At 36.7% G+C, this 144,179-nt stretch overlaps 5 protein-coding genes, 1 long non-coding RNA gene and 1 pseudogene across 11 annotated transcripts; 2 read left to right on the top strand and 5 right to left on the bottom strand.

The window, feature by feature from the left end:
• Nucleotides 1–33,117: 33,117 nt before the first annotated feature.
• On the bottom strand, nucleotides 33,118–34,577 carry LOC114824807 (uncharacterized). Its single transcript, XM_029102080.2, has one exon. The coding sequence runs from the start codon at nucleotides 34,394–34,396 to the stop codon at nucleotides 33,212–33,214; it is 1,185 nt and encodes a 394-aa protein (XP_028957913.1). The 5' UTR covers nucleotides 34,397–34,577; the 3' UTR covers nucleotides 33,118–33,211.
• A 22,959-nt stretch (nucleotides 34,578–57,536) lies between these two features.
• Nucleotides 57,537–58,443, bottom strand: LOC139196408 (uncharacterized). The gene is made up of 3 exons (XR_011581298.1): nucleotides 58,161–58,443; nucleotides 57,861–57,872; nucleotides 57,537–57,772 (listed from the first exon to the last, which is right to left on the bottom strand). It is a non-coding gene; the product is annotated as an uncharacterized lncRNA (long non-coding RNA).
• Nucleotides 58,444–58,896: 453 nt separating this feature from the next.
• LOC114824806 (zinc finger protein ZOP1) lies at nucleotides 58,897–64,469 on the bottom strand. 2 transcript variants are annotated; one of them, XR_003773168.2, is made up of 7 exons: nucleotides 64,250–64,458; nucleotides 63,706–63,906; nucleotides 63,187–63,277; nucleotides 61,762–61,857; nucleotides 61,255–61,661; nucleotides 59,338–59,444; nucleotides 59,169–59,261 (listed from the first exon to the last, which is right to left on the bottom strand). XR_003773168.2 is itself a non-coding variant. In XM_029102079.2 (6 exons), the coding sequence occupies exons 1-5, from the start codon at nucleotides 64,256–64,258 to the stop codon at nucleotides 61,300–61,302; spliced, it is 759 nt and encodes a 252-aa protein (XP_028957912.1). In that variant the 5' UTR covers nucleotides 64,259–64,469; the 3' UTR covers nucleotides 58,897–59,444; nucleotides 61,255–61,299. The 2 variants fall into 2 exon arrangements, 1 of the variants encoding a protein (XP_028957912.1); XM_029102079.2 differs by having other exon boundaries at nucleotides 58,897–59,444; nucleotides 64,250–64,469.
• A 1,287-nt stretch (nucleotides 64,470–65,756) lies between these two features.
• On the top strand, nucleotides 65,757–79,954 carry LOC114825074 (uncharacterized; annotated as a pseudogene).
• Nucleotides 79,955–96,948: 16,994 nt separating this feature from the next.
• Nucleotides 96,949–97,534, bottom strand: LOC139196087 (uncharacterized). Its single transcript, XM_070821749.1, has 2 exons — nucleotides 97,184–97,534; nucleotides 96,949–96,972 (listed from the first exon to the last, which is right to left on the bottom strand). Exons 1-2 carry the CDS (start codon nucleotides 97,532–97,534, stop codon nucleotides 96,949–96,951), a joined length of 375 nt encoding a protein of 124 aa, XP_070677850.1.
• A 14,725-nt stretch (nucleotides 97,535–112,259) lies between these two features.
• On the top strand, nucleotides 112,260–118,200 carry LOC139196407 (uncharacterized). Of its 3 annotated transcripts, none has more exons than XM_070822303.1 (4): nucleotides 112,260–112,424; nucleotides 112,566–112,674; nucleotides 113,831–113,979; nucleotides 117,883–118,200. In XM_070822303.1, exons 2-4 carry the CDS (start codon nucleotides 112,569–112,571, stop codon nucleotides 117,958–117,960), a joined length of 333 nt encoding a protein of 110 aa, XP_070678404.1. In that variant the 5' UTR covers nucleotides 112,260–112,424; nucleotides 112,566–112,568; the 3' UTR covers nucleotides 117,961–118,200. The 3 variants fall into 3 exon arrangements, with proteins under 3 accessions (XP_070678404.1, XP_070678405.1, XP_070678406.1); XM_070822304.1 differs by having other exon boundaries at nucleotides 112,295–112,417; XM_070822305.1 differs by having other exon boundaries at nucleotides 112,304–112,424; nucleotides 112,569–112,674.
• Nucleotides 118,201–120,526: 2,326 nt separating this feature from the next.
• Nucleotides 120,527–128,368, bottom strand: LOC114824804 (CDPK-related protein kinase). Of its 3 annotated transcripts, none has more exons than XM_070822301.1 (12): nucleotides 127,428–128,324; nucleotides 127,084–127,198; nucleotides 125,010–125,140; nucleotides 124,742–124,783; nucleotides 124,550–124,658; nucleotides 123,387–123,465; nucleotides 123,005–123,301; nucleotides 122,809–122,921; nucleotides 122,243–122,350; nucleotides 122,087–122,149; nucleotides 121,827–121,994; nucleotides 120,527–121,067 (listed from the first exon to the last, which is right to left on the bottom strand). In XM_070822301.1, the coding sequence occupies exons 3-12, from the start codon at nucleotides 125,138–125,140 to the stop codon at nucleotides 120,930–120,932; spliced, it is 1,248 nt and encodes a 415-aa protein (XP_070678402.1). In that variant the 5' UTR covers nucleotides 127,084–127,198; nucleotides 127,428–128,324; the 3' UTR covers nucleotides 120,527–120,929. The 3 variants fall into 3 exon arrangements, with proteins under 3 accessions (XP_070678402.1, XP_070678403.1, XP_070678401.1); XM_070822302.1 differs by having other exon boundaries at nucleotides 127,084–127,144; nucleotides 127,428–128,298; XM_070822300.1 differs by lacking the exon at nucleotides 127,084–127,198 and having other exon boundaries at nucleotides 127,428–128,368.
• Nucleotides 128,369–144,179: the final 15,811 nt, after the last annotated feature.

Genomic DNA, 144,179 nt, shown 5'->3' with positions numbered 1-144,179 from the left:
AAAGGAAAGATTTCTATCCTCACTAGTCTCATTTTAGTAAAAGGAGTAAGGAACACTACCGCGATAACCAAGGGTATCGCCATGATAATCCCTGACCCCAGGCAGTTAACATAGTGGGTCAAGCATGCATCAGGACAACCCCTACCCCGAGGTATGAGGCATACACACCTTTGAACGCCATGACGTTCAAAGGTAAATGTGATACATTACAAGCCCACAAAGAACACGGGCACGTTTTTCTGCTACCATGAGCATAACGGCCATGACGGCGAGAAGTGTATCACCCTTTGTGATCCTATTGAAGCTTTGGCACGTGGAGGAAAAATTGATCAATTCCTCCTTCACCCTCCAAAGAGTAACCGTAACCAAGTCAGGTAAATGTGATATATTCCATAAGTGGTGGCACACCCATATATCTAAATCTTCCAATAGGGCCATGAAAAATACTGAACAAGCTTTAAGGTCTGACCACCAAGTGTTTCACGTGGAAGACATCAGGGGAGGTAAGTATTAAAAGCCTAACTGGGATCCAATATGTTTCTACCCTGAGGAAAAAGGAGGTATCATCTACCCTCACAACGACCTACTGATCGTGGAAGCTCACATAGCCAACTTTGAAGTACAACGAATCCTGGTAGATACGGGGGCTTCAGTCAATATCATGTTTGCTGAAGCTTTCAGGGCACTTAATGTAGCTGAACACTTGCTTGATCGCTCGATTTCCCCTTTGATAAGCTTCTTCGGTGATATCGTGTAACCTTTGGGAAGCATACACTTACCTTTCACCATTGGTACAGGCACTAACTTCCTGGTGGTTGATTGCCCAATGACATACAATATCATCTTTGGACGTATAGACATCAATGATCTCAAGGCCATAATATGCACACATATGTTGTTGATGAAATTTCCAACCCCTTATGGAAATGGTTACATCAGAGGAGATCAACTTAGTGCACGATCATGTTCCAACACTTCGATCAAGCAACAACACCTGCCTGTGTCCAAGGAAACCCTTTCTATACATGACCAAGTCATAAAGACCAGCCCAGACTAAGCCAACTTGGATCTTCACAGTAGCAATAGTCAACCCGACGATCCTCGAGATGACTCTTTCACCCAGCAAGCACAACCCGCTGAAGAGTTTGAGAATGTCTCTATCTCAAAAGATTATCCGAATCGCATGGTGAAGATTGGCACCACCTTGTCACCACCCAATCGGTTGGCATTGATCTCTTTTTGCAAGAGAACACTGAGGTCTTCGCCTGATCATACGAGGACATGCCTGACATCTCTCCCGATATCATATGTCATCGCTTAAGTATTGACCCCAAGACCAATCTAGTGAGATAAAAGCGAAGATCTTATGACGTTGAACGGTACGAAGCAATGAAGGCAGAAGTTGAAAAACTCAAAGGCATAGGCTTCGTCAGTGAAGTCAATTATCTAACATAGGTAGCAAATGTTGTCCTTGTTAAGAAGAATCCAACCAAGGAAAGTCTCATGCTCCAAAAGGTCTTGTGGAGAATGTGTGTCGATAACATCGACCTAAACAAATGATGCCCGAAGGATAGCTTTCATTTTCCTCTTATAGACAAACTTATAGACTCTACGGCAGGGTGTGAACTCTTGAGCTTCATGGATGCTTACTCAGGATACAACCAAATCCTTATGAACCCTCTGGACCAATAACACACAGCCTTCATGACTGACAGGGGACTATATTGCTATAAAGTCATGCCTTTCGGCCTAAAGAATGCAGGAGCGACTTATCAGACACTGGTCAATTCAATGTTCGTCGAACAAATTGAGAAGAGCATGAAAGTTTACGTTGATGATATGCTAGTCAAGAGCAAACATGCTGACCAATACATCACCAACCTATCTGAAACTTTCACCATTCTGAAGAGGTATCGAATGAGGTTGAACCCCAACAAATGTGCCTTCGATGTAGGCTCTGGCAAATTCTTAGGCTTTATGATAAGCCAACAAAGCATTGAGGCTAATCTCGAGAAGATCAAAGCAATCCTCGACATGAAGGAACCGGTAGCTTCAAAAGACATCCAGAGCCTTACTGGCAAGGTAGCAGCCTTAACTAGGTTCATCTCTAAGGCCACAGACAAATGTGCCCATTTCTTCAAAGCACTTAAGGGAAGTAAGAAGTACATTACATGGACTGATGAATGTGCTGAGGCATTCAAGAACCTTAAAGACTATATGAGTAAAGCCCCTATACTCTCCAAACCTGAGGTTGGTGACACTCTTATTATCTATCTGTCGGTATCGACTTCAGCAGCAGTTCCGTTCTCATTCAAAATGATGGTAATGTCGAACGGCCTGTATACTACGCTAGCAAGGCCTTACAAGATACGGAGACACTATACTCTAACATTGAGAAATTGGCTCTAGCATTGGTCATGTCTGCTCGAAAACTTCGCCCTTACTTCCAAGCATACTCCATCATCGTGCTTACCAACCATCTTCTTCAACAGATACTCCAAAGTCCTGACACTTCTGAGTGAATGGTCAAATGGGCGATAGCATTGGGTGAGTTTGACATCTCATACCAACCAAAGCCAGCTGAAAAGGGCCAAGCAGTGGCAGACTTCATCGTCGACTTCACATATCCTGTTGACATTGTTTCTACGCCTAAAGAAGTGGTTTCATTACCCTCAGAAGCTTAGAAAATAGAACCAACAGCCCTAGCATGGAGTCTAGATGTTGATGGCTCGTCCAACCAACAGTGTTGTAAAGTAGGATTAGTCCTTACGACCCTGACAAAGTGGCGATAGAGTATGCTCTTCGTTTCAAATTCAAGGCGTCGAATAATGAGGCCGAATATGAAGCCCTCTTAGCAGGCTTACGTTTGGCCAAACACTTTGGGGTTAAACAAATTGATATCTTCAATGACTCCCAATTGGTGGTTAACCAGGTCACCAACAACTTTGACGCTAAGGATAGCTCCATGGCAGCATATCTGGCACAAACACAATTGTTGCTCCAGCACTTCCACTACTAGATCACCCAAATTCCTCGAGTGGTAAACAGTCATGTAGATGTTTTGGCTCACCTCACCTTTGCAGTGGAAGACACGATTGGGAGAAAAATTCAGGTCGAATTGTTCGCAGCACCAAACACTATGGTTGCGGAAGTGTGCAACTTACAACAGGGGGATAGTTGGATTACCCCGATTTATAGATTCCTTGCTCATGGCACCCTTCCAAATGACAAAGTCCTAGCTAAGCAGATTCTATACAAGGCTACCCGTTACTTGATCATTAATGACCAACTCTACAAGCGGGGTTTTAACCTACGATACCTAAGATGCCTTATGCCCGCAGAGTCGGAAACTGTCATTCGGGAAATATATGAAGGAGTCTGCGGAGATCATGCTGGATCTCGATCCCTAGCACCAAGGCTTTTCACCAAGGATATTACTGGCTAACACTTCACCAAGATGCCATTAGAATATCCCGCTCATGTGATAAGTGTCAACGCTACGCAACTATTCCTCACTCCCCTCCCAAGCCACTCACTCCTATGATTAGCCCTTGGCCCTTCGCCCAATGGGGACTTGATTTGATTGGCCCAATGCCTGCAGGGAAGGTTAAGGTTTGCTATGCAATCGTTGCAGTTGACTACTTCACAAAGTTGGCCGAAATAGAACCCTTGGCAACCATTACTGAGGCAAAAATAGAAGACTTCGTATGGAAGAACATCCTTTGCAGATTCGGCATTCCCAATGCGATAGTCACTGACAATAGGCGACATTTCGACAACAATAAATTCAGGATGTTCTGCTCTAAGTTCAACATCAACTTATGTTTTACCTCCCCAGCTCATCCCCAGTCAAATGGACAAGTTGAAGCCATCAACAAAATAATCAAGCGAACTTTGAAAAACAGCTTAGACAAGGCTAAAGGTTGTTGGCCAGAATTTGTACCCCAAGTTCTTTAGTCATACCGCACATCATATCGGACATCAACAGGAGAAACCCCATTCTTACTTACCTTTGGTACAGAGGCAGTTGCCCCAGTTGAGCTTGAGCAAGCAACATTCCAAGTTCAGAACTACGTGCAAACCAAAAATGACAAACAACTTACCCTCAACTTAGATCTAATCGGGGAACACAGAAACCAGGCTCACTAGAGGAATGTTGCCTACAAGCAGCGTATCTCCAACTACTATGACTCAAGGGTCAAACATCGTTCTTTCAAAGTGAGGGACTGGGTATTGAAGAAAAGATTACTCTGTGACAGTCCCGAGTGAAGGAACACATAGTCTAAATTGGGATGGACCGTTTGAAGTTGTTGGCATCAATCACCCTGGCTCCTACAAGCTTAGAAGCTCCGATGGCAAGACCCTTGGCCATCCATAGAACGCTGATCACTTGAAGTACTATTACAAGTAAACTCACATTGTACAAGTGTTAAGCTTCAGCCGTTCGGCATCCTATGTAACGAAGACTATTTGGCATGAATTCAATAAAAAGGTGATTTAGACAACACAATCCTAATCCTCTTACATTCTTAGCAATGAAACACTCGGGTTCAAAGTTTCAACATGAATGCTTCCAACATGAAACAAAGTCTAAGTATATGTCAACAAGACCATACAAATAAACGAACAACTTCACAGTATATTCGTTCAATTATACATTCCAACACATTCATACATAAGCCAACTGTGCTTTGAAAAGGTTCAACATATTTTGTGTCATTCAACACTTGCTACAATGTGCCTAGACACTTTGCCCTTATTCTCACCAACCAGGTGATGAAATGTGAATAATGAACTCATCTTCATGCCACCAACCAGGTAATAAAATGTACAACCTGTACTCTCCTTCATGCCACCAACTAGGTGATGAAATGTACAACCCGTACTCTAATATCATTTGGCAACTTGCCACTCATGCCACCAACCAGGTGAAGAAGGAAATCATCTTCATGCCACCAACCAGGTGATGAAATGTACAACTCGTACTCTCCTTCATGCCACAGACCAGGTGATGAAATGTACAACCAGTACTCTAATATAATTTGGCAACTTGCTACTCATGCCACCAACCAGGTGAAGAAGGAACTCATCTTCATACCACCAACCAGGTGACCCGTACTCTTCTTCATGCCACCAACCAGGTGATGAAATGTACAACCCGTACTCTAATATCATTTGGGAACTTGCCATTCATGCCACTAACCTGGTGAACAAGGAACTCATCTTCGTGCCACTAACCAGTTGATGAAATATGATGAAAGGTGATAAAGGAACTCACTTTCGTACCACCAGCCAAGTGATGAATGCAACTTACCATTCATTCCACCTACCAGAAGACGAGTGGTACAACTTGTACATATGAACTCTTAGCATTCACAAATAATCAAAAACCCTCAAGCTTAACAACTCAACTAGAGGAGCACTTATGCCTAACAAGAGTTATAGTCACCAACAAAGTCTTATTGCAAGCCAACAACAACTTCAGTGCATGACATACGAAGATCAAGCTATTTAGCCCTCTTGCATCTGCTTCAGACATTTCCCCTCATAGAAAGCTTCACACACTCTTGATCAAGACAATGTGAAGAAAAACCAATTTATGGTGCCAACAAGAGCTTCAAGAGCTTCATCAAAGGAGTTCAACCACAATTCTCAAAAGCTTCACACACTCTTGATCAAGATAGTGGGAAGCAAAACCAATTTATGTTGCCAACAAGAGCTTCATTAATGGAGGGCAACCACAATTCTCAAAAGCTTCACACACTCTTGATCAAGACAGTGTGAAGCAAAATCAATTCATGGTGCCAACAAGAGCTTCATCAATGGAGGGCAACCACAATTCTCAAAAGCTTCACACACTCTTGATCAAGACAGTGTGAAGCAAAACCAATTCATGGTGCCAACAAGAGCTTCATCAATGGAGTTTAACCACAAGCTTCACACACTCTTGATCAAGACAGTGTGAAGCAAAACCAATTTATGGTGCCAACAAGAGCTTCATCAATAGAGGGCAACCACAATTCTTAAAAGCTTCACACACTCTTGATCAAGACAGTGTGAAGCAAAACCAATTTATGGTGCCAACAAGAGCTTCATCAAATGAGTTCAACCACAATCCTCAACAGTGTGGAAGCAAAATTTGTATATGTTGTCTCTCTCACATTTTCAAATTTCTAGTTTCACAAAAAAAAAAAAAAAAAAAGGAAATTGGGAAATTCAACAAATTTCTAGTTTTCCAAAAAAAAAAAGGGAAATTCAACAAAGCTTCATCAATGGAGGACAACTACAAATTCTCAAAAGCTTTACACTGTCTTGATCAAGATAGTGTGAAGCAAAATCAATTCATGGTACCCAACAAAGCTTCACCTACAAAGCTTCAACTCAGAAGCTTCACCTACAAAAGCTTCAACACCAAATCTTCACCTACAAAGCTTTAACACAAAAGTTTCACCCACAATAGCTTCACCCATAAAAGCTTCACCAACAAAAGTTTCACCCACAAAAGCTTCACCCACAAAAACTTCACCCACAATAGCTTCACCCATAAAAGCTTCACCCACAAAAGCTTCAACCACAAAAACTTCACCCACCACAAAAGCTTCACCCACAAAAGCTTCACTTACAAAAGCTTCACCCAGAAAAGCTTCACCCACCACAAAAGCTTCACCCACAAAAGCTTCACCAACAAATGCTTCACCCACCACAAAAGCTTCACACTATCTTGATCAAGATAGTGTGAAGCAAAATCAATTCATGGTACCCAACAAAGCTTCAACCTTAAAGCTTCACCTACAATGCTTCAACACCAAAGCTTCACCTACAAAGCTTAAATATATATATATATATATATATATATATATATATATATATATATATTCAAAAATTCGAAAATTTGAAAAAAAAAAATTCGAGAAAAAAAATCGAAAAAAAAAAGTGTCTAGGCCTCCTCTTCTTTAGGCCTAACAACTTTCATAACAAATATATATGAAGGAGGAGTTTTGGGCTACCACTTAGAAAGGAAAATGGTGAAGTTTTGTTATTTTGGAAACTTGGCTACTAGCAAGATACCTCATTCGCCAACTCCCTCGACCAGAGACTTGGGGGACTCCTACCATATGCTATTGTACCTTAATACTCGAAAGTCTCACGACCACTCAATGACTTGGATTTTTTCAAGTCTCCAACCGAGAAGTTTTCCTTACTCGGGAAATTAAGGGAGCACTACCTCAACCTACATGTTTCACTCACAAAGCTTCAACAAAAGGAAAAATTCAAAGAACTTAGTAAAGAAGGCCTTGGTGTATTTAACACAATACGTTGAAATGAAACAAAGCTTGTTTATTAATATCTCCGATAAGTTACAAATATATACATATACATGAATCAAAATAAACAAACAAAAGGGAGCCTTCACAAAGGTTGCTCAGGAGAAGTCTCAGCAGTCGGCAGAGCCCCAGAAAGAGGAGGCACCAGAGGGTGATTATTTGGAGCCTCAGTACTAGGCAGAACCCCAGAAGAATAAGGCATCGAAGATTAATCATTTGGAGATTCATTACCCAGTACAGCCCTAGAAGACGAAGGCAATAAATGCATTTGGAACAAACCCACAAACCTCTGATGATCAAGTAAAATCTAACCATCAGATTCCTGCAGTTAGTCGAGCTTCCACTTCATGTTTGTAGCATAGTCATGTGCGAGCCTGTGCAACTGTTTATTCTCATGCTTGAGCCCTCTGATCTCCTGTTTGAAACTTATCACTTCAGCCGCCAATGATTCAACTTGGCGGGTTCGAGCAAATAGGCGTTGGGCCATATTAGACACAGAACCTGCACACTGAACACTAAGGACTAGAGAATCCTTAATAGCCAACTCATCAAACCGTTTTAGAAAGTAGTCTGTTATCTTTGGGAGTAAGAAGGTTCTTGGCCACCACCGCAATGGTCATATCATTCTTCATTACAGAGTCCCCAACGGTAAGAGGACCAGTAGGGGATAAGAAGGATGGGCGCCATATGTTGTCTAGAGAAGGCATGGCTGCCTCTTTACCAAAGTTCAACTCAAAACGACGGTCGGATGGGCCAGACATTCTCAGAAATGATGAAGGAGAAATGAGGTGTAATAAATCTCTAAAGTAAGGGGAAAATTCCTGCAAGCAATGACTCTCTAAATGTACTTCTTGCACACAATTGGTGCCCTTATTAAAGAAAGGGCAACATGACCGTTGGTTCAAAAATCGAAGAGGCACCACTCTCCGGATTCCGAAGAGGCACCACTTTCCACACGCAACATCAGCTCCTCGGGTACCACAGTTAACTTTGCCAAAGATCTCTAACAAAGTTTTGACACATAAATTTTGAAGGTCCAGCTACCCTACTATTACCCACAAGGGTAAAGGAATAGCACCACTGCTTGATAACTATAAAGTCCCAATGTGAGTCAACCTCCGTACTCCGTGGCAAGGCAGACTGGCAAAAATGCCCAACCTTTACTCATATTCGAGAAAACACTCCCAACAAGATTGCTTGCTCAAAAATTAAAAAGCCACCGCTCTCCGAATTTCAAGAGCCAGACTCCCAACAAGATTACGTGCTCAAAAATCGAAGAGTCACCGCCCTCCGAATCTTAAGAGCCAGACTCTCAACAGGATTACTTTCTCAAAAATCAAAGAGACACTGCTCTCCGAATCTCAAGAGTCAAACTCCCAACATGATTGCTTTCTCAAAAATCGAAGAGGCACTGTTCTTTGAATCTCGAGAGCCAGATCCCCGATAAGATTGCTTGTTCGAAAACCGAAGAGGCATTGTTCTCCAAACTTCGAGAGCTAGATTTCCTTGGATAAAGCTTGTCTGCAATCTTCACATGCAACATCAGCTTTCTAGATACCACAGACCATTTTTTCAAAGTGCTCTGACAAAGTTAAAACACGTGAAGCTTGCAGCTCCCACTACATTGCTATGACCAAGAAGGGTAAAAGAATAACACTACTACTTGTTGTTAGAGAAACTCCTATATATGTCGACCTCCATCCTCCACAGCCAGGCAGACCTGCAAATAAAAAAAATGCTCAACTTTTCTTCACATCCAAGAAGGCACTCTCAACAGAGTCTCTCGAAATACTCAGTTTCTTTTCCCCCCAATAATACCTCTGCAAACAAGCCACACTAGAGCAAGAGTATCTCATATCATCAGGGTTAAAAGTAAGAGTATCCCATATCATGCTTTTTCCCTGTCTTTTCCTTTGGCCTTATCCTTTGGTTTTTTCCAAGAACTGACTGCCTGGAACCCCTTACTTGATTACTTACCTGGCATTGCTCTCGAGTACTCATCTTCAACATCTTATGCTTCCAGAAAAGATACCACATCTGCCTAAGGAACAGATAGGGCAAGTAAGAATGATACAAGGAACCATATGGAGACAAGCGTAACAGAACATATGCCGATACATCCACTACTTTGTCAACAACAAAAGTATCCCATATCATCAGGGTCGAACGTACTCTAGATTTGATGGACTTGTTTTGACCTTCAAATTCTTGAGTCGGCCATATACTCTGGAGGAAACCAGAAAACCCTCCAGCCCAGTTCAAAATAAGCATGTAGAAAGTTACTTTTTCAAAAGCAAAAGTATTTCATATTATCTCTTCTCCATTTGCTTCTCCTTATCCTTGTTGCCGTTTACGACACAAGGAGAATGAGAACAATCAACCGGAAGCTGAAGTTGAACCTCCAATCCAGGTTGCTTGCTTGGAAGTCTGACTGCTTACCTTGTTTGTTACCTTCTTCGGTAAATCTCCTAGCTCGGTGACTTGGGGAACTCCTACTATAGGGTTTGTATCGCACGTGACCAAGCCTGAAACTACAATTAAGCTTCAAGTGAAATTGATACATTACCTTGTGCATCTTCATCGGTTAAAGATACCACCCCTGGATGAAGGAAAAGTACTTCCAGAAAAGATGCCACATCTACATATGAGACAGATAAGGCAAGTGAAAATGATACCACACTTCAGTACTTAGAAGTTTCGTGATTACTCAATGGCTTGGATCTTGCAAGTCCCCAACCGAGGAGCTTCCTTCACTCGGGAACTTAGGGGAGCACTGTTTGTACCATACTTGACCAACCCTGAAACTACTAAGCACCGGTCAACATTATACCGCCAAGGACCCATAAGAGTCTCCCTCCAACCAGGAGGCCAATCACAATGCGACACATGTCAACATCAGAGGCCAATCATAACGCGACATGTGTCGACATCAGAGGTCAATCATAGTATGACACGTGTCAATGTCAGAATGAAACTAGAAACTCTCTTCTATAAATAGAGATCATTCTCTCACAATATTTCCTAATATCATTTGTACTAAATTATTCACTAGTACTCACTAAAGGAGAGCTTAAACCTATGTACTTGTGTAAACCCTTCACAATTAATGAGAACTCCTCTACTCCGTGGACGTAGCCAATCTGGGTGAACCACGTACATCTTGTGTTTGCTTCCCTGTCTCTATCCATTTGCATACTTATCCACACTAGTGACCGGAGCAATCTAGCGAAGGTCACAAACTTAACACTTTCTGTTGTACCAAAGTCCTCACTGATTTTGTGCATCAACAGATTTCATACAATCTCCTTGAAGAAGACATTGTAAAAATTCAAGATTTAAAAATGATGAAGCTAAAAAAAGAAGGATTTAGTTTGGTGTATGAATCAGGATGGATGTAGGGTTTATATGGACAAAAAAAAAAAGATGAGGTTCTAGATAATGCCACGTGACACTACGTGATTGGTTCAAAATCTGATCGAAATCTTGGCTAAATTATTATAAACAAATAGTGACACGTGGCGCGTCGGGATTGATTGAAATTCTTATCGGAAATCTATCCACAAAATAGTACGTTCGGATAATGACACGTGGCGTTACAACATTGGTTGAAAATCTGATCGAAATCTTGGCTAAATTATTGTAAACAGATAGTGACACATAGCGCGTTAGGATTGGTTGAAAATCTTATCGGACATCTATCCACAAAATAGTATTTTTGGATAGTGACAAGATTGGTTAAGAATCCTATCCGAAATTAAAACTATTTTTTTTATTATTTTATAAAATGGTGAAAGGTATAGAAGAGCGAAGCAGGAGGCGAAGAAAGCTTTGAGAGAAGTTAAGCTAGCGGCTTATGACGATATGTAAAAGGGACTAGATACCAAAGAAGGAGAGTTGGATATCTATAAACTAGCTAGAGCAAGGGAAAAGAAGACAAGGGACCTAAACCAAGTGAGGTGCATCAAGGATGAGGATGGAAAGGTTCTTGCTACAGAGAACACGGTCAAAGACAGATGGAGAGGATATTTTCATAATCTTTTCAATGAAGGACATGAAATGAGTACTTCTTTGGGGGAGTTGAGTAAATCAGAAAAATGTAGGGGGAGTTGAGTAAATCAGAAAAATGTAGAAACTACTCCATTTACCGCCGAATCAAGAAGGAAAAAGTGGTTGTTACTTTCAAGTGTGGAAAGTCTTGGGAGAGACGGGTATAGCATGGCTCACTGACCTTTTCAATAGGATTTTGAAAAATGAAGAAGATGCCAAATAAGTGGTAAAAGATGTTGGAAATGTGCCCTAAAGCCAATCATGTGATGATACTTTACGGACATTTCACATGTTAAACTAATCTAGTTTTACATATAAAGGGCATAAATTATTGTTTGAGCCGTCTCATATAAATGTTATATGCTTAAACGATAAAGTCCAAGGAATATGTGATTGGGAGAATGTAATCTAATGAAGTTAGATTCATGAGACCATTCTTTCGTAGACACATCCTAAATGTTCCTGATCATAGGATTGCCAATTGGACGTTGACAGTCCGTTAAGATCAGTACGTACTATGTCTTCTCTCAGGGAGAGTGATTAGTCTCGAGTCATTGGTGTGTGTGACATCAAGACAAGTACGTAGGTGCTCAATAGAGAATGAGTTCACTGAACGTGATCAACGAAGAGTTCTTATATTCCATGTCACATGAGAACTCATGGTTGGGATAATGCAAAGTAGTCCTTTGACCTGAGGCATCACAGTTGTCTTGTGGTTAAGTCCTTGATCTTTGATTATGTCAAAGTCACCCCCTCGGGGTGTCCACGGCATCGTTGGGGTTAAGCCACTTAGCTATGGAGACAAGTGAATGCGCAACAAGGGATCTCTAACCTTCAAACAGTTGAGGGAGAATACTCTATGATATGATTTGAAATCTCTGGCCAGAGTATGAATGAGATTAGGGAATGCGTTCCAAATCACATTCAAGGAAATCATATAAGCACACGAATCACATTGGATAGTAGACATGAATAAATAAACTATCATACCAAACAATGTGGACAAGAGTATTAGATTAGAGAAGGACCGTATTGCATTTGTAATCCCAAACTGAATAGGTTCTCTATCCTCTTCTGATTAGCTTGGGTAACCATGATATGCTGCTAGGTGTCACTCATGGTTTGTGGAAGCCCTAAACGTGTGTAATCACTAAAGGGAGAATTGAAAATAGTTTCAATTCACAATCGATGTAAAATGGTTTTAATCGCCCACTACCTCGCTAAAAGGAACCTAATGGATCGCACACCATAAAAGGTGGAGATTGAAGATTAAACAGAAATGAGTAAGAATGATTAAATGGTTTAATCATTTATTTATGGCAAGGATTAATTAATATGTTAATTAATCAAACGAATAAGTTCGTTAAAGACTTCGGGATAGTTTTGGACCTTAAGGCCCAATGGGCTTCGAACGTCAAGCCCATTAACTTAAGTTGTATGACAATTTAATGAATGAAGATTCATTAAAGCCCAAAAGCCCAAAATCCCCTAAATGGCAAGCCATAGTGTGATGAATTAGGGTTTTGGTTATTTAGGTCACTTAAAGAAGTGACTATATAAATGACTTTATAACAAAATATTCATTAAGTGATTAAGGGTTTATTTTGGGGGAAAATTGGTGAGAATTGTCTCTCCATTTTCTCTCTAAAAAGGCCAACACCTTGGAGGGTACATCTAGCAATCCTACTACTCCAAGTTCACTCATTTCTTCTACAATCTAACCTTGGTGAAGAGACTTAGAGGTTCTCAATTTTGGGAACTTGGAGAACCTATTCTTCCATCCAAATCCATGGATCTAAGAAGCAAGGAATGAAGGCCCTATCTCTTTGGGTGATTAGCCTTTGCTTATGCAAAGAGGAATCTACAAAGGTATTAATTTCAACTCACTTTGTTTTGAGTTGATTATTGGTTCACCAATCTACTAGGCTTTGAATTTCATGGTAATGTTTTGTTTTTGAGTGCATACAAGCATGATTCCGCCTTTAATTGTTAATTGCATGCTATATGATGTTGCTCAAATGAACATGTTTTTCAAAATAAATCCTTCAAGTGGTATCAGAGCCTAGGTCTAGTAGTTGGTGAATCCTTTTGGGTTTTGTAGTTCATAAGTTTATGATTTAAAAGTTGTAATTGTTACAAGCTTTATTCTTGCTTCTTTGAATGAAAATTTTGTTTGAAAATTTGCCATCTCAAATGTTGTAGATGTAGTTCATATGAGGATGAATATTGGAGCTAAAATTTGGTGCCATGATTTTGGGGATTTTCGGCCAAATCCAAAGGGTGATTTTTTGGGTTCATGTTTGTCTTGTTAAAAATGTTTTAAGGTGACTTTTGGAACCCCTAAGTACCCTAGGATGTTAACACCATTTTGAATGGTGAAAATTTGAGTTTTATGGCTTGAAAACATTCATGGAGCTCTTATGGGTTTTCATGGATGTTCTTCAATGTTCTTGATGTTCTTGCCAAGAACAAAAAGGTTTTGTGTTTTGATTCAAAGTTTTGAATATTTCATAAAGTTTATGTTATATGTTTTTCAAATGATTTATCATGTATTTAAAGTGTTAAATATTTGTATAAATGATGATGGAAACATCAATCATCAAAACATATATTATTTTTATGAAAGTATTTAAAGTGTTAAATATTTGTATAAATGATGAAAGAAATATCAATCATCAAAACATATATTATTTTTATGAAAGGTGAAAGCACTACTTGATTGTTTTTGACAAAACTAATAAATCAAAACACCCACCACTCCTTTTTATCCCTAAAAACCGGCCACCCTAATAAAATAGGGTATTTTTGGGGCTTTTATGCAATTACATAAAGTTTTGATACTTTTGTGTATTTGTACTTTGACCCGAAAGTTTACGTTTTGACGTTAAGGCCTAAAAACGCTAAAGGACAAATTGTTTTGCTCCTTTAATGAAGTTTTGAATTTATTTAAATTTTGGGTTCTAGTTGTATTTACATGAAGTAGTGACTTTTGTGTTTTTACAAAGTGACCCCAAAAGTTTATGTTTTCGCAATATGGCCCAAAAAGTTGTGGTTATTGCATGATGGCCCAAATAGGATGAGAACAAAATTGTTTTGTCTCTTTAAATGAGAATTGGATTTTCATTTTGTTTAGCTCCACTTAAATCAATTTTATGGATACAAAAACCAAATGAAAATTTTGCATTCAATTAATTAGTTAAAGCGTTAATTAATTAAAGGATGATTATGAACCTAAGCCTAATATAATTGAGCTATGTGAAAGGCGTTTCAAATTTGTTTGAACCATGGGAATGTGTAGATTAGATTTTGGTTGTAATTTGATTTGATCAAATGTTGTAAAAGGGCATAAGTCCTTCTTTACTTTAAGGTAATTTGTTTTATGCAAATGTTGTAATGAGCATAAGCTCATCCTTTACTTTGAAGTATTTCTTTCTTGCTTTATATGATATGCATGAAAATGAAGTAATTGGGTCCAACGCCCCTAAGACAACACGCCTTAATGTGATTAAACGCGTAACTAAAATCAATCTCCATCCCTAGACCGAGATTCAACACAAGGCTCGTGTTGAATCTAAACAAAGGTTCATAGTCATCCTAAGGCCCTAAGGCAACTATATAGTCCATCAAATGAATGCAAACCTTATGTTAGTAGTAACATATACTCTTGCTTTAAAAACCGTTTTAAAAGCATAGTGGGAGTATTATGTACAACTAAAACAATCATATGGACCAATAGTTGTAATAGGACCAAAATAGTTTTAATAGAGATTAAAATGTATGTTTATATGTGATGAGACCTAAAACCCTCAACCAAACCATTATTAAGTTGATAAGCGTGAGAGTGCTTAGAACACTCTTTCGTGGCCTTCCACTGTGGTGGGCTTCAATCGTTTGTGACTCGTACAATGTATTCGTCCAGTTCTGGGGTTGCAAAGTATGTGCTTACATTCAGGAGAAGCCTATAAACATATGATGAAGTGAAAGGTAGGCAACGAGTGTGGCCAATATGGAGTTCTTCTGAGGCCATTCTTGAACCCCTACTTGAACTAGCATGGTGGGAATGACTTAACTAAGTGCAATGGTGCCAATATGGAGTTCTTCTGAGGCATCATTCTCTAGAGGCCAAACAAGATGGGTACTTGCATTAGTTGCAAATGAGTAAGCGTACTCTCTCATTATTATTGTTGCTAGCCAATATGGAGTTCTTCTGAGGTGGGCTTGGTAATAGTGAGTCTCCCATAACCTACTAAGAGTTTCATCCAAAACTCTCGAATTCCAATGAGGGATATGGAATTTGCCAAAAATAGTGGGTGGTGCTATTTTGATTTAAAGACCCGAATCAAATGGCTTAAAATCAATCAATTTATATTCGTTATGTATTTGATTACCAATATATTTGCAAACGCTATCCAACACTTGACAAATAAAAGCCGAACGTTTAGTTTACGGACTTGGTACTACAAAACCATAGATTGTCTTTAATGGCTTGTAAATGTACCTAAGTAGTCTCATCCTCACAATCTTCCTATTGATAATGTATCATTAGAAGAATATGTTAGAAAAGGTCTATCATAGAGAGGACAACACTTTTAATGTCATAATTCTTCAATTACAAATTGTTGTATGAAGAAATAAGAGTTGCTTTGAACAACCCTTAGTCAATACAAACACTTAGTGCTTATTTCTTTGTTAATTGAACAAAGAACTTGAGAAGTAAGCACAAGGGCATGGACACTTTATGTGCCATGATTCTTCACTTACAATTTGTTGTGTGAAGAAATAAGAGTTGCCTTGTACAACTCTTTAAAGTTTGTAATTATGTTTAGAACATAATGGTTGGTTGACAAAAATAGTCCATTAACATGGACTTATGATGATTTTGAATCATTGAATGTTGAAGTGATAAACCACTTAACGAGACGGAAACTAGGCAAGGACTTCACCTTTGTTTCCCTATCCTAATCGTTCACTAAGTTTATTGTAAACTATGTAGTGAACAATAAACCACATGCTCTCCAAAATTGTTTGATGTGTATAACACAATTGAAAAAAGGTTTCAAGAGAGATAGTGGGAGTTTAGGGACCATGACTAATGTAGTCAAAGGTGAAAGTCAAATAAAGAAGATAAATAACTCCAAGGGAACAAACTTTCTTTATGAAAGGATGGACATTGGAAGGGGTATTTGCAAGAAATGTCTTGCAAGTGTCAAGGACACACCTTTCGAAGGTGTTGTAAAATGTTCTTGAAAAGTTCAAAACAGTTGGTTCTTCTACTTGAATGTATGATTCCGTATTAGTAACTATGTTTTACAAATCGTTGTAAAAGTGTGACTAATAAGAAGTAGAAGATATATGAGAGAAGAAAAGGTGCTTCACATACGAAACGTGAATCAAATGTAGATCTCTGTGAAAACAGATAGTACTTACTTCCTCATATAAACTACCAAAGAAATTGGATTATAGTAATCTAATTGATTGTCTCTATAGTAGAGATGATATGGTAGTGTTAACTGTTTAGAATATAATGATGCTTAAAACCCAAAAGGTTGCAAGGTAGTGACTAATCCCAACTAAATTGTGATACCTCTAAAACATAAGTTACGAGTTGGTGAAACAAGGATGTTTTGGATCGTTAGATCCGGATCCAATACCTTCTTGTTAAAATTGTATAGAGGCGAAATGTTCGAATCTTTATTCTTTTGGAAAGAAGAAAGAATCACAAAGTTGTTGAGGTTAATTCACTTAGATGTTAGTGGCACTTGTCCACAACATAATACTACTCATGTTATATGACATTCACCGAAGATCACTCTCGGTTGGACTATAGTTTATTTTGAATAAACACAAGTCCGAATACTTTGCAAAAGGTTTCAAAGAATTCAAGAAATGTAAATAGATGAGTAAGATATCTAAAGTATTTACCTCCTTAGATTTGATCCAAGGAAAGGTAACACTTTACATGAGTTTCCTTGAAAGATATCAAGGAAAATAGCATCATAAGATAATGTATTTCTCCATTAGGAGAAGAACGAACTCAAATAAGATTTAGTTCGTTAGATGTTATCTATTACCCATATATAGGATATATACTTCTAAAACAATATGATTGTCAATTAGAAGATCTTCCAAAATTTTCATAACTCCATAAGATGTAGTTGGAAAAGAAAGACAAATCTTAAGCATGTTAAAGATTTGGGGTTGTGTGCTAACTAGCAATATTTGTTTGATAACAATCTTGTAGGATATCCTTAAAATAACTTTTGGATATCGCTTCTATAAACCAACTAACAAAGGTTGTTTTGTTAGGTAGTTCATTGTAATCCTACAATGTGATTTGCCTAAGATGCAAATGAACGAGAGATAGAACTCAAAGAATGGGTTCTTTGAGAGACAAGAAAGTAATCAACAAATATAACAACCTAGTTCCTATACCACAAGCTCCAAGGTAGTCGATAAGAATGAAAATCCTTATGACTACATTGAGTGCATATACGATATATACTCAAGAAAATGGTAAAGTCCCATTTGACTCGAAATAATGAAACCTTCAAGCTAATTGGTAGCTTAAGGTGACTACAATCAAAGAGAATGGTTGACTTTGAAGAAACCATCTTTGAGATAGTCTTGGTTTCAATTAATTCGAAGATTGCTAGCTACAACTAAATGGTGATTCAATGTTTTGACATAATATGGGTTTCCGAAACCATTATTAAGATAGTCTTGATAATATATGTCTAAAACTATAAATCACAAGACATGTAAGTTGTAGAGATCCATCCATCATGGATCTTAGCAAGTTAGTGGGAGCTATTTGCATTTTATGAGAAAAGGATCAAATCGTTTGATTTCTCATAAAGATGTAAATGAATCTTTTGTTTACTAGTTTTACAAAAGATTAGTGGGAGTTAATCATGTTCCTAAAATTTAAGTATATATATGATATATTAATTTTGGAAATGAAAAGAAAGCTTCTTCGTTAAAGTTATGACTTTAAGCATTCTATAAACGATAGAATGTATATGGGAGATATAGTCTATATACATGGGATGGAAATCTATAATGATATATTTCATGATATAATTGGATTATATCAATCCCTAATAATAGACAATGGATGCTAGGAAGTTTCTCATATGATGATAAACTTCAATAAGAAGGACGATTCTAGTGAGACTAGCAAGTTGCCCTTCTCAAAGGGAACGTACCCTTTGACTCCCAAAGAAATAATGCGTAAATTGAATCCTTTATGCATACGCAGAAAGGTGATTTATGTATTTCATATTGTATGAAAAACATTGATATGAGTTGTACCTAGAACGGTACAAGATGATATCAGTGCAAGTCCAGGATCAGAACCATGGCAACTGTCAAGTGAGTCCTTAAGTATTTGAGAAATACTAAAGGATAAATTCCTCAAAGATCGAGGAAGAATCAAAGTGACGTAATGGAAGCGTAAATGTATTAGATTATGAATCTAATCCATCATTGGATGTTTCTTCATTATGAATGAAGAGATAAACAGATATCTCTTTATTATGACTAAAGAGATATTTGGATGGAAACATTAAAGTATGACTTTAGTGTGTTCCATTATGAATGCAAGATATATTGCCATATAGAAGTTTACAACAATGTTGTTTGGATGGGAAAGTTCATTTATGAACTCTCTATTCGGTTCCAACCAGAAAGTGTATGACACTAATGGGGCGATAGCTCAAGCCTGGGAATCAAGGTCTCATCAAGATCCGAACTCAAATGAGAGACTGAACCACATGATTGAGAATCATGTATAATGGTGACGTCGTTATTCTCAAGGTTGCTTCTATGGATAACACATATAGATGTCCACCGTCTAGGCCTACTATTCAGCTATTTATGAAATGACTACAGAAGAGGTATCATCAAGATGACCAAGCTGATTGGCTCTAGTGCAAGTGGGAGATTGTTGGAAATGTGCCCTAAAGCCAATCATGTGATGATACTTTACGGACATTTCACATGTTAAACTAATCTAGTTTTACATATAAAGGGCATAAATTATTGTTTGAGCCGTCTCATATAAATGTTATATGCTTAAACGATAAAGTCCAAGGAATATGTGATTGGGAGAATGTAATCTAATGAAGTTAGATTCATGAGACCATTCTTTCGTAGACACATCCTAAATGTTCCTGATCATAGGATTGCCAATTGGACGTTGACAGTCCGTTAAGATCAGTACGTACTATGTCTTCTCTCAGGGAGAGTGATTAGTCTCGAGTCATTGGTGTGTGTGACATCAAGACAAGTACGTAGGTGCTCAATAGAGAATGAGTTCACTGAACGTGATCAACGAAGAGTTCTTATATTCCATGTCACATGAGAACTCATGGTTGGGATAATGCAAAGTAGTCCTTTGACCTGAGGCATCACAGTTGTCTTGTGGTTAAGTCCTTGATCTTTGATTATGTCAAAGTCACCCCCTCGGGGTGTCCACGGCATCGTTGGGGTTAAGCCACTTAGCTATGGAGACAAGTGAATGCGCAACAAGGGATCTCTAACCTTCAAACAGTTGAGGGAGAATACTCTATGATATGATTTGAAATCTCTGGCCAGAGTATGAATGAGATTAGGGAATGCGTTCCAAATCACATTCAAGGAAATCATATAAGCACACGAATCACATTGGATAGTAGACATGAATAAATAAACTATCATACCAAACAATGTGGACAAGAGTATTAGATTAGAGAAGGACCGTATTGCATTTGTAATCCCAAACTGAATAGGTTCTCTATCCTCTTCTGATTAGCTTGGGTAACCATGATATGCTGCTAGGTGTCACTCATGGTTTGTGGAAGCCCTAAACGTGTGTAATCACTAAAGGGAGAATTGAAAATAGTTTTAATTCACAATCGATGTAAAATGGTTTTAATCGCCCACTACCTCGCTAAAAGGAACCTAATGGATCGCACACCATAAAAGGTGGAGATTGAAGATTAAACGGAAATGAGTAAGAATGATTAAATGGTTTAATCATTTATTTATGGCAAGGATTAATTAATATGTTAATTAATCAAACGAATAAGTTCGTTAAAGACTTCGGGATAGTTTTGGACCTTAAGGCCCAATGGGCTTCGAACGTCAAGCCCATTAACTTAAGTTGTATGACAATTTAATGAATGAAGATTCATTAAAGCCCAAAAGCCCAAAATCCCCTAAATGGCAAGCCATAGTGTGATGAATTAGGGTTTTGGTTATTTAGGTCACTTAAAGAAGTGACTATATAAATGACTTTATAACAAAATATTCATTAAGTGATTAAGGGTTTATTTTGGGGGAAAATTGGTGAGAATTGTCTCTCCATTTTCTCTCTAAAAAGGCCAACACCTTGGAGGGTACATCTAGCAATCCTACTACTCCAAGGTCACTCATTTCTTCTACAATCTAACCTTGGTGAAGAGACTTAGAGGTTCTCAATTTTGGGAACTTGGAGAACCTATTCTTCCATCCAAATCCATGGATCTAAGAAGCAAGGAATGAAGGCCCTATCTCTTTGGGTGATTAGCCTTTGCTTATGCAAAGAGGAATCTACAAAGGTATTAATTTCAACTCACTTTGTTTTGAGTTGATTATTGGTTCACCAATCTACTAGGCTTTGAATTTCATGGTAATGTTTTGTTTTTGAGTGCATACAAGCATGATTCCGCCTTTAATTGTTAATTGCATGCTATATGATGTTGCTCAAATGAACATGTTTTTCAAAATAAATCCTTCAAAAGAGCACTTTGGTGCCTATCTACAAGAATAAGGGCGACGTACAAAATTGCATGAACTATAGGGGTATTAAGCTAATGAGTCATACAATGAAGCTCTGGGAGATAGTCATTGAGCATAGATTGAGGCAAGAGACATGGGTTTCCGACAACCAATTCGGGTTCATGCCAGGACGCTCAACCATGGAGGCAATCTATCTCTTACGAAGATTGATGGAAAGATATAGAGATGGGAAAAATGATTTATACATGGTCTTTATAGATTTGGAAAAAGCGTATGATAGGGTCCCAAAAGACATTCTTTGGAGGATTTTAGAGAAGAAATGAGTACGAGTAGCATATATCCAAGCTATAAAGGATATGTATGATGGAGCAAAGACTGCCGTAAGAACTCATGAATGACAAACCGAAAGCTTCCCCATAACTGTAGGGTTACATCAAGGCTCATCCTTAAGTCCTTACCTTTTTGCATTGGTAATGGATAAGTTAACAGGACATATTCAAGATGATATTCCTTTGTGTATGCTTTTCGCAGATGATATAATGTTGATAGATGAAACTTAGGAAGGGGTAAATGTGAAGCTTAACCTTTGGAGAGAAGTGTTGGAATCTAAAGGTATTTGCATAAGCCGATCAAAGATAGAATATATGGAGTGCAAGTTCAGTGCTATTGGAAGCCAAAATGAGTTAGGGGTGATGATCGGAGATCAGGAAGTACCAAAGAATGACCGTTTTCACTACCTAGGATCTATGTTGCAAAAGAACGGAGAATTAGATGAAGACCTTAACCATAGAATATAAGCTGGATGGATGAAGTGGAAGAGTGCATCCGGCGTGTTGTGTGACCGTCGTATACCACTGAAGCTCAAGGAAAATTTTTATAAGACGACAATAAGGTCGGCGATGCTGTATGACACATAATGTTGGGCAGTGAAGCATCAACACGTACATAAAATGGGTGTAGCGGAGATGAGGAGGCTTCGTTGGATGTGTAGGCACACGAGAAAGGATAAGATTAGGAATGAGGATATCCGAGGTAAAGTAGGAGTAGCCGAAATTGAAGGAAAGATGAAAGAAAATCGGTTATGGTGGTTTGGACATGTGCAAAGAAGGCCTACTGACTCTCCGGTTAGAAGATGCGACTACGGGACAGAGGTTCAGGGTCGAAGGGGTAGAGGAAGACCTAGGAAAGCTTTGGAAGAGACTCTAAGAAAAGACTTATAGTACTTGGATCTAACAGAGGACATGACACAGAACCAAGCGCAATGACTTTCTAGGATTCATATAGCCGACCCCACTTAGTGGGAAAAGGCTTTGTTGTTGTTGTATAAAAAAATTAATAATATTTTAAATGAGCTGGGTACCAGCGTATTTTGTAGAAGTGAAAATCGTTTATACCAGCGCATTTTTTAAAGGTGGAGATGCATTTGGCCAATTACTGTTCATTGTGTCTATTACTATTCACTGAATGGATTAAATGAGTTAAGTGCTGGTGCATTTTTTTAGGGGTGGATTTGCTCTAATCACATAATACACAGGGGGCAGTGAAGCTGATGGGTTACCAATGGTTTTTTGAAAGATTTTAAGAAGTCAAATTGTTTCGGTTGAGCCAAAATTTCTGACATCTCAGACTGAAGACCAAATCGAATCATTTCGGTTTGGTTGGTTATTGATTTTATCAAATTTGAAAAAAAATAGTTTAATGCAATTTGATTCATAAATTTCTGTCAAAAATGCCAACCGTAGTTAGCATTAATAGGGGAAACAGGGTCCACTGACGACTCAATACGAGGGACACTTTCTCACCTTTGGGTTTTATGCATTTTTTTTGTTAAAGTAGTCAGAAAGCCTCGTTTAGCTAGGTTTTTGGCGATGCACAATTCAAACTAAAATCATATGGCTGTGCATTATTTAGTTGAGATATTATACCTAGTGATACCTCATATCTAGGTAAGTGCTTCTCTTTGGCAGTAACACTTTTATCCCTTTTCTTATATACAAAACTTCAAATTTAATGGGTTGCAAAAGCGGTGTGATATCCGCACACCCTTTTTTACATCTCACATATCCCTCTAATTTTCGGCTGGCGTATAGAATGAATTGAAGAAGATTAACGAACAAAAATTAACAAAAGTTGTGTGAGAAGTAAAATGAGATGTATGGATAACATATCCCGTTGCAAAATCGTTCATAAAGAGTTCTCTGCACCCATTAATTATCCTCCCTTCCCGCCGCCACCAACCACCGCCGGCCCTCACTATCACCTCTTCCCCATTCCGACCTACGACCCCTAATCTCGTAAACCTCTACCGGCACCGTTAACCCGCCAAACCCTCCATACTAGAATCTGAAACCCACCGAACCCTGACCCACCCGCACCCAACTCTTTCGTGATTTGAATTTTTTGTTCACAGCAGCCACCCCAACCCTGACGACATTGATCCTGTCATCACAAAATCGTTGATTTAGCTCTTGGATGTCAAGCTAATGTTCCTTAGTACGAATCTGTCGTTGAATTCAATCTCGCAGTAGTTCCCGAAGCAATGACATCTGATTTTAAGTGGGTTTGGTGGTGTGAAAGATCTAGAAGGAAGAGAGGGATGATCGTTGGTACTGTGGTGGTGGTCGGTGTTGAGAGAGAGTGGGCGGGACAGTTGGGCAAGGCTTTTCACGTTTCCGTTTTTGTTTTTCATTTATTATTTTTTTTTTTTGTCAAAATAGATTTTGTTAAATTACCGACCGACAGGGTTTGGATTCATACCTTCATGCAAGGGTTTTATACATTTTCACCATTGTGGTAAAGAATCACTTGCAAATTTGTTTTCATTTATTATTTTAAGCGTTGTGTTACTAGTAGACAAGCTTCAAATGTACATCAAAGCCACAAAAAGACGGAAATTGATCTTCTTTGGATTCTTTTTATCAAATCCACTCAATCATCAAATTTGAACTTTTGAAATTTGATCTAATGGCTAAAGTTATTATACATTTTGAAATGATCTCCTGTTTATAGTTATTAAATCAAATTTTAAATATTTGAATTGATTGATTGAGTAAATTTGATGAAAGAGAGACCACATGCCATTTGAGTGCAAAAGAATTGAAGTCGTACAGAGAACACTTCCAGTCAACAAGTCAATCTATAAAGCAATCTCATAATTCCAAAGTGTGGACCTATCTCAAATACCACGAATTTTCCACTTGCCCCTCCCTCAAGTATTACAATTGTTTGGCCAGAGAAGAAGGGAAAAAAAAAAACCTCCATTGCACGTCTGGTGTTTAGAAGTTGATTGAATTATTTAATTACTATAAAATTTAAGGCACGTAGAAAGAAATGAACATTACCAATTTTTAGAATAGTAAATTATCGTGGCAAAACCACAAGCTAGTCTCATTTTTAAAGAAGAAAACAAAAAAAAATGAATTTTTATTTTGGAGGGTCTAGAAGCCCAGTAACGAAGAACAAGTGAGTTCAGTGTCGTTTTCCTCACAGCTGCTATCTCAATTAAAAAAGGGAACTTTAACGAAAAGCACCCGGTACTGTTCACTTTAACGAAAAACCATATTTTTACACTAAAAAGTCAATCCTGGTACTATTCACTTTACCCTTTATTTTGTCCTTATCATTAAAACTCAAAGTTTTCAAGCCCTTTTCATTAGTTTTCCTATTAAAAAAAGGTTTCTGATTAATTTCCTCTGCAATTTAGAGCAAACATGAAGCATTCACGTACCAATGGAAAGCTAGTTTTATTAAAATTTCTACATGGTTTCAGTCTTTTATGGATGATCATATGTCCGGAATCTGCAGCACTTCCCAGCCCTACTCTGCTTAGAAATGAATCTGATCGTTTAGTTTGCTCGACTTCAATAAGAGAATAACTGGAGATCCTCTCAATATCATGAGCTCATGCAATCATTCCATTGGTTTCTGCAGTTGGGTACCGGTTTTGTGCCACGGTTCCAACAAAAGAGTCATGATTCTGAACCTGAAAACTAAAAATTTGGTAGGCTCCATTCCACCTTCCATTGAAAATCTTACTTATCTTATTGGACTCAACTTGAAAAACAACAGATTTTACGGTGAAATTCCCCAAGAAATGGGTTGTCTACGAAGCCTGCAACATCTCAACCTGTCTTACAATTCTTTCGCCAGGAAAGTTCCAACTGATATAAGCCACTATACATCACTAAAATTCCTCGATCTTGTTTCAAATAAAATTATAGGATCGATTCCAAACCAACTCTGTTCATTGTTGAGTATAATTAATCTATGGCTTAATGATAGCCATCTTAGCGGAATCATCCCAGGTTGGATAGGAAACTTTTCCTCTTTGAATAGTCTTTATCTTGGCATCAACAACTTGCAAGGAAGCTACCCAATGAGCTCAGGCATTTAACAAGATTGGAGGAATTCGCATCTGAGGCGAACAATCTATCTGGTTTGGTCCCTTTCTTCCATAAAAGTTTAGCTGTGACTCAAAACCAGTTAAACGGTGAGCTACCGCTAAACCTCGGCAAGATTCTTCCTAATCTCGCAGTATTTCACTATGCTGCGAACAATTTCACAGGAAATATTCCTGTCTCTTTGTCAAATGCTTCTAGTCTTCAGTTGTTTGACCTTGGTACAAATTGTCTTACTGGGACACTCCCTAATCTTGGAAGCTTACAAAGCTTAGTTTGGCTAAACTTTGAAGGCAATAGTCTTGGAAGTGAAAAGAAATGCGACCTGAATTCTCTTCTTTGCGAATTGTACTAGTCTGGAGTTCTTAGGTTTTCGCGATAATCGTTTTGGAGGAGGAATTCCAAGATATGTAGTCCTTTTCAACCCCAATAAAAACATTTTAGTTTGGGGGATAACTTGATAGATGGCAGCCTCCCTCACGGAATTGGAAAAAACCTTGTAAGCTTGACCATTCTTGGATTGGAAGGAAATTATCGAGGTGGTAGTATCCATAGTGATATTGGGAAGCTTCAGAAGTCGAAAGTATTGTATTGGGTGGCAACAAGTTTTCTCGGCCGATCCCATCCTCCCTTGGTAACATGACGTCATTGTTAAATCTCTGCATGGAGAATAACAGGTTTGAAGGAACTATACCTCCAAGTCTTGGAAACTGCCAATCAAAGTGGATGATTTCGCAACAATCTAATTGGCACCATACCTAAAGAGCTTATTGGGTTTTCATCCCTTTCAATTTCGTTAGACACGTATGACAATAATTTGTATGGTCCACTACTATTCAAATTTGATTTCCCTAGCATTGTCATAATCCAAAATAATAAATTATGGACTCTCATAGGTAGATAGCGTTTTATTGCAATGCGAAAAGTAATTATGTATGTACCTTAGTGCGACTTCGATCTCCACTTATTCTTCTCTTTCTTAACAATTAACTATTTAACTCACTAATGTTATAATTTTATTTTAAAAAAAATATAGTGAAGGATGGCCTGAGCAGGGGCACATAGGGGCAAGGGGGGTCCGCTGACCCTCCGAACGCCGATGAATCTCTATGGATGACTTGGGTGCTGCCCCTTTGAAGGTTGGAGTTGCCCTTCATATATGCCCTCCAACTGCTTGATAAAATGCGTTAGAGAGGTGCTGCCCCTTTATAGTCTAGTCCTAATATTATATAGGGAGATTATATTCACACACCACAAATTACTTCTCTCACATCTTTTTAATTTTTTAATATTTTTTACACACCACTAACACTTTATAGAAAAATATTAAAAAATTAAAAAGGTGTAAGGGAAGTAATTTAGGGTGTGTGAATATAATATCCCTATTATTTACCTCTGACTTGTTTGTTGGTTGTGATTCCAATTGTAGGAAGAAAAAAAAGAACCAAGTAAAAGACTATCAAAAAATGCAAAGTAAATGAAAAGGTAATCTCAAATAATGATTGGACAAACATATTAATGGGATGCAATGATATCAATCAATTTGTTAGTGTGTTCAAGATAAGTGTGTTCCTTTATTAAGCATTCATATGAGAATAGGCTTGAAACATGTTAGTTACCCACACAAATGAGACATTAACAGGTGTGCAATCTGTCTTTGCAAATGACTTCAGGCTTATCAAAACTCGATCAAATGACGATATGCATGTTATTTTTGTTAAAAAAATTTGCGCGCTGCACGTGTCATTCTTAATTACTCCCTAATAATATTTCTTAGATCCGCCATTGCCTGAGTAAACCGGAAGATTGCGAACAGCAAGCCAATTTTTCTAATTGATCTAAGGTCGGTTGAATGTATAAATTGAACCTAAACTTAATTAAGATCCAGAAAGAAAAATAGTGGGATTTTAAAGGTGCCCTTGTGGAAGGATCTTGTGGAGTTGCATCACTAATCACTTGCATCGCATCACGGTCTGTCATCTCCTAATTATGTCGGAGGCTCTCTTAAATATACGTTGGGAGCTTATATATTTTGAGCTCAAGATTTCTTTTTGATACTACATTTTATTTACTCAAAGGGTTATGGGATGTGAACTCAAAATCTTTAATAAAGTTAAAAATAAGTGTCGTTAAAGTAACTAATAATCCGTATTTGATACGATGTTAAATTTTGTTAATTTCATAGTACTCTCAAACTTTTAAAATATAGGATATGAGTTTAGCTAGTAAAATTACAACCTTCTAAGGCAAAATTAAATTAAAATTTATTTTTGATGAAATACAATATTGATATTCAAGCATGTTACATTTTTCTCATTGCTTTGAAACTTGGAGTACAGTTGTGCAATATATTGACACCGAATTACTTTTGTTGCATTGCTTAGGCAAAAGCACATGCATGACCTATGGGAACCCTACCACATCATTGCAGGTTGTGTAGGGATTACCATTTTTTTTAAGGAAAACTAATGAAAAGGGCTTGAAAACTTTGAGTTTTAATGATAAGGACAAAATAAAGAGTAAAGTGAATAGTACCAGGATTGACTTTTTAGTGTAAAAATGTGGTTTTTCGTTAAAGTGAACAGTACCGGGTGCTTTTCGTTAAAGTTCCCTTTTTTTTAATAAAAAAACGATATGATCTATATTAAAGGGACAAGGATTGTCTGCCCTACACTTCCGGTGCCCAACACTTCCGATGCCCTTCTCGTGCCCTCCTGTTTTGTGTGGTCACGGTTAAGCCACGTCAACATTTTATATTGTTTTTTTATAGATATAATAAAACAAAAATAAATAGTAATATAAAATATTGTCGTGGTTTAACCGTGACCACACAAACAAGAGGGCACAGGGAGGGCACCGGAAGTGGAGGGCAGACAATCCTTGTCCATATTAAGGGGGTGAGAAGTGGGTTAAATCTCACAATGGGCTACCAATAATGTGGTTTCGAACCCCGTCGGTGGTTAATCTAACATTTAACTTACTAACGCTATCGTTTCACTAAAAAATAATGTGGTTCAAATTTATCTTTGACGAGAATTGAATCTAAGACATCTTAATTAAAAGTAAAGAGAAATGTCATTAGACCATAATAATAATTGACATATAACTAAGGAACTAGCATATAACTAAGGAATCCGTCAAATTTATAATAGGAGATTCTATTTAATTTCCTAAACTATTTTTAGAAGTATAGCAATTTATAGGTGTATTTAAAATATAGTCACATACTGTTTTATTTTAGTCAAATTATAATATGTGCACGTCAAAATTTCTCAAAATTTCTAAACTATTAAATATTGTTCGTCATAGTTTTTGTACACCTTGATGAATAGGGTAAGTACGGTGATGTTAGAATATGCATGTTTCTGTTTTTTTCTCTTTTCTTTTTGGATAGAGGGAAATTATGCTGCTGCGTACATTGTGTAATTTAAAACGGCATTAAAAATGTGAGAAAGAAGGTGGTGTTGACGACATCTTTCATTTTCTTTTTCTTTACTTTAATTCAAAGAAGACAATGTTATTCAATAACGCTAGAGGTGCTCTTTTCTATATCTTAAATCGAACACCTCAAAGTTGTCACTATTTTTTTTTCTAGGTATAAGAATGTCATTCCAACAGCTTCTTAACATAAATTTTCTAAGAAAAATTAGGATATATTTTTTATGAATTAATCAATGCAATCGACATAATTAAGGTAATAGAGGATAAATATTCTAAATTCAAATCTTTGGCATAGGAAAACAACACTACATTAAAAAGAAATCTGATATAAAGTTGAATATGGTATTGATTGGGCCTAAAATTTTAGATTTGGGCTGAATCTATTATTATATATAAAGAAAATGGAAAATGTGAATAGTGATTTGGTGTCACTGTGCCCCAACAAAAATATTTGAACAAAAATGCCTTCAAAACAAAAAACTTCCAAGGTATTCCAAAATAATATATCAAATAAGGTATGGCCATTTTTGTCATTTTAATTGTATTTCTTTAATAATTTACTTTTTGGTGTTTTTTTTTAATTAGTACCTCACAATAAGCTAGCAATAATGTTATTCAATTTCTTTATTTTTAAACACATTCAAAACATCTTAAGAGTCGTGTAATGCCGGTTATAAAAAAAGGTTTTTCGCACGCGGATAACAATGTGATTAAATAAGTTATCAAATGATTGTTTTTTTTTTTAACAAACGATATTATCTACATTAAGGGAGGGGATGTGCTTAGCCTCATAATGGGCTATCAATAATTTGATTCAATCAGTTATTTATTAAATATCATTTTCTCTATTTTTAAACACATTTAAAACATCTTAAGAGGCGTGTAATGTTTGTTATAAAAAAGGTCTTTCGCACACGGATAATAATATGATTAAATTAATTGTCAAAATATTTTTTTTTTAAATAAACGATATTATCTACACTAAAGGGGAGGGGTGGGCTTAGCCTCACAATAGGCTAGCAGTAATATGATTCAATCAATTGTTTATTAAATAATATTTTCTCTATTCTTAATGTAAATTCTATAGATACCGATTTTATTATTTGAATTCAGTTGCTTTAATTGGTTTATGAAAGATTTCTTCTAGCATGATCTAAAATTATTCATTTACTTCAAATATTTGACTTCTTTTTGTCAATTTATGCATATAAATACATTTAAAATATATAAGTTGCAAGTAGCACGCTGTGATTCAAAAAATGAAGGCTAGTATAAATTAAACGAGAAAAAAGTAGCAAAGTTTCGGCACAAGGATGAAGTCCTCTGCCCAGTTGAAATGCTGTGCTAGAGGCTTGACCGAGTCCTAAGAGAATTGGGACTATCCGTGGGTCAAAAGGAAATAATGGTTCGACCGAGTCTTAAATGGAGTGGGACTATTTGATATACTTTGTCTTCTTCATTTAGATACATTATTTAGGTATATTAATTTAATATAATACATTTTGGTACATACATTTTGGTATTAGAATTTCGGTACTAATATTTAGGTATATTAGTTCAATATATAATATATTTCGGTACTAACATTTAGATACATTATTTGAGTCTTTCAAGTATGAAGAATGTTAAATAAAATTAATAAATTTTAAAAACTTTTTCTGGTCAAAAAATAAATTAAAATGTGTATATTAATAAATTCAAATATTTAATGGAAGACATTGTGTCACATCCCATACTCGATTCCGTCATAGCATGATATTGTCCCCTCTGGGCTTATCATTCTCTCACAGATTTATTCAGCCATCCTAGGATTGCTTTTGCCCGAACTCACTTAACTTCGGAGTTCTCTAGTGAGTTCCCATAAACAAAACCGTAAGGGCGTGGCCGGGGCCCAAAGCAGATAATATCGTGCTACGGCGGAGCCAGTCTAGGATATGACACATTGGATAAAATATTAATTAATTAATTTGAATTAAAGACACATCAAGGGATTATAATCAATATGTAATCTAACACCAAGTTTTTGTAATTTCAATCCTTAAATTTATCACACAATGTGATCAGGTTCAAAGTCCTAGTTTATGTGAGCCTCGGTTGTAATAAAGTTTTGGTCGAAAAAAGATTGACCAAGATAATTCCCAGTATTGTCAGATCATACCGAGGAATTGCAGTTTTATTTTATACCACTCGGGAAACTTGAACATCAAGTACCTCGTCGCTATAAATATATGAGGGTTTGCAACGCAGAAGAGATCTTCAACTCAAAAACACATCAACGCTCTACGCGAAATCCTTCACAATTCTTTGTGAAAAAATATTAACTGTTTTACTAACAGTCAGCTAGTGTTTGAATTTTCTTTGATACGGTTGAAGTCTAAACTTCACTCTATATCAGAAAAACTCTTCAAATTTGACAGATTTCGTCGATATTTCCGACTTATCAGTTAAATATCATAAAAACACCTACATTTCATTTAAACTAGTGTTTGATATTCCCAAAAGTTTCATTTTAAATTTCTACGTTTTATAGAAAATTTTCATCATTTCCATCGAAGGAAATCAATATCGATATATACATATATATATATATATATATATATATATATTGATATACTGATATTTTAAACACTCAGTCAACACAAATATTGTTGGTTAAACAGATTTAGGTTGACAGCCGGCGCAAATTCAGTTTGATTAAATAGGTTTGGGTTAGCAACCAGCGAAGGTGTTAATCTGGTTAGACAGCACCGGAGTTGTAAAATCAATTTGGCTCAAGTGTGTTGACAGTTTGGTTAAACAACCAGTTTCTTAACCTTTGCTTGTTATTTATCTCAAGTCTCTGCCAGTTAGGAGTCTTTGATTCCATTGTCGAAGGAAGTCACGTAATTAGTTTTCTCGGCAAAGTGAAGTGTTCTATGGATGATAAGATATTCCCAAATTCCATTCAGAGTTCGGCATTTAGATGGCCGAACCACTTTTACCATAACTACACTCATCTCTTTTGAGTAACTTTGCCCCATACCTATTCAATGGACCTATATTTTCACCAATATAGTTGAGTCTGCCGAACCTGGTGTATAGGATTTAGAACTTCACAGTGATCTGCATAGCATTGTTGACATGTTTTAGAACCCATGCCGAGAAAGTTTTTTCCTTGGCTGAGGTTGCATGATTCAAAAGTCAGAAGAACATTCCATCACATCACCACTAAGAGGTATTCACTTGGCCGAGCTCGGTATCGAATTGGCATGCCCGCATCAATATTCAAGGAATAGAAGAATGTAATTAACTCTTTGTACTCGACCTCCACACCACGTAAGCTGTGTAGCTTTTTGAGGTCAACAAGTATGTAATGCTCAAATTTTATTTTGATAATTGTTCCCATCCAAATGCAAAACATTTCTTGTAAGACTTTGAACCCTGATAAAAAAAATAAAAAAAAATCATGAAATCTCTTCTTTGCCTATGAGGTCTGCAATGATTGGATGAAATAGGTAATACCCATTGTAAACAAGGATTGAAAAAAAATATGATACCAGGTATAGGTAATACACATCGTAAACAAGGATTGAAATAGTTTGTTTGATTCGAAAACTAAACTGACAAAACTAACAAGATTTTGAAGAACTAAATTTAACCATCCTGCAAATATGAACAGTAATATAGGGTTTTATTTTGCTTACCTAACGAAGATTTAAGAGACTAATAAGTAATAGCTTGATTCGTTGTAGAGGGCATTAGAATTCCGTATCAATCCAAGGCATGGAGTTGCATACCTCATCGGCAAAGAGGAAGATGGAGGCTACGAATTAATGGAGTTCACACTTATAGGGTTTCTTCCCTTTAAATTTTATATTTATAAATTTCCTTATAGATTTTATGTTTTTTCAGTTTTATTTATTGTTAATATTTGTTAAAATCCACATAAGCATCTATGTCATTTAATGAATAAATAAAGATCATTGGATGTCATATAATATATATATATATATATATATATATATATATATATGCATGTTTCATACAATTGGATCTTGGTTTTTTTTATTGTTCGATTATAGTGTTGTCTATGTGACTAGAACGGAATACAATTTTTTTTTTAACAGAGACAACACCATAATCGAAAAATCAAAAAACCCAAGATCAAGTTGATCAAACCTTATGGGTAAAATTCAAACATCTATATTTCACAACGATGAAATTATAAAAAACAAAATGTATCTACGACCACAGATTGAATTATTATCTGCATCCTCCACCACGTGTCAAAGACACGAATGCTCCTCTGGAAACCTCGTGCAACCCAGTGTTGAATCCCAAGCAACCCAAGAGCCCATGCTTGTAAGGTAAGAAGGTCTTCCTCCTCATCTCCTCCGTAACCGCCCGGTTCGCCGTATAATGCAACTCGTGCGGCGAAACCGGTCCTTTCCTCCTCGAGCTCACCGACCCCACGCTGTCGGTGGACCGGAAACTCGAGTTCTTCACGTCCTGCGCTAAACTACTACTCTTCATCTTGGGCGACAACATGGCATAGTTCCTCGAATGGTCTTTGCCCGTTGTGGCTCGGCCTTCTGATGCACTCCGAAACAACAATAAATCTTTCAATTTCCATTTTCTGTTCCCTTTCGATGAGAACGAGATCGCTGATAAAAATGAAGCGTATGCTGAAGTAGAGGCCTTATTAGAGTTGATTGTTGTTGAAGAAATTGCGTTGTCTTCTTGGGTGTCGAACATGATGTCTGACACCCTCAAGGGAGACAAAGATCTACTTCCCCTATTACGAATGGAAGCAGATCTTTCCCTCCCGCGTCTTTCCTCTTGATTTTCGTGTTCATCCTTTCGCGTCTCATCCATCGCGACCGTGAAAGGATCATCAGTATGATGTTCCTTTTTGTGATGCCGCGGGGATAGAACTTCTTTGACTAGTTTCCTTCCTTGGGAAAGTCTTGACGCTCTTGGCGACGGTGACCTCTGTGAAGAACTAGAGGGACCTTGATCACGTACTCCTCCATTGCTCCCAACTTGTAAGCGAGGCGGCAGCTTTAGAGGCCTGATCTTGCCGCCATCGAAGAGCTCGTCCGCCGGCAAAGAAGTCTTTTCCAATTGACCACTAAAGTCGAACTCAAAATCCACCTCATGATGATGCTTCTGATCATTACTAAAGCTACCTCTTGATTTCGGAATTCCGGGTTTTTCTTCCCACTCAAAAGGGACTGTGGATGCTGAAAGTATAGGGTTAGTGTCCATGGAGAGGTCATTGAAGTGGCTGTAGAAGGCCGAGGCTCGGGTGGGACTGGTGGGTGCGCTAAAGTAGTAGTTGCCGAATCGGGTGGGGCTAGAAGGAGCAGTCATGTAAGGGGAGGAGCAAGCGCTGCTGTCGAAGTTGAAGTCCACCGGAGGAACTGGAAGAGCCACGTGCATCTCCATGGCTGGAGTTTAATTAACTTGAGCTTGTTTTGTACAAGGTTGGAGAATAGTCCGAGAGGAATGGATATATAAGAGTTTAGAGGTAGAAAGAGCAAAGAGGGAGAGAGGAAGGAGAGGGGAAGGAGAGGATAGTGGGGGAAGATTGACTAAATGACTACAGTTTTGATCAGTCTCTATAGACACGATTGGTCATAGACGCCAACCTCAATATAAATATACTTCCCCACCTGCGTCATTTATTATTCTAATTTTCTTTGGTCCATCTCCTGCGTGGGGTTGGTTTTCCTTTGGTTTCTCTTACCACTCACTTAGTAGCATGTTTTTTTTTTTTTTTTTTTTTTTTTTTTTTTTTTTTTTTGGGTTGATTTAACTAATTTTTTGGGTTGATTTAACCAACTTTAGTTTTCTAAATTTTAAGATATTTCACCTCACATTGATGACAGATTAATTTCTTTCCTCATGCAATTCCGACACCACACGAGGCAGTAACGTACTGTTGGCCTCCCGAGTCAAACAGTAAACTCAAGCAGAGTCAACGACCTTACAAAATGTATCCATAGGAATTCAAACTCTTGAGAGTTACAAACTTTTGCTTGTGTTAAGTTGAAACTTTTTATAATATCCGTACATATAAAAAAAAATACAAAATAAAGTCGTCGAGATCTACTACAGCAGGCTGCTAGGTATCTACTGCGTGGAGCAGCTGGGAGCTCGAAAAATTGATACATCCCACGACTACTCGGTTGCCACACCTTCAGCAGCCGCAACACTCTCAGTAGCATCATCATCCAACGCTTCACCCCTGATGCTCCAGCTTGGGCACCAACTTCTTCGACTACTTCACCAATGGAAGCCTCAAAAGTAAAGGCATGCAAGTATTTCGGAGAAATAGAGAAGTTCTCAAAGTCTCGAGCTTGACTATAAACAAGCGAAGCCTTGAGCCCAGCCTTCCTACCCTTCGGCTGCTTATTATCCTTAAGCAGACCAACACAGACGCACTGCAACTCATCCACTTCCTTCTTCAGATTTTCGTTGATCTTCAGTGCACCTTGGAGTTCCAACACTTAGGGTTTAAGCCTATCGAAAACCTTCTTGAAATGGATCACTTAATTATAAGCAGCCATTCCACATAATATCTTGCAATTATTCACCCAATCACATCATATATGGCCAACCACTACTCTCCAAATAGGGCCGGCCATTCCCCTAGAAATAGCCATATTATTCCACTAAAAAGGTAAGCCATTTGCTACCCACAAACTCCTAAACACATTATTTTCAGAATTCTAACTTTAGCATTGGAGATTCTTCGGCCAAAGCCTCCCCTCCCCAATTCATAGTGGGCACGTGAGGTTTTTGGCCTTAATCTTAGGTGTTATTATTTTGCAGGTGCATTTTCATCAAATGAGAAAACGGCGGAAATTTGCATCCACAATGTCCTTAAGACATGATTGCCCGTCACCAATGCTTCAAGGTTTGCATTGACAAATATCTCCAAAGATACAACAATCTTTCACTTCACGGAAGTAGCACTCCAATTCAAATAATACAATGAATCAAATAGATTTAAACTCTCAAAAAACACTTTAATTCCTAAATATGAGACACCCTTATCTAACTATTGTGCTAATATTCCACTGTCTAAATTAATCTATTATTCATGCAGGAGAGTTTCTCTGTTTTTAGAGTTTAAGGCACCAAACAGAAAGGTCGTGACTATAAAACTAAGTCGAAGTGTTACCAGTTCCAAAGCGGGTCCAGGTTTTGTGATAAAAAATGAGGATGGGATCTGCCGAGGTGCTAGAAAGATTGTATAGTTAACTCAAACCCAATGAACTTACTTAAAAATACCCCCACACTCTACCCTCTTCACATAACACCATATTCTCTTCTATTCTAAAATAAAGAACTCCTTTGTGTGTTTACAAACTCGTCTTCCTATTCAACACAAAAACAATTTTTTTGTATCAAACTCGTCATTTATAAGTAGTTGCTTCCAACTGAATCGCCTAAAGTTTCAACAAATATATGATGAAACTTTTAAGTTTTCGGCATGAATTTATTGAATTGGTGTTTCTGCATATTTATACTGAAATTGTTCCAAAAAAATCAATAGCTACCGATCGGAATTGTGCATGTTTATATTCTATATATCAACTGTGGCCACATGTAGAAGTTGTGCATACTTTTAGTGGGCTCCAACCTAGGAGTACGCAGTGGTGAAGCCAGGAACTATTGGGGGGAAGGGCATAATTTGAAAGGGCAAAAATTGTTGCCGGCAAGGTTTCGTGTCATGAAAACATCCCATAATATGCTCATTCACTGCATACGAAACGGTATTAGCAAGGGTAAAAAGTTGTAGGAAAAGGTATTAAGCCATTTCAAGGGAAAAAGTTCATCGTTGGTCGTTGCAAATTCTTTTCGAAATACTTTTTTTTTACTAGTCATCCAAAAAACACATTTTCAACGCCAATCACCCTTTGGTTTCGGTTAAATCCTCGTCAAAATAGAATTTTAAAAAGGTTTAATAATCCTAAATTAAAGAGAGTTTTTTGTCAATCAGGTGTAAATATAGTTTACAAGGATAACCGTGGCTTGCCACCAGTTGTCCCCTTTTTTAAAAAAGAAAAATGCTCACAATATCATTAATGTAACAAATTATTGTACAATTAGGCTAAAGATAAATTAATACACTTATAATATATCTTACGATGCATATGAGAAATTTAAAACTTCATGGAACATTTTAAAAATTATTCCAAATGTGAAGAGTGTAAATTGTAGTTGACCTATTTTTTTAATATAAACTCCAAATACATACATTCTTCATTTTATTACTCATTTGAAAATGATCAAAATGAACACTACCAATTACCTAATATTTACATATAAGTAAGAGACTGAATTATGTGCTAAATATTCATCTAAATTAGGTGACTGCAGACTAAAATTTATATTCATATATACAAAATTAAATACATTGCCAGTATATAATTTGAAGAGTGAGAACTAGAGGGTATATTTGTGAATTGTGAGTTTTTGGGGACATACTTTGCTACTCTCCTAAAAGGGATGGGGTATGACTGTGAAGAGGAAATGGAGGACCAGTGGTCCCCACTACAATCATTTATTTTTGGGAACTTTAATGAAAAGCTCCTGGTACTGTTCACTTTTACACTAAAAAGTTAAACTTAGTACTATTCACTTTACCCTTTATTTTGTCCTTATTGTTAAAACTCAAATGTTTTCAAGCCCTTTTCATTAGTTTTCCTTTTATTTTTTTAACTCAACAAATCAAAATGACGTCGTTCCGTCTAGGAATTTTTCAAAAAAAAAAAAAAACCCCCTTCGCAACTATTGCACACGACAGCAAAGAAACCAAAGCAGTAGCTAAGACTCCATCACTTTTGACGGGACCAGAGCAGTAGCTAAAAACCCAGAGAAGCAGCCGGGATTCCATCACTTCTAGTGAGGGGAGGGGAGGGGCGGCTACCCCTACTTGCGCCTCTATAGCTTCGCCCTTAGGAGTACGTAACAAATAAAACTGTTGTTGCACAAAATGAGCAAGACTTTGGAATAACGTAAATTGTCAAGTTTATGACCTTCGCCCGGTTGCACCTATCACTTAGTCAGGATAATATGTAAAGAAACAATAGCAATAGCTAGGACTCTATCACTTCCGACGGGACCAGAGCAGCAGCAAAAAAATCAAAGAAGCAGCTAGGATTCCATCACTTCAGGTGAGGGGAGGCGAGGGGTGGCTACCCTTCCTTGCACCTTTCTAGCTTCGCCCTTAGGAGTACATAACAAATAAAACTGTTGTTGCACAAAATCAGCGAGACTTTAGAACAACGTAAAGTGTCAAGTTTGTGACCTTCGCCCGATTGCTCCGGTCACCTAATCAGGATAATATGTAAAGAGATAGAGACAGGGAGGCAAACCCAAGATCTACCTGGTTCACCCTAAGTTTGGCTACGTGCACGAAGTAGAGGAGTTCTCATTAATAGTGAAGGGTTTACATAAATACATAAGTTTAAGCATAATCACCATTAGTGGGTTCTAATGACTAGTTTAAGTACAAAAATGACATTCCCCCTTAATTCTAAGAGAATGATCTTCTTTCATAGTTTAGGAGAGTCCGACTTTCGTCCACCGTTGATGTGGGACTCTAAGAGCTTTATTCTGACGTTGACACGTGTTGTATTGTGATTGACCTCCTGGGTGAAGGGAAACTCTTGTGCTTCGGCAAGGTGCCTCAACATGAACCTTCAGTGGGTCCCTGAAGGTATGAAGTTCACCGGTACTTGATAGTTTTGGGATTGGTCAAGTATGGTACAAACAGTGCTCCCCTAAGTTTCCGAATGAGGAAAGCTTCTCGGTTGGGGACCTGAAAAATCCAAGTCACTAAGTAATCACGAAACTTCTGAGTACTGAAGTGTAGTAGTATATAGTGGGAGTCCCCCAAGTTTCCAAGCAAAGAGGATAGTCGAAGGAGGTGGCTTGATATTCTTGAGTCATTGAAGAAAAAGACTTCAAAAATTCTCTCCTACTTTTTTTTTTCTTTTGGATGTAGCCCAAGTATATATATTTTTTCTTAAGCCCAATTCCTTCTTTCTTTTTGGTGAGAAAAGAAAATGTGGCTGAAGCTTTTTCCTTTGGGCACATAGCTTGAGTGCTTGAAGCTTTGTAGGTGAAGCGTTTTGGTTGAAGCTTTTTGGTTGAGGCTTTTTGTAGGTGAAGCTTTTTTGAATCACATAAATAAATTTTGCTTCCACACTCTTGAGCAAGAGTGTGGAAGGATTTTTTTTTTAAATGTTTTTTGAAGGAAAAAGGAAAAAAGGAAAATTTTTATTTGAATTTGAATTTTTTTTTTTTTGGTAGTTTGGCAAAGTGTGAAGCTTCCTCCTTTCATGGTGTGGGAAGCTCTACCCTTCAAAATATGGGAAGCTCAACTCTTGAAAGTGTGGGAAGCTCAACCCTTCAAAGTGTGGGAAACTTCATCCCTTCAAAGTGTGGCAAGCTTCCTTCCCTCAAAGTATGAGAAGCTCCCTCCCTTCAAGGGTGTGGGGAGCTTCTTTCCCTCAAAGTGTGGGAAACTCCCTCTCTTCAAGGGTGTGGGAAGCTCTACCCTTCAAAGTGTAGGAAACATTTTATAGGGCTCCATAAATTGCTTTTGCTTCCACGCTCTTGAGTAAGAGTGTGGAAGGAATCTACATGTTGTAGTTATCTCATATGTGTTGAAGCTTTGTTGGCCTTCTCCACATGTCATAATTAATAATTAATTAATTACTTAATTAATAATTTACAATTAAGTAAATAATTAATAATTATCGAAATAATTATTAATTAATTAATTTTGGATTTATTTTGGCATATTTTTTGTTTTTTGTTTTTTTTAACTAGTAAAAAAGGTGGAAGAGACAACATAAATAGATTTTACTTCCACACTCTTGAAAGTTTGGAGGAACCGTATAAATAGATTTTGCTTCCACACTCTTGAGCAAGAGTGTGGAAGGCAATCTACATGTTGTAGTTGAAAGTTCGGAGGAACCATATAAATAGATTTTGCTTCCACACTCTTGAGTAAGGTGTGGAAAGCAATCTACATGTTATAGTTGTTGGAGGTTTGTTGAACCATACAATACAATTTTGCTTCCACACTCTTGGGCAAGAGTGTGGAAGGCTTTGTTAAGTTTGTATATGCCTTTTCCGAGTATTTTCGACTGCTTATGAATGCTAAGAATCCACAAGTGTAGGTTGTACTTTTCTTCCCTAGTTGGTGAAAAGAAGATAAGTTCTTTCATCACCCGGTTGGTGAGAAGAGTAGTGAGTTGCCAAGGCAAAAATGTTTATTAAAGTACTAGTTGTATCTTCCACCACCTGGTTGGTGATACGAAGGTGAGTTCCTTCATCACCTAGTTGGTAAGAAGAGTGACAAGTTGTTGAATCTTAACATTGTTTATTAGAGTAATGGTTATGCTCTTCATCACTTGGTTGGTGATACGAATGTGAGTTCCTTCATAACCTGGTTGATAAGAAAAGTGGTAAGTTGCCGAAACTCAAAATTGTTTATTAGAGTATTGGTTGTGCTCTTCATCACTTGGTTGGTGATACAAAGATGAGTGTCGTCATTACCTGGTTGGTGGAAAGAACGATGAGTTGCCAAGGCACATTGTAACGCGTGCCGAAAGAAAAATAAAAGGTATGTTGACACCCTTTCGTAGCTCAGTTGGCTTATCTATGAATGTTTTGAAGGGTATGAAGTTTATGTTGATTGACATGAGTGATGTTCATGACATGCATGTTGTTTATGAATGTTTTGCTATGCATGAAGGAATCCATTGTTTAGACATGTGAACCGTGTTGGTTATACCACTTAATTTCACTTACTTGGTGTTGAAGTACATATGCTGAAGCTCTAAGTTGGAGTGTAGAGGTAGGTCAGAGTTGGACCAAGTGTGTTAGGAATGCAAAAGACTTAGACGAAGTTGTCTGAATTGCCTCTTCATTAAATATTTGTCAAATGACTTGTGTTACAAAGGATGCCAAACGGTTGAAGGTCGAAACATTTGTAATGCGTATGCCTTTCTATGATAGCTTTTTCTTCAGTACCTAGTCCTTTACTTTGAAAAAAGCAATGCTTAACCCCATGGTCATAATAGTTGAAGGTATGTTTAACCTGATTATCTTGATACGAACCTTTATTCCTCTTGTTGTAATAAGCTTGCTGAGAGTAAAAATTCTTCCTCTTGCCAAAAGGCGAATAAGCTTGGCCATCTGGAAGGTTGCTAAATGAGGCAGGAGGGGATACAATGAGTGTCTGGAAGGCCAAAACCTTTTCACTTGGTAGAAATTGACATTCACTCCCCACTTTTTGATAAGGGTTTACCATATAAGGATTCCCTTGGTATGTCCTTGCTGTTGGAAATATGCCCTGAAAGTCAATCTTTGGAAGAAATCTTTCAGGACAAATGAATCGATGTATGGATGATTCTTATACATCAAATGGCAAAGATACTAATTAGGACTATCTCAATAAACGATATATGTCCTGAATAGTGAATCCATGGACAATGGATCGATTGAAGAAGTAATCTAATGATGTTAGACTACAGAGACCTTCTTCACATAACCATTATGTCCAAAAGGTTCCTGGTCATTGGATTGTCGGAGGGATACTGACAATGCTTAGACCAGTACATGCTGTGTCCGCTTCAATTGGAAGGATGGAAAGTCTCAACCCATTCGTGTTGTGACACTAAGACAAGTATGTAGGTGCTCATTAAGGGAATGAGTTCACTGAATACAATCGAATCAGAGTACTTGCATGAAGGTCTACTCACATGTCAAGCAAGTAACTCAAATGGTTGGAATAATGTAAGTAATCCTTTGACCTGAGGCATCGTCGTTGTCTTGTGGTTAAGTACTTAATCTTTGATTATGTCAAAGTCACTCTATCAGAATGTCAACGGCATAGTTGGGGTTAAGCCACTTAGTCATGAAGGCAAGTGTATGCGCAACAAGGAATCTCTAATCCTCGATAAGAGAGGAAGAATACTCTAAGATATGATTCGGGAATCTTCGGCCGAAGTATCGAGCGTAATAAAGGAAAGCGTTCCTATACGACTCAATTGGATCATATAAGAAGGAATAATCACATTAGGGGTTTGACATGATATATCCATACCCTAATGATGTGATTGAGAGTATTGTATTAGAGAAGGATTGAATTACATTGTAATTCCAACTGACTAGGTTCTCCGAATAAACTTCTACATTAGCTTGGGTAGCTATGACATATGGTTAGATGTCACTCATAGCTTGTGAGTTCTTCTAGATGATTAAATGTAGTCGTCAAAGAAGAAAGGTGAATTAAAATGAAGTTTTAATTCACTAAGTGATTGAATTAAATATGAGCAATTGGATTGATGCCAATCACCTCACTGCCTTGCTAATTAGAACCTAAAAGGTTGTTCACTAATACACTATTGTAGTGAGTAACTAATGGATGATGGAAACAATTAATTGGATTAATTATGTGTTGTGATTAATTTAGAAAAGTCTAAAGAAATCATAAAAGCGATAAAGATCGTTTTGGGCTTAAAGAAACGTTCGGGTTTAATTAGGCCCATTGGGCCTAAACCCATTAGGCTTTTATTCAAGCATTGGATGACTTGAAATAATAAAAGCCCAAAGCCCAAAAACAACAAAAAGGGGCCGGCCACTTTAGGTGAGGAAATGTGAGATATTTAGTCAAGTTGTTGACTAGGTTTCTTTTGTCTATATAAAGAACTTTATAGAGATAAAGTTCATTAGGGTTTTTGTGAGTTTTGAACAACAAAAGAGGCAAAAGAAAATAGCTCTCTTGAACCACAAAGGCCGGCCACCATAAGGGGGTTTTTACTAACATCTCTTACACCTCTTTGGTTATTCCTTCATCCTTCTCACTACACTAGTGGGTGAGGATCTTTAGAGGTTTCCTACTTTGGGAACTTGAAGAGAACCTAGGAGCACTCATTGTAACAAAGTGGAGGAGGCAAGGAGGGAAGCTAGGCTCAAGGATTTCAAGGAGCAAAGGGCTTGGAGGTGGTCCATCCTTGGTCTCAAGTCTAGATCAAGAGGTATAAGACTAGCCTTCACTTTGTTCTTGAAGGGGATTTGCATTATATATAAACCTATGAACCTTGAAGGGGATTTGCATGACTATAGCTTTGATAATATGTTATAAATGCTTCCGCTGCTTTCGTATATTAAATTTGATTTGTATATGCATGATAGTCATTATGAAATCCCATTCTAGAATCTCATAATTTTCCCTTCACTTGCCTTGGCAAAGGCATGATTGTAAGCTTGCGTCATCACCTCATAGTAAGTCTTCCAAGTGTTAGCATTGATCATGTACTTGAAGAAGCATTCACACATGCTTACTGTTAAGGCCCTGAGTGCTATTTTGTCATCTTTCTCAGCGCAACGAGAGTATTCATGGTTGAATCGACCGGCATATTCACGTAATGACTCGTCTGATTTCTGAAAAATGGTGTATAACTCATCACCAGAGTTTAAGTGATCAGCTTGGAAGATGTGTTGAGCCATAAAGAGTTCCCTTAGCTTGGCGAAGGAATCTACCGTATTAAGTTAAAGACGACAATACCAATTAAGAGCTCTACCAGAGAGAATGGAGGGAAAATGACACATCATTCCTCATCACTGTGTCTTCGGTATGCCATGGTTGATTTAAAGAGGTGGATATGTTCAATTGGATATTCCCTCCTAGTATACGATTGTAAGCCAAGCTTCTGTTTTGTTTCTTTTTTTAAATGGGTGCAGAGGGTCCTTCTTGTCAAATGACCTAGCCTTGGCTGATTCCAGTCTGGTATCCTAGCCTGACACTCGGCCTTCAGCTTGTTCACTTCCTCAAAAAGCTGGAGGATAAGGGGATCCTAAGTGGAGTCAGGCACCATTGAAGCTTTTTTTTTTTTTAAGTTTCCATAATTTCTTGAAAGTAGGGAAGATCGGTCAAGGACATGTGGCATTTCCTTGGACTCAACATACTAGCTATCAGAAAGTGCTTATGGAAAGTCCCCTGAGTCTCATATGCTTTTTTGTTGCCCTAAGGCTTGTTGTTCATTTCCTGGATTAGAGGCAGGCCTGGGCCGCAGTAAATGACCAAGTCCTATGTGGATATATTTTTCTCGACACTGCCTCAAGAAGTCTTAACAGTCACCGTAAATAGCTCTTGATCCTTCCACTCATTCTACAAGGAGGTGTATCCCTTCACTTCTCCTGCTTCAGGTCGAAATAATTAGGTTAAAAGAAGTCGCGTGTTGATCGATACATTGATGGGGAGGTCGGTTTTCAATTAGGAGCATCCATGTTGAAAATAGGTGACCCTTCATGTTGGGGGCCACCCATGCAATGGTTAACATCCATAAAGACGATAGGCTCATGAGATTGAGTCTGCTTAGCCTCGTGAAGCATCTCGAAGAGTTTCTCATACTGTTCTTGGAGGATTTCATTCCTCATTACTATCTTGTTACTCTAAGCCTTCAGCTCTTTGACCTTAGCTTGAAAAGTAAACTTCTTTCTTTCCTTCATTCGCTGCCTCATGCTAGGCACGAGAGGAATGTTGAAGAAGGATGCCTAATCAATAAAGAGTGTACAAACAATGGAAACTAGCTTAACGAAGGTGGCGATAAGAGGAATAAGTGTCGTTCCCACAGACGGCGTCAAATTTTGTTGCACAAAATCAGCAAGATTTTGGAACAACGTAAAGTGTCAAGTTTGTGACCTTCACCCAGTTGCTCCAGTTACCTAGTCAATATGATATGTAAAGAGATAGAGATAGGGAGGCAAACACATGATGTATGTAGTTCACCCTAAGTTTGGCTACGTTTACAGAGTAGAGGATTTCTCATTAATAGTGAAGGGTTTACACAAATACATAACTTTAAGCATAGTCACCATTAGTGAGTTCTAATGACTAGTTTAAGTACAATAATGACATGCCCCATTAATTCTAGGAGAATTGTCTTCTTTTATAGTTGAGGAGAGTCTCCAGCTTTCATTCGCGGTCGATGTGGGACTTTAGGAGCTTTATTCTGACGTTGACACATGTCGTATTATGATTGACCTCCTAGGTGGAGGGAAACTCTTGTGCTTTGGTAGGGGTGCCTCAACATGAACCCTTTAGTGGGTCCTTGAAGGTATGAAGTTGACTGATGCTTGATAGTTTCGGGATTGGTCAAGTATGGAACAAACAAAAACTATGCAAGTTTTTAGCAAATATCCGTAGAAAATATGGACATGTATTGGTACATCTCTACTGAATGTGTCTTCATGAGTACCTACTGAAAATTGTCATGTGTTTAAGGTATGCCCATCATTATGACATTGTTCATATCGATGCAAGGAGTGGGCATAAAAACTGTGGAACTGTGATAATATAAACCGTAAAAAACTGTGTTGACCATAAAAAGTCAACGTAGGTTCAAGAATTGAACCAAACCGTTCAAACCGGTTCCAATTCGAGTTTTCATGTTGGCAGAACCACTTAGACCAAACCAAACCATAAATGGAAATAATTAATTAAATTTAATAGTTATATACAAGTGTCACAGTGTACAACAATTTTTGGGTAGCATAACCAATCAATATTGGGAGTTTTAACTAAACACTCCCGGTATTGTTCACTTTTAACGAAAATGATATTTTTACTCTGAAAAGTCACTCCTGGTACTATTCACTTACAACACATTTTTGTTCTTTTGATTAAAACTCAGAATTTTCAAGTTATTTTCATTAGTTTTCCTATCAATATTAAGGAGTTTAAGTGTGTCATGTCACTTGTTTGTGCACAAATCATAAATATTTACAACACCGTCGAACTCTAGGCGAGAAGGTTCAAATTTAATAGAACTAAGCAACAACAAATTATTTTATGAGATTGAAGGTACCTAATTCTCATTTTCCACTCTCTACTAAAATGTCCAATTTTCATTGCTCTGTATGTCAAGTGGTGCATGATATTTACCTTTAATCTTCTTTTCCAAGCAGGCAGGATTATCTTAAATACTTGAAAAAAAGGCTTTTTAGTCAAAATGGTTCCAGAAATTTGCATAACTCTTTACTTTAGTCCCTGAGATTTGAAATCAATACAAGTGGTCCTTGAGATTGTCCACCATCAATCATTTTGGCCATTCCGTGAATAATTATGTTAAATAAAGATTAAAATGACAATACTACTCTCAATCTAATAAACAATAGGCTAAAGTGATTTGACTCAAATTGAGGGTATTTTTATCTTTTTATCCTTATTTAATAGAGATTTTTCGCAGAATGACCAAAGTGATTGATGGTGAACAAACTCAGGAACCAATTCTATCAATTTCAAATCTCAGGGACCAACATGAGGAGTTATACAAATCTCAGGAACCATTTTGAATAAAAAGCCGAAAAAAATAAAGCTAACTTGCCAACATACATATCTGAGGCGTAAATTTCAGCTTCTTTTTTTTTGTTTGCTTGGTGCCAAGGACATTTGCGTTTTGATTTAGTATTTGAAAATGATTTGTTTTGTTTGTGACTTTGGATAGCCTTTTTAGAAGTCATATTTGAATGCAAGCATGCAAAAAACAAGTAAACTTTGAATACCATTTTGATTTGGCATTTAAATGATTTGTATTGGAACCATAAACCGGCATGAAGCGAACCGAAACTGGTGTGAATTGAACTGTACGATTTTTTAGTAATAAATTTAAACGAAACCGTACCATGCCCACCCCAGCAAAATGATAAAAACTTTGAAGCCATACCTCATATGAAACCCCTTGGGATTAGTGGAGCAGTGCGTTCTACCTATACACCAAGTTTGATTCCTCTCTAAATAGTTTAAATGAATTTATTATATATTATCTTATCGTTTGTAAAAGAAATAAATGTTTATTTTTTTCGTTTACTTATGTATTATTTGTGTCTTGAGTGGTTAGGATTATTTTGTTCTAAGTGTGAGAATATGTTTGTGAGCGTGAAGAAAGAGATTCTTGGATGGAGGTGTGCTCAAGGGAAAATATTTAGTACTAAAATTTCATGTGAGATGGAATTTCCAAAAAACAAAAAAACAAAAAATGAGGTTAATAAAATCATTCTTTTTTAATTTTTTTTATTAACGAAAGATGAAATATTAGTATTTGAAATCTCTTACAACATTAAGAAGAGAAGAATGACGACTAGATTAAGAACTAGTTAATTTCTGCTTAATTTTTTTTCTCATGGTATTATCTGTGTGATGTCTCACAATGACATTAAGATTGGGTTTCATCCTACGTTTTGATATGCGATTGGTGGAATTATTTACTGATGCAAACTGTCCAAATAAATATAGAAAACTCAAAATATCTAATGAAAAACTTTGGTTTGGCTTTATTTGAATTAGTTGATAAACTTTCTTTGAGGTTTATTCGAAGGTACGTTGATGTATACGCGCATGACATGCGTATGTATGTACTAATATATAGTTATATATATGACTTAATTATGACTTTTCTTTAAAAAATAATAATACAATTTTCACTACGCGTGCAGGTTTTAACAACTTGTTCTAGAACATAAGAAGGTATCAAAAAGGACGGCTAAGACTGCATCACTGCTTGAAGTTTGAAGGCATAAAATCCCGAATATATAGTTTGCTTGCTTGCAGTAGTAGTTGAATATTATGCAGTGTCAATTACTATGTCATAGTCAATAGAACTCAAAGGACAAGCGATTAAAAAAACATGATAACGTTCACAATGGCACTGCCTCTTCGTTAAACTTGATATATATATATATATATCCTAACAAACCAAAAAATATTATATAATGTTTGAAAATCGCTCTCAAATGACGTGTGAGTTGTGGCCAAAGTCCTTCTTTTCAGGCCCAATTGCTAGAGGAGGATGATGGGCTTTTTTAGGGTACGTTTGTTGCACCGGAGATTAAACTAGTTTTAGAAATTAAGTTGAACTGACTTGACTTGGACTAAGCTAGATAAAAACTATGAAGCGTTTGGTGCAGTATCGGACTAAGTCATGACCTAACAAATTTTTTTTTGCAATTTTTAAAATTCAGTTTTGCCTTTTAATAAAAAAAAAAAAAAAAACATTATACTGTGCCATCATCATTTTCCTTGCCCGCCTCTTCTCTCTCACACAAAGTTTCAAACTCATTTCTTCAATAGAATCCACCATGATCTCTCTCCTCTCTCTCAGTTCACCGCCACCATTGAGAAAAAGGGAAGGGGAGGGTGCGACGGCAAAATAGTGGGAGTGCACAAGAGTTCCAGTCGAAGTCCGGGGAGAACGAATTGGGATGGGAATATGTAAAATATTTACGAAATCATTTTAAGAAATCATACGTAAAATGTTTATTTATTTTTATTTTTTTTATAGATATGTTAATTCATTAGAGTGTGTGGTAACACAGGTCCACGAATTTTACCCCAAATTTAGTTTTCGTCCCTGAACTCTCATATTAGTTTCTCATGTCCCTTAACTTAATTCTATGTTGCATAGGTGGACCTTCCGTCAAACCTGTCTTCTTTTCCATCAAATTTAAGGTCATTAAAAAAAAATCTAATTTATTTAAAAAAATAAAATCTTGGCTCCTTAAAGTTAAAGTTAAGGAGGAGTGCCTCCTCAAAATACTTCATGACCTATTCACAAAATTTCGTGCTTAGGATCATAAACGTTCATATTATAAATCACTATATAAAGATCATCTTTGCAAAAAGTCAATTAAAACTAAGATTGTTTAGCCAATCTTTAAGGAGTTCCGGTTATAAGCACGAAATTTTATGAATAGATCACGAGGTACTTCAAGGAGGAGTTCCTCCTCAATCCTTGAGGAGCCAAGTCTTTCTCTTTAAAAAATTTATTTCTAATTTTTTGGATAAAATGCCTATTTAATCCCTCAATTAACTGAAAAGTTAACGAAATTAATGAAAATGACTATTAGTGCAACAAATGACATAATTTGAGGATGAGATAAACCATTAGTAGAGTTCAAATACGAAAACTAAAGTCGTGGTATAGAGCACGGCCTTTTGCTACAATTTTGCCAATTCATTAGGACAAAGGTACATAAAAATGTCCAAATACAAAGGTAAACACAAACAAAAGATATGGATCAACCAAGCAACAAAATAAATGGCCCATTCCAAGGATGTAGGCTCAAACTAAAAGAACAAATCCTAAGAACCCTAACTATGCATCCGTTGCTAGAACCGCCACCATCAGAAACCAAGGTAGAGGCAAAGAATAAGCCTCAACAAAAGATCTATAAAGGATGGGTGTTGGAACCAAATTCAAGCACATCCACGGTTGGAGGTGAGAACTAGTCGTAGTTATCCATGATCTCCGATGAGGGGAGATTGGGGTTGATTGGGAGTGTGGTTGAATCAGAGCAGGGCTGCAGAGGAGAGTCAAACCACTGGTGTGGTTCTAAGAAAAATGGTGTGAATTATCCTTGAAGATTAGCCTTTTGGCGGGGCATTAAGAAAATGAGTTCTCCATGGACATGTCTACACGTAGACGGCGACATATGAGCCTGTGTTAGGAGATAGATTTCTTAGCGAGAGAGATAGATGACCCCCCCCCCCCGATAAATACCGAAACTAGAGTATTTATAAGGATCTTGAGAGTCCTTGTATGCAAGGTAATCTTCATCAAATCGGGAGACTATCTAGGATAACATACCCAATCATCTTAGAATCTTGATTATGTTGCCTAATCCCCAAGATATCCTAATTTTACTTGAATTAGGGTTTCCTTACTTGGAATACAAGTAATATCTTCAATAGGCCTTTAAGCTTAGCTTGCCGGACTGTACTTTATAGACTATGAGCATCTTGGTCCTTCTTGCCACATGCCATAGGGCCAGAAAAACATGGTTCCAAAATTGCCCCCACTTTGAGGATGGATAGTTACAAACAGACCATGAATGAATCATCCCGTTATAAGTTCTCCGGAATACGTAATGAAATATCCTTTGAACTTCCAATTGATCCGGAGCTAGCCAAGGTCTGGCTAGTCCTACTTTCTATTCTCTTCGAAGATTTGATCTTTCGAAGTCCGAACCATATTATAAACTCCTGGTCGGAGTTTCGGATGCATAGCTAAAGAGCTAGATGCGAGGTGATATGCGCATTTATATTCCTGGAAGGCCTTAGATGCATTAGGAATATACTACTAAGTTTATTTTACTCAAGTCATTAAGCATGTTATAGTAAAACACTTTGAACTTTTCATCCTTTGTTTCCTAATCGCATAATATAGTTTAATCCGTCAATCTTTTCAAAGTAATCTAACTTCAAAGTAAGGAGTACTGAGGTGAAACACAAGTAAGCGTATGGGCTGGGGCAGAGATTGAAGTCCCCATAAGTAACGTTGATTCGGAAAAACGTCACATCCCAAACTTAGTATTTATAAAGATTTTCATTGCGATAATTGGAGTACAACCTTACTCCGATACCAAGCCTAAAGCCCATGAGGAATCTTTTACCCCAAACTTAGTGTAATTCTTACATCATATCATCTTTTTCTTAGAACTATCTAGTGATTTGATTCTTCATCCCAGAGATATATAAGCAATCCTTTTCAAATATGATCACACCTTTTTATCTATCTAATTCTACTTTGAATCACGAATAAAGAAAAGTTATTTGTCTTAAATATCTACTCTTTCTTTTTCTTGTGATGCAGGAGAGTACCTTACTTATTTCAAATAGGGCACTAACTTTGAAAAACTTTGCACGAATACAAGTATAAAAAAATTCAAAGTACAACTGTCAGAGGTATTTCCCTTAGCCCAACCTATCTTGAATAGTTAGCAGCTTAGGAGACTCAAACAGTAATAAGCGTGGTAATGATTGGCGGGCTATATGCATGGACACTTGGTGTCCTGATCTGAAAGTCCAATTCACCATCCGACCTCCGAAAAGTTTATGCAACCAACAAGGTTGTGGGTTATGACATTCAAACCCAGGCTCTAAGCCATTCAAGGGAATAATCGAAATAGCAATCCCAAAAACATCTGAGGGTGGCTTTGAACCTGGGCTCTTCACGTGTATGTTCAAATCGTACTGGTACGCTCACTTTGGATCTATTGTAGGTGCCAATCCTGTCCTAGATTGCTATAAGCAATTAGGACTCATATGTGACGCGCATAATGCTAGTCTTCATGTGATTGTAGTACTAGAGGGTGAATCATTATTACACCCAGTTATGTTCATGTCAGGATATCTCTGTATGAGCTCGTGTGTCAGCATATGTCGATGAGCACCCGATATTATATGTTTGTTTATGCAAGATATTGTGATTAGTGGATGTTATATGCATAATATTGTGATTTATCGTATTTTTGAAATATTGTTGATTACGATAAGTGTTTTTATAGTATATGTAGTATATATATATATTTGGAAACTATACTTGTTTTACTGCGAGGGGTTATATATTTTCGAAAGGTTTTACCAAACTTTATTTTCAGGCCTACTCACCCTTGTTTTTCGCCCTTCCAAGTTTTAGTGGCAAAGCTCTTGTGTTGATGAGAATTTCTAGCAAAGGTTGATATAGGAGATTACTTCCACTGGTATAATGCTTATTCTACTTTGTTGTACTTTACTTATGCTCTATCATCACGTGTGAAATGGGTTCAATCCCGCTCACATGCGCAGGCTTGTATTTAGTCACTTTTAGGGTAAAAATTATTCATATTTTTCCACTTCACCGCACTTAATGGCTTCGTCACCTTCCTAGTGTCGGCCAGCACAACTTGATTCGAAGTCCAAGTGGACATTTCGGGTTAGGGTGTCTTAGTCCGATCGGAAATGCTCAAGTCTAATGCATAAGGTCTGACAAAAGAATTCAAAAAGTGTTTCCAACCTATATCCCGACGACCATGTTTCCAAAGAACTTTCGTTTAAGATTCACTGAAAACGGACGCGCAATCCATCCAGGAAGGAAAATCCTTTACTACGTTGCAATTAACGAAATCTATAACCCCAAAAAACATGGGAAAGGTATAAACGATTTTGCTAACTTCTCACTTGCAGAATATTTTAGAAGTAAGCATAAAAAAGAACTCGGAGTGGAGGATTACTCATGGGTTTAGTGTTCAATTCCTAGTACTGAGGTAGGGTGGTACTTCGGGTATCGTGATGAAAGTCCTTCATAGATGCAAAGTTTGGGAGGTTTCTTAAAACTTTGTCCTAGGCCCACAAACTTATTCGCATTTTGCTTCGTTGCTTATTTTATTTCTCGAAGTTCGTTTACTTTGGAAATATTTATCGGATTGGATATTATTTATGCCAAAAGATAGACGAGATAGGAAGATTCTCACATAAATGAATGATTATTATCAAAATTACAAAAGAGATCAAACTAGTACAACAATTTGGAGGAGACAAGCCTTCGCCCTTAGTAAAAGAGAAAATTTAGAGACAAAATGACATGTTGGATTGGAATCGTTATTCCTAGAGAGAATACCATCGTCAAGTCCGTGGCATGCTATGCCCACCTTGCTTCATTTTGGACACGACACTACATTGAAGGCAAGTATTCTTACGGAAATCTGCTATCGTTGTCATCCACAAGTAGATGAAATGGAAAGAAACAAAGGCAAAAAGTCACAAAAACATCCCATCACCTCGAAAAAATCGGACATCGGTGCAAATTCTGCACAAGGTGTCCGGCAAATGAGAAGGTTAGTGATGAGGAATTCTAGTCTGATTTCAAACACTTGAGCCACATAAGTGAGTGTTTGAACGAAGGGCCATCACCATCGCTATCAATAAGCAGATGAGGAAAAAAGCAATGACGAAAAACCCTTCAGTGGATTTTCACACTTCGTGCAGATCCTAGCTACCCTTCCCAGCTTGAAGCCCACATGAAGAGTGCTATGAGGGGATGAATGTTATAGAATGAGTTGCAAGAAGTGTGGAATATTATAGAGCAAGTTGAATGAAGCAAGGAAACATTTCTAAGAACACGTAGGGATTTACTGTGTGTAACATGATTTTTTTTGGATTGAAGTTTTCTTCAACAAATAACCAAGAGGAAGACTAAGGTTGAGAAAAGGAAAAACAAACATCATAGAACAAATGAGGAAGGAATGAAGAAAAATGTGACTTGAGAAGGCTATTTAAAGGCAAACCAGGAAAAGATCTCACCGTTCAAGATAAAGAGTCGTCAAACTAGATTAGCGTGAAACGAGAATCAGGGGCAATCAATAAGATACATGGTTTTTTTTTTTTGTTTTTTTTTTTTTGTTGAGAAAAGTGCACTCAAAACGGCAAAGGCGTGCATCATCATGATGGTTGGATTTAGATGAATGCATGACGAAAATCGGGAATGACACAACTACCTCCCTTTAATAAGCCAGACATGTTTTCAAGAAATTAAAGACTAAACGGTACGTATTCTAGCTTACTCCGAAATGCATGGTCTTTGGATAACAATTCATCCTCAAAGGGAATGGGTTGCCTCTCAAACGGATAGTTAAGACCAATTATGGGACCATGATTTTCAGAGTCGGAGTAAGGCTGGTCCGAATACAGTTACCTCAGAAGTCCGGTCATGAATTCACCAGCTCTAGGCAAAGCTGCATCAGATGGAGTAGCGGTGCCACCCTCACTCTACTCCGAGGCAACATGTGAAGTCCTAGTAACTCCGCTGGATGACCATGCTTGTTCTGCAAGACACGTGATCTGATCTGGATGTGGACTTAATCAAATCCTATAAGTCTTGGAGTCCCTACAATCTAGGATTGGTGTGCGCCGTAAGTAATCGTAACTCCTAAGAGGATGCAATATCCACTTCTAGATATCATCTAGGATTCTCCCAGCTTAGAACGAGGATTTTATCCTAAAAAGATCTCTATCCCACGGTATAAGTACACTCATATAGGGTTCACCTAGGGTAACACAATCTAAATACTTAAATTCTCTTTCCCGTTACTTGAGTCTAAAATCATTCACTAGCTTGACCATCGAATAGCCTTTGGCAGGCACACCCAACCCCAACCCTTGGCATGCTCACAGTTGTTTTACTATTTTGCAGGTTGCTCGGATTTGTGCTCGACCACCGCTCATGGAGGTGCTAAAATTTGGTTCCAACAATTAGCAATATGAAAAATACACATGCAAGATCTCTTTTTATCTTAATATGAAATTCATATTCTCAACACGGTTCCTATCATTTGGTTTTTAACACTAACACATAGACAAATTTCGGATGACGTGAAGCATGTATGGCTTTTGTCTTCATCATACTTGAGCCAACTTGCTTTGATACCTGAACGAAGTTGAGGGTTCACTATAAAATCAATTGACTATATGAAGAGCAGTCTAACTACTTATAAGCACATGTAATGCCTTATTTCCCCAGTATAGAATTCATACTATCAACATCGAGGCTAAAATAAGCTAGCATACGCCACTTAGTACTACGGTCAGGTGTTATTCCTCTTCACTTGTAAGTGAAAGGTCTTAAGTTTGATTCTCGCCAAAGGCGAATTCGAACCATATTGTTGCTAGCCCATCGTGAGGCTAAGCCCACCTCCTCCTCCTTAATATAGATAATATCGTTTGTTAAAAAAAATAAAAAAAATAAAAAATAAAAAGCTAGCATAATATAATTAGAGTGCTATTACTATTACTATTTGTAACGTAATAAGTTTCGGTAATGGAGTGGAGATTTAAGGTTAGTTCTATTACTATTTGTAACGTAAGTTCAACTTTTTACCAGCTAGGTTTTGAAAATGATGATTATATGTTAATGCAATAGGGAAATGGGAACTTTAACGAAAAACTCCTGGTACTGTTCATTTTAACGAAAAACTACATTTTTACACTAACAAGTCAATCCTGCTACTATTCACTTTACCATTTATTTTGTCTTTATCGTTAAAACTCAAAGTTTTCAAGCCCTTTTCATTAGTTTTCCTTAGGGAAATGGATAATCTGAACATCAACTAGAAATTCCATTGGAAACCTGCAAGGCAGGGACGAAGCTAGAGATTTGTATGAGCGGAGGCATCCTTAAACAATAAAGTCACAATTAAAAATCTCAAGAATTTATTGAACAAAACACTAATATATTAATCCATAAAGTTTTTCATACAACATATTACAATATTCCTCGAATCGTTTTCATGTTTTGAAAGTGTTGCATAACAATACCATTACCAATACCATTAAACATCTCTTTATATAAAAATAATCATGTTATCATTCATCCATTGATCTCTAAATTAGAAAGCTAAATTCTAAATTGAAATACCAAAAACAAATTAATGAATTAAAGTCGTATAAAATACCTTGTGAAGTAAAATTCTTGTGTTGAATATTGATAATTGATTACTTGAACTCCAACTGTCTATAACACTCCAAATTCAATTGAGTTTTGGTTGAATGAAAGGGGAGGAAAAATCTGGGGAAGTTGAGGACTGGAATTGCTTTGCTGTACTTGGAGGGATGAGTTTTGTGTGAATTAACGACCTAGGCTTAGAAAAACGGGGAGGCACAATTAAATTAATTGTTAATTAAATTGTCATCAAGTAGGGCATTTGGGATCCAAAAACGGTAGACTAGTTTAGTTGCCTACCAATTTTTTTAATTGTAGTTTAATAAGAGTTGGTTGTCGAGAATTGGAACGCAACCATACATTTTTTTTAAATGAGTGGGGGCATCCGCCTCCTAGGCCTACATTAGCTATGTCCTTGCTGCAAGGACGAACACTATATGTTAGGGTTTAAGGACTTCCCACCTACATGGGGTTGGAGTTTTCTAGTTTGATCTCTCTTTTTTTTTCAAATTTACATTACAACGATGTAATGGAAAAGAAACTTCATTGATATCACATGATGTGATAAGTGATGATTAATAATTTTATATCATTAATGTGCACATTGTATACCACTTCATGTGAAACTTTAAGTGTAGAACAATCACTTACATTACTCTAAACATGAATTTACAAACACAACCAGCCATATTAACTTGCAAAAAGCATTTCTTCGAAATGAAATAAATATCAAACAAAAATGTTGAGCGATTGAACTGATCATTGTGATTGGCTTTACAGTCCAAGCTGTTGTCGATTCTGTCTGTGTGTAAGAATCCTTATACACAGACAAGTTGATGCCCTGCATTGGGGAAAAATTGTCCTTAGCTATTGCCGATTGTATACAATCATGATTTTATCTAGGAAAAATTAGTATCCGGTCCCTAGTTACTACTGTTCATTGACTGAAACTTTATTAGTTTTCAGATTTTGATCTAAGTCCCTAGCATTAATGTAATAATGAATTTACATGTCAGTTACATAATTTTTTAAAATAAAAATTAATAATTGATTTAAAATTTTAATACTCACACCTTTATTAAACTCCTAACTAATTTTAGAATAAGTTTGTACCCATTAGTTTTTTTTTTTTTTAAGAAATGTTTTCAATTTTTTAATCTTACATGTACCCATTTATGTAATTTTTTCAAATTTTTAATCTTAAAATGTACTCATTCTTTTTTTTTTTTTTTTGAAAACTTATATGGGGTACATTTCTTTTTCTTTGATTTGAGAATGTATCCATGTCGAGTTTAATCGAAGAAATTTACTAATGTTACCAAACCTAATATTTATTGATTTTTTTGTGTGGTTTTGAAGAATGTACCCATGTTTTGGTACAATAATTTTTTTGGTTAATTTTGATGAATGTACTCATGTTTATACACACACACACACACACACACACAATAGTATAATTTATAATCTAATATTTTTAATCCCACAAATGATGGGTTTTTTATTTAAAATCTCATTAATATAAACAACTATAAATTTCAATTTTAATTTAAAAAATATAGTAACATACATAGAAATAAATTATCACATTAATTTCAGGGACTTCGATCAAAAATTGAAAACCAACAAGGTTTCGGTAAAAAAATATTCAAAGGTAGGGACCGCATCCAAGTCTCCCTTTTATCTATATGTAAGAGTTTTTATACAGAGACAAGTTGATGCCCTAAGATGGAGAAAATTTGTCCTAAATATTACCGATTGTATATGATCATACTTTCAAACAAACAAAACATGTTATAATTATCACCAGTTGTGTATAATCATGTATAGACACATTAAAATGGAGCGGTGCCTCGTGAGCAAATGCAAACCAACGCTTGACCTGACAATGTGTGAACAAGAAGCACCACATGTTGTTAGAAAGTCTTAGCAGTTAAACGTGCAGTATCGCAGTGGACCTCCGAGCGAACCTCATTTGACTTCAAAGTCCTCTTATTCAGGCAGGAATCGAAGACCTTTCTGTTTGTCGCAATGTCGACCCAAGTCAATGATCTGATCAGACACAGAGAAAAGAAGAAAATATAACAAACACACTTGCAAGCGGCAAAGTGGTAGTTGTAAGTTGTAACCGTAGTTCTCTCCTTATACGTAGGCGATGAATTGTCCTGAATGATAGGACAGTCATCTTCAACCCAAAACCCAATTTTGCTTCGTTTTGTATGCATCGAGTTTGTCAAAAGCAACGCAGCTCCCAAGAGGGTTGATTATAAGGTTTTAAGTATTTATATTTTGGATGTGAGAGGAGGTTAGTGAATCGACAGAGAATTGATATGTTCAACCAAAAGGAATTGTCTAAGTTCACATTTCTGCACTACATGATTAATAGCAAGGACAAGGGGAGAAAGTAGTCCCTTTCGCGTAGGTTGTTGACTCAAAATATCGACCCGTCGTCGAGGTTATTGACTTGAAATCCCGACGCGTCGTGCTTGAGCTGTAGCCCAAGTGACATTATGGTGGAATATGGTTTAACTGAGTTCAAATCCTGTTAAGCAAGGCACAACCAAATTGATTTAGAGCAGTGTATTTTCTCCCTTTCTTGTAATTTAGATAGATGTGGTGTAGAATATCACCTAACAAAAGCACTTGTGGGTGCATTTGGTACGCAGACGGGACGGGACGGGACGGGACGGGACGGGACGGAACGAAGGTGTAATTTTTGAAAAAGACATGGGGTATATTTGTCTTAAAATGGTAAAACATTGTGTTCCACAGACGTGGAACAAACCCGTTCCAGGGGGGGCAGGTGGGACGCAAAAACATCCAAAATCTGTCCCGTGGAACAGCCCGTTCCACTCATTTTTGGCGCACCAAACGCGGGACGGAACGCCTCGTCCCGTTCCGTCCCGTCCCGTCCCACGTACCAAACGCACCCTGTGGGAATTTTCAATTCGAATGGTTAAGCAAAGAGCATCTCCACCGGTTGCCCAATTAGATCGAATTTCCCTTGGTCCCAAAAAAGTGGTCCACCAATGCAAAAAAATGGAGGACGGATGGCTGCCCTTGCAATTGAAGCACGAGCTTTCGCCCCTTCGATCGGTGGACATCAACAAAGGGGCCCACCCACGTGGTACAGCACACAACCAACCAAACGACTCTTTTTCCATGCAAGCCCATCCGTTTTCCAACAGTTCATTTGGATCATTGGATTTCCAACTGTAAGAAAAATTGCACCTTTTTTTTCAGCTTCCACATGGCGAGATCAAGGGCATCCAACAGTAATAATTTTGAAAATCAACGGCCAAGATTACTCTAACGATATAAATAAAAATAATAACTAAAAAAATACCAAAAAAATTATGATAAAATACCTACTCTTTTTTTCTTTCTATAAATACCCAACCATATTCTTCATTCTCCGCGCAACTCATTATTTATTCTTCATTCTCCACACAACTCAATATTGAGTCTATGTGAATAGTTATCTCCTTTGCCAGCCCTCCTTCCCAAACGAATGGACTTGCACAAATACAATAACCATTTAGAGTGAATAGTAAGGGCAATTTCATTGCTCTTGCCCTTGCGCTCCTAAAACGGGTAAAGTTGCTCTAAATAATGCTCAGACATCTTGTTATTTAGATCCCAAATATTTGAATGTTGGTTAAGAACTTGTAAAAGACAAACGGCATCCATTTATCATGTTTTAAGTTACAAATTTGTTTCCAGACTCTTTAACAAATGTTCCTAAATCCAAAAATGCATACAAGCGCCTAACGAAAACTAACATTTTAGCTACAACACACCTGCAAGCCGATGTCACCTCATCAATTCTTCGGTCTTGTAACATCTGGTAACATTGAACACGACAATGTTCCTCGTTGAAAAATGTTACTAGAATTGTATCTATCATATATTTTGGGGGGGGGGGGAGTGGAGTGAAATACAATATAAAGCACTAGTGATATGAGATTACTTTCACCCCAATTGTCCAGCAGCTGAACATCCATCATTTTGAAGAACCTAATAATTCACATCTTTCGTGACAAAACCCATCGATCAATAAGGTCACAACAGATTGTACAACTTAAAATATCAGGTACGGCTACTCACCCAATTCGCAATGCCACCAAGAATCGCTTAGCAATTTTAAATGCGGGACTTCATATTAGTAGCCATTGCTAAAATGCAAAGTTGCATTAATATATTCTTCGTGAATTCTGCAAAATAATTCCAGTAACATGAATCAGCATAACAAGATATATTAAATGAAATCCATCAACTAGTTTGTTTTCTTAAAACAATAATTGGGAAGGAAAAAAATCTCCATATTTAAGTTCTGCAGTATGTCATATCACTTCACGCGGTGTTTCAATATTAAGAGGTTGAAAAAAGATGTTGAAGAAAGGAGAATCAAAAATAAAAACAAAGGGAGGACTGCAAACGGACAAAATGGGAGTGTGAAAGTCGCTATTCGTTTACGAAATCCACATCCCCCAACATGTGTTGCAGTGGCTCTATGCTCCAAATCTAATCTGTGTATCTATCAGTACCCTCAAACCAGAAAAATATCTGCAGATCCAATTATGAGATGCGAGCCCAATTGTTTGTGAGACTCATGCCTTTCTACATCCACTTATAATAACACCTGAGCCATTTCATTAGTTACTCTTTCACATTCCTCGCTTTTAGAACTAAAAGGTTCCAAATAATTGGTGGAAATTTTGCACTCAATCCAAACAAACTAAAGATATCAAATGTATTTCCCATAAGGCATTATATGTCAATCTTTTCTTTTCTAAAGCTAAACGTTAGAAGAATCATGCAAACGCCCCGTGTGCAATGTGATGGGAATTTACAGTAGGAAGAGGAGAAATTGGGTGTCTTGGTCCTCTTGGATGACAGTGTACTAGTTAAAATATATTATCAATTCGGTAAGAACTATACTATTTTTAGTCTACAAACCTACTATTTATTAGGTAAAGTAATAGGGGCATAGTTAACATTTCATATACGATGATTGACCAAAAGAGTGCTCCTAATGATATTATATTTATGTATACGTAAGTATAAAAAGTTTGAGCAAAATGCTCAATCAACAAACATATAATGTTCATAGTTCGTACAATCAATCCCAAAACCAAAAGTGCCAATAACAGAACCAAAAATCTAACAGCAGAGAGAGAGGAAAAACCCCAAAGGATGTTCAGCTGATAAAACGTGAATTATTTTTTAACACTTGGCCACTAAGGGTTGTATTAGAAACACCTTAAAAAATACTGATGAAACCAAATAATGAAATAACTGGAATACATCAAAGTCCCCTAATTTTGACAGCCTTCCATCACGAAAATCAAAACATGCAGGGGACAAACGAAAGAAATGGGAGAAAGATTTGGTTCAATAAATCAACCATTTAAGCCAGTATGCCCACTGTTCTAAAAATCTCTGCCTAGCACCACCTAGGCGCTAGGCGGCTAATCACCGCCCCGATTAATTCCTAGGCATTTGAAAATTAAGAAAGGGCGCCTAGACCAGGCACCCGCCTAGACTGCCTAGGCACCCCACCTAGCCCTTCTAGACCCACCTAGGCACCTCCTGCCTAGGTTGCAACTCACTTAGACAAAATAGATAACTTTCAATTTGCATTTAATTTTTTTCAATAAATTGTAAGAGACTTGTTGAATACTTAAATGAGCACACACTATATGCTTGTTCCCCATGTTTTCATTATGTTCCAATACTTCATAAAACATATGTCATTCTATTTTGTAGTTTATGATGAAATTATATATATTTTAAGTATAAACAGACACTTATTTACACAAAATATAATGGATTTACTTAAATCCGCCTAGTCCGCCAAGGCGCCCGCCTAGACCCCGCCTACCCGCCTACCCGCTAGGCCCCAGCCCGCCGCCTGACTAGCACCTAGCGTCTTTTAGAACCTTGAGTACGCTCAGTAGCAAACTTAGATGCAAGAATCTAAACTAAAATAATAGAAAAGGAAAACAAAAACTTAAAGCATACCTTTTGAGTGAAGGTCCTTAAGGATATGAACTTGCTAGAGCAGCATTATTGTGGCCGGTAAAGGCCAAGCAACGGTTTCTCTCTCTCTTGAACTCTCTTTCTTGCAGCTTCCCTTGCTTTAAGTGCAGCTGATTCTTCAGCGGATATAGCCCTTGGCTTCTCATCTCTCTTTCTCTTTCCAACAGCAACGGAGGAAGCAGCAGCTTTAACAGATCTCTTTGGATTTAAAGAAGATGAAACCACTGGCCCAGGTGGAGGCCCATTTTGAGTTGTATCACCACCTTTGTTTTCTATAGCTGATCCTGCACCTGAGGCTGACACAGGCTTTTTCAAAATGGTTTCTTTATATCCAGCATTGGATAAGAACTGCGGGTTCGCATATGCCTCTTCCTGTGTTACCCACTTGCCTGTTGTATTTTTTGATCGAAATATATCAACTACAACACATATTCTAAAAGGATGGTAAGCTATCACAATAATTAGAATATATGTGCAATGTGTCAATACCTATAGAATCAGAATAGTAGAAGCCCGAATTTGGATCATAGTAAAAACCATTACTTTGATTGTAATAATAACCAGATGTGCTGTTATACTGCCATTCTGTCACCAATCAAAGAGAATCAGTTTTAATAAATAAGTTGAAATAAGAAATATTTATCAACAAAGCTTAAGGCATGCTTCTTCAAATAGCAATAAAGGGCCAATTTAGGAACAAATAATATTCATGAACCACCCTAAAGAGATGATTCTAAGGGAATTTAAATTTTGAAAGACTCTGTTCTGTTCACCAATTAATGGCCAACTATCAAACCGGACAACTATGGCCAGAATCAACCTAAAACCACAATTCACCTAACATGTCTAGCTCATTCTAGGCAATTTGCATAACTTACTAGCTTAATGTCTTCCTCTCCTGAGTCCTGGCCACCTGGAGTGGGCTATAGACTAGCCCAAATACCTAGGCTATCGCCTCAAGCAATCTAGGCATTAGATTTTTTTTTTTTTTTTTTTTTTTTTTTAAAAAAAAAAACCTAAACCCAAAACGACATCATTTTGGACAGGGTTTTTATAAAATTCATGCTAATTTTATGTTTCTAACTCGGTTTCTATTACTTTATCGTGACTTTTTTTATGTGAATTAGAGAAATAATAATAATAATAATAACAACAATCAGATTTTGATTGCTTGGCATGCTTGTAAAACGTTGATATATATGTGAAGTATTATAATAATTTTATATGTAAGTATTATATCATATATATATGTAAAGTATTATAAAGTATATATTATATATAGTCAAATTTTACTTGCTTGGCATGCAATCTACGAAGTATTATATTATATATACATGTAAAGCATTATAATAATTTTAGATACCGTGAGGCTAAAGCCTCACGCCTCAGGGCTATCGCCAAAGCCAAGCTATCCATGAAGGGCCTTCACTTCACCTTCGCCTATTAAAACATTGATATATATATTTATAATATCACTAGCATCTAATGAACCATGCCGTCCTCTTACCTTTTTTTTTCTCCCTTGTAGAATGCTTTCTTTGGTAAAATGCCTCAGAGTAGTTTCTCAAGCTTAGTTTGTTGAGAATAGACTTTATACATGCAGCCTGATTGTTGTATTGTCTTAACATAAAAAAGTAGTTGAGCTTTAAGCAAGGTGTTCAGTTATCCAACAGTCCTATTCCAACATACATGGTACTCTTGGACAATAAATCATATGGCCAAGGTGAATAAACTAGATTTTGACTCCATACAAGTACAAAGAGAGGAAAAATGATGCATCGGGATTGTCAAAAATAATGATGGAGGTTCTCCAAAGTGATTGAGGTGTGATATACCAGCTTTATTCCATAGCTTGCAAGAATAGTGCAGCCATAACATTGCAACAACCCTGGAATACAAATTTACAGTACTTACTCTCTAGATCATCATCATCAACTTCGAATGCACGAGAATCTCTAGCCTCCTTTAAGTTTGCCACATCCTTTTGATAGCTGCGCTTAGCTTTCTGTAAACGTTCAGGACCCAAAAAAAAATTCAGCATAAAGAAAATTTTCTCAGGTCAGTGTCTCATAGAAAGAAGACTTTATCTTCCACTAAAGCTATTTTTTTTTTATTACAATAAATCATAAATCATAAGACAAAGGAGTTGGGGAAATAGTTGTGCTCAACTTTTTTCACAAATTCTGGTTTGCCATTCGAAAGTCATTTGAAAACATAATGAGTTTTGAATTGATAACAGCTCCTTGCGGACTGCTAACAAAATGGCAGTATCGATGAGAACAAGAATAGGAATGAAGCTTAGTATTAAAGGGGAGATGCACTCCCATCAAAGAATTGCCATTATAAAATGAACCTCCATTATCCGAATAGATGTATTCAAACATATATATATATTAACTACTTCTAACTTCGAAATAACCTTTTGATACTCACTGCTTCGATTTGCAGAAGGGCGCGCTCTGCTTCCTTTTCTTCCTTCTCCTTTGCAGCTTTTTCTTTTCGCATATCAGCAAGCTTCTTTGCAACATTATCCTTGTGTCGTTGACCAAGCTCATGATTTCTGACGCTGGAAGGATTGTGCGAGATGTAGATTTTGCAGAAGTCACACCACTTGTTACCCTGGCTAACCCAATACTGCAAACAGAGAAAGGGAAAAATTAACAAGGTAAGCTAATATACGAAAATGAACTGTATCAACAATTTTAAAGAGAAGAAGATTCCTCTCCAAGTAATACAGCTTCGTTTCAGTATAATTCAGAAACTACATTACCAGTATATCACTATGCTTTGAAATATCGGAACCATTGGGTTTTGCTTATTATTCATGATTATTGCTCTTCAATCCCCATATCGATACACTCGTATAAATTATCCAATTAAGCACTCAAAATTAGGAATAACATCAAGAAAAGCTGCTTTTTTTACAAGTGCTTTTCAAAATTAAAAGTAAAAAAGAGTTGAAGGCGAAGGAGGATACCTCAGTCATGGCGATGAATTTGGGGCTGCGAAGCTGGTGGGAGAAAACCCCTAAATCAGACCGTTAGGGCAAATATCGGAGGTTGCAGGTACTGAAATTTGTCAATCGAAATAATCAAATCAAAATCTCTCCTTTTTCTTTCTCTTTCTCGCGGAGGGGAGACAGGAATTCGGTTTGCCCATTAACTCCGACGACTATTTGAGTCGGTCTTGGTTTTGATAGGCCCACTCGACCAATTTTGGGCCTTATATAGAATTTAGTTTAACAAGCCCGCCCCTTCTATTAATTTCTGACAATAATTGGGAGGGGAGAGGCCTTCACGTAAGGAATGAGAATTAGTTAGATTAGATCAACTCTATCCCTCTTGTTTAATCCAATTTTTTGTTACGAGAGTATTTGCATAAAATTCTAGAGTCGTTCGTTACTAGGGAATACGATAAAACATCTATTACGGGAAATTACATCTAGGACTAAAATAGTAGAATGTTGTAACGTCCGTTACAGGAGAATACGTCACCTCCCAGTCAATCTTAAGGCATTGAGAGAAACCTCGCGCCACGAGGCGTGTCTTATATCACACTATCTAATTCTTTTCATTACGCTTCCTTACGAAAACCCACTTGTACCCATCTAGCTTCACATGCCTCCAGTACTACAAAAGAGGCTATCGCTAGCGGTGTAAAAACCTACAAGAAACCCCAATTAATGACAAAAATCCGACATAAAATCATGCAATGTTGGATAGGGAAACCGACGCCATTGCTAGCATCACGAAAAGGGTATTGACGTCGGTTAGTCCCCTTAATCCGCCACCAAGAAGCAAAGTAATATAAAATAAAATAAAACAACAGCGTCGCTTAAAAGCGACATTGAACCTTACGTTGGTTAAAAGTGACATTAAATTCTGACATGATGGCAGTTCTAACCGACATCAACTAACAACTAAACTATTAAAATAAAACCTATTGTCGGCCCTAACTGATGCCATAAGCCAATAATAAAAAATAAATAAAAGTATATCTCAGTTCCTCCGTCGACGACCTCCACTACTGTTCCTGGCCACTACTCAGTTCCTCCTCCTCCATTTCATGCTGCCTGCCGATCAAGAGGGATCATAGACAACATCAGTTCCTCCTTTTCTATAGTCACTTCTGCAACCATGTCTCTAAAGATGCTGCCTTCTGAAAGAGTGTCCTGTCAAGATGGATCATAGACAACATTAAGTTAAAGCAGCTTGGGCTTTGGTACTTAACAAGATTAAATAGGGAAAGTTCTCAAAGTGTGACGAAAATCATGTTACCTCTGGTCCATTACAAGATTTATGGTTGGAGGTTCGTTTCTCAACTCACCAGGTCTTATAATCTTGTGGTTTATACCATACTTCCTGATATAATTCTCTGCCTGAAGCTTTGCTATTAAGGTGAGCCCAAAAACATTGAGGAAAGCCGGGTTGAGATTCGGCCCCATTACTGCTTAATTGACCAATTTTGTGAGAGATGAAGGGAGAATGAGAAGGGGACAAGAACCAGAGCGACACGGTGAAGGGATGGTTGTCGCCATTGCAGTGAGGCTGAGGAGGAAAGCTCATGAAGGTTGTGTTGGGGTTGATTTGTTGGGTTGCTGATGCTATTGCAGGAGGAGAGCGGGAGGTTTTTGAGTGGGCATCATGAGGGGAAGAAATTTGTGGTGGTGGTGAGGTGAGGAGTAATGGATGGAGAGAGGCGATGAGTGGAAAAAAGACAGAAAAATGAGAGAAAAGTTTGTTAGAGAGGTATAAAGTAATAGGAAATGAAGGATTTCACTTAAATTTTGAGAATCGCGGGAGTACAATGAAATTTCAAAGAATGGGGGGAAATATCCCACCCAATATTCCCACCCAAAATTTTGTCATGGAGCGTATTTAAAAAAAAATAAAAACACCAACTTGTCGGGTAGAAGCGACACCATTTTCTTTTTAACCGACACAGAGTTTTAATATTAAACAATTTAAAATCTATCTCGGCTACAACTGACATTGGGTTTTAATATTTAAAAAAAATTAAATTCTATGTCGAATTCAACTGACACAAAGTTTTAATATTAAAAACTTTAAAACCTACGTCGGATTATGGGTTTTAATATTTAAAATTTTCGAAATCTTTGTCAGCTACAACGACACCGATTTTAAATTTGGGTTTAATATTTAAAAACTTTAAAGTCTATGTCGGTTACAGCCGACACCTGGTTTTAATATTTAAAAATTTAAAAATTTATGTCGGTTACAACCGACACCATCTTGAAAAATATTTAAAAACAGTCATTAAAGTGTCTATGTCGGTTATAACTGACAATAATTTCGACACAATAGTAACAAGGTGTCGGAAATATCTTATCCGCCAATATGTTATGTTAAACCGACACCAACCACGGACACAATAAGCCTGTTTTGTAGTAGTGCTCAAGCACCTTACGTTTTGCAAGTGAATCAAGTTCAACTTGGATTGTTTGTTGCTAGTTTAATCAATCAGTTCTACATTGACATTCATCATGAAACACAATTCAATGTTATTGTTCAGTATGATATTAATGGCTACTATGTATGCAAATGATCATCGACTATCATCTCATTTCGATTGGAAACCTCATCCAAGTTAACACAATGGACTGAAATCTCACGATTCTTGGGAGGCAAATTTGTCTCATCAAGGATGCTTCAATAACCTAGAATAACCTCGTACGTTGGAATGGTTAAGTTAGCAATGGTAGGATTAAAACTTATTTCACTAGGTTGTGTCGTGGGCTTCTTCTTCTAGGGTTGTGAATCTTTTGAACCAACAATCCTGCCACACTTCAAGGTAAGAGCACATAATTAGCTAGCCACCAATGTATTGGGCTGCGCAATGGGTGTTGTCGACAGTCCTATAAGAGCGATATTTCGACGTACGTGCGGTACATCTATCCTTAATGGCGAGTTTGCATCTTGTATATTTGAGTTTGTCACTTTCACTAAGCATCAAGCATGTTTTGAACAACATTTTGTAAATCTAAAATACATCGCACTTTAATTTCAGGTTATGAATCCATGACAATTTGCGACATTTTTCATTATCATTAACATTCTTATCTACTCCTAACGACAGGAAAATTGTCTCATCGAAGTAATAATCCACAAAATATGTGGTAAACAGATCGCCTATCAAGGGCAATAAGTAGCAAATAATGGATGGCGAATCATAACCGACAAATTCTTATTCTTCTCTAAAGACCTATTTTTGTACATAGTGAAAGAGTTATTGGCACATAAACTGCGTTATTGGCGTATGTGCGAGGCTCGTACCTAGTAACCAATTGTAACAGTGAAAAAGATTGGGTAACGGTGGGCCTTATACAAATCAACATAGCTGTGTATAGATTTGCATAGCCCTATGCAGAAACCGAAAGCTTAGTGTGCATAGCCAAGGTTCAATCAATTGAAGACACTTAATGATGCTTTTGTTAAGCCTTTTTAGTTGTGAACATGGGATACTTCAACTTCGATCCCCGCTGACATACAATAATCGTCGAAAGTTTGCAACATAAACTCTTAAGCATTATCTAGTCAAATCGACTTAGTCTGGTAATCAGGGTAGTGAGCCCGGAGCTTAATAATTTGTGCTAGAATTTTCGCAAATGCAGCATTGTGTGTGGATAGTAGGCAAACATGTGACCAACATGTCGATGCATCAACCAACACCATAAAATATATAAATGGTTCTCATGTTGATTGAAAAGGTCCACAAATATCCCCTTAAATATGTTGAAGAAACTTCAGTGATTATGGGTAATATTTGCATTAGAGGGTCGAGTTAATAATTACCCAAAGAGCTTGGCATGGAATTTCCAGGTATGACTTTCAAACTTCGAGTAAGAGGATGCACGTGTGATGTTTTGAGGATACAACTCATTATATATCTCCCTAGATATCTCAAATGGTCGTGCCATGGTAGGCATCCCCAGCTCATACGACTGTATTGTACAGTCCATTCGGGAGACGTTCCATCTTCTCATGAATATGCTTCTAACCATATTTATAGGAAGCGGTACAAATATATTCCATGCCATTCTTTTCAATGGTTTCAGTATAATACTTATTCTTTCAAATATCCTTAAAGCTCAACAACATTCTTCCGGAACGGATTGAGTAAAGGTCCTCTTTAATGGTTAATTCAGTACCATTGGACAACATTATACAAGCATTGTCATACCCCTAAACATTTGGATAGGACTGAAAGGGTTGTCAAAAGTGAATTTTTAGGATGAAGTTAGTAAAATAATGATTGTTGCGCAAGATAGTGTGAGTAGTTACACTATCTACCAGACAACTAACTTCCCCACAAGACATTCCCAGAAATAAATTAATTGAATTGGTCACATCTATGAGGATAAATTCGAATTCCATTTCTTCAATTAAGTAATTAAGAAATAATATCCATGAAGTAACTATCCAAAAATTTAAACCAAACACTAAACAAATAATCCAAAATAAGGAAAATTGTTCAAAACTTAAACCAAAAGAAATAGGGCCACTTTGAAAATTAGAAATTTTCATGCTGGTATGTTCAGGATTATCTAATTAAGCAAAGTTTGTCTCAATCTTTTGACGACTTGAATGATACTCAAAAATGGCTTTAGGAGAAGCTCGGCAAACATGAGATCAATGTTCTTTGTAACCACATAGGTAACACAAGATTAGTAAAAGCTTGATGGTTTGACCTTTACCTTTATTCTTGAAGTTGGAAGCCTTGGGACCTAGGAAATCACACTTCGGGTTCAGATTTCCTTTCTTGGGTGGGCTTTTGCTTGCTGATAACTCGTATATTTCATAGATTTATACAATGACGAAGTTATAAAAGGTTAGGGAGATAGGCCCCTCCCCTCTCCGAAAATCAAGCCTAGGAGCGATGGTTCGCCCATCTGGTGTCGTAAAAAAACCTGCAAGTTCAAGGTGAAACTGCAGCACTGTGCAACAGATGTTCTCTGTTTTGAAAAATCTAGGATGAAGACATAATAAACGGCGACGTCTTCCTTAAGGGTACAATCTTTTTTACATATTTGACCTTTACCAAATTACTTGCTCACACTAAAAGCGAGTACCTATTGACTTGTAGACGCATGTACATTTTAATCCGACATTAAGTACTGCTTTCTAGGCCACTAAAAATAAAAGTTATTTCTCCCTTCCTCGCCTTTATTCCTTCCCAATGAACCAGAATCCTCTTTACTTTCATCTTTATCCCAAAATTTCCAATAGTTTTGTATCAGACAAGGTTGCAATTTTTGGACTTCTGTGCCAAAACTTAAGATTTTATTTAGACATCAATCTTAATTTCATGGGTATTGATCCTTTACCTTTTCCCTTGTAAAAAATAAAAAAAATAAAAAAAGCGCTTGGTAAGAGATTGGATGACCATTAATTGCTTGCCATTGGAAGACGAATTTATGTAGAAACTGAACCTTTTCTAGTGGTGATTTGAATGCAACTTGTTTGTACCATACTTCACCAATCCCGAAACTACTGAGCACTGGTCAACGTTATACCGTCAATGACCCAAAAGAGTTTCCCTCCAACCAGGAGGCCAATCACAGTGCGACACGTGTCGACATCAAAAGCCAATCACAGCGCGACACGTGTCAACATCAGAAGCCAATCACAACACGACACGTGTCGATGTCAGAATGAAACTAGAAACTCTCTTCTATAAATAGAGATCATTCTCTCACAATATTTCCTAATGTCATTTGTACTAAATCATTCACTAGTACTCACTAAAGGAGAGCTTGAACCTATGTACTTGTGCAAACCCTTCAAAATTAATGAGAACTCCTCTACTCCGTGGACGTAGCCAATCTGGGTAAACCACGTACATCTTGTGTTTGCTTCCCTATTTATATCCATTTATATACTTATTCACACTAGTGACCGGAGCAATCTAGCGAAGGTCACAAACTTGACACTTTCTGTTGTACCAAAGTCCTCATTGATTTTGTACATCAACACAACTCTCACATAAAAATATTGTAATTGTAATGAAGTTTCATTTAATCAGAAAGTGGTAATCTTTGGGTGGAGTCAGGTTTGTATAAAAAATGTGTTAGAAGGGTGAGAGAGATGGCGGATAAGCAAAAGAGAGAGCTTTGCTTGGGTTCATTCATTAGGTAAGGGAAACGAGAGGTTGAGTGAGAGAGAAAAACAAAACAACATTAACTTTTTCTTTATTTTTCAATTAGTTTTAGTAGCCCAAATAAGTAATATTAATTGTGAGAAAAGTAAGGAGACTCTCTTAAGGTGGTGGGAATCTTGAAGATAGCCAATTTACAGTTTAATGTTAATTTTTGTGTCAACATTATAAAATATTGTGTTAAAAACATGAAGTGTCAAAATATCTATAAAAAAGTCATTTTGTAGAAGCATTTCTCATTAATTGTTGATGTAAATGGACACGTGTGTAGCAAGTCTATGCAGACTCACTTTAGGGGCGATTCCCCTTAGCATGTCTCTTACAATAAATAAACCAGTTAACTGAATTGCTAAATGCTAACCAAAAGCAAAATCTCTTATGGGAAATTACCCACTAGAGTTTGACTTGATTTTTCTCACAAATGATAGGTGGCACATTTGCAAATCCTTAGGACTTAAGGTTTATGTGATTATTTACCCCCCTAAAACGAATAGATGTGAGTTTACATATGTGAAGGTGGCACTTATAGTGGTTGAAGAATATTTGACGTGGCCTTTGATGCAAGGAACACCTTGCATGATATTTTTTCCTCAAATTAGCTTAACACATGTTGCCTTGATATTAGAACACATATCGTTATTAGTGATTAGCTTAACACATATTGCCTTGCTATTGGAACACATGTTATGGCTAATGATTTGCACAACACTTGGTGTCTTTCTATGGGTACACTTGGGAGCGTTCACCCTTAAGCTAGATGGATGGAAGATGTCAGGCAATCCTTATAAAGGAAGGAGTAAGAACCAAAGAAAGGACATGGAGAAAAAAGAGAAAGAACAACTCCAACAAGAAAGCCATCCTCTCTTTCACATTACCTTTGTATCTTTCTTTTACATGTTGTTAAGGCTTTAAGCCATCTTCCATTGTATTTGGAAGTCTCTCATATATAGAAAAATACAAATGAAAGCAAGCCCCAGTGGATGTAGTCATTTGGTGAACCACTTAAATCTTGTGTTATTTATGCAATTACATTTTGAGATCATTACCATGAAAAGCACTCCTATCCAACCATAAAAAAAAATTCCTTTACTCCACCCTGAGAATCCTGAAAAAGAAATCACAATCAAAACCCAGAAAATGTATTAAAGCTTACCCAAATCACCATCATTTTCATCTAGTTATCAAAAGAAAGATATCCAAAAACTATAAATTCGTCATACCTATTTAGAAGACCAAAACACTATTTTATGTAGTTCAAATTGAAAATTCATCCTATGAGAGTTGTTCATTAACTCATGAACTACAACATATCCAAATTTGAGATCCATAGGAGCAGTACAACTTCAGAAACTCAAGTATAAATAGTGATTGTTCATCACTTGTCTGCCAACCAGTCAAATCTATTATGAGCTTCGAAACTCCCTTTTCTCTTACTCAGATCAAAATATTTTCTTCAAAGAAGTTGTTCTTTATCCTCTCTACCACAACATAGCAAAATCTTAGGAAGATCCAATTGTCTATTCATTCCAGATCTTTGAAATACTACCAAGGTCTTGAAAATCTGCAGAAAATCCTATAGTCATGTTTGGAGTTTCAAAACTCCAACTTCATACACTCAAACAGAAACACTTCCTTCATAAAAGTTATTCCTTATCATCTGTTCTATAACATATCCACAATTTACGACAATCCAATCTATATGTTGATTTGTGCGTTAGTTTGAGCAGCTGATGTATGATTGAGCTGCCCTTCTTGGCCAACCTCTTTGTATGGCCAATATCTTCAGTTTCTGTTACTTGCTTCTTGGAATGAAAAAGGAAAATAATTCAAAGAGGGAGTAAGAAAAGAAAGAAAAGAATGAGGAGCAACATATGTGTGAAAAAGGAAAAAGAATTCAAAGAAAGAGAGGGGTAACAGGTTGTAGAAAAATAAAGAGGTTTAGGAAGGTTTGAAGAGAGTTTAAAATAAAAAGAGTGGTGAGAGGGAGTCATTTAGAGAAAAAAGAAAAGAGAGTTGGTGTGAGTAAAATAAATTTTATCCATACTAAAAATGTAAAGAATAAGAATTAATTAAAGGAAAAATGTAAGAAAGAGTTAAAAAAAATTGAAATAATGAAATAATGAGGATAACATGATGGTAAGATAATCTTTTACCTACTTAGCTTTAATTCTTGCTCATATTATTTTTTATATGAATGATGATTTATGTGTTTGGGTTGCTAAATGAGTTTATTGTTTTACATTTTATATTTGCATGATTATAATATGAGAATATTGGCTTTGATATGATGCATTACATATGCATAAGCATTGCAAACAAGGACAAATAGTTGAGTTGTGTAAAGTGTTTGAGTTGTGAATATATTCAAGGGTTGGAGACTAACTTGAATATAAAATAATGAACCTTGTATCAGGCGTTGCAGGAAGTGTTGAGTATACAAATGGGCGTCGCGGGAAGTGCCTATATAATAAGTGAAAAGTGAGGATTTAATTCTGAAAATTTGGTTTAAGGGATGAACGAGAGTTAACTCATATTCTAAGGTATTTGGAGTCAAGTGGTATAACTATAAGTATGGTACGGGATATGCAGGCTTGGGTGCCTTAGGTATGCATTAGTGGGATTAGAAATGAGTGAGTGCATTCATCCATCACATTTGCATATATCAATTTTACGTATTTGCAAGAACTACTCATTTGAATTATTATTTTGTTGGTACTTTCGGTTGTAAAGTAATTTGTGCATTAATTTTTATTATGTTGCGTATTCAATAAATTTTATGTACTAAAATTAAGCGTTTATTATGTAAAATTTTATTATACGATGTATTGTAGTTTAATTGCAAATAAATATCATTTTAATTTTTCATCATGTTTTGGTTAGAGAATTTATTCGTATAGCTAAACTATGGCTCACACCCTAACTCATGAATAGTCTTTATTCGTGGGTTGGGGCATGATAGATTGCTAGCCTGCTTTGGAGATATCAAGTAAGGAAAAAAATGTGCAAACTAAAAGTTGAATTGTTGGGATCTCTTTGGAATATGTTGCAGCCTCTTTTACCACATAAAAACTTGTCTTTTAGCCACTTTTACATACCCTATTGATTCTGAATGAATTTCAAAACCCTAGCCATCTATTTTTTTCTCCCTTTTCATCTCCACTCAAAGCCCTAGCTATTCCATACACTTTTGCCCTCACTGAAGACTTATCACAGCAAGTTGTTCTTGGAGAAGTTCAACATCAAAGTTGCTTCAAGGGTTTCCTCTCTTGAATTTATTTTCACTCATGTTATGTATCTTCATTTAATCTTTGCGAACATGATGTGTAACTAAATTCATAGATATGAATTTTGATTTAGCCTTGCAAAATTGATCCGCGTTTCTAAGTTAAAGTATTCAATTCATCAATATGCTTCTTGCCTCATTCACGGATTCTATTGTTTGATTTGTTTGTTTATCTTAATTCTTGATCACCATTAGGGTTGCTTACAAATTATTTGATCAAGGTTATGCTTAATCGTGGTAGACATATGAATGAATGAAGAGAATACCATGCAAACATCCTACCGCGTATTTTCTTTGGTTATTTTTATGTTTTCATGCATTCTATGTACTCGTAATTTAGAACCGAAGTTTACACCCTGATTGAGTTGCAGAATAGGAGAATTTGATCAAAACCACACATCATATAGCTAATCATATTTATGTAAAATAAACTCTGGAAACAGGTTGGTAGTTGAATACATGCTAACTTAATAAGCATGAATTGGTTTTGTGAATGTGAACTCAAAATCCCTATTCCCATCCCACTGTTTCAAAATCAATATATCATTCGTTGTTACGTTTTTCTTACAATTAGTTATTTTCGTTTACAACACAAAAACCACATTCCATTTGTTAGCTCCATTTTACAAACCATATATTTGCACTTAAAAGGAACACAACATCAGTCAACCTTAGGCACGTGGCTGAAGATTCAACCCTTTGCCACGACCTTGACACTTCTTGCATCCCTTATGGCCTCAAAATATGGTGGCATGCACTTCAAGCGCAGAATTTGAGCCAGTAGGTCTAGCTTGATATTTCTTTATCAAGAGCTAGTTTTGCTTTTCAGCAAGTAGTAAGATAGAGATCACATCCAAAAATTTGATGAATTTATGTACCAGATATTGTTATTGCAGGATAATATTGGTCACATGGTAAGTTGAATAAGTTTTCTCCAGTAGACCTTGTTCAGTCAAGGCCTCTTTATAGAATTTGAAGAGTGATCGAATTTGAAAAAGTTCAGAATTGTATTCATTTACAGACTTGAAGTCTTGGAAGCATAAATCCTGCTAGTCGTGTTTTACTTTAGGCAAGAAGATATCATTCCGATGATCGAAGCGTAGAGCGTGAATGAACCCTCTTTAATGAGGTATTTAGTATGCAATGCGTCGTGCATATGTCTTCTAATGAAAATCATGGAGATTGTCTTGTCAGCTTTGTCAATTGATTCGTCCTTAGCCTCTTCAATGGTGGTTCTTAAACTTTTGGTTGCAAGGCGGAGCTTCACATTTTATATCCAACTTCGTCAACCCGTTGATAGGAGCATATTTATGTGACTTTGTTATCTTATTTCTTTGCATTTACTTAGTTAATTTCCATTTATTTTGGTATTTAAAGTTATTTTCGTATTATTGTAGGTCCAGTTGGTAAAGATGACAATAAATTGCCAAATGGAGCAATTTGGAGCAATTTTGGATAGCATGCGTGGATAGCATATGGGCTGGACGTTTTTGGTGTTTAAATGGTGCTCGATATGTGCAAAAATATGGAGAAATTAAAGTTGAGGCTTGGAAGGCAAGGAATTAGACAAGAAAGAGGAATCCTAGTTGAAGAGGAACATTATCTTATCTTATCTTATCTAATCTTATCTTATCCAACCTTATCTTATCTTATCTTATCTCCAACTGCAAGGAGGAATCCTAATCATATTCCAACACTATCTACCTGATTTTTAGAGTCATAAAGAACTCAAAAACGCCAAAACCTTTTCCTACTTGGATTCAGCCATTTCCCGCAATATATATGAAAATCCTGCAGAGATTTAGGGTGTGCCATGCCTACCATTCATCCATTGAAGTTGCTGGAATTTTCAGAGTTCTTTCTATCTTTGTTTTAAGTTTCAATGTTTATTTTAGATTGTTTTTCAGTTATGATGAACATGTGTAACTAAGTTTCTTTTTATCTAGAGGTGAATTCGAAGCCATGATCATATGTTTTATATAAATTGATTACATCCAGTTATTGTATGCGATTTACCTATCTGCTTTATAGAAAACTTATTCTTGTATGTTTATTAAGGATGCATACTTAGTTTGCATATAGGGATTTGATGCTAGAACATAAGGGAATTTCACCTAATCATTATGAACTTATAATTGTAAGTAGTAAAAGTCACTAATCATGATTGAGTTAAGTAAATTCTTGGCAGAAGTATCATGCTTTTCATAGTTACGAATGCTTTGTCAATGCTTATGATTTTCACAGAACTTAATGATCTTTGAGATGTATATCTATCATGCTTTTCATAGTTAGGGAACTTCAGAAGAATAATTTAGTTGTGTCGCTGAGTCCAATTCAATGAACTTAGGAAAATTTAAGAGTTAATTAGTGATGTTCACAATTAATTTGGGGTATTGTTATTCATGGTTTATAGGAAGAATAACTGGAAATCGATTTGTATGCATATGTTTCATGTGTGGAGAAGAATCCTTTAGCTATCATTTCATCCATATTTCATTCACAACTTAATTTACTTGCTACCCTTTACTTTTGTTTTCATGAAATTCGTCCAAAATCCCCCCAGTCATTGTTTTGATGTTAGTTTAACTTAGTTTTTAGTTTTATAAGTTTAATTTGTGTTGATTATCATCCATTATAATCCTCGGAGTAGAACGATCCCTACTTACTCATACTACGATTGCATAATTTATAAGGTTTAATTTGTGTGTTAGTTTCTACCACATCACCCGTTAGGCTTCACACGTGGGATAACCTGGTTCTGATACCACGAAGAAAGTTGAAATTCCATTATAAAACCAATTGGCAATATGAGGAATAGCCCAACTTACTTATAAGCCTATACAAGGTCCCTCTTCCCATCAATGTAAGATTCATTATCAACAGATTGTCCTTGAAAATCTTTCAGTTCTTTAGTGCAGCAATGGTAGCATGCTTGATATCGTGTTGTCAGCTTATTTTATTGAGAGAATAAAGAAGGAGAGGGTCAACGATAGACAAAGATAAAAGAGAGAGTTTGAGAATTCTATGGTGTGATTTCTCTCTCTCTATTACCTTTATTTATAGTGATAAGGAAGTTATCATCCTTACTCTTCAACTAATACAATTACACTTACTCTCCAAATAATACAATTACACTCTTAGGGTGCGTTTGTTGCACCTGACTATCTCAGACTGGACTAGTTTTAAGGACTAAGCTGGACTGGCAGGATAAGAATAATGAAGTGTTTGGTGCAGTGCCGGACTAAACTACGGATTAAATCATTTTTAAAATTTAGATATTTTTGTTTTGTTCATTTTGATTCTCTCTCCCTTATCTCTACCATTCATTTCCCTTCCCACTAGACAAAACTTCTCAATTTTTCTCCAGTTCTCAGATGAAGAAAATCGCAGCTGACGAAGAAAATAAAGGGGACAAATAGTGCAAAGAAAGTAAGAATTGCAAGAGGGAATCAAGATCCAAATGCTCGATTCCTGTGGGTGTGGGTGCCGGTATTGGACAGCGACGGGGTTGGGTGTTCGACAGAGGCACGATTTATTCCCACACTAAATGAAACACCAATCAAGTCATGAAAATAAAAATTAATAATTAAAAAATAAAAATAAAATTGAAAAAATCTAAGATTGGAAGGAGCATAAGATGGATCCAGTCCGTATGTGACAAGACGACAACAAGGTATGCTTCACTTATCTGTCTACTCTCTTCCATTCGAATTTTTATTGACTTTTTTTGCTCTGATTACACTTGTTCTTGCAAATTAGTTGCTTTAATTCACTTGTTCTTCCATGGGTGGGGATTGGAGTTGCAGACGGCAATGGGTAGGTAGAGGAAGACGAGTCGTCGTCAGAGGTGGCAGAGTCGTGCAGGATGAGCACGAAGATGCTGTGTGAGAGGGAAGACGGTCTTAGCTAGTCACAAGGTATTTGGGGGGCCTCACTAGGACCGGCTAAGCAAAGTTTTAAGCGAAGCGAGTGAACTTTAGTCCCGCTAAAGTTAGTCTCATGTTGATAACAAACACAAGATTGGACTAACTTTTAGTCTAATCTAGTCCAATGAGATTTAGTGAGGACAAACAAACGGGCCCCTAGTGAATTTATATTGCAACACTTTCATATACTATTGCAGCTGGCCTTTTAAACTTAACCTTTGCCTATGACCTTTCGAGTACAGATCATCTCCGAGTTTAAAAAAATGGAGCTTAAGGATCAAATGATCCGGACCTTTGAAATTTGATCCAACGGTTACAATTATTATAATTTTTAGAAGGGCCCCTTTTTGTAGCAGTTTGATCAAATTACAACACCCCGAATCATTTGATCCTTAGGTTCCCTTTTTTAGATTCGGTCTATACTCTGACCTTTCAGCCAAGTCCATGCAAGATTCTTTAACTCAAGTTGAAATTAAAATGTTATTTGGGTAACAAAATTGAAATGTTCTAATTTTGATTCCAACTGGAAACTCAACAATTTGTGCACATCTTTCTTTCAATACTTGAGAGGCTTCTAAAGTTCTGATAAACTAAACAACTGAAGAAGAAATAACACTTCAATTCAAAAAAGAAAAAGAAAAACTAATGAAAATTATTTGAAAATTTTAAGTTTTAATGATAAGGGCAAAATAAAAGGTAAAGTAAATAGTATCAAAATTAATTTTTAATGTAAAAATATGATTTTTTTATTAAAGTAAACAATACAAGCTTTTCAATAATACTCTCAAACCTTCTCCATCTCCACAACTCAGTCGACCTAACAACCTCCCTTCTCTCCACCAGCACCAGCCGTCGCAGCATCTTCCTCCCCGACCTCTTCCTCTTCCCCCTACCTCTCTCCTCACCTCATCCTCCCCGCTCCTCTCCTCTTCTTCACCATCGCCTCTGTCCTCTCTTTCATCGCCACCTCCCGCTCCAAACCCTCTTCCTCCTCATCCCAAAACCCAACCTTCGCTTCCACTGCCTCCGCCTCTGCCTTCCGATCATCTCCACCGAGCACATCTGGTCCCTCGAAACCCCTTTCTGCGACGCCCACTACGGCCTCTCCTACCCAGTCTTCACCACTGTCGTCGAGAAGCTCAAATCCCACATCGTCCTCTCTAATCTCTCCCTCCCTCATTTTTTACTACGCCGTGGCAATGGTCATCTCCCGCCTCACATGGCTTCTCCGCCCAAACCCTCGCTTCCTGCTACTCCATCGACCTTTACCTCATCTCCAAGATCACCAACATGATCACCTGCCTCCTCGCCACCAAGTTCTACCCTGAGTTCATCAAGATCCCTATCTTTCTTCGCAGGCTAATCGAAACAACCCAGGCTTTCGAGGAGCTCACATCGCTCCCCAACATGTGTGGCACCATTGACGGCAGCCCAATCAAGCTCCACAAGCACAATTTGCCCCGAAACTACAAATGCCGATATTGCTACCCTTCGATTTTGCTTAAGGTCATGGCAGATCATAAGAAAATCTTCTGGGATATGTGTGTTAAAGCCCATGGTGGCATAGACAACGCCACCCATCTCAGAGATAGTCTTTTGTACAATAAGCTGACTTCGAACAATGTTTCGGAGAAGATAATCAATGTGAGGGGTCACCATTTGAGGCCTTACATTGTTAGGGACTGGTACTATCCCTTGATGTCCTTTTTGCTAACACCATTTTCACCAAATGGGATGGAGACTCCTGCCCAGAACCTGTTTAACGGAATGCTTATGAAAGGGAGGTCTACTGTGGTTGAGGCAATTGGGCTGCTTAAGGGTAGGTGGAAGATTCTGCAAGACTTCAATGTGGGTATTAATCATGTGCCTCAAACCATTTTTGCTTGTTGTGTTTTGCATAACTTGTGCCAGATTGTGAGGGAGCCTGAACCGGAGCTGTGGAATGACCTGGATGAGAGTGGACCGCCACCCAGGGTGCTTGAAAGGGAGAAGGATTCTTATTACTATGGTGAAAGCTTAAGGTAAGCATTGGCAAATGATTTGCATCAGAGGCGTTCGTCGAGATAGTACACAGTTACAGAGTAAAGGGATGGCTTCTCAACCCTTTTAATTTTCTATGTAAGGATGTTTATTTGAATGTTATCTTCATTGTTCGTTTTAGGTTTAGGTTATAGAACTTGGATTGAGTGAAATATGTAATGAATGCGATATAGTTGTTGGGACCAACTGACTTGGTAGTGAAGTTACAAGATTGGTGAATAGAGTGGAAATTCACTATTAGTTCATCAGTTGTACCGTATTCTTATGTGTATGTTTTAGCAGTAGTTGTAAGCGAAAATGATCAACAACCGGAGTGTAATATTTACGATTTTGATGGAAATCAATTTAGCTAGTCGTTTAGGAAGAACCTAATGCTTCTTAACCTAGCAATATTACCGTCAAAATTATCATATTGATGAGAGTAATTCTTTGGTGCATTTTGGTCTACACTTTTTCTAAAATTTGTCAAAGAATGTTTCGTTTCATGGATGTGTTCTGGGATCTGTGGGCTTTTCCTCTCTAGGTTCAGGTTTCAGAGCAGCAAAAGTAGCAGCTACGAAGCCTCCAGAAAATTTGTTTATATTGATACAAGAAGTACACTAATTTGCATACAATTGATCTGCCTTGAATCCTAAGTAACCTTGTGAAGGAAATTTTGTGAAAAACATGTTCATTTGAGCAACATCTATGACATGCAATTAACATTTAAAGGCGGAATCATGCTTGTATGCACTAAAAAACAAAACATTACCATGAAATTCAAAGCCTAGTAGGAGGGTGAACCAAGACTCAACTCAAAACAAAGTGAGTTGAGAAACTTTATACCTTTGAAGCACCTCTTTGCTTAGCAAAGGTTAATCACCCATGTGAGGGCCTTCTTTCCTTTGTCACCTTACTCCTTGGCTCCATGGATGTGGATGGAGGAACTTTGCTTCTTGGCTCCATGCCTTCTTGGATATGGATGGAAGAATTGGTTTCTCCAAAAGTCCCCAAAGTTGGAGACCTCTAAGTTCTGACACCAAGGATGGTTGAGGAAGAAGATGAGTGGCCATGGAAGTGTTAGATGCTAGTAAACTCTCCCATGGTGGCCGGCTATTCTAGAGAGAAAAGAGAGAGAGTTTTTCTCACTTTTCATCCTTAGAAAACCCTAATGAGGATGGAGCCAAGATACCCCTTCTATGCTTTCAACTTTTGTATGCATTTTGGACCAAAAGGCCTTTCCTCTCTTTATGGCCGGTTTTCCCAAGCCTTTGGGTTGTTTTGGGCTTCTTGAATTTTGTTTGTTAAGTTGTCATACAACTTAAGCTAATGGGCTTGACGATTCGAAGCCCAATTTGGGCTTTAAGGCCCAAAACTAACTCAAGGTTTAAAACGAACTTATTCGTTTGATTAATTAACATATTAATCAATTCTTGCCATAAAAAATTAAACCATTTAATTGTCCTTACTCATCTCCGTCAAATCCTTCAAGCATTACCTTACACGGTGTGCGATCCATTAGGTTCCTTTTAGCGAGGCAGTGGGCGATTAGAACTCTTTCAAATCGATTGTGAATTGAAACTTACTTTCAATTCTTCCTTTAGTGATTATACACATTTAGGGCTTCCACAAACCATGAGTGACACCTAGCAGTATGTCATGGTTACCCAAGCTAATCAGAAAAGGTGGAGAACCTATTCAGTTTAGGATTACAATGCAATACGGTTTTTCTCTAATACAAGACCCTTAACCACATTGTTTGGTTTGATAGTTTATTCATGTCTACTATCCAATGTGATTCATTTACTTATATGATTACCTTGAATGTGATTTGGAACGACTTCCTAAATCTCATTCATACCCTGGCCAGAGATTCTTAATCATATCATAGAGTATTCTCCCTCAAACAGTTTGAAGGTTAGAGATCCCTTGTTGTGCATTCACTTGCCTTCATGGCTAAGTGGCTTAACCCCAACTATGTCGTGGACACCCTCGGATGGAGTGACTTTGACATACTCAAAGATCAAAGACCTAACCACAAGACAACTATGATGCATCAGGTCAAATGACTACTTTGCATTATCCCAACCATGAGTTCTCATGTGACATGAGTATGAGAACTGCTTGTTGATCACGTTCAGTGAACTCATTCTCTATTGATCACTTACGTATTTATCTTGGTGTCAGTCACACCAATGACTCAAGACCAGTCACTCTCCTTAAGAGAAGACATAGCACGTACTGATCTTAACGGACTGTCAATGCCTAATTGGCAATCCTATGATCAGGAACGTTTAGGATATGTATACGAAAGAGAATGGTCTCATGAATCTAACTTCTTTAGATCGCATTCTCCCAATTACATATTCCTTGGACTTATCATTTAAGCGTATAACATTTATATGAGACGGCTTCAAACAATAATCTTTGCCCTTTAAATTAAACTATATTAGTTTAACATATGTAATGTCCGTAAAGTATCATCATATGATTGGTTTTAGGACACATTTCCAACACCTTGAGAGCTGGAAGGTTCAAAGTAGTAAGACCAGTTATGAGACTAATACTTTATGAGAATGGGAATAATGCAGGTTGCTACTGAAAGCTAAAAACTATTTTGCGCTGGATTGCCAATGGATTTTATAGACTTTACCTTAAGGCTTAAGGGAAGTTCTTATGAGTTGTCTCGTGTAGCTTGTAATGATCCGTTCAAGATCGGTTGGCTCGTGTTCCGCCTTATCTTAAGGAAGTTTTTGTGTTTCCATTAACAACAATGGTTTGTTTGGATGAAGTCCTCAAAAGCCCATCCGATCAATGCTCGTTTCAAATTCTTAGCCTTACAATGTTACTCAATGTTATATAAGTGACGACATTTGGAGACAAGCCATTCCCCTGCATATCCACGAATGAGTGTGTATTATCAGTCACCTAATCAGGAACAAAACCTTTTCTTTTATTCTGATCAAAGATCTGAATTATCTCATTCATCTTACCTTCTCGACACAACCAGTTGATTACCACATTGTACGAAATCAAATTTGGCTCCAAACCTTTCAATGCCATCGATCTAAACAGTTCAAATGCCTCATCATTCCTCTTCAACTCACAAGAGGCTTCAATCAACGTAGTAGGATTAAGATAATGCCCTTGATGTTCGGAGTCCCGTAAAATCTTCTTTGTGGCTCTGAATTATGTTCCACTTGTGTCCACGCGATCATAGTGACGAGCACTACAAGAATATGTGTGTGTATGTGTCTTTGAGTCAAGCTCAAACAATAATTAAATAGGCACAAGGCTAAATAAATAAAATACCAATGAAGATTGACCTACTTGCCCACTCGCTTAACAAACTCAACGAATAGAGCGTCACTATCACAGTCTACGGCCCGTAATACTGACAACCCACTATTATCTTGATAAAGAAAAAGGAATGAATTCCCGATCATACAAAATTACCATTTTGCCCCTCATTTTGGAAAAGTCCATAAACCGTTTGTTGCACGTCTGATTTACGTCTCGTTCACTCATGTGTTCGTAAGAATACGTACTACCTAGAAAGACGAGAAAAGAAACAAAGAGTGACAAGAACTTAGATGTCCGTAGGAATTCTACTTAAGATTTCCACTTAGCCCATCAAGGGCATTTTTGTAACTTCCCAATGTTAATGAATAAAATAAGATTAAATTAGGGATGAGATGTGACATATATATTCAATTTGCTTACATAAAAAACTCTGATTATTTTGGTTTTTTTTCCTTTCTCATTTCTCATTTTTAAATTCACTTTAGTGATTTGGGATGAAGTCCTAACATAGCCTTAAACTTAACAAAAAGACAGATGACGTTAGTTAAAGTATGGTACAAGACACTATTAAGTCCAAGGACTGAAAATACCTAATATGAAAGTTCAAAAACTAAAACTAAATTAAGAGTAAAGTTCGATACCATACATTTAAGCCCATTTAAAATGATGGCCGTAAATTAGTAATTTAACTTAACGCTAGTGAATTGCATGATAATGGCCATCGAAGGCTGAAATGCTTTGTAAGTCTTCACAACCTCTGAAATGATGGATATGGCCACCAGCGGGTCTCATTTTAACCAAAAAATAATAATAATGTTGTAGGCATAATTTACTGAATAATTATGGAGGCCTTAGAGAGAGAGGGGGTGCGGCAATAGAGAGAAGAATAGAGAGATGTGTAATTGTGGGTGTGTGTTATCTCACTCCATTGTGCCTTTATTTATAGTAGTAGGAAGGGTAAAACCTTTCCCTTTAGGATTACAACATTTAATAGGTAATCTAATCCTAATAGGAATATAAGATACATTCCCATATTTCCTAGGATTTACACAATCACATTCATATTCTAAATAGGACTGCAACACTCCCTCTTGAGTGTGTAAATACTCAAGTAAATGGCGCATCAAGTCTTCATTGATGAAGTAAGTACAATTGATGAAGTTGTCGGCACAATGGGCAAATGCAAGTCTCAAATCAACGGAAGAATGCATAAAAAGTAAAACTTACAAAACCTCGCTATGGTAAAACCCAAGATGGGAGAAAAACCCATAGTCTAAGGAGAAAAGTGAGAAGTTGCATTAAGTCAAAACTATACGTCTTTTGGACGCAAGTAGAAGAGCTCTCAAGGGTATGATCAGCCCAGGATGGGTGCCTCGTTAAAACCTAGTTAGGTAGCAAAAACCCAGTGGGAAAAATGCTCCTAATCGTGGGAAAAAGAGTACATTAAGATCAAGTAAGTATACTTCTGGATACTCCCCCTGAGTTTGACATAACTTCCAAATGAGAACTACAAGCATTGCATATGAGTAGTTAGGCATACCAATTCCTCAGACAAACTTCTGGAAGGTTGACTTCAGCAGTGACATCATGTAGAGGTCAGCAAGGTTGTCTAGGATCGGTTTGCATGACTTCAAACTTCTGATGCTTTGCTGATGTAGATGTAGACGCAATATGTCTTGGTGTTGACTTCGTTGATGTATCATGGCTTGGTCGGGTTGATACATGTGGCATAATCTTCATGGATCGTCGTTGGGACTCAACGATGGATGAAAATATAGCAAGTACTTCGAATATGCTCAACAGGAACTCCTAACCATGTCTCACTTGTGGCATAGTGAAGGTGAGTCTTGGAACGATTTGAAGATTTCGCAACTAGGGTCATATCGTGGACCTCCAAGATATTGCGATATCCCTAACGGTAAAGACATAACCATTCGGGGATTTTTCCTTGTACGGGTTTGATAAGTAACCAGCGTCAGCATAACAAACAAGGCAAACATCATTTCGAGGATCAGGGGGGTTATATCCGCTCAAGATGCGTTGGGATTTACCCACGTAATACCTTCAGGGTACGTCTTTAATACCAATTCAGTGGTTACGTGTAAGCACGGTGCTGCATCTTTACCAAGATCAACAGCGAAGGAGATGTCCTGTCTAAATACAATGAGCTATGTACAACGAAGCGCAAAGTTGAACTTTTAGATATGGAATTTCGGATTCCATAGACTCTTCAAGAGTCTCATTTACATATAACGTATGGACGATCATGGGTATACTCAAAGGTGACACATTCGGTGTGTAGTTCGACTGGTAGACCAAAATACCGTCAGAACAATGCTTTAACTTCAGGTCAAGGCATAAGTGAGTTTTCCCAAGATCCTTCATCTCAAATTCCATCTTCAAGTACGAGTCAGTTTTCTCAAGCTCTTCCAGAGTCTTAGTGAGATTCGTGTTAACGACATAAACTGTAACTCTAGCAATTTGGAATAAAACTTCACAGTTTAACACGCAAGGGCATAATTCATATCCTTGACTGATCAAATAATCACTTAGACAGGTATACCACATCCGTCGAATTTTTCAATCCATAAGTGAACGCCTCAAAACGAGTTAAGAGGGTGTTCCATGGTTTGGAACTACTTGAACCAGTCTATGTAATTCTTCGGGAACTTACACGTAAATCTCCGTATTTATATCCCTATGGAGAAATACTAACACATTTCATAATGCTGCTATCAATCACAGGACATTTTGAGAGAAACTTTGCACTGTAAGGCGTGCATCATATCGCACTATTTCATTCATCTCATAACGTTTCCTTTCCCACTTGTAACTCAACAAGGTTACCTTAGGCAGTGTAGGAACGACAGGTCCAATACACACTTTGGTAAGGAATTTGACCTGGATTGTAACTTTAATTGTCCAATCAGTTCTACGTTGTCACTTAATCAACGGAACACAGTTCGATATCGTCGCTTTTCATTTATGTCGGTAGCTACCATATAAGTGAAAACATCATTGATGATAATCTCATTTCAATTCCATTTTCTCATCCAAACTAGTATACTGGACCAAGAACTTCAAGTCTCAGGAGTAATCCAGATTAATCTCATGAGATGGAAATGATTTGAGACAGCGATCGAGTTTAGATTCATTGTTGTGTCGTGTCTTCCTCTTCCAAGGAAGTGAATCCTACGAACCGAATGATATGTCGTGCTCCAAGCCAAGACATATTGATTGGCTATCCGCCGATGTACTGGACCGTCCAATAGGGGCGTCCAAACCGTCCAACATGGGTGGCACACCCTCCAAGGATGTTAACTCGACGTCCGTTAAGTACGTCTATCCTTGCAGGCATGTTTGCAGCTGGTATATGATCTCGTCACTTTAGATAGACCAGAGGAATGCGTTTGGAGCAACATTCTGAAATCTAGAATTCGTCGCACTTGCTTATCACACTTGTGCGTTATGGGGATTGAGATGAGACATAGTGGGCAACGTTCATGTAAATTCACGACGTTCTTTAGGAACGTTGACGTTCTTATCTCCCCCTAACGGCGGGAAGACTGTCTCAATAAAGTGATAACCCGCAAATAAGCGGTAAAGAGATCGTGTGCAAGGGCTCGAAGAGAGCTAGTGTGAAGGAGAATCATGATCGACAAAAGATACACATCCTTCTTTGAGGACCCATGGTGGTACGTTGCGGCGGCCCAACTTGGCACATGGAATGCGCACCTAAATGCGTAAATACGAAAGTCGTCAGGTTCGTACCCAGTAACCAACTGTAACGTCATATAGGTTGGGTGGCAATGGGCCTCAAGGTGGACCAACATAGCTGCGTGCAAGATTGCATAGCCCTAGGCAAAGACCGAAAACTTGGTACGTTTACCAAAATTCGGGCGATCATTTAAATTGCGCTTTATGATCGCTAGGCTAGGCTATTTGGGGTGAACATGGGAATACGATGTTCAATTAAAAACCCAAAATACATGCAATACTTTTCGAAAACCATCGATATAAACTCTCTAGCATTATCCAATCTTCCAAACCTTAAGGGATAAGTAGGGTGGTGAACCCTTAATCGGCCAAGAGGTATAGCATTAATGTGTGTGGACAAACATGTGACCAGTTTGTCGATTCATCAACCAAAACCATAAACATTTATATGGTCCGCATTTTGGTTGGATTAGTCCACATATATTCCCTTGAATCCACTGCGAAAATGGAGTCGTGTCGTATCTTTGCAAGAAATGATATAGAAAATCAATTTCCCTAATGAGCAGGATTGGCAAAGTGTGCTTGTAGACAAAAAATCCTTACTTCAGATAAGGAGATGCGTTGTAGCATCATTATTCGACCTAAGTGTCCCAAAAGGTCGTGACAAAGCAAGTAAACTGCTCAATCACCAGGCTATAGGCCGGCCACATGTGGTGTATTCCCAGTTGGGAGACAACCCATTGGCCCCAAATCAAAGCTTCAGGCTCATTTTTGGAGGTGGTGCAAAGATATTTCACTCTATTTTCTTCAGTGGTTTCATTTCTGATCATTGTCATCTTGAATATTCTTAAAAACTCAACGTTAGGAAGAATTTAAGGTCTTTTAAATGATAATTCAGTATCATTCATACAACGAGGAGCGTGCCAATGCTCTTAATCAGGTTGGATAGACCTGAAGTCGTTGTTAGAGATGTGATTTAGGTGTAAAGTTAATGTGCGTAGTACGCATTCATCCAGACAACTAACTTTCCCACATTCCCACCTAATCACGTGGTCAATTGAATTGGTCACATGTATTCAAGAAACATGATTCAATTAACTCATATTCAAGGACAATATCAATAAGATTATCCATAAGTAAAACATACACCAAACTTGAATCTAAGAACATGGAAAAATGTTCACAAAGTAAACCAAAGTTACTTTGGTGGATTCGGCCAACAAGGCCATTCATGTCACAATTTTGCTAGTCCAATGATATTCGGTGGAGCAAAATCAATCTCACATATTGACTACTAGAATGGTACTCCTCAACAATATTGGTAGGGGCACGAACAGGTGCATAACCAATGGTCTATTCCATCAAGACAGAAGTAGATTCTGCAGGGTTAAGGTTTGGGAATATTATCCCGTATTCTTGAAGTTTCAGGTCTTGGGTGCCAAGGATCACGCGTCGGGCATGATGCCACACCTTGGCAGGCCCTGATTCTACCATATGTTTGTCAAAACAAACTCAAAATTGAATTGTGAGAGAGTATGCCATTCAGTGTATCCTTGCTGAAGCAGTGCATCACCATTTGGTAGGCTTTGACCAAACTGGGTCCATACCTTTCTCTCACGTTTGTGGTAGTAATCAGATCCGAGAATTTGATAAACTTCCGCTAGAAGCGAGCCAAAGTGCCATGGAATCCGCGTTCGGGGAATATTTCCATTTGTAATGCTTTAAGCATAAGTCTTCGAATGAAGATTATGGCGGAGGCTTATTCAGCTCTTCCTTGCCATTGTTGGCATCAATGGTTTCTCAGCTTCTTGATAGTCAAGTGGAGATTCACGTCTTGTGCCCCACCTAAAGTGGTTTCTATTAGAAAACGTCCAAATCAGGAAAATCAAACTTGTGACGGTTCGACAATCCACTGAATTTGAGGGAACACGATTGTGATTGGTGCTATGGGAATGAATCATCCATAAGCATCAAAGTTAAAACATTTGAGTTCTAAGACATGGTTTTCATGAAAAATGTCAGGTTTTCATGGGTGTATTGTTTTATGAAATCTTCGGGTTTCAAAGGCACTAAATTTGAAACTACAAGTTCAACTTAGTTTATGAACGTTTAGTTCATAAAGGAGAGGTTCCTGCAAGAAACTCAGAATGCAATATACTAACTTAGTGTAGTGGATTTGAGTTGTCTTCGGGAACTCAAGTGTGAGAGCTTCGTTACTACGAAAGTATGTGACGGTTCAAAGAGAAATAAATTATTGAATCGTTCATGTCCAAAAGTGATCTTCAGGTTAATAATTTTGGATTCATTATCAGATTAATGGACTGCAGGTCACTTTTAATTAATTCAATAGATCGGGACCATTCGGGGTCGATCGTAGAAGCAAAATAATAAATTGTTTAGATGCCAAACATTAGCATTGGGTCAAAAAAAATCATAGCCCAATAACATTGGGTTTGGGTGCCATAAGTAGGGCACCAAAAATATGGGCTGAAAAGATAAAACAAGCCAAAAATGGCTTTTAGGCCTAGAAAACCACAGCCCAACGCTTGTTGGATGGCTGTGAGATGCACGGCCTGCAACAAGCTGCAAAGGGTTTAGGACAGCTGATTGCAGCCTAGCTTGTGAAGCAAACTGCAGGCTTGCAGTTATGATGCGGGCCAAGCTGGAGGAAGGCCAAATAGCGCAAAAGCTACTGGCAATGGGCTGAGGTGCGAGAAGCCCAGCACGTATGCTGGCTTCCGGAATGGACAGGGGCTTGAAGCCCATGCACCAGTGGACCCAAGCAGCAGGCTTGGTCCAATGTAAGCCTAAAAAAAAAACAATCCAGTCGCATACCCAAGCTTCAAGCTTGGTGTGTTTCGGCCACAAAATTTTCCCAAAAAAAATGTAATTGTTAGGGTTTGAAAAACCCTAATTGCTTCTAATTTATTTTGATTCTTTGACTCACAAATTCCACATAGCAATTATTGCGTAATGCATGAAACAAATATATATATTGACCAATATATGAACATATACAATATATATATATCGGAAGGTAAATATAAATGTAGGGGGTTCATGCATCATGGGGAATGTTTTCTTGCTTCATGGGTCGTTTCAAATATCTTCCTTTATTTTAAGCATACCTGAGTAGCAGAAAACAACAAAAGCCTTTGAATTTGTAGAAGATCTTTCTTGAAAGCCGGAATTCTCCAATGCGTTGTATTACGTTCAACACAGAAAAATTAAATTGAATCAATAGCATGTAGATCAATTTAATAAAATAATAAATTAATCATGAAAAGAATGATGAAAATGTAATACTCCCCAAATTGAAGATCAAACTCTCTTGTTAGCGTAGTGTTAAGAGTGTGCTGATAACGTGTTGTAGGCATAATTTACTGAACAATTATGGAGGCCTTAGAGAGAGAAGGGATGCGGCAATAGAGAGAAGAATAGAGAGATGTGTAATTGTGGGTGTGTGTTATCTCACCTCATTGTGCCTTTATTTATAGTAGTAGGAAGGGTAAAACCTTTCCCTTTAGGATTACAACATTTAATAAGTAATCTAATCCTAATAGGAATATAAGATACATTCCCATATTTCCTAGGATTTACACAATCACATTCCTATTCTAAATAGGACTGCAACAAATAATTAGTAATTTAACTATTTTTTCACGGAGGCCAATTCCGTAAGCCGTCGTCTCCCAGCTCGTTCTCAGTCTCAACTTTCTTTGGCTCCCCTCCGTCAGGTATCAGGTACTTGGCTCAAAATCTTCTGGGTTTCGCGTCAATCCACTCTTCTGTTTGCAAAGTTTTAGGTTTGACAACCTTGATTTACATACAAATTTACACACAAATACGAATGCACTCATTGATTTCAACATTACTATTCGACAGAAGATGGCAAGGAGACAAATGTTATTCCACGCCAGTTCAAGTTCAATATGAAGGGAAATAATGAGATTTATGTGGGATTTCTAGTGACTAGCATGCATATACAATTCAAGATTTATATACATTAGCAACGGAAGCATGTTATCACATAATATCAAAGCTATAGTCATGCAAATCCCCTTCAAGAAGCATAGGTTTATGTGAGATGCATCAAAACATTTTATTGAAGAACAAAGTGAAGGTGTAGTTTTATACCTCTTAATCTTGACTTGAGACGAAGGATTGACCACCTCCAAGCTCTTTGTTCTTAGAACTCCTTGAGCCTAACCTCCCTCCTTGCTTCCTCCACCTTGCTAGAATGAGTGCTCATTGGTTCTCCTTTAGTCTCCAAGGTTGAAGACCTCTAAAGATCCACACCCACTAGTGTAGTGAGATGGATGGAGGAATGACCAAAAGGAGAAAAGATGATTAGCTAAAATCTCCTCTTGGTGGCCGGCCTTGTGAGTTGAGAGAGAGATTGTGTTTTTCTCTATTTTGGTGAAAATAAACTCACAAAAACCCTAATGAAACTTTTCACTAAAAGTTCCTTTTATATCTCAAAGAAAGTTAGCCAACAACTTGACTCCCTCTCTATCCCTTTCCCTTTATTTGGCCGGCCCCTTTGTGTTGTATGGGCTTTTGGGCTTTTATCATTTCAAGTCATCCTATGCTTGAATAAAAGGACCCAATGGGTTTGGGCCCAATGGGCCTAAATGAACCCGAACTTTTCTTTAAGCCCAAAACGATCTTTTATCGCTTTTATGATTTCTTTAGACTTTCTAATTAATCACAACACTTAATTAATCCAATTAATTATTTCCATCATCCATTATGAAGGATTTATTTTGAAAAACATGTTCATTTGAATAACATCTATAGCATGCAATTAACAAATTAAATGCGGAATCATGCTTGTATGCATTCAAAAACAAAACATTACCCATGAAATTCAAAGCCTAGTAGATTGGTGAACCAATAATCAACTCAAAACAAAGTGAGTTGAAATTAATACCTTTGTAGATTCCTCTTTGCATAAGCAAAGGCTAATCACCCAAAGAGATAGGGCCTTCATTCCTTGCTTCTTAGATCCATGGATTTGGATGGAAGAATAGGTTCTCCAAGTTCCCAAAATTGAGAACCTCTAAGTCTCTTCACCAAGGTTTGATTGTAGAAGAAATGAGTGACCTTGGAGTAGTAGGATTACTAGATGTACCCTCCAAGATGTTAGCTTCTTTAGAGAGAAAATGGAGAGACAATTCTCACCCATTTTCACCCAAAATAAACCCTTAATCACATTAATGAATATTTGGCTATAAAGTCCTTTATATAGTCACTTCTTTAAGTGACCTAAACAACCAAAACCCTAATTCATCACCATATGGCCGGCCACCTAAGGAATTTTGGGCTTTTGGGCTTTAATGAATCTTTATTCATTAAATTGTCATACAACTTAAGTTAATGGGCTTGACGTTCGAAGCCCATTGGGCCTTAAGGTCCAAAACTATCCCGAGGTCTTTAACGAACTTATTCATTTGATTAATTAACATATTAATTAATCCTTGCCATAAATAAATGATTAAACCATTTAATCATTCTTACTCATTTCCGTTTAATCTTCAATCTCCACCTTTTATGGTGTGCGATCCATTAGGTTCCTTTTAGCGAGGCAGTGGGCGATTAAAACAATTTTACATCGATTGTGAATTGAAACAATTTTCAATTCTCCCTTTAGTGGTTATACACGTATAGGGCTTCCACAAACCATGGTTGACGCCTAGCAGCATGTCATGGTTACCCAAGCTAATCAGAAGAGGTTAGAGAACCTATTCAGTTCGGGATTACAAATGCAATACGGTCCTTCTCTAATCTAATACTCTTGACCACATTGTTTGGTATGATAGTTTATTTACTCATGTCTACTATCCAATGTGAATCGTTTGCTTATATGATTTCCTTGAATGTGATTTGGAACGCATTCCCCAATCTCATTCATACTCTGGCCAGAGATTCCAAATCATATCATAGAGTATTCTCCCTCAACTGTTTGAAGGTTAGAGATCCCTTGTTGCGCATTTACTTGTCTCCATAGCTAAGTGGCTTAACCCCAACGATGCCGTGACACCCCTAGGGGGTGAATTAGACATAATCAAAGATTAAGGACTTAACCACAAGACAACTGTGATGCCTCAGGTCAAAGGACTACTTTGCATTATCCCAACCATGAGTTCTCATGTGACATGGAATATAAGAACTCTTCGTTGATCACGTTCAATGAACTCATTCTCTTATTGAGCACCTACGTACTTGTCTTGATGTCACACACACCAATGACTCGAGACTAGTCACTCTCCCTGAGAGAAGACACAGTACGTACTGATCTTAACGGACTGTCAATGCCCAATTGGTAATCCTATGATCAGGAACATTTAGTATGTGTCTACGAAAGAATGGTCTCATTAATCTAACTTCATTAGATTGCATTCTCCCAATCACATATTCCTTGGACTTTATCGTTTAAGCATATAACATTTATATGAGACGGCTCAAACAATAATCTTTGCCCTTTATATGTTAAACAAGATTAGTTTAACATTTGAAATGTCCGTAAAGTATCATCATATGATTGGTTTTAGGGCACATTTCCAACACATTAGTTGTCTCACTACAAGAGTGTATCAGTGTACAATCATTTTAGGTTCTAATTAGCAAGGCAGTGAGGTGATTGGCACCAATCCAATTGATTATATTTAATCCAATCACTTAGTGAATTAAAACTTACTTTTAATTCTCCTTCTTCTTTGACAACTACTTATTTAATCATCTAGAAGAACTCACAAGCCATGAGTGACATCTAACCATATATCATGGCTACCCAAGCTAATGTAGAATTTGTTCGGAGAACCTATTCAGTTGGAATTACAATGTAATTTGATCCTTCTCTAAAACAATACTCTCAATCACATTATTAGGGTATGGATATATTATGTCAAACCCCTAATGTGATTATTCCATGTTATATGATTCAATTGAGTCGTATAGGAATGCTTTCCTTTATTACGCTCGATACTTCGGCCGAACATTCCCGAATCATATCTTAGAGTATTCATCCTCTCATAACGAGGATTAGAGATCCCTTGTTGATCATTCACATGCATCTGAGAATAAATCACTGACCCCAACAATGCATAGAACACACCCAAGATGAGGTGTGGTCACGTCTCATTATCAAAATGATCAGCAACGTATCCCCAAGACAACTATGATGTCTCAGGTCAAAGGATTACTTACATTATTCCAACCATTAGAGTTACTTGCTTGACATGTGAGTAGACCTCCATGCAAGTACTCTCGTTCGATTGTATTAAGTAAACTCATTCCCTTAATGAGCACCTACATACATGTCTTAGTGTCACTACACGAGTAGGATGAGACTTTCCATCCTTCCAATTGAAGGGGACATAGTATGTACTGGTCTATGCATTGTCAATATCCCTCTGACAATCCTATGACCAGGAACCTTTTTGGACATGATGGTTATGTGAAGAAGGTCTCTGTAGTCTAACATCATTAGATTACTTCTTCCATCGATCCATTGTCCATGGATTCACTATTTAGGACATATATCGTTTATTGAGATAGTCCTAATTAGTATCTTTGCCTTTTGATGTATAAGAGTCATCTATACACACATTCATTGTCCTGAAAGGTTTCTTCCAAAGATTGACTTTCAGGGCATATCTTCAACAATCTCCCACTTGCACTAAAGTCAATCACTAGTGTATCTTATAGATGCTAGTCGAGTGAACTTATGCTCATAGGTAAACTTGGTTATGTATTAATCCTTTTAATTTAAAAAGGGATTTACTTATCAAATGTTTCTAAAACATTTGATGATGTCTCTTTCTTGTGTTCAAATATTTTGATGAGACCTTGATTCCATAGCTTGAGCTATCGCCCCATTACGTTGTAGTGTCCTACTAATGACCTTATGGTTTGGATTCAATCATTGGTTCTATAAGAACCCCTTCTATTCAAAACACCTTTTGAAGCAGTTTCTAAAACTATATATCGACATATATTTCGTTTGTATACTTTATACATACTTTGCTCCAACCTTGAGACCATTGTAGTACAATACTAACAATACATTCATATGATTAATACTTCATCCATTATGAAGTTCCATTTGTTAAAATGGGTTATTTTCACTTTGGTTTATAACCTAAGTGAATGCACGCTTCCAGAGTCCGACTCTAATGTTCCTTTCTTAAAGGCAATAATACTCTATCAGTTGCTACGGTTCTGATCCTGGGCTATAGTAATATCTTAAAGTGACAACTCCAATGGTTTTTCACCTTTGGATATCATCTCACAAGTCCATACATGTGTCCCTTTTGTGATTTTGTGACATATTCATTATAAGGGTCACGAAAGTGATTTTCTATCATATAGAAAAATACTTTCTCAAATCTTCAACATTTGAGATTTAATTTCCCCATATAACATCCTTGTGATAGCCTTGCTATATCATTAAGTCCAATTTCAAGTCTATACTTCAAAATTGACCGTGTCACGTTTTGTCATTTTTGAGTAACATCTATGTTTTATCAAGTCTATCAAATAGACTTTATTCATATCTTGTTGCTCAAATTATGACATCACTCCCACTGGCCTTGTTGTAACTTAGTATTCATTCAAAAACTTAACACTTATATTTTCTTGATTTGAATGCATATTGCTCCCACTAACTTGTCTTGGATCTATTGACAATCATTGAGATCCATTAGCTTATTGATGATGTCTCAACAATTTTGGGACTATCAACAACTCTAGCTAACACAAGTTATTAAACGAACATACATAAAAGAATTGCTTCTCAAGTAATTCCATTTGAAATGTGTGACTTGCTTTATCAAGTCCATTCATTTAAATTATATGGTGTCATACACCATACTTCAAGTTTTAGTCATACTAAGACCTTTAATGTAGTCATATAAGAATTATCCAAGTCATTAGTGGAAGCATGGCTCCTACTAAGGATATAGAAACTCAACCATACCTTCTAGGTGGTTGATATAATTCTTTATCAAAACTACATAGAGCGTTATAGTTACATGAGGTGCCGAATTTGGATTGTCTTATTGTTAAACCATATGTTGTGACTCATTTTGAAACTATTCCCTTTTGTTTCATCAATTTGTCCATATGCTTTGTTATTAGCTTGTTCTCATAAAAGAGAATGATGGACAACTCTCAACATATAGCCATTTTATGCTAGGTTGACGAAACCAACATTCATAGACTATTCTTTAGAATGTTACACAACATAGAATTTCAACGTTTTGAAGAGTTTGAGTCCTTTAACAATTAAAATTACAAACTCATAATAATAGTGATGTACTATTTTCTTTAGACAACTACAAACCAATCATATTCAAGTTTATATCCTTTTTCTCACCTCCCACTATTTCTCATGACTTTAATGAGAAACTACATTATTCACTCAAAATGTATAAACGTGGAGTATACGGGTAGAGGACAATGTGGAGTAGCTTTAAAACCTTTCAAGCTTATTTGTTTCAATCTCCACTAAGTTGATGTCTTGTTATTAAGTGACTAAAGTCTTTAAACATTTCATAGATTTAGACACTTCGTTCTTGGTTTAATCACTAACACACTTGACATTTTAAAACAATTTTAAGAATGCCCAATTAGTTGTTCAAAACTACTAATTGAATCAAGAGTGATCTTGGTTATTGTGGTTAAGTAAGTGATAACCATATAAGAAACGTTTTCTTATTACTTATATCGTTATAATGTGATCTTCCTTTTCTTCAAGAAATGAATCTCTAGACCCTTTTCAATTCATATAGAACTCACATGTAGGCAATTGGAACCAAATCTAAAGATTCATTGTATCCATCTATGGCCAACACGTGAGATCTATCCATAATTGATAAGTCCAAAGTTTGGATATCGCATTACATAAGTGATATAAATCTTGTATCTCAACTAGGATACAACAAGACAATATTCAATTCATAACACTACTTTGAGGAAATAATATAGTAGAAGGCATTCATCACATTACATTGATATGATAATTCAAACATTCATAATGTTTAATACAAAAGGAATTAGCTCTATACATTTAGAGACTAATTATATACCTTCATATAGGCACCAATAGTGGTCTTCCATCATATGAAGCCACATAATAAGTTCTTAACAAAATAAGAAAGTTTAAAGACTATCTTTAAGTGCCTAACAAACTTCCTAAGTAGTTAGCAAAAAATGGTGGCCGAACCCTTCTCCATCCTTTTCCTTGCTTGTTCATCTTCTACTTGGCTCCTCCACCTATATACAATTGCATAAGTGATTAGATCTTTATATCAAATATAAATATTTAGAAGATATAACAATTAGAATTGAAGATAAGAATATAAACCATACCTTGTGGCTTGTCCTTAAGAGTTGCAAGGTATAACCTACAATTCCTCTTCCAATGCTCGTCATTTCCACAGTGGTGGCAAGTCCCCTTGGGCTCCTTTGCCTTCTTTTTCCTCACTCCTCCTTGCGGCTTAGGAGTGGGTGACTTCTTCTCCTTCCCTTTGCCTTTGCCTTGCGGCTTAGCCTTGGAAGTGGATGGCTTGTTGTGGGCTACTGCAGCAATCCCCACAACGTTCTCTTTCTTCATAGTCTTCTCGGCAATTACTAACATGTTTAGTAACTCAGAGAGAGTACTATCCATCTTGTTCATATTGTAGTTCATAACGAACTGCGAGAACGAGTCAAAAAGAGAAGCCAAGATGAAGTCCTGGGCCAATTCCCCGTCAAGTGGAGTGCCTAGGCTCTCCAATTGTTCGATGAGTCCAATCATCTTCAGTACATGTTGATGCACTGGAGCTCCCTTGACCATCTTGGTCTTCACAAGTTCATTGACAGTGCTAAAGCGACGGTTGCGCGTCCCTTCACCATATAACTCCGTAAGATGGAGTATGATGGAAGATGCACTGTCCATGCTCTCGTGCTGTCTCTGCAACTCCTCATTCATGGAAGCCAACAGATAGCACTTAGCTTGTGTATCATCCTTAACGTGCTTGTCATACTTAGCACATTCATCCTTAGTAGCCTCAGGGCCAAGAGGTATATGAGGTGGAGCCTTGTCTAGTACGTAAACAATCTTCTCCAAGGTTAGGATAATCTTGACATTACGATACCACGATGGGAAATTGTGCCCCTCTAGGCAATGTTTGTCGAGTATTTTCGCGAGTGTGCTTCCAACCATATCTAAATACATAACAATAAAATAAATTAGCTTGATTGTTGATTAAGTCAAATGATTCGGGTTTTTAAACCGAATGACACCACCCACTATTTTTGGCAAATTCCATATCCCTCAAGATGGAATCTGGGAGATTTCAATGAAAGCTCCTAGCGGGTTATGGGAGGCTCACTATTACCAAGCCCACCTCACGATGATATGATGTTGTCTAGCAAAAATAATAATGAGAGGGTATGACTACCCATTCACAACAACCTCTTGTGATTACCCATCTTATTGGCCTCTAGAGAACAATGCCTCACAATGATATGATGTTGGCACCATTTCTCTTAGTTAAGTTTTGACCCACCATGCCGGTTTAGATAGGGGTCCAAGTACAACCTCACGATGATACGATGTTGGCCATATTCGTTGCCTACCTTCACCACATCAAATGTTGAAATAGACTCCTCCTGAGTATAAGCATGCACTTTGCACTCCCCCATGATAGGGTGAAGGCGGTGTACGAGTCATAAACGATTGAAGCCTACCATGGTGGAAGGCCACGAAAAAGTGTTCAATAGCACCTCTCCGCTTTCAACTTAATATTGTATGTTGGTTGAGGGATTTTAAGGTCTCATCATTTTTTATTTATTTAATCATATTCAAATAAATTGTGTCCTATTATAACTACTAGTCCAAAGTTAATGAAATTAGTAGCATATGATATCCCCACTATTCGTTTTCATAAAACAAATCAATATCAAAACATTTTTCAAAATATTGGAGATATATATAACTACTAATTGTGTTCATTATAGTTTAGTAGCATATGATACTCCCACTATTTGTTTTGAGAAAAACAAATCAATATCAAAAACGAATTTTTCAAATATTGGAAGTAACTACTACTACTATGGTTTTTGCATTCCTTTGAAATTGGACTTTATAGTTATCTTAGGCTCTTTGGATGACCATGGACTTATTGGGTTAATTCAATCAACGAGCCAACATTGTTGAATAAGATCTAGGGAAGGTTGTGTCGTTTTAATTACGTGCTTTCAATCCAATTAAAACATTTTTCATTGAGCCATTAGAAATGAAAGACAATCATTCATTGCTAATTAGGGCGTTGGACCCAATTAATCTTTAATCTCATGTCAAAACCCTCTTTTAATCATGTCTCCTTACCAATAGTTAAAGAAACTCTAGTCTAGTACTAGAGGGAATCAACTAATTGAAAGAGATTAAGAAGTAATAAGAATTACTAACCGATTTGTACAAATTCCTACAAATTACATATACTAAGAGGGAGAGAAAGATTAATGTCTATCATGACAAGGTCCAATTGAAATAGTAATTAAAACACATTCCCAAGGTTCAAACAATTTGAGTTTAGCGCCCTTTCTCATAGCTCAATTATCGTTTAAGGCATAAGTCCATAGTCAACCATTTTCTAACTACTTAATCACATTAAATAATTAATTGGAATGCAACATAAACAATTAGATTTAGTGCATATGGGCATAATTGTATGATGAGTTTAAACAACTAACAAAATTAAAATCAAAATATTTTAACTTTTTGGAGAGATGGGGCCTAAATGCAAATATAAAAAGTTATGGGTCAAACCGTAAATACTAGAGAGTATAAACAACCTTTTTAAATTACAAAATAGCCCCACAAGTGGCTAATCCACTAGGGTGGCCGGCCAAGTTAAGGGGGGATGGGAGGTTTCAAACATTTTGCTTTAATTCAAATTAAAGTAGAAAAACCCATGCTTTTCTTGCCACTTGACATGCTTTATGTACTTTAGTGTAAAGGTGATGGAAATTCTCCTAGTCAAGTCTAGGAGTGATTAAATTTTGGGAAAGCTATGGATGGTAAGTTTATCATCCAAAAACATAAAACAATTTATGAACACAAAACAAAACCATTTACACCAAAAACAAAACCATGAACACCAAGAATAAAACCATGAAAACAATTTCAAGATTTGTACTTTCTTGGTGATTTTTCAGACCCAAAAACAAAAGTGACAAGGTCTAGATTTTCTAGATTAAAAAAAAATGTGTGAGTGACTTACAAAAAAACACAAACACAAGCCAAAAAATCCCCCAAAACCGTGCAAACCCTATGGAACAAAAAACCACAAATTTTGTTCAAAACTCAATCTTCATTCTTGTATCCAAAACACTTTTTGCATACGTATCTTTTTCAACTCTTGATACACATTTTTTAACATTTGAAAAACAAAAGATAAACATATTTTGAATGAAGAAATAATATGTCAAACATAAAATTAAAAACCCATATGCATAAAATCCAAAAGGACACATCAAATATAAACCTTTGGCTCTTGATACCACTTGAAGGGAAATAATGAGATTTATGTGGGATTTCTAGTGACTAGCATGCATATACAATTCAAGATTTATATACATTAGCAACGGAAGCATGTTATCACATAATATCAAAGCTATAGTCATGCAAATCCCCTTCAAGAAGCATAGGTTTATGTGAGATGCATCAAAACATTTTATTGAAGAACAAAGTGAAGGTGTAGTTTTATACCTCTTGATCTTGACTTGAGACCAAGGATTGACCACCTCTAAGCTCTTTGTTCTTGGAACTCCTTGAGCCTAGCCTCCCTCCTTGCTTCCTCCACCTTGCTAGAATGAGTGCTCCTTGGTTCTCCTTTAGTCTCCAAGGTTGAAGACCTCTAAAGATCCACATCCACTAGTGTAGTGAGATGGATGGAGGAATGACCAAAAGGAGAAAAGATGATTAGCTAAAATCTCCTCTTGGTGGCCGGCCTTGTGAGTTGAGAGAGAGATTGTGTTTTTCTCTATTTTGGTGAAAATAAACTCACAAAAACCCTAATGAAACTTTTCACTAAAAGTTCCTTTTATATCTCAAAGAAAGTTAGCCAACAACTTGACTCCCTCTCTCTCCCTTTCCCTTTATTTGGCCGGCCCCTTTGTGTTGTTTGGGCTTTTGGGCTTTTATCATTTCAAGTCATCCTATGCTTGAATAAAAGGACCCAATGGGTTTAGGCCCAATGGACCCAAATGAACCCGAACTTTTCTTTAAGCCCAAAACAATCTTTTATCACTTTTATGATTTCTTTAGACTTTCTAATTAATCACAACACTTAATTAATCCAATTAATTATTTCCATCATCCATTAGTTGTCTCACTACAAGAGTGTATCAGTGTACAATCATTTTAGGTTCTAATTAGCAAGGCAGTGAGGTGATTGGCACCAATCCAATTGATTATATTTAATCAAATCACTTAGTGAATTAAAACTTACTTTTAATTCTCCTTCTTCTTTGACAACTACTTATTTAATCATCTAGAAGAACTCACAAGCCATGAGTGACATCTGACCATATATCATGGCTACCCAAGCTAATGTAGAATTTGTTCGGAGAACCTATTCAATTGGAATTACAATGTAATTCGATCCTTCTATAAAACAATACTCTCAATCACATTATTAGGGTATGGATATATTATGTCAAACCCCTAATGTGATTATTCCATGTTATATGATTCAATTAAGTCGTATAGGAACACTTTCCTTTATTACGCTCGATACTTCGGCCGAACATTCCCGAATCATATCTTAGAGTATTCATCCTCTCATAACGAGGATTAGAGATCCCTTGCTGATCATTCACATGCATCTGAGAATAAATCACTGACCCCAACAATGCATAGAACACACCCAAGATGAGGTGTGGTCACGTCTCATTATCAAAATGATCAGTAACGTATCCCCAAGACAACTATGATGTCTCAGGTCAAAGGATTACTTACATTATTCTAACCATTAGAGTTACTTGCTTGACATGTGATTAGACCTCCATGCAAGTACTCTCGTTCGATTGTATTCAGTGAACTCATTCCTTTAATGAGCACCTACATACCTGTCTTAGTGTCACTACACGAATGGGATGAAACTTTCCATCCTTCCAATTGAAGGGGACATAGTATGTACTGGTCTATGCATTGTCAGTATCCCTCTGACAATCCTATGACCAGGAACCTTTTTGGACATGATGGTTATGTGAAGATAGTCTCTGTAGTCTAACATCATTAGATTACTTCTTCCATCGATCCATTGTCCATGGATTCACTATTTAGGACATATATCGTTTATTGAGATAGTCCTAATTAGTATTTTTGCCTTTTGATGTATAAGAGTCATCTATACACACATTCATTGTCCTGAAAGGTTTCTTCCAAAGATTGACTTTCAGGGCATATCTCCAACACAATATTGGTACCATTTTCGACAGCCAGGTTCGCCAGGTTCTCCACCAAATCAAACCTTTACCTAGGTAACCCTAAGATTTTGGCTTTCAGGGATTGGTGCCCATGGTTGAATTTTCCATTTTTCTTTGGTATCCAGGAAAGTTTTGGATTTTTTTTTCTAGGTTTTTCTAATTCGCTGATTTTCATTTCTTCAAGTATAATAGATCCAATTTTTTTCTAGTCTCGTTTGGTATCTGGGATTGGATTAGAAGGGAGAAGTCTGCTTTGTGTTCATGGACGGAGCCAGGAACATTTTTTGGGAACATTTTTTGGTGGGGGCAACTTGGAATGATGAAATTAAATTAACAATTTGATACAAGGGAGTTTTAACGAAAATGGCCTGGAACTATTCATTCTTAATTATAAGGACATTTTGTGTATGAAAGGTCCATAATGGATCAAGTACTTTTCTTTATTTACTCTTATGCCATTACAGTGGGGTCCATAAAGATGTTGACATTTCTGTCTGAGAATACATCATTTTACATTATGCTATTAAACTTATGCTAATTTTACAGCTAGCTTTTCAGGCTTCCATCATGTTGTCGATGTTATGCAGCTCTTCTTCTGACAAATTATTCCAATATTGTTCATCGCCTTCTACTAGCTCCGCATCTCTTTCTCTATCTTCTTTCACCTTGTAATATATTTCTACTGTTTCTTCTTTGAAATTTTGGGGCTTCCAATAAGGCTGATGACTGATTCTTGTCTTGCTGTAAATATACATCTCTTCTTCTTCTGCTACTAGTACCATGTCATACCTAAAATCTTCAAACTCATCTAAAGCAAACATTTGGATCCCTCTAAATTTTAAAATATCTTTGTATGAAGGAGTCCACCTATGTGAGGAGATAGGGTTTAGTCTAAAGGACTCTTCATTGATCATGGCTATATGCCTAGCTTTCTCCTTATGCATATGTACATACCAATCTGGAGGACTACTTATAAAACTTATGCAAATTTCCTTCCACCTTTCTAGATAATCTTCTGCTACTTTTATAAGTTTTTCAGGAAATGATTATAGTTGAGAAATACGGTTAATAAATATTTTATCGAGATAACAAAACTCTAATAGTAAGGCAGGGGTAACTTCTACCACATTATGCTTTTCCTAATGCTCATAACTAAAATGCCATGATTTAAAATCTCTCATGTTAATCCTGGCCACAGCTACGCTAACCTCTGGTTTACAAATACAATTCTCTGTACTATCACAAAGACATGGAGGATACATCTTTGTAATAATATCCATCCCTGGTTTTGGATCAAAGATAGATTGATACAAGGCGCATTGTAATTGTAATTGTAACTCTTTCATGGACTGTGATGCTCTGCTCAAGATCTCATTTTGCATATCTGTTGGCATTATTCTTAGTTTCGCCTTTGAAATTTCTTCTAATAAGACATCATCTAATATTAAGTCTGAAGATATATTCCTAAGAAAATTTTCATATTTTTCTTGCTTTTCTTTGTCACTCAGAACCTGATGCTGATCATTACTTTGATGTTGCTCCATTTCAACATCTTCTTCTAAGAGCTCAATCTTAATTTCTTCTATGGGCTCATTAGCCTCTTGTTCTATGGGTTCAATAACCTCTTTTCCTTTATTCTTATGATGATCAGTTTCTAAACCTATTTTTAATTGTCTTTTCAAGGTGTCACTTGCCTTTTGCTGCATTCTAAGATATTGGAGTTCTTGGTTCATTTTGGTAAACTTACCAAGTAATGACTCATGGTCCCTAGAAATGGCTTGAAGGTTGTGCTCAAGAGAATGAATATGCTACTAGTTTTGGTGGAAATTAAAATTAAAGCTATCAAACTCTTGTTCCAAGGCTCTAATTAATTTTTCATGACCTAACCTCATGCTTGGCTGCTTAATTTGGATATTCCAAAAATTATCTAAGAGAACCTGCTGCCTATCAGAAAGCCCTGGTACCCTTGACCTATATCTCAGAGTTGGATTTCTGATTCCTTCAACAATATTGCCCTTAAAGCTGAACGTAGGTACTGGTGGTGATGTTGGTCTGCTCATGCTATTTTGAAATCCACTGAATGGCGGAGGTTGATGGTGTATCATCATGCCATTGAAAGAAACTCTTCTGCCTTGCAGCCTTGTGCTATTTACTGATGATGGTCCACGATATTTCATACATGTTCAACAAATTAATCTTGATAAGATATCAGCTAATGTATTGACATTACCTTTTATATGTTCAAAAATTGGTTTAAAACCATTTCCTGTAATTGAATCAACAAAATTAACCCATCTTCAGGCTGCCTGTTTATTAGCATGCATCTTGTTATAATGAGAAACTATATTTTGACAATTTGTTCTAATCGTAAATACTTCATTATGTAAAAATAAAGAAAATGCTTCAAGTGAATTAATTATCCCTAGAATTTCTAAATCTATTGATGGTAATCTTGACTGGATATCACTAAACTTTCTTGAGGAATATCTACAAACTTGTTCGTCAGACTTTGGAGACTTCTTATGCTTTTTCTGGTATAGTATACATGTCCATCCTAATGATGAAGCATTTGTTTCAACTATCTTGTAACTATTATCTAGTGGTAATGTTAATAGCTTAAGTTTAATAATTTCTTGTTTTATTTTTTGAACTAATTTAATATCTTCACTATCAAAATATCTTTGTCCTGTTTTGCTAGTTTTACTATGTAATACTGTTATTTTTTTTTCTAAATCAGGGATAAAATTTCTTGCATAATTTAGCAATCCTAAAAACGCTTGTAACTGTTTCTTATCTTCTAATTTATCTAGAAAATCTAACACCTTTTTAGCTATATGATCTTGTAATTGTATTATACATGACTTGATATACATTCCTAAAAATTCTATATCTTGCTTTTCTAATGCTATTTTATTTTTGCTAATCACAATTCCATTATTGATAAATTCTTGTAATACTATCTCTAAATGCTTCCTATGTTCATTTTTATTTTTACTATGTACTAAAATATCATCTACATAAACACTACAAAAATTATCATATTTCTTGAAAATTTGGTCCATCTTTCTTTGAAAGATCGATGGAGCATTTTTAAGTCCAAATGGCATAACGAGCCACTCAAAATGTCCTTCTGGACAAGTAAAAGTTGTCCACTCGATTGATTCTTCTGCTAATCTTATTTGCCAAAAACCTGATTTACAATCAAATTTGCTAAAATATTTACTCTCTTGAATTTTATTTATAAGCTCATCCTTATTTGGTAATTTATAACTATCTTCGTATGTATTATCATTTAATCTCTTGTAATTATAAACTATTCTAGCCTTACCTCTTTTTAGTTCCGAATGTTTTCTTACAATAAATGCTGCTGATCTATGTCTAGACTTAGATGGTCTAATTACTTTTAAATTTAACAACTCTTTTATTTGCTGCTCAAACTCTTGTTTATCTATTAGACTACAAGGCATATCAGTCGTCTTAATGGTTAAATCTGGGTTAATTATATCTAATTTTGCTAGTATTTTATTTTTACTCCAATGTAACTGTGGGTCTTCTCCTATAATCCTAGTTTGTTCTGCTAATTGTAACAATTCTTCAAAACTCTTTGGTCTATCTAACTGTAATATTTCTATACAGGTTCCTTCTTCTAAAATCGGGTATTCATGTTCAAACATGTCTTCATCAAACTCTTCTACATTATTATACTCATCATTTTCTTTTGAGTTTTCTAAATGATAACTATCTTGGCCACTAGGCTCTTCTATACTTATGTTTTTGTATGCTTCTACAGTATTACTTTGGTCAGTTATTGTAATGCCTCTTTTGAAAAATGTTATGTTAGGGTTCATAAATAAAAGAACCTTGCAAACTTTTCAAAAAGTTTAATCCTAAAATAAATGGATATGATCCTACTGGTGAAACAAATGTTAACGGTAAATTAAATTGTTGTTTTTCTACTTTAATAAACTCATTATTTATACAATGTGTTAAGTAAACTGGTCTCTCATCAAATTGTGTTATTCTTACTGGTTTTGCTAATTTTTGTCTATATTTTTCTGGTACTAACTCTTCTCTTATGACACTTTTTGTACTCCCTGTATCTATCATAACTATGGTTTGTATCTTATGTTCTTTTGCTAATTCTATTTCGCAATTTATAGTGATTAAAGAACTATTTTTTGGTTTTTCTATACTATGAACAATATTTCCTAATATTTCAGATTCTGCTGAATTAACTTCTAATAACCTATTACTATAACATTTTTCACATAATATTGAGTATGTATTGTAGTATTTATTTGCAACTAATTTATTACACTTATGACATTTTTCTGGCCAACCTAAATTAATGTATTTATATTCTTCTTCATGCTGTTCTTCTATGAATGCACACATATACACTTCTAGATCACTATTTGTGCTACTTGAATCTTCCGAGTCTGAATCTATCATGTTAATACTCTCTATACTATAAATACTCTCATTATCACTTAAATTATCTAAACTGTATATTGACTGAATATCCTTATCTTCTTCTAACTTAAACAACTCCATCAAATATACCTTTTCTTTCGACTGTTTAACTAATTTTGGACATGTAAGTCTAATATGTCTAGCTTCTCCACATGAATAACATTTACAACTACTCTTATCTTTTGGTGCTTTATATTTCCTAATCCAAGGTCTGCCACTTCTTTTTCTAAATTGTTTTGGAATATATTTTCTTTTCCTATATGTTCTTGAAGGTCTTATACTGAAATTCTTATGTTGTTTGTAGGGTTTATATGACTTATATTTCTTTTTGTATATTTTCTTATGCTTATTTTTCTTATGGCAACCATACTGTTGTGGTAAATCTATATTTTTACAACTCATGTAAAATTGTTTCCTAATTTGTCTCTTAGCCTTTATTTAACTACACTCTTGTTTAAGTGTATCATATACATGTTGAATTCTAGGTCCTATAGTAATATCATTTTTCTTCGAATGCTTTTGTCATTCATTCCAAATCTTTTCACCTATTGGTCCTTTTATTTTTGTCATATAAATATCTAATAAATTAATATCACTAATTCTACATGTTCTTCCTAAATATTTAAAGAAATCTGTTGTATACTCAACTATATACTGTAAATCGCAAATTTGTAATTGTTCTAAATTTCTAATTGCTCTTATTTGTTCTTGTTCGCTTCTGCCATCTAACCTATTATGATCTAAAAACTCCTGTTTAATCAAAGTAACAAAACCATCAATATTGAAATGTGTTTTAGCTGCCTGATTCTGTTCTGGATTTTGGATTTTCCATGATTGGAAATAATCAAAAACTAAACCATCCAAAGTATGTTCAAAGTAATCTAACATGTTTTGTGAATTACTAAAATCTAACATTAATGCTGCATGTACACAGCCCTTTTCCCATCTCTCAATCGTTCTTTCCCAATCTTGTGGATCTACATTATCTAAATTTAATATATTACCAGCTATATTAATTTGTTCTAACCCTCTCAAATATGTAATCCTATTTTATCTAGGTTTTATCATACTTTCTTCCATATAGTCTACTTTTGCTTTTTCATTATATTGTTCATTTGTTGGTCTCAAAAATTGTTGATCGGTTCTGCTTGCGTGTCCTGGATTTTCTACTCCTGATGTACTACTTTCTTCTGCTGGATTACATTCTGCTTTCAATTCTAATAAATTATTATATTCTTTTGATCCTAAAATGTGTTCTACTCTTATTTCTAAGATTAAAATTTTCATTTATTCGTCTGAAATTTTATGTAGTCCTAAATCATATGTCTTATATTTTTCCAAATATTGTTCTTCATCTAAATGATCAATATCTTCTATAAGTTTATCTACAATATGATCAAAATTTTGTTCAACTAAATTAATATCTAAATTATCAAAAGCCATATGTATACTTTCATTTTCAATTTAACTCTCATCTTCTTCTATTTTTTCTAGTTGCTTATAATTACTAAACCTAATTGTTGCTTGACCTGTACTAGTTTCATATATTTGTACTTTATCTGGTTATCTATTTTGTGCTACTTGTAAATTAGGCAATGTCCACTGAGTTCCTTCTAAAAAGCTATTATCTACGGGTTTTGCTTCTATCATATTTACATGTTTACTGCCAAATGTTTGAACTAAATTTTGAAACTATAAATTAAACTTATGATTATATCTATCAAACACTTTACCTATATACATTAAGCTAATACACAAATTTTTATACTCTCCTTTCATCTTATAATTTTTTGTTCTTATGCTCACTTTAATATATTTACTAAATTCATTAATCGTCATAGCATAATTTGGAATACAACCTATGACTGCTAAGTTTGAACTTAAGTCTACTTCAGCTGTTGCTATTGCTGCTTGTTGATGATTATCCCATCTATCATCATATATGTATACTAAAGCTTTTGTACCTACTTGTGCTCTGGTTAATCCTGCTATTCCAATTAATATTGTTCCTATATGAATCTGACTAAAATGTAATTTTCTCAAATGAGTAACTGCTTCTTTACTAATTAGATTAAGTGTGACTTCTTTATCAATACAGCTAACTTCATGTTGACTGATGCTGCTTACAATTCTACTTCTGTTTTCAAATAATCCTAATTGATACAAGTTATATTTATTTTTCTGTGTTCTCTCAAAACCTCTTCGAATAAATTCTTGTGCTTCTTCTTCATTTGGATAAACATCTTCCGCTCTAACTACTTCTTTTCCTTTTTTCCTTAAGAGTTCCATTTTCTATTATCAAAAGGATTTAGCTTAGGTCTTCTATTATTATTTGCACTCAAAGTTAAATTTTCTAATTTATCTAGCAAGGATGGTGGAAGTGATGAAGATGCGTTATGTAAAACTTGGTTTATTTCTGCTATTTGTTCTTCCACTTGATCTAATTTTTCAGCTAAACTTAAAACTAATTGGATAATCAAATTATTTTGCCTAATGGGAATATTACTACTGGATACTTGTGTTGAAAAATCTGTTAATCCTATTGGTTCTTTATCTAATTTACTAATTTCTTTCAAAACTTGAATATATTTTCTGCTAGTTCTAGAATCTGTCATTAAACTAATAATTTATCTATTTTATTATGCAACTTATCTACTTGTTCACTCAACTCCTTTTGTACGAATTGAATTTTTTGAACTTCTAATTTTAGTTGTTCAACTATTTCTAATGGCCTAAGTTCTACTTGCTTTGACTTACTATCTATGAGGTCAACAAGCTCTTTTATCTCTCTTTTGCTAGGAAACCTTTGAATATTTTTATTATTATCTTCTAACTGAGATGTAATATAATCTAAATTTTGTCTAATTATCTTTATGGAATTTTTTTGAAAATGTTCTAACAACTGGTTTAACAAATGATTATGTTTATTATTTTCTAATTTTATATTTTCTGCTTGACTAATAATAAGATCTACAATATTATTGGCTTGCGGATTTTCTTCACTGTGCAAAATATGATTATGTTTTCTTGATGGAAAATAACAAACTAAACTATTTTGGTCTAAAGTTATTTTTCTTTTTTGAGGTTCACTAATTTCTAAATTAAGATAATCTATCATAAACTACAGTCTACCATTCTCTAGAGTTACAGCTAACTGGTTTCTTAAAAACTCTCTTTCTTCCCTCAAGGTCTCTAAAGCTTGATCTGTTGTTCTTTTTGCTTCTAAAACTTTATGCTGCACTTCTGTGTTATTATATTTACGAATAAATGAAGGATGTTCAAGATAGCCAAGATAAAACTTTTGCTTCTTCAAAGTACTGATAATTCTTTTGGATATATATGTTAATCTTCTCTTTATGCTAGTTATAGTTGGATGTCTAGGACAATAAATACCTGGTAATTGTGGTTGACAAGGTCTACAGGGACAATAATATATGTTGTTCATACACAATAAACAAATATGATATCAGTTGTATCAATGATTTCTATCCTCAAGGTACTTTACTATTATGCTTATATTATTAAAATGCTAAACTTGGCTCTGATACCAAATTCGAAACGCATGCTCAGTTAAATAGTCGGATGACCATTATAACAACTAGACATAGAACCTTGCACATGGAACTCGACATGTTTCAGCATGACGGCCACTCACAGTACAAGTATAAGGCCTTAACGGCTGAACTCAGAGGTACGAATAACTCAGAGGTACCCTGGTTAATGTCCAGTTATTTGTATGGCAAACATTCAACTATAACAGAGTGCTCAAACAAAGTATGATCGTCAGTTTAGCAGGTTAATAATATAACCACAATAGTGTTTTCCTGTTTTGGACTAGAAGTCTAATTAAACAAACACACTAAATAAGGAAAAGAAAACTTACTTAAGACTTGGAGATTGCTTGAATATGTACACTTGAACTTTTATTGATATATGGAATGTTTACAGAGATAGTTGTTTACAAGAAAGTGATTACAAAGAAGTGTTTACAAGGATGCTATGAAGGCTACGAATGCTTGAGTGTATGAAGTGAGTATGGTGTTTTCAGATGTTGAGAGAGGTGTGTGGTATTCAGGTGTGTTCTGTATGGGAGGAAAGGCTCCCTTATATACAAAATCTAATTCTTCAAAGACAAAATAACATTTCATCTATTTACAATTTTTTGAATAGTGACAGCACATTGTTTCTGAAAACTGTCAGCACTGTTTCTGAAAGTTGGTTGTCTTGTCTTTGCTTGAATGTCATGTGAATTTATGTTGTCTTGGTTGCTGTAGTGTTTGCCACATTTTCTTTTGCATGTGATCTATATTGTCTTGGTTGTTGCAATATTTGCCACATATCCTTTTGCATGCAAATGCTTTCTGAAAATGTCAATCTCCTTTTTCTTCTTTTGGATGTATCCACATGAACTTTGCATAAAACTGACCCAATCTTGTACATATGTGTGAAGGGTAGGATCGGCATTTTTGAAAAAATCTGTCCTGATGATTAAAAGTAAAGTTTTGAGGGTGTTTTGGTTAGTTTTCCATTGATACAATGCTATCAACTTACCTTCTCGACACAACCAGTTGATTACCACATTGTACGAAATCAAATTTGGCTCCAAACCCTTCAATGCCATCGATCTGAACAGTTCAAATGCCTCATCATTCCTCTTCAACTCACAAGAGGCTTCAATCAACGTAGTAGAATTAAGATAATGCCCTTGATGTTCGGAGTCCCGTAAAATCTTCTTTGTGGCTCTGAATTATGTTCCACTTGTGCCCACACGATCATAGTGACGAGCATTACAAGAATATGTGTGTGTATGTGTCTTTGAGTCAAGCTCAAACAATAATTAAATAGGCACAAGGCTAAATAAATAAAATACCAATGAAGATTGACCTACTTGCCCACTTGCTTAACAAACTCAACGAATAGAACGTCACTATCACAGTCTACGGCCAGCAATACTGACAACCCACTATTATCTTGATAAAAAAAAGGAATGAATTCCCAATCATACAAAATTACCATTTTGCCCCTCATTTTGGAAAAGTGCATAAACCGTTTATTGCATGTTTGATTTACGTCTCGTTCACTCATGTGTTTGTAAGAATACGTACTACCTAGAAAGACGAGAAAAGAAACAAAGAGTGACAAGAACTTAGATGTCCGTAGGAATTCTACTTAAGATTTCCACTTAGCCCATCAGGGGCATTTTTGTAACTTCCCAATGTTAATGAATAAAATAAGATTAAATTAGGGACGATATGTGACATATATATTCAATTTGCTTACACAAAAAACTTTGATTATTTTGGTTTTTTTTCCTTTCTCATTTCTCATTTTTAAATTCACTTTAGTGATTTGGGATGAAGTCCTAACATAGCCTTAAACTTAACAAAAAGACAGATGGCGTTAGTTAAGTATGGTACAACACACTATTAAGTCCAAGGATTGAAAATACCTGGTTCAAAAACTAAAACTAAAACTAAATTAAGAGTAAAGTTCGATACCATACATTTAAGCCTATTTAAAATGATGGCCATAAATTAGTAATTTAACTTAACGCTGATGAATTGCACGATAATGGCTATAACGGCTGAAATGCTTTGTAAGTCTTCACAACCTTTGAAATGATGGATATGGCCACCAGCTGGTCTCATTTTAACCAAAAAATAATAATAATAATTAGTAATTTAACTATTTTTTCGCGGAGGCCAATTTGGTAAGCCGTCGTCTCCCAGCTCGTTCTCAGTCTCAACTTTCTTTGGCTCCCCTCCGTCAGGTATCAGGTACTTGGCTCAAAATCTTCTGGGTTTCGCGTCAATTCACTCTTCTGTTTGCAAAGTTTTAGGTTTGACAACCTTGATTTACATACAAATTTACACACAAATACGAATGCACTCATTGATTTCAACATTACTATTCGACAGAAGATGGCATGGAGACAAATGTTATTCTACACCAGTTCAAGTTCAATATTGGTACCATTTTCGACAGCCGGGTTCGCCAGGTTCTCCACCAAATCAAACCCCTACCTAGGTAACCCTAAGATTTTGGCTTTCAGGGATTGTTGCCCATGGTTGAATTTTCCATTTTTCTTTGGTATCCAGGAAAGTTCTGGATTTTTTTTTCTGGGTTTTTCGAATTCGCTGATTTGCATTTCTTCAAGTATAATAGATCCAATTTTGTTTCTAGTGTCGTTTGGTATCTGGGATTGGTTTAGAAGGGAGAAGTCTGCTTTGTGTTCATGGACGGAGCCAGGAACATTTTTTGGTGGGGGAAACTTGGAATGATGAAATTAAATTAACAATTTGATACAATGCTATCAACTTATTGTCCAACAACATGATTTTTGGTAACTGGTGTTTATAAAGGTAAAATTGTAAACCATTAGCTAATGGGAAAAGTTACATGGCCAAGAAGGGAGAGAGGGTAGGAAAAGTATAGAACGTGGGAGGGATTTTGAGTTGGGTGTTAGATTGCGACTTCATTTTTTTAGTATATAGGAAATTATATTTCTAGTTCGATCATTTTTCATGGCAAAAGAAGTTGAGTTATATCCAACATAGGCTACCTCCATCCTTGCATGCATAATGCTCTTTTAATCATCACCTCGACCTTTAATATACCTTGAACGATAGGAGTTATCCAAGCCGTCCCAAATCTAGGCATGAGACGAATTTTGGAAGCTGAAAAAAGTGAAGTGGAAAGAAACGGGAAATTAATTTAGGGTTTCTGTAATGCTGTATATTCAGGTTTTGATAGATGGAAATGAAAACTTTCTTGGGCAGTGAAGAAGGAATGGTTAATGAGGTTGGTCTTGCCTGTGTTGCCTCGTTTGTTTGATTTTTAAGAAAGTTGGGGGATCTAAACAGTGGCAAGTCAAATATTGGGTTTTGTTGTTCGATGCTTCTTGTATGTAACTATCTATTTTTGGTGAGGAACTTTTTTCCACTACTGGAAATCAAACTCGGGTTCTGTTCCGTGCCTTTTCTTTGCGATTATTGCTGCTGTATTTGTTTATTTGCTTTGCTCTTCTCTGGTGCTAAAAGATATAGAATATTGAAGGGAATGAAAAGTGAATATTTTGTGTGCATAGCTTAGCCCTGTTTTGGGCTAAATTGGGTGGTCTACGTTTTCTTATTTCAGAATATCAAACATTTGTAATGAAATTGCGTGGCTGTTTTTCTTGCAGTGAAAGTTGGGATACCAGAGTTTTTGAATGGGATTGGCAATGGCGTGGAGTCACATGTAGCCAAGCTTGAATCTGAGATCGGTGACTTCCAAAAGCTGCTTGTCACTCGTACTCTCAGGCTGAAGAAACTTGGCGTTCCTTGCAAGCACGTAAGCAATCTCGTGTCTATGACTTATTATAAAGATAGAGAGTTTCTGTTGTTTAATTCTTGCTTGGTATCTGCCTGAGTAATCCTTTAAGCATTGTTGATGAATGAGTGTGGAATAGGCCTGGCAATTCCTGACACGACTCGATAACCTGATACGGCACGACACGAAATTAACAGGTGTTCGGGTCGACACGATAACGAATCGGGTCGTTATCGGGAAACCCGATAAGCACCTGTTAAGATAACGGGTTGGTTCAGGTATACACTAACACGATACACGATAAGCAAAATATTAATTTTATAATTTTATAACCTAAAAAAATACTATAATAATTATATATATTAATTTAACAAAAACTATAATTATATATATATATATATATATAATATTAAAAATTGGTGACCATTAGATCGGCTTAAATATACATACCATTTAATTTCTCAAGTGCGTACAAAATAAATAAATTTAAATCTACTTAATAAATATATATATATACACACATCATTGAATTTGATGGGATACGAATTCTACGAAACTAATTTCAACAATTCAACCGTCAATTTTTTTGTATATGCTTCAAGATCGCATCAGCAAAAAATCGCAAAAAACAAACATTCAGAGATTAAGTAACGGGACAAAAAATTTCAACGGTTATCAACGAAAAATCACAATTTAACAGTTATTTTAACTCCTATTTTGATGATTTTTTACAGTTACACTCCTTGACATTATATGAATACAATAAATGAACTCTATCTTCAATTTAAAATATTTACATCAGTAGATACCACAAAATCTTATGTTATACTTAATGAAAATATGAATAGACTCTTAAGTGTTAGTGAATCTATTGTTTTGATGGGACACGCATTCTACGAAACTAGTTTCAACGATCCAACCGTCAAACATGTTTGTATATACTTCAAGATCGCATATGCCAAAAATTGCAAAAAACAAACATTCAGATATCAAGTAACGAGATAAAACTTTTCGACGGCTATCAACAAAAAATTACGATTTAACGGTTATTTTAACTTTGATTTTGATGATTTTTTACTGCTACACTCATTGACCTTATATGAATACAATCAATGAACTTGATCTTCAATTTAAAATATTTATACTAGTGGATATCACAAAATCTTATGTTATACTTGATGAAAGTATGAATAAACTCTTAAGTGTTAGTGAATCTATTGTTTTGATGCGATACGCATTCTACGAAACTAGTTTCAACGATCCAACAGTCAAATATGTTTGTATTTACTTCAAGATCGCATTCGCCAAAAATTGCAAAAAACAAACATTCAGAGATCAAGTAACAGGACAAATTTTTTTGACGATTATAAAGAAAAGTCACCATTTAACGGTTATTTTAACTTCGATTTTGATGATTTTTTACAGCTACACACTTTAACCCTATATGAATACAATCAATGAACTTGATCTTTAATTTAAAATATTTATACTAGTGGATACCATAAAATCTTATGTTATTCTTAATGAAAGTATGAATAAACTCTTAAGTGTTAATAAATCTATCGTTTTGATGGGATACACATTCTATGAAACTAACTTCAACGATTCAAGTGTCAAACTTGTTTGTATATGCTTCGAGATCGCATACACTAAAAATCGTAAAAAACAAACATTCAGATATCAAGTAACGAGACAAAACTTTTCGACGGTTATCAACGAAAAATCACGATTTAACGGTTATTTTAACTTCGATTTTGATGATTTTTTACAGCTACACTGCTTGACCCTATATGAATACAATGAATGAACTTGATCTTCAATTTAAAATATTTACACTAATGGATACCACAAAATCTTATGTTATACTTAATGAAAGTATGAATAAACTCTTAAGTGTTAGTGAATCTATTGTTTTGATGAGATACGCATTCTACGAAACTAGTTTCAACTATCCAACCGTTAAACATGTTTGTATATGCTTCGACATCGCATACGCCAAAAATTGCAAAAAACAAATATTCAGATATCAAGTAACAGGACAAAACTTTTCAACGGTTATCAACGAAAAATCACGATTTAACGGTTATATTAACTCCGATTTTGATGAGTTTTTACAGTTATACTCCTTGACCCTATATGAATACAATGAATGAATTCGATCTTCAATTTAAAATATTTACAATAGTGGATAACACAAAATCTTATATTATACTTAATGAAAGTATAAATAAACTCTAAGTATTTGTGAATCTATCGTTTTGAAGTGATACGAATTCTACGAAATTAATTTCACAGATCCAATCGTCAAACTTGTTTGTTTATGCTTCAAGATCGCATACGCCAAAAATTGCAAAAAAACAAACATTCAGAGATCAAGTAACAAGATAAAAATTTTCGACGGTTATCAACGAAAAATCATGATTTAACGGTTATTAACTTTGATTTTGATGATTTTTTTACAGCTACACTCCTTGACCCTATATAAATACAATGAATGAATTCGATCTTCAATTTAAAATATTTACACTAGTGGATACCATAAAATCTTATGTTATACTTAATGAAAATATGAATAAACTCTTAAGTGTTAGTGAATCTATTGTTTTAATGGGATACGCATTCTACGAAACTAGTTCTAACTATCCAACCATCAAACATGTTTGTATATGCTTCGAGATCGCATACGTCAAAAATTGCAAAAAACAAATTTTCAGAGATCAAGTAACGGGACAAAACTTTTCGACGGTTATCAACGAAAAATCATGATTTAACGGTTATATTAACTCCGATTTTGATGAGTTTTTACAGCTATACTCTTTAACCCTATATGAATACAATGAATGAATTCGAACTTTAATTTAAAATATTTACACTAGTGGATGCCACAAAATCTTATGTTATACTTAAAGAAAGTATAAATAAACTCTAAGTGTTAGTGAATCTATCATTTTGAAGTAATACAAATTCTTCAAAACTAATTTCAAAGATCCAACCGTCATACTTGTTTGTATATGCTTCAAGATCGCATACGTCAAAAATCGCAAAAAACAAACATTCAGAGATCAAGTAACATGACAACTTTTCGACGATTATCAACGAAAAATCATGATTTAACGGTTATTTTAACTTCGATTTTGATAATTTTTTTACAGCTACACTCATTGACCCTATATGAATATAATGAATGAATTCGATCTTCAATTTAAAATATTTACACTAGTGGATACTACAAAATCTTATGTAATGATGATCAATGAAAATTGAGGATTTCGTAAAAGGAATAACATGCAAACTTTGAATTCTATTGGCAAGGTTTAAACTTTTGAGAAAGGCTACCTTGAAAATAAAAACTACGTCATTTTGCATATCCTTGCACATTTAATATTTTGTAATAGAATAGTAGTGTATGGATGTTTGTTTATTAGGCTCTTATTTTTTAGTGTAGATGTAGTATTTAAACGAAAAATGTGTTTTAATGTTTTGAAGTAATATTTATGTGGCAATGTGTGGTATATGCAAATTTAAGAAAAAAAATATTTTTTTCTTAACGAGTCATAATGGGTCATAACGGGTCGGGTCATTTTACCCGTTGGGTAAAGTGACCCGATCTGTTAAGGATCCGTTAAGATAACGGGTATGACATGACACAATCCGTTAAGATAACAAGTGTTACACGAAAAAAACATGAACACGACAGACACAACCCGTTTGCCAGGCCTAGTGTGGAATGAGTATTGTGCGTCATTTTTTTAAAAGAGAGAAAACGATTATGAGGAATGTGTAAATTTGTCAGTTCATTTTCATTAACTCATGTTTCAACAACAACAACATAGCCTTATCCCACCAAGTGGGATTGGCTATATGAATCCTAAAATATCATTGCACTCAGCTTAAAGAAATTGATAGCCGGTTTCTGTTTTGCAGAGGAAGCTGATCTTGAAATACACTCACAAGTATCGGCTAGGACTTTGGAGGCCTCGAGCACAACCCATCAAAGCCTAGCTAGTTTAGGAGTAGCATGTCCTTTACACAGATTTTTGTCTGCTGCAAATTGTGGCTGTGGCATACTTAATGTATTTGAGCGTTGAAAGAAGAGTTTTGCTTGATTTATGTTCAAGTCGTTCGTATCCTTTATTTAAATCTCATAATAATGATCATTAGTGGTTTAGTGTCTGATGTACTGGAAGATGTTCAGTCCATAACGTAGCTAGCCAGTTGAATATAACAAAATAATTTGTACCACATTTAGTTACAACATTGTCCGTTACATCTCTCACGTACGTGGAGTTCACATGCAGCAGAAACTCATCCTTGATATGCTAGTGAACTAGGCGAGCCATTTGGAAAACAAACGTCATTGGACTCCAATGTACGTGGAATTTACTCACCGCAGAAGCTCATCTTTGACATGCTAGTGAACTAGACGAGCTATTTGGAAAACAAACGTCATTGGACTCCATAGCTGTGGGTCCACAAGCATGCCTAGGACAAGCCTATCCACTTCATTTAAATAGAATTCATATTTTTAGGCCTATTTATATGTCAAGTTTAGAGTCTTTAAGGGAGGCTGAACGTTTTTGGCTTAAGAGCTTTTGGCGATAACACGACACGTAAACAACACAAAATAACGGGTTTTGGGTCACAAAATAACGGGTTTCGGGTCAACATGATAACTAATTGAGTTGTCATCTAGTCACACAATAAGAATTCGTTAATAATGGGTCTTTAACAGGTTTACACGAAGGTAACACGTGGGTAATCTGTTTCGACACGTTAAGAAAAAAGTTATTTTGATGATTTTAAAATTTTAAACCACTAAAAAAAACTTACTATAAAATATAATAGGCATAGTGTATATGTATATATTGTATATTAAACATGTATTATTATTCTATGACAATTTAAAAAATTTAAGTTTTATTTATTTATTTCTTTTTATAGGTAAAGAGTGAGATTAAAAAACTATAGAACACACTAAAAATAAAAGTATCAAGTAATTTAAAAATACCAAACACATTAAAAATTATAGTAATTAATTTATAAGTGCGAAAAATGTGAAAAAAAATATGTAAAGGCTCATGATTGCATCCGCTACGCTATGAGTATGGGTATATCGTCGTTTGAATTTTTAAACCCACACAAACCCTCATAAATAGTATTTTTAAGTGAGTTTCAAAATAAATAAAATTCATAATCATTAATGTACAAGTTTGAAAAATGTGAAAACATATACAACGTGCAAGGTTTCTCAACCTTAAAAAGCAACTCCCTTCATTTTGCATATCCTTGAACATTTGATATTTTATAGTAATGTACTAATGTTTTTTCATTAGGCTCTTATTTTGGAGTGTGATGTTTTTCTTTTTTTGAACAAACGATATTATCTACACTAAGGGGAGGGGTGGGCTTAGCCTCACAATTAGCTAGCCATAATGTGGTTCAAATTCGTCTTTGGCAAGAATCAAACATAAAACCTCTCACTTACAAGTGAAAAGGAATACCACTAGACCGTAGTATTAAGTGGCTGTTTACTTATGATGTTATGTAATCTTGCTTTGAATTTTCAACCACTGATTTAAAACTATCTATATATGTCGATGCTTAATCACCATTAGGAGGTTTAGACAAGTAATTGAATGCAATTTATGTTTGAATGTCACCCTGAAATTGGTTAATGCTTCTTGTGGTTTGGAAGTTGTAAGTTCACTTAAGGAGAATATCACACTCTTAAGTATTCCATGGTTTTCCAAAGTGATTTCACAAAACTTAATGAGTTTTGGATGTTTATATTTAATTTGAATGTCATAGAGATTGCATGTTAGATATATATTCTAGCTTGAATATCACAAGTTGAATATGCATAAGGAAAACCTAACCTTCAAAACTTGTATGTGTTAACTCATAAGTAATTGACAAGACTACGTAAGAGTGTTAATGGTGACAGATAAACCCTAGTGCTTCATACACTTGGTTTTAGGGTAGTGCTTATTAAAGGCAAGTATCTTGAAAAACCACCCCTAATAGAAAGTAGCAGCGAAAAATATTCGCATCCCTCCCCCCCCCCCCCCTAGTTCAGTCAGGCAAGCCCAAGCGAGCTCAAGGAAGAAGTCAGGCGAAAGTCCACGGCCTAAGCACCTGAGTGGATGTGACGCAAGGTTGACAATTAAGTGGATAAGAAAAGAAAATCAAAATCAATTGACAGTTACTTCTTCATGCTATTGCATACAAGCAACTCTTTTTTCCTTTCTTTTTAGTTTTTGATGGGCCATGCTAAACAACTCATTTTAAATACAAAGAGGAAAATGATTTCTGCACTCCTGTACACTGCTTATTTTCTGTCTGTTGATTCTCCTTTAATTTACTTGATAAAAAGCCAAAAATAAATAGAGGATGAGAGAGAGAAACGAGCGTCGAAATCACTTCCCGAATCAATAAGACGGTGAGCATATGCCCTACGGGTTAGCCCAAGTGGTGAGATGTTGGAAAATGATTAGACTGCTCATTGCATGAAAAAGATGAGATAAAAACCTACGAGTGTAGGTATTTTCAGAAATTGGAAAACACCGAATGGTAAATCTTGGTTTTCAATTGATGCCATTGCGGAGTTTTACAACACTAAGGCAAATCAGGCATGTTTCAAAGTAACTAGACAGATACAACGCATCTAAGGAGTTGAAGGATATTGTAACCGCCCATTTAGGCAAAACTAACTACAGCTTTACACTTGAATAGCTACACAGCATTCCAACTGGTAAACAAGATTTCGCACCTGCATTGTCCGGGATGTTTCAATCCCTCTTCACGAATTGGCCGGATGGGTCACTTAACGTGTGCGCCAAACGGATTGTAAATGGCCATCTTTCCGAACATCCAAATCTTGAAAATCAATCATCGGGTGCACCACGTCTATTCCACATATCGCACATATCATTTGGCTAAAACACGTGCATAAATAATGCTTTATATCTTCATTATGCTTTTACAAACATCCGGCTGGACACACCATGCAACAATTTCACAAACCCGAGGAAGCTTAGCTTCCCATCTGTGTGCTTAATCCAGTCATGGAGAACCACATGAAGTGGAATGGAAGGACCAAGCCCAAGTTCCTGAATCACAATTTGGAGAGAGTATGAACAACAGTAGTCTCAGTCCAGTACATTACAGATAATACAGAGCCTTGCAGATCTTTCGTTTCTAGAGTGCGTAAATTAAAAACCAAATCAATATCAAAATCCTGGCATAAAGGGAGGATGCTATGAGAATGCAGATGCATAGGATGTGCTAATATCTTAGAAATTAAAAAAATCTAGGAATAAATATGCTATGGGAGTATGACCATTCAATTTCAGCTCAACTTTAGTTTGGTCCCTTTTCCATTGTTTCAGTTCGATCTTTCAAATTTTTTAAGTGAAGCAATATGATCTTTCGTGCACCATAATCATGCTTTTGTTATCAAAAGTTATTGCGGTCCATGGTTTACTGACATAATGCATTGACTGCTGATATGATAACAAAAGTCAGTCATAGAACATATGCAGTTGAGCTGACCACATTGCTTCAATTCAAAATAATAGGACTTGCCCAAAACAAATGTAAAAAAACAAGACCAAAGTGTAATTTGAATCAAAATTTAAGCACCAAAAGTACAGTTTGGCCAGAACTCTACTTCTCCCTCCCTACAGTATTCTTTTAACCAAAAGTATGTTACTTATGAAATGTAACTAGTAAAACAGAAAGTTTAAGAAATGTCAGCAAGTCCAGTTCATAAGTAAAATACCATATACTAAGAAATCGACCTTATGATTACTAAGCTTCAAGTTAATATATACAAGTCTGCAAAATGTGGCATTAAAATTTCAACTTACCGAAGCAAGTTCTTCAATGACAATCGCCCTGTTGCCATCCTTCTCGAATAGTTCATATGCACATCGAGCATGTTGTTCCCAACGATCAAGTGCCTCAAGCTGATGGACACTTAATGCAGCTGCACAGAACTCATCAAAATCCATTCTTCTGTGTTGAAGTGCATTTAACTGTCATGGGAGAAGTACTAACCGGTAAGTACTTTTATAACCTATTGAGCCTAATATCATAGAAATATTCACGAAAGTAACCAAGTTATTACCGATGAAATGAGATCAGGAATGCGGGACTCCTTCATTGCGTCTGTAGCATTTTTCATCAGGACCTGTCCAGGAAAATAACAAAAAAAAAAAAAAACACACTAAATATTAACTTATCTCTCTGTGAGAGAGAGAGAGAGAGAGAGAGAGATAGCAACCATTCTAATATTGTCAAGAGTTATAGTGCCATTTTTGTTTGGCTCCAATAGAGCAAACTGTTCCTTGAGATAAAACAGTTCATCCACAGTCAATGTCTTAGACAAGGCCTGTCACATCAATTTACAGAAATGAAACGTTAAAAGACTGATTAAATATATCCCAAAATATAACGTTTAAAAAAATATACAAAACACACAAACATAAATAATTCAAAACACAACTATGCAAACGTATAGAAGAATAATTTGGACGAAACAATCAAGCATTAACTGATAACATCTCAGAAGCCCCTCTTATTTCCTGTAATTATACACATGACCGTGTAGAGAAAATATGAGAACAGATAATCGATGCTTTTATTGAGTCATTATTATTTAAAATGGAATACTAATAATTACCTTTCAATTATATATTTTTTAGGAGGTACAAACCAAAATCTAATTCATCAAGAAAACTAACCCCATCATTTGACTTGATATACAAAGTTCTTAAGACCAAGAATCTGATTCAGCATGCAAAATTCGAGAAAAAGTTCTCACTCTCGTTGGTGAAAACATATACACACCCTTAAAGCAGCCTTCCGAAGGGATGATGATCTCATATAAACCTTCATGAGTCTAAATACTAAAATATCAAGTGGTACTTTCACGTCATTATAATTCCGGATCCAAGGATGACCTGCAAAAAATATAAGAATTTAAGGCAATGACTCAGGAAAAAGATAGCAGAAACTTAACAGACTATAGACATAGAAAACTCACTTAGAGCCTGAGCTGCTGTCATTCGTTTCCGAGGGTCCTTGTTCAATAAGCGTTTGACAAAGTCCTTTGCTTCAAGAGATAAAGAGGGCCAAGGTGCTTCATCAAAACTGGGATCAGCTTTCAAGACCGCCCGAAAAATCCCAGACTCAGTCCGGGACCAAAATGGACGGCTACCACATAAGAGAATATATGCTATTACACCAATACTCCACACATCAGCCTCTGTACTATAAGATCTATGTAGAACTTCGGGTGCAACATAGTATGCACTTCCAACAATATCATTCAGCCTCTCGTCTGTAAGACAGAGAGTATTAAAACCTATCCAAAATCAAAAGACCCAGATCAATAATAAAACAAGTTAAAATAAGAAAGGACAAACCTGGTCTGGCAAAATCTGACAAGCCAAAGTCAATGGCTTTCAACTGGGAATTCTCATCTTTGGTGGTATACAAAAAGTTCTGATAACAAAAAAGGAAAAATAACATTAGGTTAACATAAAGAGAATTAGATTTAGAAAGCGCAACCGACAATAACAAGTCCATCAAGTATAAGATAATAAAAAACTTCCATGAACTTCTAGCTTTCATGATGATAAATACATATCAAGGTATCTGATGGAGTAATATGAGTGGAAATATAAGCCAATTAACTAGTTTCGAATTTTTAGGTGGAATCCCTACACTTCCCACATGAACGCCACTTCAACTAGCACATAAGATAAAATATTGAACAAGGAAATGTGGTTCAGGAGTCAGGTTATTTCTTCAATTGTTCAAAAACACCTGCTGTAGAAACAGCCAGTGTGGACTACTATTTCAACTGTCACTAAAATATTTCCCTTTCAAGCCAAACAGAACATAATGCCACCTATATGATTAAACTAAAATTTATCGGATTTAGATAACCATTTTGTGTGTGAAGTTTTCATTTCACCTAGCCTGGAACAAAGTGCCAATTTCTTTCCCTTGTTAGAAATAACCACAAAATCTGGGAACCTAAGGGGTGAACTGAGTAGTAATGACACCCAGCAACAATCTATTGATAGATTGTATGAGATTGGAGGCGCCTAATAGTACTAAATATACTAAAGTAAAAAGATTTTTGTCCAGAAGACAAATAGGTTTTTGTCCTGCTACGTGATGATGTTTAATCTTAGTCCAGGAGACATCAACCATGTATACATACCAATCATTTTAAACAGTCGGGTTTCTATTGCAGTCTGTCTGCCGTATAAAAGTAACCATTAGTCATGTTGTTCAATTACTTGTATACAGTATTGGGGGTTAGCGAATGTGCAGGGACACACTTAAATCTAAATTGAGTTTGTTTCCCTTCTAAACAGAATAGTGCACGCAAGTTTAACCAGCCTCATTCAGTACTAGAAATTTTGAGCAACCCCTTCATTTTGTCACTCGAAGTATCACTCAAAGGGGTATCTTTGTCCACATTGCCCACACCTGGATCTTCATTAAAAATGTAAGCTTCAAACAAACATCTCATCTGCTAATTAGATAAGAAGAAAAGTAGAGAAATGTTTTTCACCTCTGGCTTAAGATCCCGGTGCACCACGCCCTGGAGATGACAAAATGCGACAACATTCAGTATTTGCACCATGACAGTCTTCGCATCATCTTCTGAGTATTTCCCGCCCCTTCAGAAGTAACAGATTATTAAGTTAGTAGCAAAAAATATCAGCATCTGAAAGTCCTTATTGAAGATATCTAATTTATATACCTTGAAAGTATTCTATCTAAAAGCTCTCCACCTTCACACAACCTGAAATGTTAAAAAAGATGAATACCATAAAGTTAGATCTTTAAGAGAGGTAAGAAATCCTCCTGTAAATTACATAAGAAAAAAAAAAAATTAAAAACAAACAACCGGACCACACAACCATACCAAGCTTAGCAAAATTATAACTTTTTACCCGGTGAATCACTATTACTTATGAAAAAGTAAAATGAGATGTAGACTTAAATAGGAATTCAATTTTTGAACTTACTCCATTACTATGTAGACATTATCACTGTCTTCAAATGCATCATAGAACTTAACTAGATTGCTATGTCCAGTCAAGGCTTGCAAGATCTTGACCTCCCTTCTCACATCCTCGATTGCAATAGCAGTTGTCATCTAACAACAAACAATACATTGCTGTTAGAAGAAATCATAACAAAAAGACAAAAAAAAAAAAAAAAAAAAAAAAAAAAAATGCATTAGAAGTCAAATCAACTACCAAAGCCACCACATGTAACACAACATCTCACAGCAATAATTATTGTGACCCTCTATACATTTCTTTAAGTGCTTCATATCTTATTTTCCCCTCCAAAATTTACTCAGGGAACAAGAAAGTCAATTGTATACCGGTATAACATCACTACTTGTGATCTTGTACTTATTTTAAAGGCAACTCGAGTATTTACCTCATCCAATTTACATTGTTCAACATTTATAATACTCAATTTACTTTTGTTGATACACAAAATCATTGAGACTTTGGAACAACATAAAGTGTCAAGTTTGTGACCTTCGCTCGGTTGCTTCAGTCACTTAGTGATGATAATGTGTAAAGAGAGATAGGGAAGCAAACACAAGATGTACGTAGTTCACCCTAAGTCTAGCTATATCCACGGAGTAGAGGAGTTCTCATTAATAGTGAAGGGTTTACACAAACACATAAGTTTAAGCATAAACATCATTGGTGGGTTCTAATGACCAGTTTAAGAACAATAATGACATTAGGGATTCATTGTAGGAGAATGGTCTTCTTTTATAGTTGAGGAGTCTCCAGCTTTTGTTCGCGGTCAATGTGGGACTCTATGAGCTTTATTCTGACGTTGACATGTGTCGTGTTGTGATTAGCCTCTTGGTTGGGGGAAACTCTTGTGCTTCGGCAGGGGTGCCTCAGCAGAACCCCTCAATGGATCCCTGAAGGTATGAAGTTGACCGGTGCTTGGTAGTTTCGGGATTGGTCAAGTATGGTACAAACAACTTTACATGAATAAATCCACACACTATTGTTTACAAAGAAAATTCCCAGCATATGAGGCATGCTTGATGTTTAATAAAACTACAAAGTTGTCACCTTGTGTCCCTAAAAATTTACTTATTCCCCCTCTTTCTTTTACAGGGGACTTTAGGGAAGAAAGCGTAGTCCAGAACTAGAAGTCGTCATCTTTTATTCTTTGATGAGAGAGTGGGTAGATTGAGTCAACCTCCCTGGATTAGTGTTGAGACCCTTAAACCCTTACCACTGGTTGGACATAGATATTTATAACTTTGTTCAAAAGAATATACTGCCAATCATATAGCTTCAATTATTGGTGAACCACCTCATGCTACATGATCATCAGACACAAAACAATACAAGATTAAGTTCAATGTTTCTTGCCTCTTGCAATAAGCGTCTTACAATCTGCTGAGGCTTCTGATGGTAAACCATCTAGAGGGTCAAGATTGTGAAATGTGACCCACCAAAAGCTTTCGGTAGTTTGGATGACTATAAGCATGGTTACTACTGGCCATTATCGACCGGCTGCTGTATGATCTAGTTCAATTATATACCCGTGGGAAGGCCAAGACCACAATTTGGACCATGACTTTTGTCAAAGATTAGGTCCACTCTCAACCATTGGACTGTATGCTTTGTTTATCATTCAGAACGAACTGTCACATCTTAGGTATCGACTAAGTATTATATGGCTGAGAAGCCATCACACAAAACAAAACAAACAAAAAAGTCTATTATTCCTATTCCCACTACATGGAATTCAATCGGTCACCAAAGATCTGCATTTTTGAAAGGAAAAACGTACTTCCATTCCAAAATGTGATTTGAACATAAAATATCCCAACTTGAGTGGGCAAAACCTGGTGTAAACTATTCAGGTGGATCAAGTAGGCCAAGAGATCAATACCTGTTATTGACCAAAGTAAAGCAATAAACAAACAACTTGGTCACTTTACAACCCTTTCACACAAACAACTTGTCTTAGTATATATTTCTTTCATTTAAATAATGAATAATATTTCCTATCTAGAACAACTCCACCACAGTCAATTGATATGAATACCTGACGAGATCTTGCAAAGATCTTCCTTGTGCCGCATTCAACCTCAAAGGACGTCTTCGACCTTAATCAGCCAAGAATTAAGTTTAACACAGTCACACTGTAAAACCACCACTCCCTGGCTCCCACCCACAACACAAAAAACAACAACAATAACAAAGATTCAACATTGGCCTAAGGTCTCAGGTTTTACTTTTACCTTGAAGAATGACTAAAATACAATAAATAAAAAAACCCAAATTTTATCAACCAAGATTAAGCAAATGAGAGCAACAAAAACCAATCTTTACAAACAAAATATAGATTAACCAAAAATCATACATGCAAATAAGAGCATTAGGCCAAACCTTTGTTTTAGGGATGACTTTCACAGCGACCTGTTGACCCTTAAACTCCCCCTTTTTGTACCTAGCAGAGCAAGTATACCCAAAATGCCCTCGACCCAATTCGTCCCCAACCTCCAATCGACTCGTAACCTCCTTGGAGAACCCAAACCTCTTGTCCAGCTCAACCCCATCTTCCTCCTCTCCGTCCTCCGGTATCGCCACCGAAGCCGATGCCTTTTTGCCCAGACGCCGTGCCAGCACGGCCTTGATGTGCTTCGCCGGCGACGGAGGCGGAAAGGGTCGCCGGAAAAACCGGCTGGGAGTGGAAGTTGCGCTCTTGCTCCGCGCCGGTGACGACTTCTTGAGGTAATGGGCGGGGCTGGGACTGTAGAAGGGGTAGAAGGGGGACTGGGAGTGGGACTGCCGTGAAGCGACGTCGTCTTTTTGGTGAGGGGTGTGGGATGGGAGTGATTTGGGGGTTTGGGAAGGATTGTTTGGGTCAATTGGGTCTCTGGGGGAATATGGGTTCTGCTTTGGAGGTTTCGAAGTGCAGGTTCCCATGGCGGATTTGAGAAGGAGTGAGAGAAAATGGGTGAAAGATTGAAGCTTTAAGGTTGAAAAGCTGCTTAATTCAATGGTTATGGTTGTGGCATTGTGAAATGTGTGAGAGTGTAGCTCTAGCTCTAGATCAAGCTCTAGGTTTTTTTGTTTGTTAATGCTTGTAGTTGTTGTTGTTGCTCCACTTTTCTTGTGGTGTCTAGAGAGAGAAAGAGGAGAGAGAGAGCAGGGGATGGTGGAGCTGTTGGAGTTAATAATAAAAGGCAGGAAAAGGTGTAAATGTGCACAGAGAGAGAGAGAGAGAGAGAGAGAGAGAGAGTGGGAATTTGTTGGGGACGAGGACGATGGGGGTGACTGAGGGAGATTGCAGTGTGGGAGTGAGCTGTAGATTGTAGTCTTCTGTGATCTCAGTAGCCACATGGCAAGCACATGACTCTTTGGATTGTTTTATTGTTTTTTGGTAATTTTGTTTGTGAATGAATTCACAGTAAAAACGTGATTTTCACACAATTTTTAAATTTTTCGCTTGATTTTTTTTGCGACTATCTTAATCTGCAACCAACTCTTTCCTGCACATAAAAATAGACTTAATGATACAGTAAGGTTATCTCAAGAATGTTATATAGGGAAATTGAATCCCAAACGTTGAAGATTTGAGAAAGTATTTCTACATATGATAGAAAAATTACTTTCGTGACCCTTATAAAGAATATGTCACAAAATCACAAAAAGGACACATGTATGGACTTGTGACATGATATCGAAAGGTGAAAAACCATCGGGTTGTCACTTCAAGATATTTTTTGCGACTTAGTTGGAAGGTGTGTAGAGCTTTAGCTTGGGTGTCCACACCACCACCTTCCTTGTGTTTGCCAATCTCAGCATTGTTGCTTGTGGGATGTATTTTCTTGCTGTCTTCCTTTGCTTTGTGGTTTAGATCTTTGTGGTGGTTGTTGGAGGATGATGAAGCTTTCTTTTTTTATTTTGGGGGCTCGTGCTGGGTTGGAGGTGCTACAGTGGCGGCTAGGGCAGTAGTAGGTTGCTAGGTTTTTGCTATTTTGGTCTCCAATTCTTGTGTTGGGTTGAGCTCTTTTTTGTGCTTCTTGAATGGTTCATTATTATGCTTTGTACTTCACTTGTATTCGGACCTCTATTTATGGAGATTATTTGTGTTGGTATTGAAATTTACCATTGTTAAAAAAAATCCATTGCCATTGATAAAGCATCAAAAAGAAAAGTGACAAGAGTACTTCCATTGTACTTTGCTTAGATATTGAAATGGTGTGAATAGTGTTGTCAACATTGCACTTAAAAACTTTTCATGTTTGGATTTTAATTTATAGGTTTTGCTCAAATTCGTAGCTAAACGTCCGACTCTGTATGTTGATTGACTAACTAATGACTCGTTTACTAATTCATAATCAAATAAGAGGAATTGAATTGATGAGGTGTTGGAATGAGAGGAGTCAGAATTAGATTCATGTTGAAGTTGTTTGTTAAAACCTTATGGAATCGTCGAATTGAGATAGATTCCATATAAACTGTTTACTGAACCAAAATGAAAATCAATATAATTACTAAAATGCCTTGAGTTGAAATAAATTATTTTATTTACTAATTTTTTGGTTAAAATGGACAAATGTTGGTGGTGTTGGGTTAATGCAAAGGTCAATCTTGAAATTTAGAAATAAGTGAGGGTATAATGGGGAGGAAAAATCCATCTGAGTCCCCTCAACAAAGCGGAATTCAACTACCACCTAAATGTACAGAATCTAATTCTTCCACATTTTGGGTTGAATTCCAAAATTTGTGTGGGTCCCATAACCTTTTTGGCTCTCCAATATTCAGTAAACATTGGAATATTCTGTAATTGGAATTCAATTATGCGTTTTAATTCCGATTGCCTTTATGTAAATGTGCCCTAATTATATTTGAGAGTGTCAATCGCAACTTTAACCATCATCCATTATATCATTTTCATTTATATGTTGATTCCGTTTTTGACATCTTATCTTTTTAAGGTCTATAATGGCACGACCAGATGTTTTGTTTTAACTCTTGAGATTAGATTTTGGGTTTAACATTTTGGTTTAAAACTCAAAATTCGAGAGGTCAAAATTTAGAATCAAAGTGAGAATGATTGAGGTTTTGATTATCATGCTTATTTTTTTATTGATGACACATCATATAGTTTACGTATTCGGTCTGAAAAAATAGTCTAGTTAGCAATTGTAGGGAGACCAAATTTGGAGACTAAATTTGCAAACTAAATGATGTGTCACCATTAAAAATAAACATATTTATCAACGTGTAAGTAATAAATCAATCATCAACTTCCATGTCTTTTAATTTTCAAAACTTTGTCTACAAATTTAGTCTCTCTAGCATTACTTTATCCAAAATCTTATCAAATAAAAAAACTTAAGCTGAGCTCATTGGAGATTCTCTAATGTATATGTGTGTGATACTCTTTTTCTTTCAACGAGGTTAAAGGTTTCAACAATATTTTCATGTTGCAGCATTTCTGCACCATATCCCCGTTTTCTATGTATGTTTTCTTCTTGAATAACAAATATAATATTTTCTTTAATGAAAGAAATCTTCAAAGGTATATGTTTAATTAGAAACCAGCCCTCGCTCACTCTCACAAAATCAATCCTTCCAATCTGCAATTACCATGCACGTTCTCTAATGTATTTGTGTGTAATACTCTTTTTCCTTCGACAAGGTTAAAAGTTCCAACAAAATTTTCATGTTGCTCATGTATGCACCATATCCTCTTTTCTATGTATGTTTTCTTCTTGTATAACAAATATAATATTTCTTTAATAAAAGAAATCTTCAAAGGTAAATGTTTAATTAGAAACCAACCCTCACTCTCCTCTCACAAAATCAGCCCTTCCAATCTGCAATTACCATGCAATTTAAAGAATGAATAATGTCTGGAGATTTTCATTTTTGAAGAAAGTTCAAACAGACTGTCATTTTCCAGGAAAGTTCGAAGAGAGCAACCCGATTCAATATTTGGTATAATGTCAGGGAAAGCAGTTGTAAAACATGATCCCACTGCCACTTTATGATATCTAAATGCTGACATTATTTGCTAATTAGAGCATGCCTTTTTCAACCAAAAAACTTTATGATGATATATTAGCAGAATTATTTAATCTATTAAATTGGCAGTTAAATAACGCACATCTTAATTAATGCAAATCAATGATTTTATTTTAAAATGATAGCACAATTATTGAGAAGAGAAATACAGGAAACAGGGAACCACAGATTAAGATTTAGAGGACAATGAAAAATTGATCCGTATCTCAATTTTTTATGTGGCCATGATCTCGTTTAGTCCTAATTCCTAAAGCAGTGAACATTTGTTTATTTAATTTTGTCCGGAGAGAACAAGTGAGATTTGAGAAGAAACAAAGGAAGTTTGCAAAACTTACACGACCTAAGTAAACAAAACCAGGCTATATACTACTGGATAAACAATATTTGAAAGTGCTTTACCAAAAAAAAAAAACAAAAGGGTAGAAATTAATTAAAGGAGTACAGACTGTAAAGTGTAACTTGCCTGATTAATTTATCAAATTTTCTTTTATTGTATTTGTCTTCTTCCATGTTTAGGTAATGACCTCAATGATGAAATCTACTTTCATTTGAGAAGTTTCTTATTTGTTTAACCTATGAATATGAAGGAACTTTATGTACATCTAAAGTCAACTACTTAGCAAGATCGAACCATCTAATGCCCACCTATGTAGTAATATAGATTGTAATTTTTTTAAAAAGGCATCAACGTATGAATGAGCTATGTAGTAGACAAATGCTAGGGATGGTGGTGGCGACAGTGTGATAGTAGGTAGTGACGATGATGGTGATCGGGTGGTGGTTGTAGAGATGGTAATGGGGCGGGGTGGCGGCGGTGATGGTGAGAGAGAGATAGCCATAGAAGTGTTTATTTCCTATTTATTAAAAACCCTTGCCGCTACAGAGAAAAATGAAGAAAAAACCTACCATCGTCGACCCTTGTCTTTGGCCTTGGAGTTCAATCCTTCTTAATATCTTCCCTTCTTGTTTCTATGGCCACTATCTCACTTTGTTGATGAGAGTCTTCGTGGTTGTAGTTGCTCTCTTTTTCTATGTTGAGGAGAGCCTTTTGTCCATGGCGTTTGTGTGTGCGCTTGGTAAAGGACTATGAGGAAAAAGCTTTATTTTTGTTGGAGGTGACTCAGAGCACGGCTTCTTAGCCAATGATTGCAAAATTATTAGAGAGTGGTGTGGTTCTTTCCTCGTGGTACTCTGCAAGATTTGGTACTCTTTAGTATGGTTTTTCATGTTGGATAGTTGTCTAATTAGTCAAGTTTTATCTCAACCACACTCTTTTCATGGTGAAGAAAGTTGAGGTTCTATCATAAACTTAATTGGCAATATAAGTAGTAGCACAATTACTTATAAGTACATACAACATCCATTTTTTCTCTGATGTGGGATTCATACTCTCAGCACGCCCCTTCAAGTGAGACAAATTTTTAAGCCTAGCACGTGGACAACACAAATTGAGTGATGTGGAGCATGTGAAGAAAGTTGAGGTTATACCAAAAAACCAATTGGAAATATGAAGAGTAGCCTAGTTACTTATAAGCACATTCAAGGTCATTTCTTTCCCCTATACAGGATTCGTACTCACAATAAGTGGCCTTATTTGTCATGCGATTATCTACCAATTGTGGATGTATAGTAGCATCCAACTGATCAACTTGCATGTAATCTAGTGTTTAGGTAGTGGTTCTCATAGTCAATTGCAATTAATTGAACTATAATTGGTATTGTTTCAATCATGTACTTGTCATATAATGAGAGAAAGCAATTATTTGAGTCGTCTTATGTGTTTGAATCGTACCATGTTTTATGGAGAATACTACTAACCAACTATGGAGAGCAACTCAATTCATATTGACACATGTACACTGTTGCAGTAGCGTTTTGTGTTAGTAACACAACATTATAAATATATATATATATATATATATATATATCAATAGACTACGATGAGGCACCGGTTGCACATAACCCCGACAACCCATGTATATTTTTGTCTCTAACCACTATAAAAAGTTGAAAAGAAAAACTAAAGAGTGAGTAGACAATACTGAATTACATTCTGTGTTTTTTCTTCTTAACTTCATTGTTGTAAAATCATGCTCCGCCACTACATGTGCTATGGAAATGATTCTCGTTAATCATGTACTATTTGAGCACTTTCCCTCATAATCCGTATTGTGTTTACATATGTGATAAAGAGAAAGAGACATACACAGCATTACATGGGAATTCTTCTCCAAGTAATAGGACCTATATATGCATGAATCTTGAAGGAAGTACTGGCAAGGATAAGTGATAGTTTAAGACTCATTAATCTTGATTTAAGTGAGGAAAACAAAGCTCTAATTAGATTTAGGTTCAAAAGTTTAAGGTGTTATCAGATTTAGTCTAGCAATATATTCTTATCGATATAAGTCTTTTATAATTTTGTATGAGAGTGGTCTCAATATCGCGTTAACTATCAAAGGGTCAAGAGAAAAAGACGAGCATTGTCCATAATGGCAAGTCATTTACTTGCTCACTTATATATGCTTAATTGAGAGAGCAGGGCCAAAGGACCATACGTTATATAGCTTGCCCTACTGTCGGTTCCCTTTCAATTATTGGGTTCAACCATATGAGTTATGAAAATGAAAAACACTAACAATAATAACATCTGGATGCCATGGGAGAGAGAGGAAGGTCGGCTAAGGAAGAAGGAAAACCTAGGGCAGGAAGGGCTAGGGTTAGGGTTCCCAGAAATGTAGGGCAACTTAAACTATTGATACCATGTAAAGTGTACGGTTTTCATTGATTGAATTGTGTAAATCATGTACAACATATAGGATTACATCAAGTGTCATTTAGGTATGTAACCAACACTGATTAATTACAACTGCAATTCTTAAGCAATTAACAAGTCATTAAAAATGACCACTTAGTATTATAATTTAGTAGGTTCGATTTTCATAACATTTTTTCCCACCAAGTGATGTACTACTACTGTCCATCCAAAAGTAAAAAAGCTAAAGTCCAAAGCATAATGGTTCTGACTGAGTTCAATCTGGAGGCTAGATTGCATCTATTCTTTGGCAGTAGTGCCAAAGTGGTTCCCAATATCTCATGGAACTTGCCACTTTCCTTTATGCCTTTTGTTTCCTTTTTCTTTTCTCCCCCATAAAACATTGTTGTTTCTTAAAGGGTCCTCAAATTACTCATTCCAAGTCAAAACGACTTTAAAATTTCTTCCCCCATTATCCCATTTGTGGTACTCCTTCAATCAGTGGGTTCCCCGCTACATTGCTTTGTTAGGAATAAACAAATTACAACCTCTCTTTCCCATCAACATGTTTTTTGACAAGGGACACGCATTTGAACTCCACTAAACTAACATTTTCGCGCTTAATCAATCCCACTTAATTAAATGAAAGGAGTTTACCTACCTGCAGATGAAACCAGTTATGGATTAACAACTTTGATTAATCATCCTTTTGGATTTGTAAATACATGCATGTTTGGGAGTACTTGTACACGAAGCTGTGATTGTTTGCTAAATAGTTGTTTTCTTTTTGGTTGTATACTTTAGGTAGAATCATAGGATATGTAAATGCTTCTTGTATTGAATCCACCTCAGATTGCTTCCCACGAAAGCATCAATCGCGTACATGTTTGGTTCATACATTCACCTTAGGTGAAAAAGAGATCATCTACTTCTTTCTATCAAACATGAAGACTGAAGAGCTTCACCTCTTCCATGAGAGGAAGTAATAAGATAACATTTTCGAGTAATAAGGGCTCGTTTGTGTAAAGATATCAAGGATATCAAGGTTTGAGATGCTGCCAAGTGTCAAAAGATGAAGCTGGTCTGTTAGTTGTTATATTGTTTGAACAGTTAGCTAACTTAGGGAAAGCTTTAAAAGCTGCTGAAGATTCATTTGTTCAACTAATGAGAAATACAGAAATCTTGCTATTCCTTCTTGTTAGAGGAAGTCAAAAGGCAGTTACTGCCAGCATGCTTTGAGGAGTTCCAACTGTGTTTAGAACTTCTATCTGTTTTGTCTTCCTTGTTTATAGGATGTATTTTTCAAATATTTGTTATCTGCTGATTTTTGTTTGTATCGTTTGAATTTCAAAGCTCCTTGTAAATAGGGTTTTCAAACCCTCTGATGTAATATGTTTGGCGTTATAAATACAAGCATTCCTCAGTTGAAGGGTATGCAATCAAAGTGAAAAACTTGAGTCTTTAAGTTTTGTTTATACCATACTTGACCAATCCCGAAACTACTGAGCACTGGTCAACGTTATACTGTTAAGGACCCAGAAGAGTTTCCCTCCAACTAGGAGGCCAATCACAGCACGACACGTGTCGACATTAGAAGCCAATCACAACGCGACACGTGTCAACATCAGAAGCCAATCACAACACGACACGTGTCAATGTCAAAATGAAACTAGAAACTCTCTTCTATAAATAGAAATCATTCTCTCACAATATTTTCTAATGTCATTTGTACTAAATCATTCACTAGTACTCACTAAAGGAGAGCTTGAACCTATGTACTTGTGTAAACCCTTCACAATTAATGAGAACTTCTCTACTCCGTGGACGTAGCCAATCTGGGTGAACCACGTACATCTTGTGTTTGCTTCCCTGTCTCTATCCATTTACATACTTATCCACACTAGTGACTGAAGCAATCTAGCGAAGGTCACAAACTTAACACTTTCTGTTGTACCAAAGTCCTCGTTGATTTTGTGCATCAACATTTGGCGCCGTCTGTGGGAACGACACTTATTCACACTCTTTTCAGCTTTGTCAAGCTAGTTTCCACCATTCGTACACTCTCTTTTGACCAGGCATCCTTCTCCAACATGGGGAGTGAAGGAAGCCACAACACACAGAATGACACCCTTCTTGCACCTAGTGCGAAGCAAAGAAAGAATGAAGGAAAGAGGGTTGCTCTTCAAGCTAAAGTCGATGAGCTAGAAGCTCAAAACAACAAGATAGCAATGAAGAATGAGGTCCTCCAAGAGCAGTATGAGAAGCTTTTTGAGACGCTCCACAAAACTAGGGGTACTCAAACACGCGAGCTCGTTGCCCCTGTGGACATCAACCATCATTTGGGTACCCCCCCAACACGGAGGGTCACCTTCTTTCGACATGGGTATCCCTGATGAGGAGCGAGCTAATCATCAAAACATTGATCAACATGAGACTTCTCTCAACCCAGCTGCTTCGCCCCGAAGCAGGAGAAGTGGAGGAAGACACCTCATTGCAGAAGGGTTGGAAGGATCAAAAGCTGTTTATTGTGACTGCCGAGACTTCCTAAAGCAACGTCGAGAGAATCCCCTCCATATATGCTCGAAGATCAATAACCCAAGGGTTTCTGAAAGACTTGGTCCCCTTTCACGACCCAGGCCAACTACCAATCTAGGGAAGGAACGATTAGTCCCAGAGGAACATAAAGGTACAGAGGACTCTGAGGTATTCCGACAGACTCGCCCTAGAAGTCAGTACGGCGAGTCCAAGGAAAAATCACACACCCTTGCTCAAACTTTCCTACTTCCAAGAGGTGATGGAGACTTACGAAAGAAAATCCCAGTGGTACATGACTCCACTCAGGACCCCCTTATCCTACAGCTCCTTGAGGAAGTAAACAAGTTGAAGGCCGAACGTTAGGCCGAGATACCTGACTGGAACCAACCCAGGCCTGGCCCTCTCACAAGGAGGATCATCGACACCCCCTTCAAGCGAAGACAAAACAAAAACTTGACCCAATTAAACACCTTAACCTCTTTGAGTCCACCATGGCATATCGGATGCACACTGACGAATAACGATGTCTTCTCTTCCCCTCCACCCTCTCTGGCGGAGCTCTAAATTGGTATTGCTGTCTTCCATCTGAGACAGTAGACTCATTTGAGGAACTGAGGAAACTGTTTGTCTCTCAACACATCTTCCAGACTGATCGCTTGCATTCTGCAGATGACTTGTGCACTGTTCGCCAGAAGCCGGATGAGTAACTACGAGAGTATGCCAGTTGTTTCAGCCATGATTATTCTCGCTGCGCTGAGGTAGATGACAAGACCGCCCTCAAGGCCTTCACGGTATGCCTACTTGATTGTTTCTTCAAGTACATGATCAATGCCAACACTTGGAAGACTTACTCTAAGGTGATGGCACAGACTTACAACCATGCCTCCGCCGAGGCAATGACATATCAAGGGAAACCCCCCACAACCATCCCTTATCAGCAAGTAGGGAATGGAAGCCAGATTCAACCAAATGAGAAGACTTCGACCTTTCAAACGGCAGCGGTGCCTCCCACTACCTTACTTAATACTTTGCCAAGTCAACAGACATATCAATCTCAGGGCAAAAGGAAAGATTTCCATCATCACCAGTCTCATTTTAGTAAAAGGAGTAAGGGACACTACTGCGATAACCAATGGTATCACCATGATAATCCCCGACCTCAGGCAGTCAACACAGTGGGTCAAGCACGTGTTAGGACAACCTCTACCCCGAGGTATAAGGCATACACACCTTTGAACGCCACATGCGTGGCCATTTACCCTAGCATAGCACACTTGATACTGAAGCCAAAGCCGAGGCACCCGGATTACAAGCCCATGAAGAACACGGGTACATTTTGCTACTACCACGAGCATAACGGCCATAACGGTGAGAAGTGTATCACCTTTCGTGATCATATTGAAGTTTTGGCACGTGAAGGAAAAATTGATCAATTCCTCCTTCACCCTCCAAGGGGTAACTGTAACCAACGCCAGGTGAATGTGATATATTCCATAAGTGGTGGCACACCCATATCTAAATCTTCCAACAGGGCATGAAAAATAGTGAACGAGCTTTAAGGTCTGGCCACAAAGTGTTTCATATGGAAGACATTATGGGAGGTAAGTATCAAAAGCCTAACTAGGATCCATTATGTTTCTACCCTGAGGAAGAAAGAGGTATCATCTACCCTCACAACGACCACTGATTGTGGAAGCTCACATAGCCAACTTTGAAGTACGACGAATCCTGGCAGACACTGGGGCTTCGATCAATATCATGTTTGCTGAAGCTTTCAGGACACTTAATGTAGCTAAACACTTGCTCGATCGCTCGATTTCCCCTTTGATAAGCTTCTCCGGTGATATCGTGCAACCTTTAGGGAGCATACACTTACCTTTCACCATTGGTACAGACCCTTACACAGCTATCATTACCACTAACTTCCTGGTGGTTAATTGCCCAATGGCATGCAATGTCATTTTCGGACGCATAGACATCAATGATCTCAAGGCCATGGTATCCACAAATATGTTGTTGATGAAATTTCCAACCCTCTATGGCAATGGTTACATCATAGGAGATTAACTTAGTGCACGATCATGTTACAACACTTCGGTCAAGCAACAGCACCTGCTTGTGCCCAAGGAAACCCTTTCTATACATGACCAAGTCATAAAGACCAGCCCAGACGAAGCCAACTTGGATCTTCACGGTGGCAACAGTCAACCCGACGATCCTTGAGATGACTCTTTCACCTAGCAAGCACAACCCGCTGAACAGTTGGAGAAGATCTCTATCTCAAAAGATTATCCAGATCGCATGGTGAAGATTGGCACCACCTTGTCACCACCCATTCGATTGGCATTGATCTCTTTTTTGCAAGAGAACACTGAGGTCTTCGCCTGGTCATATGACGACATGCTAGGCATCTCTCCCAATATCATCTATCATCGCTTAAGTATTGACCCTAAGACCAAGCCAGTGAGACAAGCAAAGATTTTATGATGCTGAACGGTACGAGGCAATGAAGGCAGAAGTTGAAAAACTCAAAGGCATAGGCTTCGTACGCGAAGTTAATTATCAAACTTGGGTAGCAAATGTTGTCTTTGTTAAGAAGAATCCAACCAAGAAAAGTCTCCTGCTCTAAAAGGTCTTGTAGAGAATGTGTGTCGATTACACCGACCTAAACAAAGGATGCCCGAAGGATAACTTTCCTCTTCCTCTCATAGACAGACTTATAGACTCTACGGTAGGGTGTGAACTTCTGAGCTTTATGGATGCTTACTCAGGATACAACCAAATCCTCATGAACCCTCCGGACGAAGAACACACAGCCTTCACTACTGACAGGGGACTATATTGCTGCTATAAAGTCATGCCCTTCGGCCTAAAGAATGCAGGAGCAACTTATCAGAGACTGGTCAATTTAATGTTTGTCGAACAGATTGGGAAGAGCATGGAAGTTTACGTTGATGATATGTTAGTCAAGAGTAAACATGCTGACAAACACATCACCAACCTATCTGAAACTTTCACCATTTTGAAGAGGTATCAAATGAGGTTGAACCCCAAAAAATGTGCCTTCGGCGTATTCTTAGGCTTCATGATAAGCTAACGAGGCATTGAGGCTAATCCCGAGAAGATCAAAGCAATCCTCAACATGAAAGAACTGGTAACTTCAAAAGACATCCAGAGCCTTACTGGCAAGGTGGCAGCCTTAACTAGGTTCATCTCTAAAGCCACAGACAGATGTGCTCATTTCTTCAAAGCACTTAAGGGAAGTAAGAAGTACATTACATGGACTGATGAATGTGCTGAGGCATTCAAGAACCTCAAAGACTACATGAGTAAAGCCCATATGCTTTCCAAACCCAAGGTTGGTGACACTCTCATTATTTATCTGTCGGTATCAGCTTCAACAGTAAGTTCCGTTCTCATTTGAAATGATGATAATGTCGAACGACTTGTTTACTACGCTAGCAAGGCCTTACAAGATGCGGAGACACGATACTCCAACATTAAGAAATTGGCTCTAGCATTGGTCATGTCTGCTCGAAAAACTTCACCCTTACTTCCAAGCACACTCCATCATCGTGCTTACCAATCAACATCTTCGACAGATACTCTAAAGTCCTGACACTTCCGGGCGAATGATCAAATGGGCGATAGCATTGGGTGAGTTTGACATCTCGGCCAAGCAGTGGCAGACTTCATCGCCGACTTCACATATCCTGTTGACATTGTTTCTACGCCTAAAGAAGTGGTTTCATTACCCTCGGAAACTCAGAAAATAGAACCAACAGCCCCAACATGGAGTCTATATGTTGATGGCTCGTCCAACCAACATGGTTATGGAGCAGGACTAGTCCTTACGACCCCTGACAAAGTGGCAATGAAGTATGCTATTCGTTTCAAATTCAAGGCGTCAAACTATGAGGCCGAATATAAAGCCCTCTTAGCAGGCTTACGTTTAGCCAAACACCTTGGGGTTAAACGAATTGATATCTTCAGTGACTCCCAATTGGTGGGTAACCAGGTCACCAACAACTTTGACGCTAAGGATAGCTCCATAGCAGCATATCTGGCACAAACACAATTGTTGCTCAAGCACTTCCACTGCCAGATCACCCAAATTCCTCAAGCGGCAAACAGTCATGCAGATGCTTTGGCTCGCCTCACCTTAGCGGTGAAAGACAAGATTGGGAGAAAAATTCAGGTCGAATTGTTGGCAGCACCAAGCACCATGGTTGCAGAAGTGTGCAACTTACAACAAGGGGATAGTTGGATTACCCCAATTTATAGATTACTTGCTCATGGCACCCTTCTAAATGACAAAGTCCAAGCTAAGCAGATTTAATACAAGGTTACCCATTACTTGATCATTAATGACCAACTTTACAAGAGGGGTTTTAACCTACCACACCTAAAATTAGGGCTGGGCACGGGTCGGGCCAGGCCCATTTTTGAAGGGACCGGACCAGACCCTGAATTAAAGGAGACGGGGCAGGCCGGGCCAGGCATTACAATTCTGAAAATAGGAACCGGACCTTACCCGGCCCGATTGAAATGGGCCGGTTCGGTCCGGATACACAAGTTCTTTTTTTTTTTTGCTGTTTAAAAATGTTTGCTGCACAGATTGCAGTTTGAAAAAACTGCACAGATTCCAGTTTACAGTTTACATAGAGTCCAGTATGGGAAAAATCACAAATTGCAGTTTGAAAAAAATTGCACAAATTGCACAATTGCAATTTGAAAAAACTGCACAAATTCCAGTTTACATAGATTGCAGTTTACACAGTTTGCACAGATTGCACAGATTGCAGTTTACACATATTGTAGTTTGCATAAAACAGAGTGCACAGATTGCAGTTTGCAGTTTGCATTTTGCAGTGCACAGATTGAAAAAAAAAAAAAGCACAGACTGCAGTATTGCACAGATTGCAATTGCACAAATTCAATATATCCAAAATAACATTGCATCGTCCAACATCTAAAGATTAAATCAACATAAAAAACATCCGAAACTGAGAGTCCAAGACCACATCCGCAATAAATTTCAAATTAACATCCAACGCTCAAGTTCCAACAACAATCCTCATTGAATCTGTAACCAAAAATGTCTAGCCTTAACCTCAACTGAGTTTAGGAGAATCAGATTGAAATGTTAGAATAAATTAAGTAATAATATATCCCCTCTCAAAACCTCATCATGAGCAGCCATCCATACAAAAGTTTCCATGGAAAAGTTTGTACAAGTTAAAAGCTAGCTAGGGAGTTAGCATGACAATTATGTAATATGATAATTATTTAGTGACAACATTCTTATTAAAAATCACCTGTTTATACGTAGCGTTATACATATTATGTAATATGACTTAGCGTTATACACAACACACAGATTAGAGATACAAGGAAATTAACTTGTACTGTAGGAAATTAACTTTAAGAGATACAAGTTAACATACCTAGTTGCACCTACTTTTAAGAAAAGAGAGAGCCTCTGCCACTGGAACTCCTTCTTCTTGTTAAAAACCACCTGAACCAAGTGAACAAAGTAAATAAACAACAACATGCTGAAAATCTGACTGCGAAGAAAGGAACAAACAAACAAACATTTGCATGAAGAATAGGTTAATAACTATAAACAAACAAACATTTGTTAAGCCTGTAATAGGTTAATAACTAATAACTATAAACAAATAAACATTTGCATGAAGAATCAAATCTGCACAAAGGAAAACTGAGAATATGAGCTTAAGATTATGCTTTATTTTTGACATTCCCGGTGTCAATTTGATCAAAACTAAACTGACCTAGAGGGGAATGGTGATCAAACCGCCACAACAAACTCCAAGAAAGAAACACTGAAGAAATGCCTTGCACTTAGGTAAAAGCGTGTCATTCCCAAGTCAATCGAAGCAAATACCAACAAAAAGTACAATGAAATGGTTAAGAACTACTATAAACAATTCTTGTGTTATAAACAGATCATCTTCATACAAAAAAGACAGAAGAATGGTAAATAAATAACTGTATGATGAACAATGAAATGGTGGTTTAGAGAGTCAGAGACCACATGAAATCCAAAATATCGGCATAAGGAAATTCAATGTATTTATAACCTTTAAAGCTTAATGACTATAAATATGGCTTTGGTAGCACCCTCGCAGTTGGGAGAACTTCTTAAAAGACTTTGGTTTCTGTTGCTGTTCGTGCTGCAAACTTGCATATAACTTAACTAACTACCACTGCCAAAACCAAAAGAGGAATATTTTTTACAGCTCAATCCTTAATCATCAATCTACAAATTCTAACTTAAAACCCCTAAAATCCCTACATTAGAAATTCACATTAATAATAAAACCTAATTCAAAATTACCTAAATTTTAGAGGGATGATGATGGTTGGTACTGGTAGTAGCAGTGTCCTCGACGGTGGTGATAGGGTGATGATGGTGGTCGCGACGGCGGATGTGGTGCCGTTGTGTTGGTCGTGACAGCGCTGTGAGAATCTTGAGAGTTGGAGCTCGATGGTGGTGATGGGGTGCGTGATGGTGGTCGCGATGGTGGAGTTGGTGGTGGTGCTGTTGTGTTGGTCCCGACGGCGGTGAGAGCACTGTGAGAGTAAGTGTGTGAAAGTATGAGAGAGAGTATGAGAGTTGGAGTCGAGGGAGATCTGAGTGAGTGAGACTGAGGAGGGTGCTTCTGGAGACTGGAACCTAAGAGATGGAAAGAATTGGCTAGGGTTGAAACTGACGGTTGAGATTGGATGGAGAGATGATATCTTAAATCTCGTCCATCCATTGTAACACAAACGGGCCGGTCCGAGTACCCGCGGTTCCTATAATTTTGGAACCGGCCTGAATCGAATACTTCAATTACCTGACCCGCCCCGCCCCGTCCCGATCTATTTTTACAAAATTAAGAACCGGGTCGTACTCGTCCCGAACCGCCATTACCCATCCTGACCCGCGGTTCTTGTACCCGTTTGCCCACCCCTACCTAAAATGCCTTACGCCAGTAGAGGTGGAAACTGTCATTCGAGAAATACATGAAGGAGTCTGCGAAGATCATGCTGGATCTCGATCCCTAGCACACAAGATTTTCACCAAGGATATTACCGGCCAACATTCTACCAAAATGCCATCAGAATATCCCGCTCATGTGATAAGTGTCAACGCTACGTAACTATTCCTCACTTCCCTTCCGAGCCGCGCACTCCTATGATCAGCCCTTGGCCCTTTAGTCAATGAGAACTTGACTTGATCGGCCCAGTACCTGTAGGGAAAGGCAAGGTTCGCTATGTAATCGTTGTAGTTGACTACTTCACAAAGTGGGCCGAAGTAGAATCCTTGGCAACCATTACTGAGGCAAAAATAGAAGACTTCGTATGCAAGAACATCATTTACAGATTCGACATTCCCAATGCGATAGTCACTGACAACGGGCGACAGTTCAACAACAATAAGTTCAGGATGTTCTGCTCTAAGTTCAACATCAACTTATGTTTTGCCTCCCCAGCTCATCCTCAGTTTAATGGACAAGTTGAAGACATCAACAAAATAATCAAGTGAACTTTGAAAACCAGCTTGGACAAGGCTAAAGGTTGTTGGCTAGAATTTGTACCCCAAGTTCTTTGGTCATACTGCACTTCGTATCAGACATCAACAGGAGAAACCACATTCTCACTTGCCTTTGGTACAGAGGCAGTTGTCCCAGTTGAGCTTGAGCAAGTAACGTTCCGAGTCTAGAACTACATGCAAAGCAAAAATGACAAACAACTTACCCTGACCTTAGATCTAGTCGAGGAAAATAGAAACCAAGCTCACT

Source organism: Malus domestica, chromosome 05 (assembly GCF_042453785.1).
Source record: "Malus domestica chromosome 05, GDT2T_hap1".
Taxonomy (NCBI): domain Eukaryota; kingdom Viridiplantae; phylum Streptophyta; class Magnoliopsida; order Rosales; family Rosaceae; genus Malus; species Malus domestica.
This window is presented reverse-complemented; position numbering and strand designations above follow the sequence as displayed.

What these genes read in the sequence shown, in the direction of transcription:
- LOC114824807 (XM_029102080.2), bottom strand. Translation starts at nt 34,396, where the DNA reads ATGGAGATGCACGTGGCTCTTCCAGTTCCTCCGGTGGACTTCAACTTC.
- LOC114824806 (XM_029102079.2), bottom strand. An exon ending in TGATGATGATGATCTAGAGA is followed by an intron (nt 61,858 to 63,186) that starts GTAAGTACTGTA and finishes GATTGGTGACAG; the next exon opens with AATGGCAGTATAACAGCACA. An exon ending in CTACTATTCTGATTCTATAG is followed by an intron (nt 61,662 to 61,761) that starts GTATTGACACAT and finishes AAAATACAACAG; the next exon opens with GCAAGTGGGTAACACAGGAA.
- LOC139196087 (XM_070821749.1), bottom strand. Translation starts at nt 97,534, where the DNA reads ATGGTCAAGGGAGCTCCAGTGCATCAACATGTACTGAAGATGATTGGA. An exon ending in CTCCTAAGCCGCAAGGAGGA is followed by an intron (nt 96,973 to 97,183) that starts GTGAGGAAAAAG and finishes AATTGTATATAG; the next exon opens with GTGGAGGAGCCAAGTAGAAG.
- LOC139196407 (XM_070822303.1), top strand. Translation starts at nt 112,569, where the DNA reads ATGGCATGGAGACAAATGTTATTCTACACCAGTTCAAGTTCAATATTG. An exon ending in CAAATCAAACCCCTACCTAG is followed by an intron (nt 112,675 to 113,830) that starts GTAACCCTAAGA and finishes TTTTTCTTGCAG; the next exon opens with TGAAAGTTGGGATACCAGAG. An exon ending in TTGGCGTTCCTTGCAAGCAC is followed by an intron (nt 113,980 to 117,882) that starts GTAAGCAATCTC and finishes TCTGTTTTGCAG; the next exon opens with AGGAAGCTGATCTTGAAATA.
- LOC114824804 (XM_070822300.1), bottom strand. Translation starts at nt 127,967, where the DNA reads ATGGGAACCTGCACTTCGAAACCTCCAAAGCAGAACCCATATTCCCCC. An exon ending in GTCAGATTTTGCCAGACCAG is followed by an intron (nt 123,302 to 123,386) that starts GTTTGTCCTTTC and finishes TCTGTCTTACAG; the next exon opens with ACGAGAGGCTGAATGATATT. An exon ending in TTCCTGATCTCATTTCATCG is followed by an intron (nt 121,995 to 122,086) that starts GTAATAACTTGG and finishes CTCCCATGACAG; the next exon opens with TTAAATGCACTTCAACACAG.